General features: G+C 40.2%; 3 protein-coding genes across 23 annotated transcripts in view; 2 read left to right on the top strand and 1 right to left on the bottom strand.

The window, feature by feature from the left end:
- Window positions 1–33,820, bottom strand: part of ABLIM2 (actin binding LIM protein family member 2) — a 145,520-nt gene extending 111,700 nt beyond the window's left edge. For 10 of the 19 annotated variants that reach the window (XR_012587036.1, XM_074587483.1, XM_074587489.1 and 7 more), the window contains exon 1: window positions 33,636–33,820. Coding sequence is in view for 13 of the 19 variants with exons in the window: in XM_074587483.1 (XP_074443584.1) it covers window positions 33,636–33,699 (64 nt within the window). In the remaining 6 variants the exon portion in view is untranslated. Of the gene's footprint in view, window positions 1–2,724; window positions 3,292–33,281; window positions 33,469–33,635 lie in introns of those variants that run through there. The other 9 variants (XR_012587037.1, XR_012587040.1, XM_074587485.1 and 6 more) reach the window with 4 other exon arrangements.
- An 8,189-nt stretch (window positions 33,821–42,009) lies between these two features.
- SH3TC1 (SH3 domain and tetratricopeptide repeats 1) lies at window positions 42,010–80,698 on the top strand. 3 transcript variants are annotated; one of them, XM_074587479.1, is made up of 18 exons: window positions 42,010–42,427; window positions 52,363–52,614; window positions 55,025–55,099; window positions 57,334–57,461; window positions 60,015–60,120; window positions 61,914–62,057; window positions 62,718–62,895; window positions 63,626–63,699; window positions 64,569–64,764; window positions 66,282–66,409; window positions 68,500–68,541; window positions 70,104–71,783; window positions 72,473–72,653; window positions 75,190–75,340; window positions 77,569–77,691; window positions 77,984–78,134; window positions 79,037–79,233; window positions 79,470–80,698. In XM_074587479.1, the coding sequence occupies exons 2-18, from the start codon at window positions 52,407–52,409 to the stop codon at window positions 79,698–79,700; spliced, it is 3,993 nt and encodes a 1,330-aa protein (XP_074443580.1). In that variant the 5' UTR covers window positions 42,010–42,427; window positions 52,363–52,406; the 3' UTR covers window positions 79,701–80,698. The 3 variants fall into 3 exon arrangements, with proteins under 3 accessions (XP_074443580.1, XP_074443583.1, XP_074443582.1); XM_074587481.1 differs by lacking the exon at window positions 42,010–42,427 and adding an exon at window positions 46,017–46,618; XM_074587482.1 differs by lacking the exons at window positions 79,037–79,233; window positions 79,470–80,698 and having other exon boundaries at window positions 77,569–77,653; window positions 77,984–78,132.
- A 30,638-nt stretch (window positions 80,699–111,336) lies between these two features.
- Window positions 111,337–140,833, top strand: HTRA3 (HtrA serine peptidase 3). The gene is made up of 9 exons (XM_074587478.1): window positions 111,337–112,377; window positions 123,679–123,778; window positions 125,489–125,711; window positions 126,402–126,596; window positions 129,051–129,083; window positions 129,748–129,862; window positions 136,941–136,989; window positions 138,770–138,865; window positions 139,852–140,833. Exons 1-9 carry the CDS (start codon window positions 111,954–111,956, stop codon window positions 140,015–140,017), a joined length of 1,401 nt encoding a protein of 466 aa, XP_074443579.1. The 5' UTR covers window positions 111,337–111,953; the 3' UTR covers window positions 140,018–140,833.
- The last annotated feature ends 3,346 nt before the right edge of the window (window positions 140,834–144,179 follow it).

Genomic DNA, 144,179 nt, shown 5'->3' with positions numbered 1-144,179 from the left:
GTCCTGGATGGAATGTTTAGAACCAGAGCTTAAAAGTCAACAGTAAAAGGAAAACCAAAAGGGTTGTGGGGGGTTCTTTTTTTTGAGTTTTTTTTTGTCCTGTTCTTGAGGTTGGATTAAAAAAAGTACAAGCCTTTCATTTCAGACTCAGACAAATATAATGTCATTTGCCTTCCAGAGCAACCCTCCATCAGAAGAAAAGCTACAGCAGTTTTCTTTATCAACTAACAGCACCTCTGGCTCCTCTATAAATTCACCGGGAACATCCCTTCTTCATTACCCGTTACATTTGCTTCATGAGATGGAAACCTTCTGTTTGAGTAAAAAGATGTTAATATCAAGAATTACCAGTATCATCTGCTTAGTTCATACAAATGTTCATTTTTTTCAACAAAGACATAGGCCACATTCCAACTCTGAACCAAAAATGTACAGCTCTGATAAAAGATATTATTCTGCATGAAGGAATTAGCAGGAAATTATCTCTATGTTGACACTGAAATCTTTCATCTACAGCTACAGGCGGTGACTGAAAATCAAAATAAATAGATATGAGACCCAAATGCCTTTTACTCACTAAGTATTTGAGAAACAGGACAGAAGTATTGATTGCTGAAATGCTGTATCAAGTGATTTGGGGAGGGTGTTGTTCACAGCAGCCTGGAGGGGAATTAAATTTGCAATCTTCTCTGAGCAGGATTAAAGGAGAAGCAGATGAGCACAGCAGCACCCCACCGGAATTAAGAGATTGGAGTCCAAATTGTTTTTTTGCCAAACCCTTCTTGTGTCACTTCAGTCAAAACACTCAGGGTTGGATTTAAAAACACTCAGATGAAAGTAAAGAAAACAAGTATTTAGCTGCCTCTAAATATCCCATGAAGCATTATTCCTGGTTTTTAAGTGCCTAAAGCTGACCCCTGCTCCCTCCCTGCCTTGCGTCTGTGTGTAAAATACAGTACTTGAGTGCTGGTGTTGGGGGAAGGGCAATATAACGCGGTAATAAGTAATACGGTAATACATGCGGTGTTCAGAGAACTGCAAAGGTGTGAGCTATAAATTTACTCTTGATACGAAGTTTGGTGGTGTTTGGGTTTTTTTTTTTTTCCCCTAAGAACTGGTGATTCACTACAAAGCCTCGTGGGGGCCTGAGACCTCGATGGTCCTTTCCACAGAAAGGATGAGAGAAAGGGCGACTGTGAAATAGGGACTGCAGAAGCTTTCCCCATCCATCCTTCCCACCAGGCTGGGCAGCAGGGAAGAGCAATTCCCCAGCCCCAGCCCTGCCCAGCGTCCAGGCACCGTGGCAGGAGGGAGCACATGTGCCCAAACGGGACAGGCAACAAACCTGCAACTGTACGTTAAGTATCTGGTGGTAACCTGTGCATTTCTCAATTAGCAGCTTGTGTTAAAAGCTGCTTCAAATGCGTTTGCATGCTTTATGGCGCCTTGTCATTAGAACACAATACCTTTTCCTTCCATACATCTCACAACAAAGCAGAAGATCACAAGGATAAAGGGAAAGCTAAAGAGGTTTTGCCTTAAATGTCCACATTAGGTAGTCCCTCAAGCCCTCCAGCTGGCCATACAGAGGGCCGATGCGTCCCCACGCCAGCACACACGAGCCCAGTCGGGATTTTCTGCACCAAGCAGGTCCAGTCACTCCCCCAGAAATGCTGCCTGCTCTTTGCAAGCCCTCTGCTGTGGCTCCTACAGCAGGGCACTGCTACCGCTTCCCTCTTCAGTTCCTATACCATAACACAGGCAATTCAGCAAATTCAATAAATCTCTATGTCAGTAGGTCTCTATTTAGTTGAATGCATTCATATAGTCCAACAATACTAAATAACAAGGTTCAAGAATCACGTTTCTTTTTGAATTCCATACCTGTGTCTACTGCTTATAAAAAACATCTTTTACAGTGCCTTTCCTTTAACAATAAGGAAAGGATTGCACACCTTTTCCAGCACTTCTTACAGATCATAAAGAAAACAGAAACCTATAGCTGACAGAGGACAGCAGGCAGACAGCACAACTTTGCTTTTACTGCCAATTAGAGTTTACGGGGTCAGAGACGAAGGAGAGGCGTTATCCAGCAGGATGTGAATGCAACCGTGCCTAAGAGATGCAGCACAGCACAAGTGCTCAACACGCAAGAGCTCCAAATCTCACCATACGCTCAGTGCAAAATTCACATCACGTAAAGGAGCCCAGCACGAGCTAACCTCCCGCCCTTGTTATTATAATAAAATATTTACCGAACCCAAAGCCAGTTAGTAAACATCTCTGTTGAATTTTAGGGACTGTTACCGCAGCAACGTAAAGGCTATTTTTGTATGGGTTTAGCAAGATTACAATGAGAAAGGATATAGGAAGAGCATTCCAACAAATCTGCATAAAGCAACAGGTATTTTTTTTTTCATTACAAGCTAATATAAATCTAAAATAAGTCTAAATTAACTAAAATAAGGGAAGTTTTCAAATTGAGCTGTCAGGTAAGTGCTGGTATCATGATAATTTACAAATCATCATTCATATAATTAAAAGAATATGAAACATAATTTAAAATAAACGTTTAACCATCTTCCTCCACTCTGCTGCATTTCCACATAAACATAGAATAATTATTCTCATGACAGTATCAGCGATTTAGTTACTGCAGCTACGGGTGAAAAACAAGCAATTTCAGGTCTAAGCTCTCCAAAATGTGGAGTCGTCACACTGTACCTGTATCTTCCGGCATTCCCACGTTAATTCCCTTAGAGAGGGGAAAACGCCACCAGAAGCACCGCTGCTGGGTGTCTGGCCAGCACGAGGAGCTCCTCCGGAGCACCCGGGGAGTGGGAGCTGGGACAGCGTGCCGGTACGGAGCGCTCCGACACCAGCATGCCCAGGGGTCAGATGACTCCTGCAGCACCCACGCACAGGCGGGAGGCGAGCCAACACCTCGCCGCCGGGTAAAAATAGTGTCCTGCAGGAGCCTAAATATTGTCACGTCCACGGGGTGGGCCACGGAGGGACCGGATGCAGGACGTGCCAGCGACGGCTGTCTTGGTGTGGGGTGATACCACCTTCCATAGCCACTGCTGGGTGGTGCTGGGCACCTGGGGAAAAAGGCTTAACGAAGGACAAACTGCAAAATGCCCTGCCATAAAATTAAAAATATGGGCTGAGGTAGCTGAGAAATCCCTCTAGCCATCCCCCCGGTCCAGGCAGTCCCTGTCCCCCTGGTGCCGGGGAGCACGGCACTGATTTCGGCACGAAATGCTGTAAGCATTTCTCCCTCCCAAAGGCAGTCAGTGAGATACCTGGCAGCCAAAAATCTCTCCCCTGATTGCTCATACGGAGTTGGACTGCCTATCACTGCAATAACAGCAATGTGTTGAGCTATTTAAAGCAATACTTGCTTGCCCAGTTATCATGTGAATACTCCATGAGGATTAAAATCTGTAGCTCTTACTTGCTTTGGACTAAATTTGTATGAAGGCAGTAACGTGTGCATTGGAAAAGGGACTGATGGCTTGGAGAACAAACTGACTGAACCTGGAATAAAGTGGTGAGATAGGAACGGGATTGCACCTCCCTTTTTCACAATGCAGATTATTTTTTTCCCCCTGCAGGCTTCACAGAAGCCTAAACACTCTCCCCCGCACTTCCATTGCTCACCATCCTTTACCAACCATTGCCTACTTGGTTACAAAGCAGCAAGGAAACAGCTTTTTTCTCTCTTTTGACAAACAGAAACTAGTCAGGGGTGTAAATGTGAAAACAGGTTTCCCACAGCTTCTGATGCTGCTGAGGGAGGGCTGTGAAAACAACACAGTTTGTGTAGCACCGTGCACAAAAAGCACAGTAAGTTTACTCTGCTACATAGGTTGAAGAATATTTTGCACTGCATCACATTAAAATCTATAGAACTGCTCCAAGCTGCATGGAAGACTGTCTCTCCATCGACTCCAACAGTCTATCCTGAATCATTTTGCAGGATGTTCAATACCTTCCAATCCTCACCAAAAACCAAACCATTTTATTTAACACTTGAAATATTGCTTTTTTTCTTTATTTGAAAAAGGAAAAGGCTTATTTGTGTAGAATAAAGTGCAGATTTTATGGTTTAATGAAACTCTTATGAATTTTTTTAAAGCTCTTACCAGCTCACTATGGATGAATTCTTATAAAGACTATATCAAGAGGGGGTGGAGGTTCTTTTTTTTTTTTTAAGACAAAAGGCATCAATCTTTCAACAGCATCTATATGCAATTACAATCAAGTTTGAAAAATATTTCATGATGAGAAGCCAGAAACAGCTGATAGTTCATAGACCTTACAGAAACGCCCATCAACAGCAGCAAAAAATCAAGAATTCCCCTGAGTTTCAGAACGTTTCCCTTTGGTTTCTTACATACAGAAAATATCTTTACATTTTGTAACGGATATGAAACAAAGTATTGCTTTGTTTGTCCAGTATTGACTATTGGGAATGGAACGAGCATTTCTCTAAGGCCAGCTGAGGAGCTCTGACTGCAGAAATCCATGTGGTGACACACCACTGTCCTGGGCCATGCCAGATGTGGTCCTGGCTGACACGGCCTGAAGACCCAGAGGGAAGATCTGAAGGTTCTGCACATTGAATCATAACTATGAATTATTCCATTTTCAAAAATTCTTGTATATGCACTATCTTGCAGCAACTGACTTTCAGCATTAAAACCTTATGGCAATGTTTTATTTTGTTCAATGCTGTCATGCTGTGTGCGTGAGGCCAAATCCGTCCCCGTGCTCTTTTGGATCGTCACCAGCCACCCTGGCTGAGCTTTCCAGATATCTGCAGGATTTGGCCTACTTAGTTTTTCCCAGTGGCTACTTCAGCTTGGCAGAAACACAGAAGGCACTTTGCTAAATAGCAACGCTCTGAAGGAACGTAAATTAATAGGCAGGAAAAGTGAAAGCGCTTTCACTCTAACCCAGCCTTCCCTGCTGCTCGCCAGGCTTTCTCCTTTTCAAGGCTAAATGCTATATAACCCACATTTTGATGTTATACGATCTTAACGCAGTCGCACAGTGTACTAATTTGTATTTACAATTTGAGGCATGATCCTCGAGCCTCCCCTGCGGTCTCACCGCTTGGCTACAGCAAAGGAGAAATCACACTCAAGGAGCTCAGAGGGTTTTGATGGCATTGCTGTGAAACTCCGGCACCAGCCATGGGCTTGACAGGCACAAAGCACAAGGCTACTGCACTTCATTAGCGTGATGGGCTGACTCGGGGGAGCGTGACAAGGGACAGCAGCAAGAGCAGCACAGGCGAGACAGCTCAGACACCGCCTGCTGACGGTCCTGCTGCAAATGATCCAAAAAGCAGTACAGCTTTAACCTGGTTTCTCAAACCAACACAAGCCAAACACCTGCAGTTCCTCTTGTTTTGAACGTATTAACAGAACGCTGCCCTTGCTATAGGAAAGGATGAGGCACTTGGCTCCTCTAACAACATCAAGTTGAAGTTCTGGTAGCCACAGCAGAGCCCTCACCCATCCTCTGTTTCAGGTTCCCTTTCACCAAGGTTACATTACCGAGGTCAACGCCTTCCCTGACATCTTTGCAAACAGCAGCCAGACAGCTTAGCAACCAATTTAGGCCACACTGAAATGGATTAGTTGGCTGCAAACTCTTCATAGCCTATGGTACCATTGGTTGTAAATGGCATTTTTAAAAGATTTCAGATCCGTTCCTAATTAACTCATGTTTTTTTCCTCTACTCACTTCCCTCTTTCCAGTAAAAGTGAATGTCAGCAGTAATTGAAGGCAACGGTATGGAGTTGAACCCTGCTCCCATGCTCACAGCACCTCACCAGACCAGGTTAGTGTTTATCTGGATTTTCTATTGAGGATAATATGATCCCAAACAAACAAAACAAATGCAGTAAAATTAAGTACATTTCTGTGTGTAATGATACAGATTTTGGCAATGTTTGATCACTAGGACAAAAATAAAATTTAAAAACAGATGTTTCCTTTTAATTATCATCCTTTATTAATTGATCTGATGTATTCCGCAATGGTTGTGTTCAAAGTTGGCACTTTTGCTGAACAGTCCTTGCCCTCAAACACTTATGATGCAAATAAAGCAGACGAACACACGGTAGAACTGAAAACAAACAATAAAAGGGTAAGGTTTAATGAGAGAGTTGGATAAACGGTGTCTCTACAACTAAACCCTCGTCTTCCAACTTTCTGCCCAGCCTCTCTTGCGTCAATCCCATCCCTGCTGGGAATGGACTTGCAGAGTCACCCAACCATTGCCACCATTGCCTCAGCGACCAGTCGTACTCTGCCAAAACCAAACCTGCTCAGACACAGCCTGAATTTAAACTTTTGGCTCTCAAGCACCTCCATCCTCAAGTCCACACCTGAGAAAACATTTTGCATCGCCTGCACAGCAATGAGCCCTATACAAGGGCATCTTTAATTGAAACACACACACAAGCAAGTCAGAGAAAAATAACAATTTGTGGGCTCTTGTAGTACAAGGCACTGAAGGATAAGACACCAACAACGCTACATATTTATAAAGCAGGAAAACTTAAAATGTGAGATCAGGCTGAGAATCCACTCTGAGCTCTGCATAACGAAGTGCAGGCAGCTGTGCTTGCTCCAGAGGTAAGTGGGTCACGAGTCCTTCTCTGCTCCCTGCTATCTCTCAGGAATAAAGAGCTTCCTTCAGCCCTGAAATTCATGATGACAGGCCTTGTCTGCTGGCCAGCAAGTCGGATGAATGAAACCAGAACTTCTCCCACTCCCACCTCCCTTCTCCCAAGGGGGACCTTTCTACAGCAGACCTAGATCCAGACTGAAGGGGGGGTTATCCCCCTTTACTCCCCCAACTAGGATAAAAACACCATCTAGTAGTCTTCAGAAAACTGTGCACATGAAATAGTGAGCAGAAATCAAACATCAAGCCTGCAAAGCCTTTAGCAGAGATGTATAATGAGAAAAAGTTGTATATCACACCCATAAATAGGGTGCAAGAAAATCCTTGTAGGGCTAAAAAAATCTGAAAACCCTGTCTCATAATGAGGTGACAGAGTACTGGCATGTCCATAAAGTGGTCTGCAAAGTGACACTGGTCAGAGGGTAAAGGGATACAGTCTGGTTAGCAGCGAAGTGACAACAAGAGCCACAGCGATGGTACTGCAGGGTGCACGCCTTCAGAAATGAACCTGCTGCACAGGGAACCCGCTGACCTTACGAAACTGATAGGGATGGCCAGTAACAAATGGAGTAGCCATCAGGTAAGAAAAGACCTGCTTACATAGGGATTATAAACTGACACGTGCCATTTAGTGCAGAAAAACTGCCATGTAATAAGGATAAGGCAAGCAATTAGCAAAAGGTATTAGTTTCTAAAAGGTCAGGCACTACAAGGGTCTAATCAGAGAAAGGAATTGAGAGTGCAAGAGGGAAACTTAAACCGCCTGCTGAATACCTGGCCCGAAGCTGGGAAAGCAAACAGGGTAATGGGAGGTATTGTATTAAGGGAAGGCAACCCAGCTGCAATAGAACGGTTCTGTAACAAGAACTGCCGAGATAAAACCCAGAATCCGAGCCCGGCATTTTATGGAAGGGAAACTGGAGAAACAGAACACGGCAATAAGTGTCAGCTTGTGCAGCCAAAAATTGTATGTAGTAGGCATGGAAGTTAGAAAAGCTAATTTTACCCTTTAATACAGGAGGAATCAAAATACAATATTAATTTGACATTTAGGGGATCACAAATGGTGCAAGAAATGTGACAGGCATTGCAAAGACACCTAGATCATTTTTGGGTATTTCTTCTGGGAGTAAATTAATGCACAGAGCAGGTTTTTAAAATAGGTTTGTTCCCCCCCTCCCCCATGTGGGCTGATGCCACATGCACACAAAGAAAGAAAGAGATCACTAAATATTAATTTACCATTGTTTTACATATAAAATTACCATTTAAATTATCTGGATTTTTAATCAATGGAAATTTTGAGTGCTTCAATGGAGAATAAATTGAAGTATTAACTAAGCAATCAGATAGACTAAGAGATCTTCACTGCTTTACTCTTTTCTGGAAAGTTACACAGATATTGCCACAATTCTGCTATCACAAGCTACCTATTGTGCAAGATTATCAAATGATCATGTGGGTTGGGTGCTATTTGGAAAAAAGACTCAACCTGCTCTCTCACATGTTGCAATTACTACCCAGAAATTTAACTCTGGAAGTGTCTTACAAAGAACAAACAGACACCTTGAAAAAAATGGAAGCTTTTGAGAGTTAAGAGGCCTGGGACTAGGTTTAAGGAAAGACTCAGGTGCCTGAGATGCCATACACATTAAGTCCAGTGCTGCAAGGCTGAACCCCCCCTTTTTAACAGCCTTCTCATGCCTGCTCCTTCGCACATCCAAAGGCAAAGCGAGCTGATTTTTCGCTTCCTATTTCCCAGCTGTCCCCAGAGGGCTGCAAGAAAAAGCCTTTGGCTTCCCCCCACTTTTCCATATGTAGCGGATGGTAAAGCAGCTGTATATGCTTGCTTGGAGCTTAAATCCTTTCTGCTAACGTGGGGTACCGAGCGCTCTTACTCGGTGTCATCCAGCAGATCTGAGGATCTTCCATTCGAAGAGCTACCTTCCTTGCTTTCCAAGGAGACATGACTAGAGACCTTTTTGGGACCTTGGCATATTTGTTGGAGGAAACCCAGAGAGACACTTCCCCCCCGAGCCTGGGCTGCCTTGCTGCCCAGGCTCAGACCGCCTCCAACGCATGGCACCTCCAGGACAGGCACACACGGCAAACACACAGGCAGAAACACCTCTTTGCAAAAAATGGGCTACTGTCTCCCAGTTAGGGCGAGCTGAAAAAACTGGCAAGGTGAGTTTAACTGCGATAGATCTAATAGGGAACCACAGCTGCAAAATTCCACTTACACAGGAGCTCAAGCAGCTGTGAGCCTAACCCCAGCCTCTGCCCAGACACCTCCATCCAGGTTTTCAAAGGTGAGGAGAGAGACGCTGAAAGCAGGGTCAGGATCCAGACTGTGAATCCCAAGCGTAAAGCCCTGAACAAAAAACCTGCCCAAGAGGGGATTTCAGACACGTCCTCGTCTTCAGCTCTCCACATCCTGCGCACACACACCCGACTCCCAGCGCTTTAATCCTTGCATTGAGCCCAGAGTGACCAAGTCAGAAAACATTTTTCTGCCCGCTTTCCAAACCCCATTCTCTATAAAGGGATGTAGCTGCAAAGCAGCAGGTCAGATCCAAAGCCTACATAAATGCATTCATTTTGGTTGATCACCGAGGAATTTGTCAACAGCATGGAAGTGCTGTTTTGAAAGTAAGGATAAAAAAAGTCATCATTAGAAGGGTGATACTGTTGGACTTGACCCTGTTCCCAGTGAAGCCTACTGGTAAAACTATTATTGATCTGTGTGGAAGACTTTCAACAGCATTAATTTCTGATCTCAGTTCAGCCAAGTTTTGATCTTGGCAATTTACTCATCACTGTCAGAAAGTTTGGCCTTTCCCCTCTTTGCCTAAGGTTACAACTTCTCATTAGGAACATCTGAAATGAAATTATGTCTCTGAGCGCACTTTAATACCAAGAAACAAAGAAGAAAGATTTTTTTTTCTTGGAGTACATCTAAATTAAATGATATTCTTTATTGCTCAGTTCTAGCATAAGCAGGTCCAAAAATCTTAAGAATCAATTAAAAAAAAAACCACCACCCTGGACTCTATGTCTATTACTGCTCCGCAACTCCCTGATAATCACTTCTAGCACCTCCACCAGTTATTCAAGTGCTATTCCTGCCAGTTCCCTCACCTTTAGGGCATTAAGCTATAGAGTGCCACGATCCTAGACCAGAAACCGGCATTTCGGTGCTACCTCCTGCTCCCCCAGCTCCATAACAGCAACCAGGCTGCACCCCTGGCTCGCCATGACTCCTCATGCTGGTATTTGCTCCGTCTGTGACATCAAATTGAGGAGGGGAACAAGCACATTCCCTGGCTCGGAAATGAGCAAGTGTTTGGAACTGGGGAAAAAAGCCCCACAGTTTAGATGGAATTTCCATGGCTCATTTCTCTCTCCATTCCCTGGTACAAACAGAATAACAACAACAATGCCCGCTTGTTATAGCAACACCAAAAAAGCAAAAGTGAGATAAAATAATGTAGAAAACAATAGTTAATTTTGTTAGCCAAGCCACAATGAATCACCTCTAATCATTAATTAAATTATAAATTACTAACTTTCCACTTACACTATATGAAATAGTGTTTCTAAAAGGATTACAAACAATAACTTAAAGACCTTTCCAAAGGTTCTGTCTTTTTTTATGTTGCATATGAAAATGTCTTAGATAATTACTCCGAAATATAAAACTGAACTCCCGTTTTTATTTCCTCTGCTTAATTTGGCATTAAGAGGGGATTAGCTGCTGTTTTATTGCAATCATACAGTTACTTCAAATATATATAGGTATTGACATTATGGAAGTCCTGGTGCTAAAGTCACAGTACTTTAAATAGGTGCAAATTAGTTAACTTTGGCGAAGTTGCCACAGCACAAGAATTTCTTCTTAGATGCAAATCTAATTGTTCTTCATCCTCATCAGATGTATCAGCACATCGCCTCCCTTTTCACATGCAGGCTACACAGTTTCTGCAATCAATTATCTTTCAACACCGCATTCATAGGAGAAATGTGTTATATTCACACAAACACAACCCCAGAGCCCGGGGCCACTGTGCTACTTCTTGCACAGTTCTGCAGCTAACATGTCTACTGGCAACAGATACATTTTTGAGCTATCTACGCAACACACTTTTTGACTGAGTTTTGGGTTGCTTAATTTGCAACCTGACACCTTATTCAGCCAGTGAACGCGTTTCATGTCAAACTGAGTATTTTGGTCTGAAGCTTTATATTTGCCTTTTGCAGACAGGAGGGGAAGAAGCAACATCATCTGATAAAATTGGGTCTTATTTACAAAAGAAAGATATCCCACACTGTTTTTCCCAGGTAATGTACAGAAATACGATTCAGTGAAGGATGGATGAAAACGCAATTCCAAATCCCACACTGGCCTCACTCCCCTGACTGGAACCACAGACAAACTAGGTTCACTGTGCTGAGGTAACAATAGTGAGATACATGCGCTGTGGGGGCAGGAGACGCTAGTCCCCATCCAGCCTCTGTACCCAGGTCACTTTTGCATGGAGACCCTAGTTTAGAGGGAGTGAGGGAAACTGGTGGCCAAGGTCTGGCCCCAGCGCCATGTTCAGGGTGAAGCTGTGGTGCGCACAAACAGGAGCTGCCACAGTCTTCGCATTGCCTGGATTTACTTAGTCCAACTCACTGGAAAAGAAGGAAGAGCAGCAGGCTCGGGGGGACCTCATCACGGTATTGCAGTATTTAAAGAGCAGCCACAAAGAGGATGGAGGCTCTCTCTTCACAAGGAGCCACACAGAGAAGACAAGAGACAACAGACAAATTGCACTGTGAAAGGTTTCATCTTGACATAAGAAAGAAATTTCTCACAGCGAGAACAATAATTCCCTGGAACAACCTCCCTGGGGATGTGGTAGAGTCCCCATCACTGGACGTTTTCAAGATGTGATTGGAAAGGTTTCTAGGTGATGTCATCTTAGGCTCCCTTTCCCACAAAAGGCTGGGCCAAGTGATCTTTCCAGGTACCTTCTAACCTGACTTGTTCTATGATTCTGTGAATAAATGCTGCCCTGCAGGATGAAAAGTGTGATTCAGAAATTCATTTCTGTTCACCAAGGGGGACAGAGAAGGTTGGAGAAAAGCGCCAAAAAATGCTTTTCAAGTCAAAACAAAAGAAAGCAAAAGAAACCGGTTTTAGGTACTTTCTTAATCCAAATTGGCTTTTAGTTTCACCGGGGCTGAACCTGGTAAGTCCTCACATTCCATGCAATAAAATGAATTAATCTAAAATTGTAGCCAAGACCTGGTGAACACCAGCTACCTTTATAAGAGCATTAAAAAAACCTTTATTTTCCTCAAGAGAAGCCTTTACCTCTGTCCCTAACATAGAAAAGCCTAGAGAGTCGCTGCGACGCAGAGGCTGGCAGCCCCAGCGCCCACCCCACCGGGCAGATATGGGTCACTCTTCCTCTGCACCAAGGGAAGGCAACGGGGAGGTTTATCTGGCTGCAAGCTGCTCCAATTGCCAATAATCCTACTGATTCGAGTCTTTAATAACAACCTACTAAGACGACAATTACAGAGGATGCTATTACTAAGATGACAATGATGTAGGATGCTATTCCTTGACCTATACCCCGCTGAAGCGGAGTCGGTCTGTCAGGCCATCACTGACGCAGCTGTCCTGGCTCATGGACTCCACTTGTGACACTGCCTACACGTTTTACCACGTCCCCTTCTTGCTGTACGCATGGCTCTGAGGCTGTATCCACAGCCATTACTCTTGAACCACTTCCAGCTCCCTTCCGCTTTCCCACAAGGGATGACCAGGACCAAAATTCGGCTCTGCTCTACTCTAAAGCGTGACACAAAAATACCAGTTTTAATGAGAAGCCCAACTTTAGTTTAGTGCAACACACAGGAAGAGCAAGGCATCCATGCTACCGCTGCACATTTCCAGCGCTTATTTCTAAAACAGAATATAAGCACAGATAATTCTCTTCCCAGTCCAACTACTCATAAAGTAAATGATGAGTCAGACAGTAAATGCCCTTTCTATGGCAGCCCATTTCTCTCTATCATTTAGAGTGACAGCCCTGCTCTCACTGAATTAAAAAAGGACAATTCTGCTTTGTAATGAATGGAATCAACATTCGCTCCAGTATGACTCGTTTTTCTGCACTGCTAAGCACTATTAGTATCTGTACTTCAAAACCTTTTGTTTTAATAGTGTTTCTGCAGGAACAGGCCTGAATTTCAAAAAGTTATTTTGTTTTTCTGGATACTCTTAAAACATGGACATGAACATAGCACTAAGTGAACTACCTAAGGAAAACATACACTAATAAAGTTAATCTGATCAAGCTGCAAGAAGTGAGTATCATTTAAATATTCAAAGCATGATACCTAACTCTGTGAAAGGACTGATGAGGTCCTCAGGGTATGAAAAATGATAGGATGTGATTGAATTATCTCAGCAATATATTTTCTTACATAAAAGCTAGAAAAAGGACACAGCAGGAGCTAACATTTTAAATAAGCAGAGAACTAGGAGCAATTCCTTAATGCAATCCAATCCTTACATTTCTAATAATTTTAGCTACAATTGCCACTGAGGCTGTGCAAAATGAGACGTCTTTTGGAAGTGCTTCTCTCCGCTGATTAACTTGCTTAAACAAGCCAGTGAGACATTAGGTGCCAAAAAAAAAAATCTCTAAATTAGCCACCATGACTTGCATAAACCCTTAATTTGACCTAGCTTCCAGACTCAGTCATTCCAACAACATTTTCCATACCGTCAATCACAAGCCATCCCCATCTCTTTAAGCTACTCCACTAGTAATACTTTCCTGTATCACTAAGCATTGGAAATTCCAGTGCTATCTCAATTTTAGTCCCTCTTCCAACACTGAGCTGAAATAAAGTTGAAAAGTCTAGCCTGAATTTCAGTCTGGAAGATGGGAATGACGTACGCTTATGCCCCAAGCCACACAGCTTGATGACCCCCATCGCGTCACAGTTTCACCATCTGACACCATGCTGACAGCCTGAGGCAGACGGGTTTTAACACCATGCATTGTATCACTGATTTCGGAATGACAATTCTTTTAGACAGTTTATATTTCCAAAGTTTATATTTCCAAACTGTCTATGAGGAAGACTAGCATGGCATCTTTTCCAACAGCAACTGTAATCACCTGAGGAACAAGTTTTTAGTTCTTCAATCCATGAAAACATGAGCTTTATACAAATAGAGAGACTGGGTACAGCTTCAGTCTCCCCTTGTTTACTACGGTGAGAGTCATCTCACCTAACTCCAGGCATCCAAAAATTAGGAGGGGGGAGGCACGGTGCAAGCCTGAGTGCATAACTGCTCACTCTGTTTTCTGTGCTTGTTTAAAAATTTTGTTAGGATTGTGAGTTTCTTTTATTTCCTATGCAAACCATGTCTGAATCTCCTACATCTGTCACTCAGCTGCCAGCTCTCCTGATCCTCCTCATCAATGCTTCTTGTTATTCCACCATGGGAACCCTGTAAACACGAAACTCTCATCCTTCATTACAAAGAGAAAAATACAGCCTTCTAACCCACCAGAATTATTTGAGAATTGTGCATAGTCATTTTAAACAAATATAATACTTTTTGCAAGTTAGATTTTCTAACAATTTGGTGATGCTGGAAACACTTCAGCATCACGTTTTCAATCCATTATTTCAGCAACGCACTGAAGTGCAGTAGAGTAGCTCTTTGTGCTATTTCCCCTTTCAAGTAGCTCTACGTAATTTTGAACTTTTAATTGTGAATTATCCCAATTAATGACTATGTAGTCTTTTTCTAGCATCTTTCTTGGATTTTGTTAATGTGAATCCATTAACAGTCTTTCATATTTTCAGATGCTCATACTAGTAGAGCATATACCAATATGATCACCAACAAAGAATGAAAAAAATCTAGTGCAGCATTCCAGCTCTATTGAAGTAAATGGAAATATTCTATGTATAATAGATGTCTATCTTGATAGGTTTGGTGGGTCACAACGCTACCTCTTTGGAGGAATAATCATAATTACTTTTTATGTCTATAAGACGCCAACTTTCATTTGCCAAAACGCTACTGCCAACAGCAATACAAGTTTAATCAGCAGAAAGTTAGCAATTCCCAAACAAAATCACTTAGCCAGACCATTGTGTATGAAACTACACGCAAATACATTTTATTCAAAGCAAAGGTATTTATAAGGGTTTAAGCATTGCTCTCGGGCAGGAATTAATACTACGTGGGACTGTGTAACAAAAATGAAACATCTCTAATCTCTAAGTTTTAAACTTAGGCAATGGAAGAAGAAAGTCTCTTTCTGAATAAGTATTCCCATGATGTTACACACTCTTACTTCCAGATTCTGATTAAACAAGTTCAGGATATAACCCAACATTAAATACATGTGCAAACTGTGTCTTTAATATAGACTCATATCAAAACTTTACAGATTAAGGGAAAAAGAAAGAAAAACAAAGCCACCTCTCTTAGTGGAAGGTCTACGAAACGATAGAAAACCTCTGCATATAAACAGCTGGGAACACTGGCAAACACAGGTACCACCCTGAGAACAGAGAACTACCAGGGGAAAGGCAAAACCCATCCATTACTACATCCAATGGGAAAAGAAGAGCAACAGGTTCCCTGATGTGGAGAAACTGCTGAAACAGATATTTCTGAATCAGGAGATTGCCCCCTGTTCTTTGGCCCTGCTATTCGCAGCAAAAGTGGCCTTTCTTCATGTTCTTTTCTTATGAAAATGTAATTTTGCAAGGAATATCTGCATTTGTTGTCAACCCAATGCAGAATTCTTTCACCAAAATAATAAGTGCTCAAAATGCTAGCAAAACATTCACAAAAGAAAAAGGAGCAATACTGTGTCACTCTATGATTACTACCTATTATCTAAAAATCTAAGATTTTTTGATAAAATATTCTTTGCTCAAGATGGGGTCATGGAGGTTTTCTGTACACATAGTAATAATATTACCTTCATTAATAAATACACCACTAATATAGTGCCATTTAGTATGGCACTTATGAAAGCAGCAGAATCTCTGCACCTCTAGCTCAAGAACATTTTCTGCCATGTTTACAATTTGCTTCTTTTAAGCCTCCATTTAACTTTCTTTCCAATTGCGGGTCAAATCTGTCACCTAATTCAGGCCATCAGTCCAATCACTGCCAGACTGCTAGCACCGTTATACCTATAAAGATGTAATCAACACTTATTTATAAATTGAGTAGGCCAATTCCAGTTATGAGTTCCACTGAGCAGCAGGGAAGGGTAAAGGAAAATTGCTGTAAATCATCTCTTTGCCCTCCAGATAGACAGCCCATGTCCCCAACGCTACAGCACTGTAACAGCAGTCCCCTAAGGATCCTCCAGCACTGACAGATTTCCCATGTCCATATTTGGAAGTAATAATTATTAATTAATTCATGAAATTATTATTAATTATCAGAAACTGGGATAAGAAGGAAAATAAACTAATTATAATCAATGTGAAAGCTACTGAGGCAGTTTTTCATTCATTCTGTATGTTCCCTTTGCAACCAGTGAGATTACATCTGTACAAAGTTAGAATTATAACAATCACTTAAAAGGGTATTCTTCTACTCACACAGTAAGATTTAGTTGTTTTACTTAAAGCACTGATCCAAAACTTTTCAAACACACTCAGACCTACTCAAAGGCTTTAATGCTTATATGCTAATCCTAAACTCTTGTATGTATCAGTCCATTTATTAGTTGTATGATGAGGTATGGACATAATTAGAAAGTGTAACAAAATAAATTTTGCTTTTTAAAACTTGAAATTGCCCTAATCTTTAAAAACCTCCTTCAATATCTCTTCCAGTCATTTTAGAGATCTTTTATACCAATGGGATTCTACCTCTCCTATCTAGGAATTCACTATACATTTTGCACTCACTCCACAAGAAAATAATGGTCCCAAGATTCAACTTTAAATCAAGACACTATCTTAAAACTGGCCTAGTTGTAGTAATGACATAGTAAATTAAAAATTAGAAGCTGGGTACTCTACCATACAGAAAATCTACAGAAAATTGGAAATGTATTGTCTTTATTCTCAGGTCAGATGTCTAAGAGATTAGATCTTTTAATTATGTCACAGAATGGGGAAAAGAAGCCTTGAATCCATTCAGCTGTTCAGTTTATGACCTGGAGAATTAGATCTGACCCCTTACAAAGTACATCTAAGCATCATGAACACCCCGAGACATAGCTATGTTTTTAAAACAGTCATGTAACTCTCATCTGGGATATCACTATGCTACAGAATAACTGAGTTTCCACTGAAAATGTACATGTCTGTATTTTTGAGAGTGCTGCACAAGAGTCCCAGAAGCATTGCCTTGCTGTCCTACTCCAGCTTTAAATATAATTTTAATCATGTCGACATCAAGTTTAGCACTCCCACATGCTATATTTAGAACTGCAGAATAATTTAGGTTGGAAGGCACCTCTGGAGGTCAACTAATCCAGCCTCCCGCTCAGCACAGATCCCACTAGATCAGGTTGCTCAGGGCCTTGTCACGTCCAGATCTGAAAACCTCCAAGGATGGAAGGCCACCGCTTCCCTGGGCAACCTGCTCCAGTGCTTTCTGACTTTCTCGGGAATTTTGTTTCCCCTTATACCTTATCAGAACTTGCCATGTCACAGGCTGTCACTGTTGACTCTTGTCTTTTTGCATGCATCTCTGAGAAGAGCCTGGCTCCATCTTCTCTACAGCCCACCAGCAGGGACGTGAAGAGGGAGATTACCTGCTCAAGTGGGTCCAGAGGAGGGCTACGAAGATGATCAGAGGGATGGAACACTTCCCGTATGAGGACAGGTTGAGAGAGCTGGGGTTGTTCACCCTGGAGAAGAGAAGGCTCCGGGGAGACCTTATAGTGGCCTTCTAGTACCTAAAGGGGGTCTAGAGGAAAGATGGGGAGGGACTCTATCAGGGAGTGTAATGATAGGATGAGAGTTAACAGTTTTAAACTGAAAGAGGGGAGATTTAGATTAGATATCAGGAAGAAATTCTTTACTCTGAGGGTGGTGAGACACTGGAACAGGTTGCCCAGGGAAGCTGTGGATGCCCCATCCCTGGAAGTGTTCAAGGCCAGGCTGGATGGGGCTTGGAGCAACCTGGTCTAGTGGAAGGTGTCCCTGCCCATGGCAGGGGGGTTAGAACTAGATCTTTAAGGTTCCTTCCAACTCAAACCATTCTATGATTCTATGACAAAATTTCCCCCTCAACCTCCTGAAGGAGCCTGGCTCCTGCACCCCCTCCTCGTGCACTCAGCCCCCTGCCATCCAGGCATCCCATCCACAGATCTGCTCCACATTGTCCCAGCAGCAGGACCCTGGCACAACAGCAAAACAGATCATCACAAGTGAGTGAGGACACACACTTTAAAGCAGGGTGACTAAAATTAGCCTTCCAAACTCATATTTAGCATCTATGGAAAAGTGACCTGGTATTCAGTGCTGCTGAACACCTTTCACCCAGAGCATCTTTGCCCATCTAGTGTTTGGGTTTTTTTTGGGTGGTTTTTTTTTTTTTTTTTTAAACAAGGCTAACATTGTACTACATACCATAAGTAATATTGCAAAACTTCTCTCTGGATCTGCCATAAAGAACTTGGGATGTCCTGGAGGGTCAACATTTCTGATCTGAACTTGTACATGTAGACCATTTGATTCCTAACAGAATAAAAGCTAATTTTAGGCATGCTCATGTATAAATGGCTAAATGAATGACTTTTTTTTTTTTTCAGACATAAGTGTCAGAATAAATTTCTTGTCTCATAGTGCTATCAATCACAACGAATATGCCTATTTCCATTGACGCTGCCTGCCTTCGGATTTGCAGCAGTCTGGCCCAAGGACTGCCCCTGAGAATTCAGGGGGAATTTCATAACAATCCTACAACCCAAGTATTAGACGTACAATGCCGCTGGTGATCCCACCACCAAAAAGTCACAGTGAAGCAGAGAAGCAAAGCTGGTTTTTTAAACCTAAACATACACCAAACATACAAAGAAACCAACCTGGTTTACCAAGTTACACATTCAACATTGCAATTTGCCTTAGAAGCAGTGATTTTGTTGTGACAGTAAATACCGATCCCACTTAACCACATACCCTGTGGGTCACATCCTTAGGCACAGGCATTACTACACAGGTATCCAGTTTCCAGCCTCTACACCCTGCACAGCTCCCTTGCAATTTAAATAACAGGCAATGCGATTAACACTGCTAATCTGGCTGCATTTTGAATTTTGGCTGACTGTTTGACATGGGAGCTCTGGGAGTTTTGACTGCAATATAAGAAGCATTGTTAAGTCTCACGATTTTATCACAGCCTTGAAATACTTGACATTTTAAATTAAGTACCACTGCTGGGAGATAAGTGATTACGCAGCAATCTTTTTTTTTTTTTAAATGTAGTTCTAGCTGTCATGGTTGCAGAAAAAGGTTAAAGGTTTTTAATTCCCTTCATCCCTTTCCTGTATGAACAACAGAAACAAATTCCAAATGGTAAAAAGGAGACTCCAACTTGTATTCTGTTTTATAGATGAAGATGGTATTGCTTGTGATTTCTCCCTGAATTTTCTTGCATATATACATGACCTAATTGATAGTTAGACCTCAAGGGTAAGCATATGGTTTTCACTTCTGCTTGTATACTATCTGGTAAACTGATTAAACTATAGTAATTAAAACAAAAATAGCATAAGGTTATTCAAAGTCCTAAAGATACACTAGAATACCTTGTTTTGGAGTAAGAACTGCAGTCACACAGGTTTTGTTGTGAAGCGCCTTCCCAGAGCAGACAAAGATGGCAAGCAGTTCCACTCACTGGTATAGCTCCAATAATGGGCATAAATATTAGGGGGGAAAAAGAAAAAAATCCTCCCCCAGGAAGTGATATTCCTCTTGGAAACACCAGATACAGCCCTTTCATTCCACTCACTAATTTTACTGCCACAGCAGGAGGGGAAACAGGATGGCAGTGATACACCCATAGCTGAGCATCTCCTACCAAACCAAGGCAGGGGCCAAAAGCATCTCACCAATGCGGCTGGTATCAAGGGACCCAAAACTGTCCCCAGCCCTGCACCACTTGGAGCACCAAATCCTGAGCTGCTGGATCCGCCCACGTATCTTTTGCCATAATACTTATTTTCCCCAGCCCATGGGCAACTGACAGAGCAGACGTCACTGAAATCACTTAACACATTAAGCTGCTATTTATTTCATTCTGATGTGGAAAACGTCTCACACTCCAAATAGTTTAGTATGTTAATGTACCACTGTAGCAACCTACAGCAATCTTTTATAATTTTATTCTAGACCTATTTGCTTATTGATTTTATTCTAAATCATAATTAAAACCTGCTTTCTTGCTTCCTACCTATGTTTTTTTAAGTGTAGTCTTAACTCCACCTTTCATTTCCTCAAGCTGAATAAACAGAACTATTATCTCAAATAAACATTTAATGTCCTAGTATATTTTATTTACAATTCATTTGCATTAAGTGACATAAACCAGCTGTGAACTTCCAGAATAACATATTCCATTAACAATTTGCAGCACAACAGCTCACAGATGAGGGGGCTCTAGGGGTCCAACTTTAAGGAATAACATTGTGGTACCTATATCTGCACAAGAAAGCTGACCAAAGCTGTATTTAGAATCGGTCTCCGAGTAATATCATCAATGAAAAATTGAAGAATCTTTTTTTGAAAAAGTTTGATTCGTATAAGAGTATTTTAGGTTTCAGAGATTTTTAAGTCTAAGGTAAGGGGCAGCTTTTAATAACTGCAGCATGAAGTTTTGTTTCTTATATTAATACACAGTTCCTTATGCTTCGATGGGACTATACATAACGAAGAGGGTAGTCTTGAATTTGAAAATTATCCATCTCAAAAACATTTAAGGAATTAATTTTAGAATAACTTTTAAAACATTATGATGAGCACTACAAATGAGAAATCCCAAGCCGTAAATATGAATAGTGTCCATTTCAAAATAAAGGCACAACATAACGCCAACTAAATTTAACTCTTTTGTGGATTTGCATTCAGATGTTGCAGAGCCTTTTTAGCTTGCACTATAAGCATGTATTAGTAAAATTAATCCTCTTGCATGTAGCTGCACTCCTTTGATAAGTCAGCAGCCCTAGCATTAGCACTTCTGCTTTCTTGAGACTCTCTGGGCACGCATAAGACAAATTTAACTTGCCGGCGCCTTACCCTGATGCTCTGCCATGGTGCATTTTGACAGGCATTCCCTATGGGGGCTATAGGCGTCAGGGCTGGCTGCTCTTTCATTAGTGGCTTCGTGTGAACAGCTCGGAAAACACCACTCATGGATTTCTTCAAATGAACTATAAATTTGAAGAAGTTTTTGTGGATGCTTTTCAAAATACAGCTTCTGAAACATACGCTTCTGTGGTTTGAAGTCCAGTTAAAGCCCATTATTGTGTGATACTGAGGATTTCCTACAAAGGCCAAACATCGGAAAATGCTTCAAAGAACACAAAAGCTGGAATGAGTTTACTCAGCAATGCAGTTCTTCATAAGCACCCTGTGCTGGTGCTGCGCTGGTCCCTAGTGGGCACACACACACCCCCCCCGCCAGTGTGACCTGTCTGCTCCACGTCTCACCTGAATGGTTCTCATTATGCAGGTTCTCTTTCCCCCGGTATTAAATTATACCAGTGGTTACACCCTTCTGGAATGACGCAACAATCAAAACCTGATGACAAACAGATCAATACAGGAACTTGATGCTGCTGTAGTTATATAGAGAGTGACAGGGGACAATCAGCATGGTGCACTTTGGTCAGATTTTTCTTGACATGACCTTGGTTGCTTTGATGTATTTTGGACAGAAGTGCTACATGTGGCTTGGAGTAGGTCCACTTTATCTGGACACATTTACCCAGTGAACAGGCTTGACTTGGTACAAGCCCTCAGGACTGAAATAGTCCTCACCCCAGTAACTGAGCTTTCAGGTCACTGGGGGATACAAAAGCTGAGAGGTGTTATTGGTGTGATCTGGGACAGATCACAAATATTTTCCAAACTACCCACTGTACTCATGTGATCGTAACTGATGAAAGCTGCAGAAATTGAAAAATCAGAACGTTGCCTCCATCCCCAGCTTTCCTACCTGTCCGGAACAGGGAGAGGGGCGAGCAGAGAGAAGCGCAGGGGCTCTTCCCCTTTTCTGCAAGCATCTGTAACGCTGGCCGCCGGGGAAACATTAACTTAAGCCTGCCTCTAGAGGAAAGAGCTGCGTGCTATCTCTATGCCACCTTTAAAGAGCTTTAAACAAGCGGAAAGTGACAGTGGCAGCTGCTGGCAGGGGTCTGCCGGGACAGGCGTCACTGTGGGCTGCACAGATTCCTTGGTGGGGCTGCATGCTTGCAGCTCGGGTGCCAGTACATGCAGCCTTTTCCTGCCACGTAAAAATAAAAAATAACCAAAACATTTTCCAGGGTTAGGCTCCTGGGGGATTTTTTTTTTTTTTTTTTTTTTGAAGTATTTTACACATGTAGTCTTATCTGAAGGATGACATCAGTTGCAACCTTGATTTCTTTTTGGAACTAAATCTCCGCGTGGATACAATCCAGAGAGAAACAAAAAGCGGTGGGGGGGCAGGGGGAGGGCATATCTAGGTTGCCCAAGGCATGGAGCTAACAGCAAGAAACTGGCTTTCCTGCAGCTAGTTTTTACAAGCCAAACTCTTCCCTCCCTCTTGGCCCCTTTGAGCTGTTGGACAAGCTAAGGACCAGCTAAGACTTTATTTTTCAAAACTCAGTGGAAGATAGCAAACGAATTAAGCATTCATTTCCTGTTCTTACATCTGTAGACAAGCACCAACCACTCATGCCAATGCCAAAACCAACCCAAAACGTCCCTATACATGTGAAGTCAGAGTGACCTAATGGATGCAACAGTTACAATTCAGGCTTTAGTATTTCAAATCCTTTTCCTCTTGACTAATCCGTCTAAACACAAGTCACAAATCTGTTCTCAGTTCCCATACGCACACCAGTGAATTTACTTCTCTTTTGAGAGCTCTGCAGTCAATCAATGAAAACTACTATTAAACAGCTAAATATATTTATAAAAATACGCAGCTCCAGCAGTACTATAATGAAATTCTACCAAAAGGAAACCCTGACATCAGAGAACATATATGTAGAGTGTTACATCCTACCAAAAAAGAAGGAGTTCCTGCAAAATATAGCAGAATTTTCCTAAAGAGATTATGTTATCTTTCAGCCTGGGACTAGAAATACTATGGCTGTTTATACAGTGCACAAAGCCAGAGACAGCATCTCCTCCCCAAAGTTTACAAACAACATTAACCGCAGTCAGAGGAAATACAGGGAATATTAATATAACAGCAATTACCGCGTTAATTATATTATTTGCATTTTAAAGAGTTTTCTAATTTTTTTTATTGCATTAATAATTTCTTCAGGGCATAGCATTTTAGAATGCTTACACAGAAGTATGCAACAAAGTCTAAATAAATAGATAAAAAGAGACTTTGACACTGACAGCGAGACGCAATGGTCGTCTCCGAAGCAGCACAAGAGATTGCAGTCTAGAGACAAAATGGAGTAAAACACATAGGGTGACTTATTTATGGGTTAGTACAACAGCTCTCCTGGACGCGTAGCTTTTACAGTCCATCCAAAGTCCTCCCTCCCTACTGCTCGAGTGCTATACATAGCTGTCAAGTTGAAATGCCAAATAGCCTGTGACCAATATAGGTTCTTTGGTAACTGTTAATTCTTCATAGTCCAATAGCATCAATGCAGTGGAAATACTTTCCATAGTACAATTACTTTCAATAGCATAATTACCATGATTTCCCTAGAAACTTCACAGAGGCCACCTGTCACACTTCAGTTCTTTGCCCTCCACCACACCAAGAGCACAAGCATCATCACCTGCCTCCCAGAGCCACAGCAGAGAGGCACAGGGCAGGCTAAGAGCAGGAACCTTGCTTTAACACATCAAGGTTTGCTGTTCAACCACTGCTAAAGTCTCTGCAAGCAACACTGGATGCACAACTCCTTAAAATACATTCACAGGTTTGCTTACAGAAAATAGGTTCAATTAGAGAAAAAAATTTTTTATTTTTTTTAAAAAGTTACATAAACCAGTACAGCATTTTCTACAGAAGCAGAGTAATTATAGAATCATAGAACAGTTTGGGTTGAAAGGGACCTTAAAGATCATCTAGTTCCCACCCCCCTGCCATGGGCAGGGACACCTCCCACTAGACCAGGCTGCTCAAAGCCCCATCCAGCCTGGCCTTGAACACTTCCAGGGATGGGGCACCCACAACCTCCCTGGGCAACCTGTTCCAGTGCCTCACCACTACCATTACACAATTAGTACAGAAATGGACTGGTAAGTTTGTTCGCTTGTTGTCTTGAGGGAAAACAGCTGCTGTGCTTTTGCAAACAACTCAGTATTGGAATATGTGAGTGAAAACAATCAGTTACACAGAGAAGCAGTAGAAGATCAGATATTTTAGCAACTGAATCCGATCTATAACCTAGACAGTATCATAAAAATAGTTTAAAGTAGTAACTAGAATTAAAGATGAATTTCATAACCGAAATTGGTGAGCCGTTTCATGTCCATATTGCAAACAGCTATATTGAAAGCATCCATCGCTCTATTAAACACAACATTACACCACCTAGGAAACACATGCAGGAGATCAAAATTACCAGGACCGAATCTGGGACTGCCTCCAATATATATCATTCCTATATATTTCCAAAAATGTTAAGTACCTTTGCATTTAGAAAGGCTCTGAAAAGCTGCCTTTTCCTAATTCATAACAGGACAGGTAAACCAAGCCAGTATCCAACCAACGTTAACGGCAGTTTCTGACAGCTTTAGTTTAACAGCCATGCTTCTTCTGCCAACTTACATTTGCAGCTCGTGCTGTTTGCTGCTTTCTAAAATAGGCATGACTACGGCACGCTTCTAGATCTATGGAGACCTTACATGCTTCAGAGACAAGATGCAGAAAGCCCAGCCGAGCATTTCTTCAGAGCTGGCAGCATCCCCCTAACGTCAGTCTCATTCTTTACAGGACAGACCGTGCTGTTCCCACAGAAAATCAGCCTTGACCTTGGAAAACAGCTCAGGCACATCACAATTTAGAATTATAGATCTATGGAAAGAAATGTGAAATGAGTGCCTATCACTTCAGCAGTTTTCCTGAAAATGTAGCATATCACTTCAGTCCAGAAAGATTATTTAACCCTAAAGTTTAGAAATAACAGGAGCTAAGGGTCCCCAGCACAACCTAGGTTTCAGTCTTATGTCAAATCCAATTAATAATACAGACACAAACAAATCTACAGCACTGTAACTGTGTAGCTCTATTAAGATATAAATAGAAGTTTGTTGTTATGCTGGCTTTCTGCAGACAACAAAATTTAGGCCATGCTACCAAAATGAGCTAAAATTTGGTACTTGAGGTGATGCATCACTTAGTACCATCTTGAGAAAAATTCAAGACCAAGGTGGACACAGCTATCCACTGTTATCGGTCTTTCCCAGGTCAGGATGACGGGCACGGCTGGACACAGGCTACTGGGCCACGCAGACATTTAATCTGAGCTGGTACAGACAGTGATCTTAAATAATGGCAATAACTGTGGCATACAGCAAACTGAAACAGAAATGCTTATTCCTAAAGGTCTTATGGTTCGTAAAGACAGAAGCCTTAAAGAAGCTGCTGGAAAAGCTTTGGTTGCTCTCACAGACAACAACACATTAGGACAGTCTCCAAGATGCTTGTTATCTTAGATTTGTAACATGAAAAGCCGTGGCTATTAGAACAAAGATGTTAAAATGTTTAAACCTAATTCCATACTAAGGCGCATACATAAATGCCTTAGTTTAAGAGTGACAAAACACTCTGCAGTTCACATTGATATCACCCATGGGTGATGGATGCTTAGTGTTTCTCAAAGTCCCAGCAGTGATGGAGAAGCCAGATGTTCACACCAAACTCTGTCCCAGTCAAGGAGGGACTCTGCAGCTGCACATACAGAACCCACAAGAGAGGTCTGCATCTTTCAGACAACTGTTCAACAGATTTGTGGTACATAAACTCTGTTTCTCCAGAGCCTGGTGCAGGAGAGCTTACAAACATTCATACATGAAGCTGATGTTAGTTTTTCTCCAATTTTCCGAGGCAGGAACGAGCCACCAAAACACAGACAGGAAGACTGGTTGGTAAATGGCCACACAAAACATTTGAGATTAATCTGCCCGTAGATCTCTGTAGCAGCTCAACAGGAGCTCTGCAGCCAGGCTTTATGATGGCTTCAGATACCAACAAAAAACTTTGGGCCAGATGCCCAGACATCCAACTCACAGAAAGGCAATCTCCAAAGCTAGGTCAGGTTGCCCAGGCCTTTGCCAATTAAATTTTGACAATCTCTGAGGCCAAAGATTTCACAGCTTCTCTGGGCACCCTCCTCCAGGGTGCAGGCATTCTCACTGCAGTTTTTTTTTTCCCCTTACAACCGGTGGGAATTTCCCTTGCTACATCTCCTGACTGTTGCCTCTCACCCTTTTCCCACGCACCTTAGAGGAACTTGGCTCTGTTGTTCCTCTACCCCCTTATTAGGGGGTTGAAGACCACCATTCAGTTCCCATTGGCATTCTCCTCTCCAGGTGGATGAAAAGCAGACCTCTCCATCTCTCCTTGCCCGCCCCACACTCAAGGGATGCCCACAGCAGCTCCTCCCATCGCACTCGCTGCACAAACCCCCATAGGATTAGGGGCTAGGCTCTGTTGACAACGCTGTACATAAATGTACACTATTAGTCATGTAGGGCTTCAAGACAGCACACGAACCAGTCCTGCACTCTTATCACCAGTATTTCAATATATATATATATATATCGCCTGTGCTCAGGCACACTTCTGTCACTGCTCCAAAGGCAGAGCAGGGGGTTTTATTTAATCTGAGCAGGGCAGGAACCACCGAGCGCACCGAGGCTCCGACCGCAAGCAGGAATCCTACAATCGGCATGAGCCTGACTTATAGCCAGGTTAACAGATAACAGAATGGGGAGCATATGTGCAAGTCAGAGGGTGAGGTGCTGCAGTTACTGCCAGACACTCGCTACAACTCGCGGTGCAGACATACGCAGGCCCAGCTGTTCCCCATTGCCTTGTGTCCCAGTTACAGGATTTGGCTGCAAAACCCTTTTCCATTCTCACCTCCCTGTCATCAAGGGTAACAGTGGCAACACAGCCCATTTCTACGGTGTCCTTTGCTCTCTGTCCCCTACACAACTATAGATGCAACCTTAAAGATCAGATCCTCTAGTATTGGTGGTGCATCTAAAATTGTGACTGAGTGATTGCTTTAACGCCCCTGGTATTGCAAAGCCAAACGAAACATCAGAGCAAGGCAAACCCTACAAGACTTTGCAAAGCCAAACTTGTCAGCTGAACTCTATCAAAAATCCTCACCATCTGTTACAAGGTAAAGAACAGAAACACCTGTTTGACTTGCAGAACCCAGCTAAGTTTGCAACACTGAGAACATCAACAGGAAAATAAAGGTAGAGAATTTGTAAACGGAGCAAATTAAGCAAAAGTAACTGAGATAAAAATAAAGATGAAACTGTAAAAATACTTTTTGTGACTTCTAGGGCACTTACATCATTTTAAACAGCAAAATTTGAGGCAATGTACCTCAATGAACTCTCTTGACACAAGTATGAAGTCAAGCAAAAACTGAAGTCGTCTGTGATCAAGAACTCTCCAAATTAATTACTACACAGAAGGCTGCCTATTCATTTAGTCCCACTTAACAGGGGACATCTCAGCAGAGAAGATCCCAGTGTACATTTAGACATCAGCTAGTAAACTGCCTTATGAATTACTTCTGGAATTCCCTGCTATCCACGAATCCTCAAGTCACACTCCTGTGAGGGGAAGGAGGTATATGACCTATTTTCTAAAGTGACAAAAGCTCTTGCATGACACCGTCAAGCAGAACAGGTTCTGTGGCTTCTTCATGTGATATGCATCAAACACTAACTCCTACTTCACTGAGGATTTCACCACACAAACAATGTCACAGGGATTAAATTTTACTTTGAAATCCCCTGAAACAGTTTGAAGGAACACATCCAGTGCATGCTTAATCCTCCACATTTATACTATATCCAGTTATTTCACTCCATAAACCAGTACATGGGACAATCACATTTCATCCTCTTCTGAAGCATCAGGGTGCCCCATGCTAGAAATGAAACTATAGCTACCTGAAAACTTCCAAGGAGCTGTGTTTGTGAGCACCTACGGTACAGTAAGAGCCGAGACACCACACCTGTTCCTCATATCCACCATGAGGAGCATCTACGATCTGTTACTGTTTTACAATGACAGTATTACTTAAATCTAAAAATAACAGTTCCTAAATAGCCAAAACAACCCATATTACACAAACATTAAAGTCATCTTAAAATATCACTAGCAACATGTTACAGTTCAGGAATGTTTATTTTTCTTGGTCAATTGCATTTAGACTTTGTTTTCCTTCAACTGCAGGTCAAACAAGGTGTCCTATAGGATCAGGAGAATCTCCAAAATAGACTTATTGATCATTTTGACTAGTGCCAGTAGAAGAATGATTTGTTTTCACAGAGAAAGGGCAAAAAACAGCTTCTAAAGGAGGCAGAAATATTCACTGAATGGAGTTCATATTCCTGTCACATTCCTTTTCTGAAATGGAAAAATAAATAACCGTGCTTCGTGCAAAACAATACCCCATCTCGATTTCAGAGCATGAACATCAACTAATAAGCTGCGAAAAAAACATTCCACCATTTCAGACGGTAACAGTTAAGGACCTTGACACACTGCTAATGGATCTCGACACAGGGAATAATCTAAATTCAGAAACATTTGCCTTAAGGTTATATTTAAGGATGCAGACCACGAGCCAGCAAATTGTCCAATAATCTCCAAGGCCCATCCGCTTCCCTGCTTGTGTGGAGCCACAGCTCTGCTGGCTGTGCCCCTCTCACCCAGCCGCTGACAGGGCTCTGCTCTGAAAAGCCCCAAGCAGCACGGCCCATTTTCACACAAATGTGCTCAATTCATTACTGTGAGCGCTGGATGCTCAGATGGAGAACCCAAGGTCCAAAGGTGAGTTCATGGCACCAGCAATCCCCCAGCAGGACTGGAAAGCGCAGAGGTGAGCGTTAAGTTAACAACAGTCAAGATCGACGTGTTTCCATTGCTAAAAGCTTGAATTTGTGTAGTGTAGAACCCGAACAATTTGTTGAATTAGGCAAAACTAAAAATCATGGTCTCCTCACTTCTCCTTGAATGTTGGCCAGCCCATTGCACAGAAGAAGGTAAAAGGAGGAAAAGGTTACCTCAGTAGCCATGTTTTGATTAATATTTCAACTTTCGTTACATTTCTTAGCCCTCTATGTTTTTATAACAAAGCTGATTATTGGGCATTAAGTACATAAGCCATTAACGCCCTGAGAAGCAAACCTGAACGTATGCTGACTTTAACGTATTGCAGTGGCAGTCAGATGCGTACAGATACCTGCCACAGAGGATGCTCGTTACCGTACAGATGCTGCGCTGCAGACCAGCAAATTGGCAAGAACTAGACCTCAGTCAGAAAGGCACATACCCGGGTTTTTTAAAGCAGAACTAGGCGCCTTCCCAGAGATGGGCTGCAGCGCTGGGGCAGCACGTGAAGGCCCGTGGCAGCCAGGATGTCCTGCAGTCAGGAGTTACCAACTGATATACCATCACTTGATAAGCTCTTCCGACCTATTTCACCCTCTCCTAACTGTGCTGTATGTTCTTACAATCCCAGAACATGATGCCATTTAACAGATGTCATGCACTGAGCTGAAATCCTTTTCTAAAGAGCTATAAAGAAGAATCTTCCACCAAAACCTTAAAGAATCCTAAGATATGACTTCCTATTTTTTTTTTTTTTACAATCTAAGAAGTTACACACATTCTATGCAATTCAACTTCAAAGGAAGAAAATACCACTAGGAAATATGTGTCATTGCTTATTTTTTCGGGGAAATGCAGCTAAAATGGCAATGGAAGGAAGCAGTTCTAATCCTGTTTAATTACAAGACTTGGAGGATTGTGTGTTATAACCTTCACACGTTCATTAGTTGGAAAACTCTGAAGGAAGCCAACCTCTTGCTGCTCGTATCTAGTAATTCAATGATCTCTTCTCCCAGTGCTCAAAATTAAGTGCTGAAAGTAAACCACTGTATCTAACTATAAAATATACTACAGTCTGAAACAGTCATAGTATTGTCTCCAGAGAGGATGCCTATCAGCATATTTGCATGTGAACTTTGAAAAGGAACTAAGCATCTCCCAAGCAGAGCAGGAACAACGCACATAACCTCTTTTGTAACCAGGATCCCCACCTTCCTCCGCCATTTGGGCTGTGACACTCCATTAGCTGTTCTCTGATACACACAATCAAATTTTGCCTCTGATATAATAGTTTTAAGACTAAATAGCTGCAAGAATTTGTGTCATGACACTTATTTTAATCTAATATAAGATAATTCACCTAGTATGTAATTAGCTCTGCAATTCTTTTTTTTCCACTTAAATAATAGACACCATGTTACCCTATTTCTGGGAATTGATGGGAACCTAATTTTCTCAATCTTAAATTTTTAACCTACTCTGTTCTTCTTGCTATGATTTCAAAATGGTAAAGAACTGAAATACTAGACTGATAATGTATTATAAACTCTTAAAAGTACATTTAGAATCCTGAAAGCACAGCCATGCCATGCAAACACAGGTGTAAAGGACAGTGAACAAGCTCTTAGAAATACTTTCAGACAAGATCAATGGTAAATATATGGAAGTCAGCTGAGGAAAATCACACATGGAAAAATCTAATTACAACATACGTAATAATGAATTTCAGATGTGTTACTATGCCACATGATCATATGCTTTCTAGATTTAATGTTATAGCATGAGCCTGCAGTCCATTAACACGGAATGATGGTTCAACATATGTACTATTGGGACACTTTGAATTATATTATCTATATATTACAAGCTAAATCATGTTTACCAAATACACACATCTCTATATCCAAAGCCAAATCCTATGGTTAAGATGGCAGGGCAGGGTCACAGGGTTGCCTGAAACCCTCTTGACACAGACAGCTAATGATGTGTTGCATCGGCACAAGAGGGAAACAGCGAAGGTCTCTGGAGTAATAAGGACAGATACACAACACTTCACTCCATCTCAAGAGTACCAGGAAGAGCAGGGATTTCTCCTGAATTGCCAAACAGTGCAGCAATTCCTTGAACTTTATGCGAGGCTGATCTTAATACCACATTGCACACGTATTTTCTTTGCAGAACCAGAAACATCTTTCTGTTACGGTAAATACCAAACTTCATATTACAGCTTTCCCACAGTAATTTTGGTGGAAATCTTTTGGAGGAAATCTTTTGGAAACAATAATTTTAGTCAAAACGTGGTATTAAATTTACTGTACAATACTTGCCCCATTGATGTCAATGGAAAGTTTCCATTGATTTTGCAGGGTAGGTATAGGCTCCTCACACTTCATTTATCACAAAAATTGATTGTAAATTGTTTACAGAGTCTACATAGACATGCAAAATCAAAATTTGGAAACATCAAAGCTAAACCCATACTTAAAACCAATGCTCTTAAAACTGCCAGTTATACTTTCAAATGAGAGCTAAGAACCCTCAGGAGGTTTTTTTTCCGACTCTCTTTTTTCCCAGGATGTTATTTTTATCTTGGCACCGTTCATTTTTGCTATTTCATTTACACCATGTTTGGTGCAATTACTGAGATAGAATTGTGTCAAGTCTCCTCTGCACTAGACTGTTATGCACTAACTTTTCTATGGCTTTATAACTTCACAATCTATTTAATTGGCGTTTTAAATACTATAGAGATACAACTTTGGACTTTAATATTCCCTCTACCAGCCTCAGTTCTATCACTACAGAATTTAGATGTTTAACAGTATTTTGTGTTCGTCAGTTAGACATTACAGACGGGTAACCGAGGATAGGATTCTGTGCTGGAGTTTAATCATCTCCAGTGCAGATGTCACCATCTGCATTAACCATCTCGATTCCCTTTAGAGGCGTGGAACAGAATCAGGATTTCTAGCGCACGATTCAGTTCAACCCTGCAACACGCACTTACTCTGCTCTCACCCGCACCCCTGGACACCTACCCTGGCCTGGGCGCTTCCCCGGAGAGGACCGGCACACTGGCTGTGCATGTTTCATCCACAGACTGTGCGGGAACATGGATAATGGGCACACATGGAAATATCCACACCTTCATCAGACATGAGGAAATGCCAAACTAGGTTTTTAGCTGAAGGCTCTGGCAGGTGCCTGACCCCAGGTCTAGCACCGTTCTCACAGGGAGCTCATTCTCCTCTTTGTTTGCAGTAGGCTCTCATTTGGCTCGCTATGAGGACGCGATATGATTAAGCATGTTGACATACAGAGTCACCACGTAATTGTAGCTACTCAACCTCTCCCTGTTGTTGTGGCAGAGGGTATATTTAGCAACTACAGTTAACCTCAGAAACAAAATGCACAACTCAAAACCTTCCCCTTTCCCCGATGCACAACCCTGTATTTGCCTTAAAAGACTGTAATGTTTTGCGATCAGCTGCGCTCTGAAGTAACCACCTCCCGCTGCCAACACAAGGCAGATGAATACCGAATCGCTGGAAAACACAATTCCGAGTCAGTTCTCAAATTCTGCACGTATCACAGGAGAAATTACTTTTGTATCGCCCTGGGCAACTGGATCCCTCCGGCCGGTAATCCTAGCTAGGGCTCCGTCATTTTCACCTTCTCTATCACTATGGTATCGCGGCCAGCAAAAAAGGCCGAGCTTTTAACCCAAATATCCCCCGTCTGCAGAGCCGCCGTGCTCCCACCCCCTGGGATGCGGAGCGGGGAGGGGGGCAGCAGCCTGCCGGCTGCCCTCAGCCGCATGTCGGCTGCGGGGCCGGGGCCAGACACCCCCGGGGCCGTGCCGTGGGGTGTCGGAGCTGTGTGCGGAGACAGACACGGGTCGCCTCTCGCTGCGGCCGGCCAAGGGCTCCCCGCCGTGGGTGCGGGCGACGCCCGGGGGGAGCGGCACCGCCGGAGCCCCCTTTCCCCCCCGCAGGGTCCCGACACGGCGGCGGCAGCCGCAGCTCCTCCCGCCCGGCAGCGCCCGCGGCTGCGGCAGCGCCAGCTCCTCTCCGAGATACCCGCGCACATACACACACACGCATTTTCCGCTTTTTTTAGCGTCTTTCAGCCGGCTCCCCCCGCCCGCACCCCGGAGAGTGGCACCGCAACGTGACGGACCCCCAAACACGAGGGGGGGTCGCTCGCACCCCCCCCGCCCCCCAGTCCCCCGCGCCCGCCTACCTGTGCCGGTGCTCATGGCTCGCAGGAGGGGCCGCGCCCGCCGCCGCTACCCCGCCGCCCGTCACCGCGCCCCCGCGGGCGGCACCGGCACCATCCCCGCCCGCCGCCGCGCAGCCCGCAGCGGGGCAGGCGGCGCCGCGCTCCGCCCCCGCCGGCAGGTGCCGGCACCCAGAGCCCCGGCGCGGCGGGCACCTTGGGAAGTGTAGGCAGCTCCGCACCCCCCCTCCCCGCGGACTACATCCCCCTCCGTGCCTTGCTGCGGCCGGGGTGAGTCGCGGGGAGGCTCCGGCCCCGCCGCTTCTGCGGGCAGAGATGATGCTGCTGCCCGCACCGTCCCCCGCCGCCCGCTCTCACCTCCTTGCCCGCCAGCTCCCCATCCAGCGACCCGGTGCTCGGTGGGCGAGGGCTTCCTCTGCATTTCCCTGCCCTACTTGTAGGCTGCCCGAGCACAGGTGTCTTAGCATGTCCCCCCCAAGAAGAAAGGCCCGGGGGATGAGGCTGTGTGCGTTCTGCCGCCGCTCCAGGCAGCGCTGCGCCGCGCAGATGTTTGGCAGCAAGTCTGATTGTTCGGGAGGGGCAGGTGGGGCTTTCGGGAGCAGGTGGACTCTCACCGACTCTCACTTGTATTTGAGAATACAAGGACACACAATGTTTTATTAAAGCCAGCTTCTTCAGTATTCCAGCAGTCTGAAAATCTACTATAGCTCTTGAAGAAATAACGTTTAAAAAAACCCCAAAGCATCTGTTTAACAAACCGAGGAGAAGACAGCTGTAGTTACGTAAGCTGTATTGCACAGCTCCTCTGATGCCAACTTCGGACCAGGTTTGGGGCAGCTGGGAATTACAGTAATAGCATGAAGAAATAGGGATGTGCAGACTTGCTTTGCATTTATATAAGCGTCCTTGTTATGCTCTTTTCCGCCAACAGTTATCTAAAAGTTAAAACTTAACCAATAGTCGTAACCATAAAAACCTCCGCAACTTTCCCATCCTACACCGGTAACTGAAGTGAGATGAGCTCTGTAGCAGCGCTTACGTGTCATGATTTGATAGGGAACCGTGATCCTCGGCTCTGTGTAGTACAGCAGTACCATAATACAGCTGTCCTGTCGTTCGACTGACACGAACTGAGAGCCCCTGGAGGTAATCACTGCTGTTGGGAAGAATGTGGACATGCACTCAGAGCAGCCGTACAGGATCAGACAATCCAACCCAGTTTTCCATTCCTGCCCAGCAGCAGCAGTGGTTATCATCCTGAGACAGATGTGTGTTCTTCGTATTGAAGAACCTTCCATGGATTTTCTTCCATTATCTTGCCTGGTTGTTGTTTGAAGCCATGCACTCTTCAAGCAACTACAGCACCCTGTGCAAGGGATTTCACAGCTGAACTATGTGTGGTGCGAAGAACTATCTGCTTTGTTGCAGTCTTGCCATTTGCTATCTTTATTTGATGCCTGCTCATTCTTGTAGTAGAAGAGATAGCAAACATATCATTCCCTATTCACTTTCTCTGTGTCACTCGTGAATTTATGCTGCTCTATCAGATTCCACCCTTCACTCCTACTCTACTTAGTCATTCCTTAAAACTGTCAACTTGTAACTTCAGTACCAAGCTGCTCTCTGTCGCTTTCTGTCATTTGTTTTGCAGTTGCATCACTGATTAACATCGTGTTTTCCTCAGTGCTTTTATTACCTGGTTTTTCATCCTGCAATCTTCTACCACCCATTTTCCATTGAAAGCTCTCCTGAGCTGCCCAGCTGTACCGAAGGATGCCAGCTGAGTTGCAGTTGGCCCTTGTAGAACTTCATTAAGATGCCGATGATGCACGAATATCCATCTGTGTATGTATGCCATGTATCGCACTAGTAGAAATGTATATAGCATCTCAGTTGCAGCTATGCAGCAACATCCATCCTGTCTGTTCTGCATTCATGGGAATGAGGTCTGGCTTCCAGCATCACTGCAATTTGTGTTTTTAATCACAAAATATCTTTGCATATAATAACCATCATGAGTTCAGGAGAATCTTTGAGTGATGCTAGTAAGCCTGTGGCTATGCAGAAGTGCTGCTTTAAAAGCCAGATTAGACATAACTTGTATTGAAGGTGGTGGATGTGCAATCCATGCTGGATGTAATGAAGAGGAAACTCCCTTGGGCTTTAAGGCTGCTAAAAGACAGTTTGACCCTTCTGCTGGGCAGCAGTGCAGAAGCAGACTGCACACTAAAGCCTTTGCTTATTCATTGCAGTGAGAACCGCAGGGCGACAAGAGGACTTTGGAAGTTCTCTCCACCAGTCACTGAAACAAGTAAAAGGTCCAGGTTACTACGCAAATGCTTAAAGTGCCTACATGGTGCCAGACTTTAGGTAATGCTGTGAGAAACAGGTCATGGACTTCAACATTCTCCTTGTTTAGAGCAAGCTTAATAAGGAGACCCCATAGCCCAATGGAAAAGTCATGTTCTGCCACTGGTAAGACCCCAACCAATGAATCAGGGAGTAATCACCGCTTTCAAGGCCTACTGTCTAGAAGAGACCTTCTCTAAGTTTATCTAGGAGACAACAGGTAAGGAAAAGCCCTGCCTGAATGACATCTGGAGATAGTTTAATATCATGGATGGCATAGATAACATTAGCATTACTTGGGAAGAGGTCACGATTCCGTGCAAGAGTGGTCTATGGCAAAAATAGTCATCAGAGTTTATTATGAACCCTGTTGGATTTGATGTTACCCTTGCTCTCCAGAAAGACTCTTTTGCTAAGGAAGTTGCTTTTGAAAGGGTTGATAACGAAAGTGTGGTAGAATTGTTAGCTTCACAGTCAACGTGAAACCATCCAGAAAGAGTTGGCAAGAAGGTTTACACTAAAGGATTTACACTGAGCATGCAGTCTCATAGACGAAACATTCAGGACAATGATCCGTCCTGAGGATGGGCAGATACACTCCTCAGAGCAATGTAAGATTCAGTCTTGTGTTACCAATCCAAATCTCAGGCTAGTAGGCAGCCATCTCTTGATTTTAATTCTTAAAAGCAATCAGCTTGTCCAGCCACTGCAAAGAAGGCTGAAAATGCAGCCTGTACGCTGTCAGCACTTTGCACCACTTCTGTCATTACTGGAAATTGAATTGGCCCTTGGCAATCCTGATGATCCTGCTTCTTCCTCCACATCCTCAATGTTATTCTGAATTCTTTTTAGAGCATCATTATTTTTTGGAAGAGCTTAGAAAACTCTATGCAAGGCAAAAAAGTTTACTTTTTAATATACAAATGTTTTCTAATATTTCTCCACTAATGTTATTTGGACAGTGTTACGGAAGAACTTATATTGCATTTTACTGTCCCTGTGTATTTAAACTGTACGTGTTTCTTAAGTACATTCATGCATCTTGCTCTATTACATTAGCTGTATTGGGAAAAAACCCCTTCACTATCTATTGAATTCCTAACCATCCCAGTTATCAGAAATGCATCCTCATCAAGTAAGGGAATATATCTTCATGTGTCTTCCCTCGACAAGTAAGGGAATGTGGCTTCATGTAAAGGAAAAAAGAGTGAGTACTCTAAATGTAAACCAAAATAGAACGATCAATACAGCTTATATTCATTAACAGATATTAGCATTACAGTTGACTGTGTGCTTCTATATGTTAAGTATACTGCAGACTTAATGGACCGACAAAATATAAATTCTTGCAGAAGCTGGTCTAGCTCAAGCAGACAGAAAGTTGTTTGGTTGTTTCCCCCTGTGTATTTAAGTGAACTTAACCACATCAAAAAGTATTTTGCTTTCTTATTTTTTTTCCTTTTATTATCTTCAAAATTCAGGGAATCCAATTGGGGTAACATTCAATTAATAATACTGGTATTTTAAAATTCAGTTTCATGGAAAAGTTGTCATACGATATTTTTATTTAGTTCTTTTCTTGAAAAGGTCCAACTGAAGCAAGAAAAAAGGATTGTTTCTAATATTTCTGAACTTCACAACAATGGGGAGGCCATGGGCTTCCAGCACAATAAAATTATTGCTTTTATTTGATTGTTTGTCTACAAAGCTTTTTAGGTCATTGACAATTGAGTATGAAAGGGGTCATATTTTAAAAGTATCTCAGTGATGGTGGGTCCAGCAAGAGGGTGAGGAACTAGAAATTCTGCACTGGGAATGAAGCAGAACGTTTGTTTCTTCAGAAAAAAAAAAAAAAAAAACAAACTTGTGAAAAAAAACCAACAAAACATCATCCAGCTACCTGACAGGAGTGATTTACCTGCTAGTCCAGAATATAGAAGACCACAAATTCAACTAGCTGTTTAACCTGATGAAGTTGGCTCTTGGCGTCATGCTCAAAGCTGACACAGTATCATAAGATATTCGGGTCAAATAGCATAGGTCAATAGGTTTTGGAGCGAAACTTAAAAGAACAATTAGTCAGTTTGTCCCAGCTATACCATTAGTTGTTCAAATCCTTCTAAAAATTTCCTAAATGGATATCTAATGAAAAAAAAATCATAAAAACCACACATAAATTAGGTATCCTTTTGTAAATCCTAATGTGCATCTCTGTATTTCATGCCTTTAAATTCTTTTAGGTAGCCCTGAAAGCTGAGCTTAAGCTCCTAAGAAACTTTGGAATTTCTTTACTTTTTAACCTGAAATCTAGTGATTAGGCTCATATTCACTCCAAGCTGCTGTCTTTTGACAACTTCTTCTGGAAGACAATAAGTAATCTTACAGTTTATAGTAATTTATTTTGAAGTGATTATGTTTTAAATGACAAATTATTCCTCAAATGTGTTCTATCAATTTCCAGAAGGGTCTCATTTTCCTATTACTTCAAAAATAGCAATTCTTTTGTATCACAGAAGACAAAGAACCTGTCATGACCCTTCTTTTGCTTTTTACTGACTCTCTTTTGTGTGAAGAAACCTCCCTAAACATCTGTGTGCTAAAAATATTTTGGGTTTGTTGAGGTTTTTTTGTTTTGTTTTGTTTTGTTTTTTGTTTTAGTTGTATGTCTCTCAGGAATTCAGGGCTGGACTACTTTGCCTGCGTTACAGTCCTGTAACTAGACCTGAACTAGTCTAATTTTCTGTCTCATCCCAAATCTAAATTATGACTTTTCTGACATTAAAGCTACTCTATCAGGGAATTACTGGTTCTGGGACAGTTGCCAAAAGAAGCCACACTTGTGTTTGTAACCTGTTTGTGCCTGTGACAGCAGTAACTTCTCTACCACCTTACTGTGTTTGTTGTATCGATACGGCATTGGTAGGAAATAACATATCAGCAAAGTCTGAAGTTTCAGAAGAATAACAGCCTGGGATCTTAAAATGAGATTCTGGGTATGGAAATAAATTGCCAACTATTCACTGAGCCAGAAGTACACGTGTTTATAAATAATGAATTAGTGTGAAGCGGCTGTAATGAAATAATAACGTAGCACTATATTGAGATGTCTGCGTCGCACTGTCAAGATTTCTGTAACAACTTTTATGCAAAGCTCCTTTCACACCGTGTGCAGAATATAAATATTGCATCAGCAGTTATAACTTAGACATCAATTACCCGTTACAAACCTAAATGCATTATGATCAGGAGGTCAAATAAAACACCCAGGCAAACTTTGAAAACAGAAAGAATGAAATAACATCAAAGGGAACAATGGCTGCGGATGAAAGAAATCTTTGTTACAGTGAGACAATCAAGGACTGTTCTCTCATGTCAGCAGTCAGCTTTTGGAAAGTTGGTCAGAACAAATAAATTTTAATGTTGCCGACTGCTGCATATGACAGGAAGTCTAGCAGGTAATGATTAGCACCAATATATAGTTTATACAGAGGAATGACAACCCCCCAGGTTACAGCAATGAAATGCGCAGAAACACAAATGCAAAGGACGGTTTGGGGAAGAGCCAAGACAAAGCATGAATAATATAAAAGTCACTACACTTGCAAAAATATTGGCAAAAATCTCATTTTAATTTGAGAACAGCAGATGAAGCTCGCGAGGATTTCAGTGCGATGTTATGCAGTCTGTGTAGCCAGTGATATCAGTACTCAACACTGTAAACATGTAAATAATGTTGTGCTTTCTGTAGTAAACAAGCAAGAACTATAATACTGTCCCTTTTGTGCCTGTTGCGGAGAGGTTAATGCTTATTAAGCATATTGTGATCTCTTGCAAATGTGACTCCTTGGAAAATTGCTCTTCATGTGAAGCTACGTTATCTCACTTCAAGTAGATGATATTACAATCCATTGGCTCCGAGTCAATTTAACTCTGTTTTGCAGTTCAGGCTGATGTATGCTGATTTCCTGGTGCTTATCCTACATTGCATCTCTAACACTGTTCTTACGTTAAAAAAAAAAAAAATACAGTATCATGCTAGCAGAATTTAGACTCTTCCTGGGTGATAAAATTCTCACGTAGCTCCATCTGTGAGCGAGGCTTTGCCTGATAAGATGCACGACAGTTTACAGAAGCTTTCCGCACACTCTGCCAGGGAATGTACCTGGCCTTGAAGACATCGGTCCCTAGAAAAATGCAGCTGTGACTGAATGCTCCTGTGTCCCCAGCTGCATCAAAGCTGCCTCATACAATCAGTATTGCTTTCCAGGCTTACTGATACAAGGTGAAGGTCCCAATCTGTATGTAACGGCTTGGGCCAAGCCTCAGCTAACTTGAAGGTTTTGGGTGAGGTTTGTGGATAACATATGCACAGACGTCAACTAGAAAATAAGGAGGAATGGAAACAATATTTTTTTCCAAACATGGGAAAAAATGGAAAAATATTACTGAATATAATGAATGGATATGATGAATACTGTGCATTTCATGGAGTGAGCCCAGAATGTGTTAATGCTTATTATATTTTTTCTTTAGTTGCATACTCTTAAGCTTATTAAGAATCTTTTTATAGCATTCCCTTACACATTCACACCTTAACATCATTACTGTCTATAATGGCAAGTGAAAGTATATTTCACTTAATCGATAGTCCATAAATGGAATTGTAAGATGGCTCAAAGGCCAAAATTTAAATTGGAGTTAAATGTACAGTTTTGACAATTTTCAGATCCATATTGACAAAACCTCCACTGTGCCTCAGATCCTCTCTATTAAATAGAAAATCTTTCCTCATATTTCTCAAGACTGTTGATTGCACTGTATCTTTTAAAGACTTTATTCTTCATCTAGGACATATTGCATCAAGCATGCCAAGGCTGGGTACTTAAGAAGCAGGAAGTGTTGTGCTTGTTATGTTTATTACCATCTTTTTATATACTTAGTTGTGGTGTCTGTGGCCAAGTGAAGTTGTAACTTGGATCTACAGATAAAGCTGCAAAAAATGGACATCATATTGCACACGTGAGCCCTTCTTCAGGTCTCAACTAGAGGGCAGAAGTAATTGGGAAAAATCCCAGTTACTTTGCTAGTTTTACATGGATGCAGACTTTTACAGTTATTTGTTAAAGTCAAAATTATCAATGTAGGATTTTCTATACTGTAGACATTTTGGTGGCTGGAGATGTTAATCCCAAACTATAAGGAGGTAGCATTTTGGGCTACATTGATCAAAGGGAAAACCCTCACATGGCTCGCCTGCCACCAGCATTCATTCCGCTTTACACAGAAGCTACTGACGCTAAACTCTGCTGTACCTCATAAACAGCACAGAGATTATAGGATGATAAATCATGATTCTATGATCATTTCTGGCCTGGTGGCTATCTATCATTTTGGGTCCTCCACGTATTCCTTCAGGCATGTTCTTCCACAGAGCATCAGCAGACGCAGAAGTGAGCCATCATTTCCACCAAATCCATACTGAAATATCTTTCCCCCATTTTGGATGCCAAAGTAAGTCAAACTTTACTTCCTCAACACCAAAACTAGCTCAGGAGATATCTGTATTCCATGTATATTCAAGCTCCCATAAATAGAGCTCCCTCGCCCTGCATTATCTAGCACTAAGCAGAATCACCAAGCAGATGGGTAAAATTTCAGTACTGCAAATTTACTGTTTCAGCGTACAGCTAAGGACTGTAAGTACTTTGCTGTTGGATGTCTTTTTATCCATCCCAGAAATGCTTTAGCACCCCAGTAAAAAAAAACAGAGTGTGAATATGTATATAGAAATACAAAAATATATTTCAAATAGTATACATTTATGCAAATCCTTAGAAGGGATAAGGAAATGAAGCAGAACTAAATATTCATTGCTGCTGCTTCTCCACCTTCTTTTTTAAAATCATGGAGGCACGTGATTTGTCTCCTCACACTAAACAGTTTCAGATATACTGACATAGTTTTCTCTGTTTTAAAAGCTAGCAGGAAAACCGCGCCAGAAATCTCACTCAGGAAAAAACCTTAATTAGTGCCCTTTTCAGAATGCCTAGAAAGGAAAACAAAAGATTTCTCACAAGGAAAAGAGATACCAAATTAATTCAGGCAGCAAGATAAATAATCTGAAATCAATATATCATTACACAATTATTTCCTGGCTATCTATAAGAAGGTTACAAATCTTTCCTTAAGAATAAACTCTTATTTCTACCTGCAAACTTCAAGCAGCTGGAAAAAGTTAACCTTTAATGAAAAATCAATTCACCTGATTATAAAAGGAGGTACCCATTTTCTTTTAAATTATCTGCAATGCTATAAAAGGTGGGTTGTTAGCCTGAGGAGGATAAAAAAATATTTTTTTTTAAAAAGCAGGTGTTCTGTGGGAGTTTAAGTATAAATTGAATTGCATGTAGACTTTTTTTTTCCCCCCCTTTTAATAGTTGGAGGTTTGTAGAAGAATGTATTGTTGCTTCCATATCAACACGTGTTACCTAAATTTTTAAGGTGTTGTTTACAAGGTGGTTTGTTAATCCCGGTAGAAAAGAAGATACAAGAAAATCAATTTCACTTTCAAAATTAAAAAAAAAAAATAATAGGGAAAGCTCATTCTCTGTACTGGAGTTCGTGAATATAAGCTCTCTGAATGTTTTTGGTTTGTGGCCAATGGAGAAGTAAAAGCTTTCTGTGCCATGTGTGGCTCAAAAGTTTGTGCCTAATTAGGGGAGGCTGTTATCCCTGTGGGGCAGAAAATAAATCCTGGTGACCCAGAGAGTAATGGAAGGAGATGATTAATCTTCGAAGTGGTAAGTGCTAATAATAAATTTTTATTATGAGATGATGAAACTGTTTTAGAAGGTTTATCTTTCTCTGGTACATGGAGGCCTATGGTCCATGTCATGGCTGAGACAGAACAGGGAATCCCATCACAATCTTCCTGCCTGCTGTGATTTGGATATGAGCCCAAATCGTTTCCTTGGTAGAAGCATGTTGGCTATTTGGCCCATGGCCAAAAATGTCCTCAAGTGAGCAATGGTGGTTCTTGGGAGTTGCTAAACTTAGGAGGAAGCTTTGTCAGGTGTGCACCGTGTTATGGCTTGTGGCGACAAATAACAAGCTCAGTAACATCTATTATTAACATTTGGTAATTGTAAGTAAAATTGGCTATTATTTAGTGAGCTGGGTAAATATCTTAGGAACTATTTAAGTGGTGTAACAGCTGGATGTTTTGACTCAGCATTTTCCTGCAGACTACAAGGCGACGGCATTTCCGTACAGATGGATGGGAGTATATTTTTCTTTTTGTGTTTTCTGTTTTTCCTTTCTGAACCAGGCTGTGGAGCTGGGGTGGTGTTGTTTTCAAGACCTGGGGGAAGTAAAGATATCTGGGTTCCAACCAGGCAGATGAAAAGATGACAGGACTCCAGGAAGAAACACTTTAACTCTTTAGCTAACTCTATATGCAGTTACTGGGGAGAGATAACACGCTAATCAAAAGGAAACATATGGCTAAGCCTATTTCTGTGGAAGTTGTGTAAACCTAGTGTGAAGATGATAATACAATTAATATCCATGCATGCTGCTAATCCTGCTAAAATTAATATAATTATTTAAGTAAGTTTGCTAAGTAAATGGTTGTCACTGAGTTCCCACTTCAAGATGTACAGGTTTCACATCTAAGTGCTCAGTTGGTATTTGTCTGTGAAGTTTGTAGTCCAGATTGCATTACACGCTTTTTTTTAAGTGAGTATACCTTAACCACTGGATGAAATCGGAACCAATAGAGACTAATTTAGCCAAGAAAGCAGCATCTCATATGATAACAAATTTGTCATGCCAGCTGTAAATAGCGAAGAATGCTAATTTCAGCAAACATGAAACAAAGAGGATCTTTTAACGATAAGGTTCAGCAAGGCGAAATAAGCTTTATCATGTTTAGTGGACTGGAGATGAAAGAGATCAGACAGGTATTTAGTAAAGTGGATAAGAAGGCCCCTTCTTGCCTAAATCTGGTATTTGCTATCAGTTATCATTAAATAGTCAAATGAGTTACATTTCAATGTGCTTACATGTTCAAGTTAGTTCCTTTGGCAGCAGACTGTTCCTTCATAGGTATGTCCCCAGCTGTGGTGGAACAACAGTTATACTGGAAGGTATAACTTGGCCTTAATATTAAAATGTGTTGTTTTTCCTAAAACAAGTTGCTGTGGTGAAAAGCAGTCAGACAAACGTGCAGCTGCAGAAGGGCTGACAAACAGGATGATGAAAAGCAATGCCAGAGAGAGACAATTAGAGGAAGTGTCTTGTTTCAACACGCAATGTCCTCCTCGGCCTCCTGGCAGCTTCTTTTAATAATCCTGAAAAGATCAGGGACAACCCAACATAAATAGGGCCTTCAAGTCTTCATGTAATTCTAATAGTTAAAGAAGAAGTATTCTCAAGTCTATTTTTTAGCATAAGGAAACCTGAACAGGTAGCACAATTTCTAGTGATTAAAATGTAGTATAAGCAATGCGATTACTAATACAGAAACCGCTCTGTGCTACCTTTGTGTTTTTCCTGTTTGCTACAATACATTGGTCTCTGGAGCTCTTTCATGAGAGCAGCTGTTCATATCTTCAATAAGGTTATTCACTTACATTTCTGTAATGCAGATTGGTACCGTTTTAATAAGACAACAGGAAGCGCAGGGTCGACCTTTGATGTCATTACCCTGAAGCTGAAAACTTTGTTTTCCGTGTTTCCATTTAAACTGCATGTCAATACAAACCTCCAAGAATTGAAGTACTGTGCATGGCATGATGAAATACACTGTGGAGTAAAATCATAGAGGAAGCTGAAGATTCTTGATGTAGTTGAAGATGTCCCTGCTCATTGCAGGGGTGGGTGGACTAGATGACCTTTAAAGGTCCCTTCCAACCCAAACAACGTTATGATTCTAAGCAGGTATTGAAAATGGAATTAAGGAGCCTGGAGTTCAGTTGTTGCTATTTTGTAAATTGTTTCCTTAAGTGAGTTGCGTCTCTCCTAATTTCACTTCTCTAAAATAAAAATTGGTTGTATTTTTTTAGGTTTTAGGAACACACTAATCAGTGGTAGATTCTAAAATGATTGGGCTGTAGAAATAGAGGATAGAAGATTGGTATTCGTTAGGAAAAATATAGGGTTAGATGATTTTTTGCCCCCCCCCCCTTTTTTTTTTTTTTTGCAAAACTACCTTGAGTACACATGAAAGAAGAGGTGATAGGAATACCAGTGAAGAACTGAGGATATAAAATGTAACCAAAGATTATCCTTAAATCTACAAATAAAATAAAGTGATGAAAAGACTTAGACATTTATGAAACTCATAGAAAACTAGTCAGTAAAATGGTGACAGAAATAGGGTATTTTGTGCTGTTGGCATAGCTACTACATAAATTAATTAAACCTGAAGTGGCATGCTTTGTGTACTGCGTTATAGTGTAATATCAAATTAATTCCGGTGGGAGGAGAGCCCTGTGGGATGATTAGTTAGTTGTGATTTATACAATTACTTGAATACCCTCCAACTTCATAATGTCTGGAACTATGGAGAGTTCCCAAGCATACTGCAGGAACAGATTGGCTGATCAGTGTGAAGCAGCATTTATAATTCACGATAACATGGTGTGACGGGGATGAAGTAAGGTAAATGAGAGTATGATTTGTAATTAATATCTATCTAGTTTATAAAGTCTAAACCCAACTTTTAAGTGCGTGTTCCTTGAGGCAGATTAGCAGAAGTCATAACTACGGTCTTTAAGGCAGCTCAAAGGTCACTTTTTTCTATTCCCCCTGGCAAGAGCTGTAGGAGGGCAGCAGTGCTGTGCAGGACAACCTCAAACCACCTTCTACAGGTGCTGCCCAGTCCCACAGGCTTTCTCTGACTGTTTGATGTGTCTCAGGACAACACACCCCCTGCCAACATACACGAGCACAACTAGTCAATGGCCTAATACCTCAAATGTTGGGATGTTGCCAACTAGAGATGTCTGAGATAACAGACACTTGGGGTGGACACTGTTCTGTTCTCGTGTAGTGCCTGCTGCAATGCAGCCCACAATGATGGCATTTGCGGTACTCAGTGCTTACCTACAAGAGTAGCATAACTGTGACTAACCGTATGTGAAATTTTCAGTATGGTAGGGAGGAAGAGAGTATAAAAACATCTCAAAGTGTAGAGGACAAAAAGCAAGCGGATTTGAAATGGGATGGATTATTTCTAGTTTCTCTTGTGGATCATTTAGGATATGGCATCTGGATCAATGATAAAGGCTTTTGACACAGAAGATATGCTCTGCATGTACTCCACAACAGACTTGCCTACCTCCCCAAACTGATATTTAATGCTGCACAGCTGCATAGTGCATGATCTGCAAAACTCCCCACTTCTGCAATTCAAACCCAAGAGTATCAGAGAGAATTCACTGTAAAACAATTATTCATCAGCCTTTTTGTAGCTGGAATGATAGTAAGAAACCTAATTCTATGATCAAAAGCAAAGGGGCAACAAAGCGTGGTACTCCATCCGAAGGACAGTTTGTTACTTTGTCTGAACAATGCTCGCCTAGCACAATGGCCTGGATGCGTCCCATTGAGACTTTTAGCCACTAATGCAAAATGCCAACGTGAATTATTGCTTTGGAAAGCAGGGGTGTGTGAATGAACCTTCCAGCACACTTGATAGATTTTTTTTTTTTTTTTGCTTTGCACAATGAACTTTAGTAGCTCAACTTCATGCTCCTGAATGTTTCTTCTTTTTTTTTAAAAAAAAACTAAAGTTTTTGAATTAACAGTATTGGTTAATAGACAACTTTTTGTACTTGCCACGTCCAAGCTGGGCTGTGCAATCAACAGGAAAGATAAGAAGGTCAAACAGGAAGAGCTGTGCTGGAGTCAGTTTTGAGCAGAGCTGAGGAAGGCACGGATTTGTCTGCTCTTTACCAGCATGTTGTAGCGAATCAGACTTGGAAAAGGTAGGAGAAGGCCTGTGCTCTATATCTGCATGTTTGCCTTTCGCTTTATTTTAGGTACTTGTGGTCTGGTATTTGACTGCAGGTTTATTGTCAAGATGTTAGAACTGCAGAAATAGGGGTAATTTCAGACGTGTTCAATGCTTTGGTGTGTCCGTAATGAAATGACTGGAAAATATGTGTAAATGTGATCCGTCGTGGTTATGAGGATGTGCTGGGAGTTCCTGTGGTGCTCTGTGTTCCCGCTTCTCAGCAGTGTTGTGAGCTGAGCTGCTATTCAGTAACAAAAGTATTCCTCCTACTTTATTCCTCTGCATTAGCCGCCACAGGCCAAACTCTGTCAAATCTAGCACTCAAAATGAAGTATTGAGATTCACAGATGCCTTTTATAGTTTTCTAACAGTGACCTGATTTTTCTTTAAAGCACCCCTAGAGCTCATGCTTGTTTTTATTCAGCTATGAAATTGTATTTTAGTCTACAATTTTCAACATCTAAATTTGGAAATTTTGGACTTAGTGATTTCAGAGCTGGATTGCAGGAGGAAAGTATATTTCAGTGTTACTGAGGTATGAAGAAAATTAATTGTGAGAAAGGGTTAAAACTTTTAAAGGAATCTAATGCATCTTTTAAGCTTGCTAGGGCTTTTTTGTTTGTAGACCAACTATGAACAATGATACTGCTTGCAACATAGTTTACTAAGAATTGCTAACTAACCTAAAGTTACTTCAGTGATAAAGGAGTCAATCTTCCATTTTTGGAGAGTACTAAGATACCTAAGTGTGTTTACTCTGATTAAAGATTTGCTTTACCTTTATATGTCCTCCATAGCAGCCCTGGAGGACAAAAGTGCTAAGTGTTGCCTGTACAGTACATAGTATGGATTCTTTTTTTAAAAAATTCATGCCTGTGACTAAATTTCATAGAGATCAAGGCTATGATTTGGTCTCTCTAAGGATAAAGTTTATAATGATCTCAGTTGTAAAATATTTGTAGCCTTATACAGGAAATGTGAAACAAATCGGAGTTGAAACTGGGGAGAAGGAATAATAAAATAACTACTCTAGTGTCAGTTTGGGAAAATGACCTAGATTAACTTATGGCAGTAGTGTTGCAAGACCGAGGTATTGTATGACATGTGGGATGTGCAGGAGATGAAGCAGAGCAGAAGATCAAGGGTGTGCGCATAGTCAGGTGTCCTGTAAATGAAGGCAATGCAGGCTTCGCTAGCTGTCTTGCCTGGTTTGGAGCCCTGAATGTAACACTCCGCATAAGATGAGTAAAAAATTTTGGGGCTGCCAGAGTTCTGTTGTCTCAGGTACAGCAGCAGTGGTTAGTAGAGTCTAGAGGCTTTAAATTTAGAAAAGTTGCCCCTGATCCACCAGGGGCTCAGGTGAGATGAGATGAGGGGAGAAACAAACAGTAGCTGGTGCTTATTTTCTTTGGATGAGATAGGAATTGACACAAAGAGGAGCAATGGCAGTAACCTTGTACCATCCTGGAGGTTTCCAATATGTATAAATAATCCTCTTGGGATAAATTAATTCAACTTTACATTCACCTGGCTATTTCTCCAGCACTTCTGTAGCACTCCTGTATGACCGTAAATAATCTTTGTCTCATTTTCCATCTCTGTAAAACTACAATGATTATAGTTGCCACTGATGTCTTGAAGCTAGGAGTTAATAAGTTGTCCTGAGCCTCCCAGAGGGAAGGTGATGAATGAAAGAGAAATATTGTATTGTGTGCAGGTTTTAGGCAACTAGTTCAGAGATAACTCATTTTTATATATTGAGTCCTATTCTCATACTTAGAAATACACCTTTAAAGAGAGAGCCAGAACCTGTTAAGTGGATGTTACTAGTTTTCTTCTTCAACCTCCTTTAATGGGAAGGAGTTGGGGGGAGAGACAGCGTTCCTGTCATCCACAACTCCTCTTAAAACAACAACAAAAGGTACAGGGGGGGGAAAAAACCCCCGCTCAACCTGCATAGTTAGGGAAATGGAAAGTGTCAGGCTAATGTTTTTTCTTATGGTTAGCTGTGTTTTGAAAACAGATACAAGCACTCAATGAAAAGGAAGCAGCAACAGCGGGAAAAGCATGATAATGGAACTGTTCTATTTAACTTCCAGTAGGAAAAAGAGACTCTTATTTCCACCTTCTGTTCAGCAGCTGTTGCATACAGACCTTTCCAGCCTGCCATGCCCTGTGAGAAGGAAAGGGGGAGGTGGAGTGACCTTCTGAGCCTTGTAAGGCTGGACAGGAGCTACCAATGGCTCTGTGAAGGGCAGCATGTCCAGGGAGCTCAGGCCATGAGGAGGGATGACACCAGTAAACCTGGTGGCACTCCTGTAGGAGTTGTTGAGCTGTCCTCCATCTGTATCTCATCTCCACTGCAAGTGCCTGCCTTAGAAATTGAGACTCTCCCAGATCAGTGGGGAGTGTCACCTCTTGCCTGCATGGCTTTTGAATAGAGGATGGCTCCTGGTTTGGAAAAATGGGAAGATCATTAAGTTTTATGGCCAACATCCTGCACCAAATACAAATTTCTCGGTCAAGCCTCAAAAAGCATGAGATAAAATAATTTTGTCTAAATTATAAGTAAAATGCACATAAATGTAGATTGTATGAACCGGTTATAAAAGGCAAACTTATTTTAAAAGATGAGCATTAGATCTTTAATCCATTTCTTCATCTTCTATTTGCTGCTATCAACAAATGGCTAGTTGCTAGTAAGTATGATAGTAAGTTAGCATTATATAGGTTTCTGAAAAGTCTGTAATGATGCTCGTGACTCAAGTACTGAAGTTTAATGTTCTCTAAATCTGTTTTATAGTGGATGAATGTCTTTATCTGCTTGGGATACTTATATGATAGTCAAAGGTGAACAGCAGAAGGACAGAGATTTGGTGCAAAGTTCTATGAAATCTTTGTCAACTGTGACCAAATTTGCATTACTTAGGATACATTTAGATGCTAAACAAACGTTCAAATGGGCCTAGGTAGACTAGGTGCCTAGCTACAGGAAAGTTATTTACTATCTTGTTTTCAGAGCCTCATGAGTTGACATTTGATAGTTAAAGCAAACATTAAAGATGGGAAAGGAATCTGTAGAGGAGAGCATGACTGCTAAAAATGTTTTTGAGATTTTAATTTTCATACTGTGTATCTTAGAAGAACCAAGAGAAAACACTGATAAGAACATATAATTTTTGCTTTTCTTTCACTCATTCTGATTTTTTTCCCTTGGCTTAGGCTCTGGGGTACTATGACTGAATCTTCTTAAACAGATCATATCCATTTTGATTCGTTCAGATGTTCTGCTTGCTCTTGCAGCACTGTGCTTTGTAGGTTCATTCACAAGCCTGTTTATATGTTATGCTTACCGACATGCGTTGATGCAGAAGACGGGAAAAGTTAACCAATATCTCTTCAACTCAACTGAATTCTAAGAATTCAAGTCACAGGATACTTGTTTTCCTAAACTTTGTTGAGGATTATATTTCTGCTTGTAGATAGGACCTGATGGAAAAAAATAAATATTCTGAACACTGAATTTCATTTCTGGAATTAAGGATAATCCCAATCTAAAAACAACAACTGACTTTGGATTCACAGAAAAATGTAATTTAAACACCTTTGGAATTCAATTATCCTTAATATCATAATATTTACATCTTCATTAGCAGGAGATACCAGTATTTATAAAATATATGCAAAAGAGTGTTTAATCCTTACGTGTGAAAATTACAATGCATTACGTATAATCCTTGTACAGTACTGAAAAGAATGGTGTTAGCTACTGTCGTTACTTTAAGGAAAAGATCAGCTATACAAATGGAAAAGCTTATCCCTACCAAAGTGAGTTTGGTCTCTGGCAGGCCTTTACATTTAATCATTCATAACTAGGTCATCAAGTCTGATAGGCTGTTTTTCAGGAAAGTTAGCAAGAGACACTAGGATCTGAAGTCAGAACTACAATGTTAACTAAATACATTAGTGGAAATACTGTTTTCTGAGAAAAGGCATCAAAATCACTTGTGTTTGAGATACTATCTGTGTTTTATAGGCATAAATGAGTTTATACACATAGCTTCATATGGAGAATTGCGATGGTACACCACAAAGCATCTTTTGAAAATCAGCCTCGCTGCTCTGATAGATACTTTTGAATAAATGGCAAAATGGGACAATGAAAACATTAAAACAATATCCAGCCTAGATTTCCTCATACTTCAGTAACTATTGTGCTTGTTGTAGATATGGTCATGATTTATTTCTCTGAGCTGGTCATACCACCTGTATACATACCTCATTAATTTTTTCTAATTGCATAACCTGCTTGTGTCTATATATAGTTTACTGCTTATTCAAGTGCTCCATGGGCTAAAGGTCTCAATGACTGCAAAACAGAGTATGAAAGTTGTGCAAACAGATCGCTGCTTTGTCTGGTGTACCTGCCCACCATGGCAGACAGCTAGGAGCTGTTGCTGCTGTTCATGTTGGTGCTCAGTTTGCTCAGGTTTAGGGATCTGTAAGATGAAGCCTGGAGGGCAGGAAGTGTTGGAAGCCATATATGTGAAGAAGTAAGCCACAACAATGTGCTTTGGGATACCCCGTTGCATGCTGAACAGAGAAGGGAGAAATTTCCAGACTGGTCTGAAGGCAGATTGTAAAGGTGACCAGGCGCTAGTCTGAGGTTTTGTCAGAGCGAAAGCAATCTTCCATCAACAGCTTCAGTTTTAACCAATTTCTGCTGGAAAACAAATGAGAGAGGAAATTTCACAAAGATTACAAGTTTGTATACTCATAATAAAAGCAGCTTGTTAATGAGTATGGCTGGAATAAGCTCAGAGGAATTTGGATTAAGTCCAAGTGACAGGACTGATGCAAAATCTGTCCCGTAGCTTTATGAAATCAATTAAAGAGGCATGTGAGAACCCACTGAGGAAAAGGGTCTAAATATCAGTAGGGCATGTGCTGGCTACGAGTCACGTCCTTTGCGGATGCATTGGCTGATGGTCTGCCCGCACTTTTCTGAAGCTGAAGTAGCTTGTGCCCAAGAAATGGGATGGCAGGATGTCTCACATCAGTGACTATAGAGGGAGCAGTGAAACTTGCAACTACTTGTGCGCTACTTCCACTTCTATTCCTTTTTCCTTATGTTCATGCCAATAACAGTCTTGCGGCCAGACTCGGCCTCTAGCTTCAGTAGATCACTCTGCTGCTTTACTGCAAAGAAATCTTTAGATCCCTACATACTGATCTTCCTGCAGTGTGGGTGCCTGCAGAGGATTCATTCTTTATCTGGATTTATAAAAACCTTCCTGCTTGTTTGAATTAAGCATGCAGTACCCGTTCCATTCTTGTCACCTTTAGAAAATGATGTTTTTCCCCTGCATTGCCTGTATTAATGTGAGTGATGCTATCCCTTGGAGGCTCTGCATTAAAGCTGGCCAAGAATGAATAATTAGCAGCGGGCATGAGGACATTTCACTTCAGGTCTTGGATTGTTGCTATTAGTCAAATCTATTGCTTTGTTGCTAAAGCAGTGATTCCATCTAATTGCAGGAGCTTTTTCTGGGATGAATTTGGGTGTTACACAACAATGCCTCTCAAAGAAGTCTGAAGGAAATACATTAAAGTATATTACAATTAAAAATAACTCCTGCAGGAGAGGGACAGCTCTTGAATACGTGCATGTATTATGAGACTTATTTTAAAATATATGATTGGATTTTCATTCAGATTGTTGATAATGTTAATTGCATCACTGTGAGGAATTGCAAATCATGGAGACTTCGGCAGCAGCAGGCAGCACGTCCATGCTCAGCGCTAATGCCATCATCCCTGGTCTAGAGGGAGAGCAAGACAGGAACTTGGAGAAGAAAGAAATGGAGCAGGGAGAGTGGAGGTCTGACTGGAAATGTGAGGAGGCCAATGCTGTGATCAGCGCCGCCAGGGATGTAGATAGGATGGATGCATTGCAAGAACAAATGGGTAAGACCTCGACCAACACAGAGTGGTCGCTCTGCTCTTGAGTTTCCTCTGTGTTTAAACTAATGTGTTCTTTAAACATTGCTTGCTGTGCACAGGGAGAGAATTTTCAAGTGATTTTTGGCTGAGTTTTTTTAATAATACATCTAAAACTGTTAAATGGAACAAAGTGACTCGGTATACTTCCTCCATGGCAATGCTGCATAGATTGGACTATTAAACGATCTGTATTGAAATTCACTTTGAGCAGACAAATGAATTATCTATTAGTTAAGATAAGCTAAGATGAAAATAATCATACCCCAAGAGACAGAATACTGAAATATAAATATTTTGTCTAGCACCTTTTGCTATAATAGCTAAGATTCAGAAGCAGAGATGTGTTAGTCTGTGTGTTTCTGCTTTAATAAAAATTCTTAGATTTCCATTTTTTCAGCAAAAGATGTAATACTATCTTTATTTTTCTGCAAATGAAAACATACTTCATGCAGTAAAAACATGAAAGTCAAACACTCTCTGGCTGGAACAGTGCTGTGGCGTAGATGGCTGTCTTTCAAAACCAGCGGCCAGACACTTGCTGTATATAGGCCTGAGAGCTTTCTGAATGTGGAAATACTTCAAGTGATCATGGAAAAACTATTTCATTTTAAATTGCATGTCCTTTGGCTTAGAAAGGCAATGTCTTTCTGTTCACAACTGCAACTCTGCTGACATCAAAGAATACCAGGTAGAAGCATCCCAGAGCAGAATAGTTTCTCTTCAGCTTGCCAAGAAGTAAGCAAGTCATCCTGTTAATTAGGAATGGGGCATGGAGTTCATGTTAAGTCTTTGAATGTAATTATAGGACTTTAAACAATGTTTAAAAGGTATTTATAGTAACTCTTATGCTTTTGCTGAAATTTAATAGCAAACTATTATTTATAGTTAAACTCCCATGAGTAATAAAATGCTTGCTCATAGTTTTTGCTTCTTCCTAAAAGCCACAGAAATTAGGTTTAGTTTTTAAATAAAATATTACAGGCTGGATATTAATATCTCAATAAATGCCTTTCAAGGAAAGTCTATATCTAGTACTATTGAAATAATACTAATGGCAAATTCACATACCAAAAACATCTGCTAATTAATTGCCCTTATCAACTATTAAATGATGATCAAAGTGATAACATGTTGTTAAGAGTTTTGACAATTGCTGTTTGTACTTCTGACTAAAACAGAAAAAGCAGAACTAGAACTAAGTCTGGTCTCAGAAGTTGTAGGGAACTTAAATTTATGATGTTCCTTAAATACTCAGGCTACACTGCTGTGAACCTACTACCAAATTTAAATTTTGAAACAAATATAATTGAGTCCAGATTAAAAACAAACACTCCCTTCTGCACCTGCCAACCAAGGAACCAAAACCTAACAAAACCCAAAGTGCTTGAGAACTGAGATTTCTAATGTTAGTATAGTCTAATAATTGGCCTCAAAGATGATGTTTTTACTGCTTACTGCCTTTTTTCTGAAGCCGGAAAACTCTGTGTTTATGTATCCTTATTTATTTGTGTGACTTTGTTCATGCAACATTAACAGATGCACTTGAGGGAAGATGCACAAGACTAGAAAGAATTGTTTTTCAAGGGAAGAGCTGCAGAGGAAAAATGTCTTAGGATACATGAAAATTGCCTCAGAATTTTTCTTTTAAAATTTAAAGAGCTATTTCTCACACTTTTATTCTTAGAAATATCAAGCCTTGTCTTCACTGTTTTTTGCCCAGGGAACCTTGAGAAAATGGAATTGGTTGGAGCGGGTGTTTCTTCAGCATGAAAATCTATCACTTCCAAAAGGACTGGAAGAAATATGGGCCAAAAAAGAAAAAAGTAGATTATTATTAACATAAAATATAATTATTTTTTATTATTTTTCTAAAACTTAAAATCACCTGGTTTTACATTACCCCGTCCCAAGTATTAAGATCGTGACAAATAAAGAGAAGGATTATTTCTCTCCATGTATAAACTCGTACAAGGCACTCATATCATTGCCAATTTATACCACTGAAGCTTCAGCGGAGGCCATTTTTAGTATAGGTGCAAGGGAAGAGAAGATGAAGTCAGGCCCTTGCTCCCTCCGAAATGGGACTTCAGTTTCCTGAGAGGCTATCTTCCCACCAATTCTCCATTATCTTGAAGCTTCACATCAAAATGATTAACTCAAGATTTAACTTCGTCCTCGGGAGGAGAAATGATCTTCAGTGGTTTTGGCAATCATATAGCAGGAAGGAGAAAAATATAGTTATTTTCTTTTAGTAATTATCCAATGCATCAAACGGTTTGGAAGTGTGGGGTTTTGGTGTTTTGGGGTTTTTTTCAGTGTGATTTATATGGACTTAGAAAATGCACTTAACCATTCCTTTCATTTATCATAACAGAGTGTTCTCAAAGTGAAAAATGCACTAATGTCAGTTCAAGGGTGCTTCCCAGTCAAGCAGAGAATTTTCCAACTGGTAAGATGTTTTCTTTCATGGTATCTTTTAAAAATAATGCTTTTTTCATTGCTTACTGTTTTCTAATTGACAAAACTACGTCAACACACTTGCAGTCATCACTCCTGTAACTTTATAACATATTTCATGGCACCTGTGAAGTGTCCAACTTCTACATAAGATTTGTTGAAAATTTCTCATAAAAAGAGAGAAGTAACTTATTAACCGCTATAAAAGCCAGAAACAATTTATGGACTTATATTGTAATAGCTAATGAAAAAAGAAAAGCAAGTAAGTTCATTGCCTATTTTATGTATGTATTTCAGTTCTTCAAATGTCTGATTTTTTAAGTTTGTGGCCTTTCCAAGTCTGAATTTCTTTTTTTTTAATGCTGAATTTTCAATGAAGTTGCAGTTGAGTGCAGTTCTTCAGCAAGTAGGTACAGCAGGCTTCCCTTCTGGAGGGCTCATGGCCTGCTCTGTGCATTGAGGGTCTAGTCACATTTCCCTTCTCTTGGTTGTGGAGGAAGAGAAATAACCATCAAAAAACCAACGCTGGTGTGCACTCTGCTTTCCAGCTTGACCTGACAAATCACATCAGTGGTAGAGTAGACAGCCTCCCCCAGGCATGTGGTTATTTGTAGTTAAATTGTTTGTGCTTATGTACCTGTTTGTCTCACTCCATACAGAAATTGGGTTCTTCTTAACTGAGGGTATGGATCAGAGCTCACAGAAGCAGACAGAAAGATTAGTATATGTGCAATGAGTTTTTGGACAATGTTTCATTTCCATAAGGCATTATTAATTGTTCTTTTGGCAGAAGCAGACATATTTCGGTTGTTTTCATTCAATGTAATTATTATTCCAGTAATATCAACTTTATATAAGACATAAATATGTAACTGTAGAAACACAATTTAACTTGGAGTCAATTTGATTATATAAAACAAAAAATTAAATTGTTAAGTAAGAGTGTTCTTTTGTGCCAGTATAACTTATGGCTTCAGGTAAAATGAAAAGGTCGACAATACTGTTGCCAAACAGTGATCCAAGTAACATTCAAACTTCAGTTTGTGTTCTTTGTACTAGCAATTAACTATATGACCACAGCTTAAACAGAGAGGTTTTGTAATTTGGTAACACTGCTTTATATTTCTGAGCCACACTTCTTGACCTTAAAGTAATGACTAATTTAGGCTCAAGTCATCATAAAACTCCTGGAGGCAAACATAGGAACCCCTTTGAAAACAGATTAAGATGCAGCATATTAGACTAGAATGTGAAAAGTATCTATTTTACCTGATTAAAAGGTGAAGCTCAGAGGAGCTGGAATATTTTCAGTATGTACAACAATCCCATTTATTGCTGGAAGCGTGACCTATTTGCATACTTGCAACTGGAATTCTTCCTGAGTGGGTATTATTTGCTTATATGTGCCCATCTGGGTATTTGAAACCTTATGAATATGATATACTGTTACTGAGTTAAATTAACAGACATGCAGAATGAAAGCAGCTTTATCAAAGATCCTCTTTATCTGAGAGATATCTGAAACGGTACCCTTAGCTGTAGTAAAAGCTTCTCATAAACAGATGTCAAGGTCTGGGAACAGGTATCTAGCTTCTTTGAGATGTGCTGGGGAAATCATGTGAGTGAGCTTTTAGTTGGACCATTTGTCTTGCTTGGTGCTGCTCAATCAGCTTAGCTGAGAAACAGCTTTTTCAATATTCAATTTATAGAAGCCTTCTGAAGTAGTGGGGGTGACATGTCAGATAACCATGAATTTAAGATTAGCATAAAGAGTTGTTGCAGCATGCTGAACTATCTATTTTTTTTTTCCAGTATGTTTGCCTCAATCTTTAAAATATGCATGGGATATTTGGAAATCTGGGCATGTTCTCAATGTCCATAGAGCTGTCTAGTTAGACAAATTACCAATCTGCTTGCTTTTTTCCTCTTTTCTCCTTCCCCAAGTGTGTCAGTTGTCTCCCAAAATTTCTGCAGACTTTCACATCACCCTCCTTTGTAGAGCTGTAGCCTTTATTATGCAACTGAAAAAAATCTTATGTTTCATGCTAGGCTACTATCTCTACTGGATAATAAAAAATTAAAAAGAAACATGCAGTAGGTCAATTTTCTGTGTGTCTGTCTCTGAAGCTGAAAAAATAGTTCTTAATGTAGATTCTATCATTTTGAGGGATTTTCTGGTTCTCCAAAGCTCTTTTACATCCACTGTAAATGGATGTCCTTCTCCAGATATCTCCTTGAAGTTAACAATGGTAAGACGAAAAAGTGGATGTCCTGATCCTGTACTCCAAAGACAGCTCAGAGGGCAGCTGCGTCTTCTGGAAAATGACAGCAGGGACGTGATGGCAGTTTTCAGTGTAAGTCAATTGTTTGGGAACTGATTTATTTATTTGGAGAATACGCTCCAAGTTACTGAAATAATCTGTAAGATTTTTGGGTCCCATTTCCATCTACACGGTGTATGCCTGAATTTGGGTGACCAGAGCTTCCCATGGCCCAAAACCATCTAAAGACATTAGAAATATCGAACCATTGGAAAACACTGGAACACCAAATTGACACAAAATAAATAAATCCAGCTAGGATTTATGTTAAATATGGGGTTTTATTTTAAGTATGTTCTGCTTTGATTTACATCAAAGGAAATAATGGGTTTCTGATTCATTTATTTTATTTTTAAATTTGCCCTCATAATGACTGTTCACTTCAGTTTCCAGTCACTTGGAGTCATTTGGCATGCAGGTTACCCAGGAAGCCCGCTGCTAAGCCGAAGAGGAAGTCTGAAGTAGAATAGCATAAATATTGGACTTCCTCGGGATAGATGGCAATAGCTTTAAATAGCACACAAGAGGGTTAGCATATTTTTAATTTGTTTGTATGTAGGAAACCTGGTCTCTACAACCAATGAGGTTTGCTACAAATAGAATTTAAAGTCTCCTCTTTCCTCTTGATGAAAAAGCAGGATGATACCTTTTGACCTCTGGTGTCCCTTTTTTGTCTGAGCCATGAGTTCCAGCCTCCTTTACTAGGAAGCCAAACACTGACTCTTAATTAGTTATGGCTTTATGACCGTCTCAGATGCATGTGTTTCTACATGCTTTTCCTTGCATGTGTTTTGAACTCTCTATCACCAGCCTGCTGATTTTTGTGGCGGTGAAAACAGTCTGTACTCCTGCTGCTCTGCTCTGGCTTTTGTTTAGCGGGAGACGGAAAAAGGGAGACGAGATCAGGAGGAGAAGGAAAACAGCATACAAATAGACTAGATTTGTGGCCTTATTAGAAACAGACTGGGAAAAGGACTTTGAAGGAAGCAAGATTTATAATGATAAGTTTCCTTAGAATGTTGTTTTGATATTCAGTGGTGCATAAAGCCCTTGAGGCTGAGAGATTTTAGCATGTGTTGGCAATTTATTAATAGATTTCAGGCCCTCGTTAATATTTAATCTAGTGTAGAAAGGGGCATGCAGAAGATCAAAGCAGTGATGAGGCATGCCTGTTGGAAGAGGCTTAAGTTGGACTTTTCCTTTCAAAAAGGAATTACTATTTTAATATATTCACATTGTGTGAATTGAAAAATACAGAAGTTAAACAGAATTAACTCAGATCTTTTCAAATCATGATATAATGGTCACAAAACCAGTGGATCAGCACCATCTTGCTCAGATTACAGAAAATGTTTGAGGGATAATTTCTAACCCCATCACCCCCAGAGTTAGAATCTCTTTCCTGATCAGTCCTCAAATTATTTTAAGATGCATTTCAACTTTGATGTAATGGGAGCAAGGGTACAGTACTGGGAAATCGTACAGTAGCATTATACGTGTTAGCTTTGCCTCTGATTTATTCTCTGAGATACTGGTTCAGATACTTGTCTCAAATTGCCACAGTTCTTTGTATTTCCCTGGAAGATGGTAACCAGCATCATTGGAGAGCCCTGTTTTTAAGCTAACTGAAGTGCAACCAGACTGTGTATTACCACTCTTTGGCTAGAATCCATCAAAATATGTATTTCTGTCACTTATTTGAAGGTTTATGTAGTTCACCCTCACAGCATTTCTGAAATTCCTTACAAAAATCTATCATTATCATTTACAATGACCATTGCTCATCTTTGTTAAACACAAAATCCTGGCAACACGAACCAGTACAAATGAGGAGAAAAGGATCTTACTGCATCTTTAAAAAACTAATAAATACTTCAGTATATTTAATTATCTTATGCATGGAAAGAGTCAATTATGGAATGACTATTCAATGTCTACTCTGGAACAAGACGGAAGCTGCCACATAGCAAGTTCAAAGATGCATCAGAGGAGGTGTGTTTTCATATGTGTGCAGAACTCTGAGGCTAACCTAACAGCAAGATGTTGTGTAACCTAAAACTTTACAGTGGCTCGAGTGACCTAGAGAAATTTTAAGTCAAAAAAACCAAACCAACAAAAAAATCCCTTTCCGCTATTTAATATTAATGCCCACATGTCTGGGCGTGTGCAAAGGCAGTTCCCAAGCTGTAAATTGCTCTGTGTTAGGAGGGTATTCTTGGAAGCACTAGATGCTTGCCTGGCTTTCACACTCTAAAAGAGAATACTGGCCACTATACATAGACATGTCTGAACCATACAGGCCTTTAGTCTCACTCAGTGTGGCCAGTCTTGAGGTCTTAATTCCTCTGTAAAATAACCTCACTGGAACCGTTAGTACAATTGGTAAGAAAAAAATCAGATTACAACTTGGCTCACGCTATGTTGTAGGTATGTGTTAAAGAACAGGTATCTTATACACATAAAATCCTGGATGATTTTTTTATCCTTCTTAGTACATAGCATTTTAGCATAAGTGTTATCTAGCAAGAAATTGTGCTCGAGTCTAGTATAATTGTAATTAAAATATTGGTTTTGATTTTCTTTTAGGAGCTCTCTGCCAGACTGCTGTCTATTCATAGTGATCAAGATCTGATAGTGGTAACGTTTAAAACTTTCGAAGAAATATGGAAGTTCCTGACCTACCACTCACTGGGTAAAGCTGTCTCGCCATACAACAGTTCAATATGCCTTTCTTATTCCGCTGCACACAAGTTCTGATTGACTGGGAACTTGTTGAACAGGATTTTGAGATTTTTTTGTATTAACTCCTAATAGCAGTAAGTAATGTTCCTGAACTGGGTACTAGTGACAGGGCTGGAGAGACCCTTCAGGAGAACCCGCCTTTGTCCCAAAGTAGGTAACAGCTATCATTCCTGGCAGATGGCTTGTCTAAGTTAGATATTCCAGAATCAGATCCTATCTTCTTTCTAAGCAGTCTATTCCAGTCCAGGTGTTTTTGTCCTAAAGTCTAACCTGTGCTGCAACTTAAATGCTTTTACAGCTTTTTCTGCTCACTGTAGAGATGTCAAGGCTACTCTTTCTTTGCACCTTGCTAGTGCCTCTTTGGAGACTTCTGACCCGCGCTTCCACTCAGTGTTGTTTTCACTAGGAAAATCAACCCTAATTCCTATAATCCTTCTTCATGGAGTGTATTCTCTAGATCTCTGATCATGCTTCCCACTAGACTCTTCTAGTTGTTCTACATCTTTCCTGAATCGTAGTGAGTAAACTGGACAGAGTTGGTAAGGCTTCAGAGGAAATACCAAGTAAAACAAAGATTGCTTTGTATGCACTGCATGCTTCAGTTCTGTTTCTAAATCTTGAGCATGCCTTCTGTAACAATGTGATGCCATTTACGTGAGCTCCACTTTTACTATCCTATAACTTCACAGGTCTTTTCTGAAGAGTAGCGTTTGAATCGGATCTTTGTCTCCATTTTGTTCACCTGAGTTGTTTTCTTCTGTGGATGGAGAGCTTCTATGCATTACTATTGAATTTGCCTGTTTCTATCATACCAATTTAAAACAATTTTTATTTTTAATTTCATATTTGCTATTTTGTATTTCAAAATGCTCCTTAGAGAACTAGAAAAATTACTGTGTCAATCCAATTTTGCAGAGAAAGCACAAAAAGATGAAATTTCTTCTTAGGCAAGGCTGTGGCTAACAGGGAATTGATTTAGCATTTTCCAGATAGCAGGGTAGCACCTTAATCACTGATCTGTGCACCTTTTGTCCTCTTCATAAATTTTTGCACAAAGGATTTGTTAATGTATTCATGTTGGCCCTTTAAGTAATAATCTATTATCTATACAATTCTGAATATGATACACCAATCCAGATCTCCCTGAAACTACCACATAGCTTTGAAAGCCCTAAATCCTAATGTAAGGAGTCCCAGTTTCCAAGTTGAAGCGCTCCGCTCTTGTGATGTACATGACTCTGGTATGCAGCATCATCTCTGTCCCAAAGAAATGCCAGGAATCCGATACCCAGGCAAAATATCGTCAGAAATCGGCACTGCTGAATCAGGCAACGGAAATGTATAAAGAGATTATATTTTGAGATTATTTCCAGTCATCTGTTACTAAGTGGTGCTGAGCACCTGTTGCTCAAACTTGCTAGTGGTTACCTCTCTCAGACTCCAAATCTTTCAAATATAGCTAAACCATGGGGAACCCTTGTAAGGGGAGGACATGGTCTGCTTTTTCAGCAGTACTAGGCACAGAAAAACCATGCACCTTTTAGGTGAAGTTTGTGAGAGCTAAGCATTAAAAGTAGCGATAATACATGTGAGTTAATGGATGTAATTTTGACGATACTATGTAGTAAAATTAGATATACATTGCGGGTTAAGCAATAATGGAGTTACGTAAATGCCTGCCCCAGTCTCTGACTTTCTGAAAAGTTATAACTGCAAAGAAAACAAATTGGAATTTTTTTCTAGGTTTTATAAATCATTGCATGGAGAACTTATTCCTAGATCAATCTTTCTGGCTGTATTCTCAAGAGGAGGAAGAAACAGGCATTGAAGTCTGTATAAATGAAAAATCATTAAATTTGATGTACAGAAGCCTGCTAGTACAAGAAGGTAAGGAAGACTGCACACACAAGGCTAGATTTAGAGAAGCACCTTTATTTAAAATCCTAAAATCAAATATTAAGACCTATTCAAATAACAAAGTTGAAATTTAAATTTAAATATATTCACTTGAAATGCACCAGAAAGAGAAGAGAAAGGAACAAATGCAGATTGGATTCAGTGGGATCATAGAGGGATTAGAGAAATTCAGGTGCAACTGGTCCATAAATGGATACCAAAAGCATTAGGGAGGGATGTACATTCCAAATTGCTTGATATTATTGCAGATCCTGGAGACATCCAGGAGAGGGATTACAGATAGTTGCCAGGCTCATGTCCTTCTCCTAAATAGCATCACCTGCTGCCACCATCAGAGGCAGAATGACATGCTGGATGCATCAATTACTGCAATAGGAACATGCAAAATATGTATCAGAAGAAGGTTCTAGACTTCATTGAACACCTCAGCTCTGCATTTTATTTTCCTAATGAAAGAGAAACTAGATAGAAAATTATGAATATCTGAACAATCAGAAAGAAAATTCTTGTGAAATTTCAGATTTTCAATCTCTAATTGAATATTACTGATGCTCTTGAAGCCAGTTTTAAAGCTTGTACGACACTGAAACGTTACATAAAATGACATCTGCTCCCCTGCTTTCTTTTTAGGGGCATTTTTTGTTTTATGTCCTGACAATATGATAAGAAAGATAATGGCTACAGACAATGAAATAAGCACTTATTTTGAGACTGGGGCTTTTACTGAAGATGTAATAGGTGGATCTGTGGATGGTGACAAGACTGTGCTGTCTAATGCTTCTCTGGAGCCGTTGATCCCTTTTCATCAGTAGGTACCTGACTAGCTACCTATTTCATATGTATCGGTTTCATATGTACACGTCTGCGTAGACATAGGTGTCTCTTGTTATTGAACATCAGAGAACAGAGCGGCAGTTAAAGATGGTTTCCCATCTTGTGAATTAGGTACTGTGGGGTTTTTTCCTCAGTCTGAAATAAAATCTATTAAAATTTCTAGAATAATATGAAGTCAGGGTTTTCATTTTTTAGGATGCTTGGAAATATGGATGCGTAACAGGTGGGATGCTTGGAAATGTGGATGATAGCAGGCTAGCAGTATTTTTACTCAACACTATTGACAGGAGCAATCCACCTCCTTCATGCACTTTTTTCAAGTTCGTGTCCAAGTTCATAATTGCTACAAAGCCAAAATTGTAACAATGAATTTATCAATAGATTTACTTCAGGAATCGCCAGAAAAACATTAATTTTTGGTGCTCTTAGTAGTTAGAAAGCTAAAATTTTTCTGTTGACCTTGGGCAGGGAGAAATAGTGTGACTTTCTCAGTTAGGTTTGTTTGACTGACTGAACTAGCACTTGTTTTACTACTAATATTACTCAAAATATAGCTGTGTCGGAACTGTACAGACAGTGCTGAAGGTGAAGGATAATTGTGGGAGGGGTGCATCTGTTTTCAAGTGGATTTAAAATACCAATGTTATTGGCACATTTAATGAAGTGTTTCATACACTAACTTCAATTTCTTTTTCTACTTTCAGATGGTTTCTTAGAATGTATTCTAATCCTATTGACGTTGCACACAAAACAGAATCTAAATCCATCAATAATATTGGTAAGAAACTCTATTTGAACATCAGCATTGAAAAAAAAATAATTAACTTATTCAACACTTTTCTTAGGATAGACTCTGAAAGGTTCAATATTTTTTCTCCATTTTATTAAGATGGGAAAACAGGTATCAAAATTATATTGGAGTAAAATTAGCAATGCCTATGACAGAAGGGTTTTACAAAATGCACGGCTAGACATGTCTGAGTTGAGTTAATATCTCAAGTCTTATATCTCCCTTTTTTCTCCTCAATTTTGTATTAAGTAGGTACACAAAGTAGCAAGGAGTAAGTAATTTGAGGATGCCTCTGTAGATTTTTATCATAAAATTTAAAAAATAAGAAAATGCACCAATGTGATTATTGTGGATCTTTCACACGTATACTGCCAGAGAAATAAAACTTGTCCAGGTTGTCCGAGGTTAGAGGGTAAACATTGCTTATTTTCTACGACATGTATTGGTTTAAATGCTGTATTGAATGTTCTATATTTCTCCAATAAGGATTTTATTGGTTCAAAGGTTTTTACTCTGGCCCAAGTTCAGAGCTCACAATTAAGAGGGAAAAGTAAGGACTTAAAACACTTCATTTTGTTACCTGATGATGAAATTTGCTAGAATTTTGAAAACGTTTTAGACTTTCCTTTCTAATGGCTGAGAAATAAAGAGGTTTATGCTGTTGTTTAAAATTCTAAATGCTCAAACCAAACCGGTTAGGTTTGGATGCTTTACATCTTGCTGCATCGGATGTGCAATTAATGAGTTCCAGGAATGTCTTTTGCTAAATATGTTCTGCTGAGTTGCTATTCCATTATGTGTATTTGTATTGTTAAGTTACTTTATCTGCAAATATTATTTCTCTCCTTATTACACAGCAATGGGATCCTGTCTAGCTGTGATGAATTATGAAAGTATTGTGTTGGAAGAGATTAGTTTCCAGGAAGGGGACAAAATTGAGATCCTTGGCTACTTCATTGAATGCATGGAATGGTTTCTTGGAAGACACGTGTTTACTGGCCAAATAGGTTTTGTAAAGACAAGTCATGTTAAACTGGACTTATCAAGAAATAAGTAAGTTATATATATTTAATGCCTAAACAAACAGAGATTTTGTCTCTTAAGCTTTAAAATATGGTACATTAAACTCAGTCTTGTTTGGTTTTGGCTGTTTGGGTTTTTTAAAATGGGAGTTGTTGTACTGTGTATCAGTCAGAACAGATACAAAGAAATTGGAACATGAAGTCTGCTTAAATGTTGGAAAATGTTATCAGCCTGTACCTGAGTTTCTTACTGGGGAAAAGGGGTTGCTGTTGTTGCTATCCCTGTTCAGTCTGTATTCTTTGGATCACAAGATGCAAGAAGCTTTACTCCTATGGAAGATTACATTTTTGCTGGTCTGTCAAAATCTATGTTAAAGCATCCACATTCTATTTTTGCTAGTACCCTCAATTACAGGCCTTAACTTGTTTCAAATGAGCCTCCTTTTACAAATAATTGCTCATAATGCTACAGAAACCCGTAAAAAGTGTGCCTTTCAGCAGGCATTGGCACCATGTAAATAAGCTGCTCCTATTAACAGGTCTGGACTGTTTGAATGCTGAAACAAGGAGTTTTTAAATCGTAGAATCATTTAGATTGGAAAAGACCCTTGGGATCATCGAGTCCAACCATCAACTCCACTCTACAAAGTTCTCCCTTACACCATATCCCTTAACACCACATCTAAATGACTCTTAAACACATTCAGGGATGGTGACTCCACCACCTCCCTGGGCAGCCTATTCCAGTGTCTGACCACTCTTTCTGTGAAGAATTTTTTCCTAATGTCCAGCCTAAAGCTGCCCTGCTGCAGCTTGAACCCATTCCCTCTTGTTCTATTGCTAATTACCTGTGAGAAGAGACCAGCACCAACCTCTCTACAGTGTCCTTTCAAGTAGTTGCAGAGTGATGAGGTCTCCCCTCAGCCTCCTCTTCCTCAAACTAAACAGTCCCAGCTCCTTCAATCGCTCCTCATAAGATTTATTCTCCAGGCCCTTCACCAGCTTCGTTGCCCTCCTCTGCACTTGCTCCAGCACCTCGATATCTCTCTCGTATTGAGGTGCCCAGAACTGAACACAATACTCAAGGTAGTGGCCTCACCAGTGCTGAGCACAGGGGGACAATCGCCTCCCTCCTCCTGCTGGTCACACTATTTCTAATACAAGCCAGGATGCCATTGGCTTTCTTGGCCACCTGGGCACACTGCTGGCTCATGTTGTTTACAGGTTCATTTGATGTGTACCTTTAAGCTTACATTAGAAAATCAATACCATAATGTCCTTAAAGATTTGTGCTTCTAATAAATTCTCTCATAAAGTGCTATACCATGACACAGATAGACATAAAACTTATTTTGATATGGCAGAAACTGTTAGCTGCAAGCATAGTTATCAGTTCCTATGTATCTTATAAATATGACTGTTACTAATTTTGAACACAGTAGGACCTATAATGTAAAGATATTATTTTCTCTAACAAGCTCAAATTTGGCTGATACAGTGAGCTCCTCAAGCCAAATCTGCTTTCGAAGTTGCTTCTTTCTTTGTTAGACCACAGGACCTGGATTTTCTTGAAGCAGAAGAGCTATCTTTTTTTTCAAAAGAAAAAAATTTGGAAGAAGTCATACATTTGTTGAAACAAACTTCCATCACAGATGTCTGCTCTGTGTATCGAATAGGTAAGTATGAGTTTTACTCCTTTTTACTGCACCAGGTACATGTTCGGTTCCTATATCCCTGTTATAACAGATTTATTTTTTTTTCTATTTCAATGACATTCCAGCCTTTACACCTACTTTGAAATATCTTGGTATTCAGTTTGATCATAGGTATGGCATATAAAAATCCTTTATATCATCTTTGCTACTTTCCTGCTGATGCAAGACTTTTCCCCACAGAGCATTTACAAATCTTTTGTCCTTTTTTTTTTTTGAATGAATTAAACAGCAGGGTTTTAAAAACTCTGTCATTGAGCTGAACAAGCTTTCAATTGTCAAGAGTGCTGCATTATAAAAGGCAGTATGTTCACCCAAATACTGCTGGCTTTTCATTCATCTTAGGAAAGGTAGCATAATAATTATTGACAGCTAATGCAAACATACACCTCTTTGTGCTTGATTTAACTTTCAAAGGTATAGAAAAATAGCAAAATCTATTCATACAAAGAAAAAAAATACTTTTAACTACATCATCTCTGATACAGATGTTATTTCTCTGAGTGCTTATGCTTTACATAAACTAATTGGGATAATTGGGGTTTCACCTTTACAGATTTAGTGTAAGGCAGTGTAATATAATTGTCTTGCTGAACTGAACAGGAGCAGCAATTTCTTATCCCACCATAGGCTGTTCTGTGGTGATGCTTGTCAAATGTCTGACAACATTTTATCTCCATTAAGTGGCATCCTGAGAGACAGGCCTGTAGGCTCTGATTTGAAAGGAGCTGGTGTGCAGATTTGACTCAGGTGCATTGATTTAATATTCTGCAAATTAAACTGTGTGTGTGAACAATAACTAAGGCATGTCAGGCCTGAGTTGCAAAATGCAACTCTTGTCAATGTACAAAATGACTCCACATCTCACTTTTCTCGCTCAAATGAAAAGCCTGGGAACAAAAGCTCAGACCTCTATTTGTTACTAAAACAATCTCATGGGCTTAATGGATATACTGCTATTTTGGCCTGTCACACTTTTTTCACCACATCTCATCTTCTCCCTCATCTTTACAAGTGCCAACTTTTTTTCACATCTTCCCCAGCTAATAGCACCATCTTTACCACTTTTTTCTCTTAAACTGTACAATTGATCAACATAACTTGCTTAGAGGAAGCATTTTTAATATTCACTTGATGTTTTGTTGTGTGATCTGAGTAAATGGGTTTTTGATTCCTTCCATCTACATCAACCTAATGGGAAGTATTTACCTATGAGCACTTCCCTAATTAGATATTCAGAGCATTGAGTTACGACATAGATGTAAACATCTGTGGCATTTGCCCACCAAAGTCAGGAAAGCATTTACAGAAAGGAGATCCAGAAGGAAACAGTCAGTGAGAGGTCACTGTTAAAGGCTGGTAAAATAGCTTAAATAGACCTAGTTCTGTGAGCCTCTGCTTTTACATATGTCTTCATACACTCAGTACCACTTATAATGCATCTAGTGTATGAAAGACAGATATTATAACCTTAAAATGCAGCATGACAACTAAAATACCTTGAGAAATATCTTCTAAACAAATCATGAATTCTTAAATGTTCTACATTAAACATCTAAAACAAGATCTATAGTAGTAATGTCTACAAAATTAAAAGAAAAGATAGAGTACAAGGATTTTTCATCTGCATACTATTGGAATGGCCACAAAAGTCTGACACTCCAATCTGCATAAAGGACCCTAAATAATTATTCCTCACCCCAGGAGAGAAGCGAAAACTTACTTCAGTAATATTAAGGGCTTTTTGTTACCTCATTTTAGGGGGTGGGTTGTGGGGAATGATTTTATCTGTGCTGCCTACTTGTATTTTAATGCAGTAGTGATGCATCCCAACCATACAGAAAGCAGTGAATTATATTAGCAGGAAGGTAAGTCTCTAGTATCTGTTAGCTTTGGGTCAGACTTAGAAATCTCCTATCTTCTAAATTTCCAGGACCTATCCAATTCTTCTGACAGAAAGAATCCCAAACTCAAAACCAGCCTTATTTTAGGATATTTAAAACTGAAAAAGAACCAAGATACCACAACTAACATGTTCTTTTTCTTTCTTACAGACCAATTGGAAGAACCAGAATTTCAGAAAGCTCATGAATGTGGTAATACTTCATAAGCATATAATTTTGAAGTAAAATTAAAGTGACTTCTGATTTTTTGATAACTTTGACAGCTTTTCTCTTTCTAATGTCTCTTAACGTTTTAACTTTCTTCTTTCATTGTTTATTTTCCTAGGTTTTCCTGTAACCTCTTTTCACTAGGTTTTGCTTAAGACATTGTGGGTTTTCACTGATATCAGATGTCTGTCTTGGACCTCGCTATCCAATTGCAAACTGTATGACTAATTTTTACTGCTGTGACACACACACACTGACACCCCCCACGTTGTTTAACAGGGCAAAATACTGTTTATGGGGCACCTGGCAAGTGCTGACTTTGAATTCCAGCAGATTTTCCATCTGCTAGAAAACTTCATCCCATAAATATGTTTCCCAAAGGGGATATTTTGATGAGGATGCAGAATTATTTCCCTTTGGCATTTAGTTGCTAAGCTGTAACTATCATTACTTATATTGTAGTACATTTTTCTAAATACCAGTTTTTATTTTTATGGTTCTGCTGAACAGTTTCAGAAATGAGATTCTAAGGAAAATGAGCTCTAAATCTGCAACTTCAATAAGCTCCTGTTAATATGCAGCTGTAAGCTTTACACTCTGACTGCAAACTACATCCCTAGTCCCTGCCCTATTACCTTGGCTGGGTAACAGTGGGAGGACTAAAGACATGATGGCCCGTCTCTCTTTTTTTTATATTTGTAAGATATTCAACAATGTCAGTACTAGGAGAATTTAGATCAATGACCACAAACTTCATAATTTTGAGAAAGTTAATCTGTGCCAGCAGAGAATCAGGGTTGATACTTGATTGAAAGAAGAAATCTTATTACGCATTACACAGCTATGGCTGGCCAGGGAGAGATAGCATGGACAGGAGAGCAGGACCTTTGCAGGCACGCTTGCAGCACCCACATGAGACTTCAAGAGCTCAATCAATCTTATGCATCCTCCCTGGCTAACCTGCCTTAGTTTTCTGTCAGGACGTAGGCATACCCTTACTCAACTCAGATGCATGCTGTCCATCTGTGCCCTGACCTTGGGCCCTTTATCTAGCCTCTGGTTCAGACCTTGGGTCTTTCCAGATTCTGGTGTTCTCCTGCTTACCAGCTAGTCTGAATTGTAACTCATTGGCAAATCTCTCACTTATATACACACAGAGAGAAGAGAATATGCACTCAGTGTATATTATTTGAGTATACACTCAGACACAAACCAGTATGAATTAACGTTGGACTTCAGTTGGATTAGTGTTGGATCAGGCACAGGGCCTGGCTAGGCAAGCGTACCGATCAGCAACCTGTTTACATGTGGCAAGTCCTGTTCATCCCCACTCCTCCACTCTCCCACACTTGTTCCTCCCCGATCCTTCTTGATCTCTCTTTTTCCCCACCTCTGGCTTGTCTCCTAGACATGCTGTTAAGAAAGTGAAGTATGTTTACATAGTGTTTTCCTCATAGCATCTTCTATTGATGTTTTTTGTTGGTCTATCCAAATATCTTTGCATGCACATGTGAAGTTGTGATCTGTAATTTATTTTTGAATTTCAGAAATTCCATGTTCACATTCTAACACGGGATCCACTAGCAAGAATGGTAAGATAGAAGAATTCCTGAAGAACTTCAAGAATTTGGAGGTCACCCAGGCAGAAAAGCCAACTACTGAAGGAAAGGATTCTGCTAACTCTCCAAATACAGAAATCTTTCCTCCACCTTGCTTCCACATACGTCAAGATGATGTTCAAGCATCTGACGTCTTTGAGTCATTGATACTTTTCTTAAATAGGAAAGAGTATGATAGAAACTTCAAAAACTTGTATGATTTCTCTTATCCATTTATCAATAGCATGTTTTATGGGTTTTCAGAAGAAGAAGAACTGGTTAGCTTTTTTAGATCAGCAAGGGAAGCAGCAAAGAAAGCAGGTATGTCCTGGGCACTAGCAAGGCTATGCTTTCTCTTGGGCAGGCTCAGTGTTAAAAAGTTGAAGTATTCTCAAGCTCGGGTGTATTTTGAGGAAGCGTTGGGAGCAGTAGGTGGAGGGTTTAGTGATTTGTACTTTGTAATTGCTCTTTATACAAACCTAACGGTCATCTACTTGACACAGAAGAACAAAGAAAAATGTGCTCATGTTTTTGAGAAGGCTACATCTCTTCTCATGGGAATTCCCAACTACATTTGCAGTGCTGACCTGGAGTCAGATATTCTAAAGTATGCTCTGAAGAGGACAATTTTGAGCCAGAACAAACACGCGGAGGCAAGGGCATGCTTCCTACTGGCAAAACATTACAGTGCACACAAACAGCATGAAGAGGCACTGCCGTTCCTGGAAAGGTTTCAACTGTTGCTTAATGACTTGGGTTTACAAAACAACTTATCAAACAACTGTTATTTCAAACTAGCAGAGTCCTACAATGAAAAGTGTTTGCCGCGCATTGTGTTAAGTTGCATAAAGGTTGCCTCTTCCCAGAGCTCAAATACTTTAACGGATTCCTTGAAAAGGATTGATTTAGTGATCAAAAATGCTCCTAAGCTCTACGGCCTGAGAAAATTCAGACAAATACTCCCATCCCAAACTGCACCTTACCTCATACAAGCACTTTCGTCTGTGCTTACTAATGAACAGCAAGGACTATGCAGCACTCTCTATCTTAGCTTAGCAAAACTGTACAGTCACCACAAACAGTATGGAAAAGCCATTGTTTACATGATGAAAGCACTGGACGCTGATGTTTCTGCTAGGCCAGAGGAAACTATTAACTATTTGGTTTCACTTGCTTGGTTGTACATTCTTCACAGGCAATATGATGTGGCTTTAGCCATTTTAAATGCTGTTGTAGACTCTTCATGGAGCAATCCTCAACAACTAGGCATCGCTTATAATATGCTTGCTGTTGCTTTGAAAAGAACAAACAATACAAAAGAAGCTGCTGAGAGTTACTACAAAGCACTGCGTCTTTCAGAAGAGACTCATATGACCCATAACCAAGCTATAGCCCTGGCTAATTTTGGGGCACTATGCCTGCATGCAGCAGCCAGCAAACTGGCAGAACATTATTATATCAGGGCAGTGAAGCTATTCTCCAAACTTCCAAGTACGGACTGTGGCCAAGACTTTGTCCAAGTCCTCCTTCAGCTGGGATGTTACTATGTTGGTGGAACTCAAAGAGAAAAAGGAAGGTTTTATTATGAATGGGCTTTTTTAGTTGCAATGGAGACAAGTCATCTGGAAAGTAAGTACTTCCCCCCTACCACCACCCCCTGCCAAAGTTCCAAAATGCACCCTGTTTGGAAATGTTTGTTGTAGTTGTTCCTAGGTATGTTATAGTTGTTCCTTAAAGAACATGTTATGTGATAGTTATCAAAGCCATTAAAATCTTTGCTCTGTCTCATAATGGTGGAGAAATAAATACATGTTGGCTTGCTTTTCTGGTGGTAATTAGGTTTGTCGGAAACGATAGACTAAATGAAGTGTTAAGAAAAATAAATAATTTCTAAAAAATCTAGAGATTTCTATGTTCAATAACACTTACAATAGTTATGATATCATTAGTAGTAAAAACAGAACCAGACTCGAGTTTAAAGGTATGAAAACAATTGGTAATCTGGATTACTTTTGCATAAAATAGTTGTGGTTATAAGACCCATGCTTTACTTATTTATTCTTTCAACCATGATTAAGGCAGCTTATACAGGTAATGTAACTGGTTTATTATTTTATTTTGGAGACCAAGTTTGAAGTAACCTCTCTGTTAACTTTGGGGGTGAAGAAACTGGCAGTGGAATCTTTTTGTTATGACTCTTACATTGTTATTCGACTATGCTGAATTTGTGAAATAGTAAGAATGAGTTATTTTAAAACTAATTTAACTTTAATTTTAAAATAGAGACTCATGTTACTATTTCCGATCTATTCTCCCAGGTCAACTACAAGCAATTAAACTGCTGTGTCAGTTCTACAGTACAGTTGTTCCAAATGAGGCTCAGTGTGTCATCTACAATGAATATCAACTATCTTTAGCTAGAAAGATGTCCAACAAAGTTCTGGAGGGACAAATTTTGGAAACCATTAGTCAGCTCTATTTGTCTTTGGGCACAGAAAGGTAAGACATGCTGAATGACTTTGCTTTTATTCAGACTGTAACTCTTCTGCCATGCTGAAGGATCTCAATTTTTGCAACAGCTAAATATGACTGATTTTTTTCACTCTGCTTTGCCAAAACACTTTATCAGAATTGAAGGGTTCAGTGCTAGTAGAGACTTCTCTTGTTTTGCGGTGGGTCTTTTTTTAAGTAACTATCATTTCTCAAGGGAGACAAGATGTTCATCAGGGATTAGCACCACTTCAAGAGCCAAATGGTTTTTAAAAATCTATGTAAATGCATTTAAAAAGTACTATGTTACACAACTCTTGATGACTGTTATAGCTGTAGGATTAGTGCTGGCAGGTGACTTGTTTGCAATGATACTTTTACAAGACAATTTTTTTTTCTATTAGAAATCAAATGACATATTCCAGACAGGTCAGACATCAAATTGTCTCTATGTAAGTGTTTCTCTTTGAGGAAATGCTTTTTTTTCAAAACTTATAAAAGCACAAAACCTATATGCAAAACTGCATAGCGTCAGTCTCCAGCAATTTCTATGCTGCTCTTATTTTCAGAATACCAATTTTTTGCTTTGCTTTATTGAAAAAACGGACTGCACAAATCAATTTATAGTAACTAACAGGTGCTGGGGAAAGGTACGGGTTTCTCTAGACAATTTTTAAAGTGTTTTTTAAGGCAGCTCTGTCTGATTTTTATTTTTTTCCTTACTGTATCTCACTTCAGGGAGTCACTTTAGATTCAGGTATTTTCATGCGTGCCTCAGTAAGGATGGAAAAAATATCCTCAGTCGTGGAAAGAGAGTAGATGCTTATTTTAGCTTTATGTGGCTGCAGTCCAAGCCTCTAACTTTCCTAATATGTCACCTAATTTATTTTCCTTTGTTCACTCCTGTTTAATGACATAGTTGGTGAAAATCCTTTGGAGAGGCTGAAGACAAAGGAGTTGGTTAAGATTTCAAACTACATGGAATTTGCAGAAGGATTTCACCAGCTGGAGAAGCTGCTGCTTTGTGTGCGTGCAGTGCATAGAATTTATCACAGAATCATAGAATATCTCAAGTCAGAAGGGACCCATGAGGATCATTGAGTCCAACTCCTTGTTTCTCACCTAGAAGCTTGGCTCCCAAATGTTGGCTGTGTAACCTTAGCAGACTACTGGATAATAGCACGTACTCAATATGATATTAAACCATAGTATCACAGTGTTCTTTGAGTTAACAGTCCCAAGTAACAAGGCTGGTTATCTATGATGAAGTAACAAAACCGGTGATGCACTTGGTGTCACCAACCTCCATTGTAAATTACTGTGGCCATGCCAGGGGACACAGCCTGACCCATTCCAGCTGCCATGCTGGGTTATGGATGGGTATATGACTGCTGTAAAAGCAAAAAGTCCAAAGGAGGGATGGAAGTGGCATTCGGTAGTTGGGATGCGTTGGATGACTTTAACTACCTTGCCTTTCCTCATGTTAGCAGCTTGTTAGCAAAGAGAAGACTGAAATGTCAGGCTTGTTCAGTGGACGTTTACTTTCTCTCATGAGTATAAAAGGAGTGACAGGTCTCTTCAATTTATGTAAGAATCAGGATGTGGTTAAAACATTTTTTTTTTTTCCCCTCAAATGAGATACCTTGTTGTGACAGAACTAAAATCTTGATAGCGAGCAATACTGGGGAGCATATTATTTTTTGATTTGTTTTAGATCTTTTTAGAGGCCTAAGTAGGCTGTTCTAAAGATGCACTGTGTAAAGATTCACTGTAACTGTGCAGTTCATGTTGCACTGTAGAATGTTTGTGTCTTGTGCTCGGAGGAAAAATGAACCAGGTCAAGGTGATGGGAGTCTATCACAAGACAGATAGAGAAGGATTTAATAAGGAAGTCTAGGGCTTCTGTGTCTGATGTAAAGCACCATAAGCTCAATCAATCTGATAGGTCTTTCTAATGAAAAGTATGACCACTCTTCTGAGAGCACAGTGCCCTTACACTTAAAGAAAATTGCACGGCCCAGTGACCCGATAATTTAGGTGCTTCTAGAACTGATCATGTCTTGTACCCCTCCAAGATTTTCTACAAATGTTAATTAGTTTGAATTGTGCTTAAGTCTGAGGCCTAGGTGATATTTAGAAAAAAATATTTACAGATGCAACCTCTTTCTGAGGTTTGTGGGGGAAAAAGCCATACATGATAATCATTAAAGATAAACAATAAAGAGTTAAAGATAAGAAAAGTTTTGGGTTTTTTTTCCCACCTGTGACTAGCCTGAGATGTAGGGGAAGGACACATCTAAAATAAACTATCCTGAAATAATATAATGTGATAACAATCCAACAGGAAGCATAGATTGAACAAAAATGGAAGAGGAAGAACACCAAATTTGCTGTTAGTAATGGAATATAGCTGAGAGATTATAATTGTGCATTGAATAGAGGAAAGAAGTTTGGGGTTTTTTTCCATAAAGCTTTTTTCATTATGAAGAAAACATTCCCAATTCTGAAGAACCCCTCAGTGATTAGCAGTTTTCCCCTTTTTCAGGGCTTACAGGTCAGCTCTTGAATATACCAAAAGAAGCCTTGGAATATTTATAGATCTCCAGAAAAAAGAGAAAGAGGCATATGCTTGGCTACGGGCAGGAAAGATATATTATGTTCTGAGGCAGAATGAGCTTGTGGATCTTTATATTCAGGTATGTTGTCAACACTTACAGGCATGCACATGTTGTCAACATGGTGCAGGTGGCGCGCGCAGTAAGAGAGTAATTCAATACAATGATTCCAGAGATTTTGCTAACTGATATTCTGAACATATAGTAACACCATTTATGTAATGCTTAACAGCTGAAAGTCTCAGCATTTTCTGGTGGTGCTCCGTTTTAATCTTTTGCTTGACTCTGGAAAGATTTTCAGCAGCGACCTTTCTAAGTGCCTGGTCTGTTGTAAATTCTGTGTATTTCTTCATTGTCTACCAGCTCTACAGCACCACAGCAATCAAACCATGTATGCATCCTACATGCTGGTGCATAAGAGATAATAATCATCTTAGCATGCTGGTTATGGGCCAGATCCCCAGAAAAAAGAGAGTAGCTTTTTCAGGAAGCATTTCCAAAGCATCTAAAGCTTTCCTTCTGTGGCTGTGCACAGCACGGCACGGAGCCAGCTGGAGCTGCTGCTGCTGCCTTTGCAACAGTGAGACAGGAGGCAAGTGACTGGCACACCTCGGACCCCCTGCAACCAGCTGGGACCTGCTGCTGCTTCTACTGCTGTGCTAACACAGGGTGAAAAATAACCCAAAACAGGGATCCTAGCCCTTGTGGCTGCCGAAACTGGATCATCTGGAGTCTTTCTCAGGGCTGCACTGCAGCCGAGATCTGACTCTGTTGTCTATATGGCTTCTTGGGGGTTGGACTAGATGATCTCCAGAGGTCCCTTCCAACCCTACCATTGTGTGATACCATTCTGTGATTCTAGCCATTCACTGATGCATTTGGGGAATTAGTTTCTTGCTTTTGTAAAGGGGTTAAAAATGCTTGTCTCCTGTTGTAAGGGACAGTGCTGCCCTGTAGTGCAGGATGTATACAGAACCCGATCTAGTAAGATCTTAGTCTTGGCTGGTGTGTGAGCGGTACCAAAAACATGATCTCTAAATAAAATAATCCCCCATCTGTTGTTAAAATGTTTTGGAAAAAAATCTCCAAAGAAGCAGGAAAACACAGGAAATGCATTAACGTTTAAAATGTACTCAGACACGATATGTGGGGCTACTTCAATGATTTTATTTTTTTTTCCTCTCAATTAAGTTAGATTTTTGAATACTTACTAGGAAAACTGAATAGATGTGCTTACAGGAAGGGACTGTGTTATAGGCTTGTTATTTCTTTTTCTTTCACTAAATGATTTTAGCTGATAGCCCCCAAGTCAGTGGTCAGGTGGTACAAAAGCCAAATCAGCATGTGGGATGGCTTTCTCCACCTGCTTTATTTCCTCCAAGAGGACAAGTGGGCAAGGGACATGCGTGTGTGTTCCATACTGAGCATGTATGGAACCTGGTATTTAGAACAGAGTCACTGCCTCTCCATGAGGAAAGCCTTGAAAGCAGGAATCTGCCCACTAAAAGGTTGACTGCTGTGACAGTAATTTGTGCAAGTCGTCACATCTTAACTTCTGTGTAAAACAGCTTCCAAAAATGTGATGCAATAGAGCCCTTAGGTGCCTGAAGACAAAATAGGCTGAAAAGGATTGCTGCCTTTGTGCTGAAGTAGAGAGCTGGACTTGTATTAATGGGATGCCACTTGCAAACTAAAGATTCCAAAACCAAAGCAAGGTTCTTCAACTTGTTCCATGTGCAAGTCCCCTTTCTCATTACTACTTATCCTATCAGTAACTGGCTATTGCGGTATCCTTGCTTTGGGGAGGATGCATGCTGCCTTTCATGAAGTCCTTTTTAATAACATGGCATATGTTTATTTCAGAATAACAAGACAGTGGAGCTGCATTTACTTACAGAATTCACTTCAGATGCTTTTAAAATCTGCACGGTTAGCAATATCCAACTTGCAATTAGAATTTAGTTCTGTAAGTGCAATTTAATTCAAATTTAATATGTTGCAGCTATCAAATGCGTTATTGGTTTTTAGAGTGCCACGTGCTGACAAAAGTAGCAGGGTACTGTTGCCAGAAAAAGGGAGACCATAACACTATGTGCCCAGGTCCTTATGTTCCTTCTTCAGCATCTGCCACTGGCCTGCTCAACAGAGTACCAAAAAGACAGACCATGGGTATCATAAAATATAGCCTTTCCTATCTCATAACGAGAAGATCTTAACAAGATCTTTTTTCAGTGGCTAATATTTATGATGCTTTTATCAAGAAGTAACCAGGATTTTCTTTCTTTCTCCATTCCTTGTTTTCTTTTCAGGTTGCTCAGGATGCTGCTCTTTACACAGGAGATCCAAATTTAGGAATGGAATTGTTTGAAGCTGCTGGAGACATATTTTTCAATGGTACTTGGGAAAAGGAGAAAGCAGTGACTTTCTACAGGGTTTGTGCAGTTTTTCTACTGCATGGATAGTTATGTACCCTCCCATCGCAGCAGGTGTTCTACAAATGCTGAACCAAGAGCTAATTCTCTCAGCAAATAATTTATAACCTATTGCAGCCAAGTACTTAGTCATGGTGTTAAAAGGCTTCACCTGTTGCAATTCCTGGGTGTAAGATATGCCTTATGCAAAGAGCAAAATAAAACCAGAAATTGCTTGACATAACATAAATGGAAGCCTGTCAGTGCACATCTTGGGGTTCAGCAGTACCTAACCTGTTCTTATGTATTTCAGGACAGGGCTCTTCCACTTGCTGTTAAGACTGGCAACAAAAACACCGAACTCAGATTATGCAATAAACTGGTGGAATTGCTGGTAAATCTGAAGGCTTATGAGGAAAGTCTGGAATATGCAAGAGCATCTCTTATGCTCAGTGTAAGTTTAGGTAAGGCCAACTTCAATTATAGCTGAATATTACTGAGATCTCCAAAATAAGACAGAATTCTAAAAAGGCTTTCTCCCTTTGAATTCAGTTAGATTTCTTTCCAGGATTTCATAATGATATTACCATTGCTATTTTTGCTTCCATTCAAGAAGGAAGAACTTTATTGCTGTCTCTCCTAACTCCAAGCTCATATGGAAAACCTTTGGTAGAGCACAGAATTAAACCTGGGATTCCAAGTCCAAATTGAGTGTTATTCTCACAGCTAAGCTGTAATACCAATGAATAATATTGTCTCAAGAGGCTTTCGAGTGTCCTTTTTTTTTTTTTTTTTTTTAGATTTCCTCACAGCCTTGCTGGTGAACTGACCTTAGGAAAAAGTAGTCAAAAAAAATAGGGCTAGTTTCTAAAACGACTGTTCTTCAAATCTGAGAGCTGTTCAACTGCTTAAGAACCCTCTCACCCCTCCATAAATGCACAGACAGGTCATTTTGATCAGTCTGAAAATCATCTTTTTGTCATAACTTTTGATGTAAAGTGTGTACTGGGAGGGGCAAGGGAGTCTTTAATCTCATTAGCTACTACACTTTCAAAATAATATATTTGGTATTCTTTGTAAGTATATGCAGGGTGTGTATATCTATACATGAGATATGAATGTAGTTATTAAGAAAACCCCAGGCACTGTCAAATCCTACACTAGGAAATTCAGGAATTCTGTGGGATTTTTCTTAAAGGACAGGTTTTGGCGATGAATCTTTTGAGCACAATTAGTTTTATTCAATGAAAGGTCAGCAAATATCATACAGAAGTAAACAAAAAATAGCATAGATGTAATCTGGTTTGAGAAAATTTGACTACTTTGTCTCTTTGGTTTTATCCTGACTCATACATTATCTCATTAGGAAATCAGCTAAATGAACGAATAGCTTACCATCGTCTGGCTGCCATCCATCATCATTTGGGTCACTGTGAACTAGCTGAACACTTTTATTTGAAGGCCTTGTCCCTCTGTTCCTCTCCTCTGGAGTTTGAGGAGGAAACACTATATTATGTCAAGGTGTACTTGATCTTAGGAGACATTATATTCTATGACCTTAAGGTAAGAAATACCAAAAACTGCTGCAGAAAATCGTTATGCTGAGTAATGTTTCATAACATCAGGATTTACTGCATTCTGTTTTTATGCATTTAATATGTAAATAATAAAGTGGGGAAAACCTACTGAAGTTCAGAATCTATATTCTCATTTGATACCTAATAAGCTGACCTTGTATTTCCTCTTACGCTGGTTATACTATAGAGCATACTATACTATCTTTGTGTCTCTTATTTCAGGACCCCTTTGATGCAGCAGGCTATTATCATTTGGCACTTGCTGCTGCCATGGACCTGGGCAATAAAAAAGCTCAACTGAAAATTTACACAAGACTTGCAATCATCTACCACAACTTCCTTGTGGATCGGGAAATGTCTCTCTTCTTCTATCAAAAGGCAAGGACCTTTGCAACAGAGTTGAACGTTAGGAGAATAAATCTAGCTCCTGATCAGTGCTATAAGAGTTCATAAGCATCTCTGGAAAATGCAGTCTGAGAACCACAGAAGTACCTAAAGAAATACTGCACTGGCTTTGTAGGAGGATGCAGAATGCACTCAATGTCTCATTATGCATGTGCTGTAAGCCCCGGAGCTCAGCATCCCAGACTAAATTACCAGTTTATATGACAGTGAACTACATTTCATTGTCTCCAAGATATACAGTCTTGTACTTGTTGTTTAAGGATCAGCCTGTGAACTAAAACCAAAACCCAACAGTATTTTTTTAAACTAAATTTTTCTTTGCTATCTGTTTCTGTCTAGCTGGATACTGGAAAATGATCAAGCATAAATGCAATGAAAAATACTTAATAAAGTGTTACAGAGAGAGAAAACACTCCATTAGAAAATGTGGGTTTCTTTGCATTGCCTAGTTCTTGTATGACCTAGCTCTATTGTGTTTACTTGATGTCATAAGAATATGTGCACAATCATGTTAGGTGGCGTGTTTGAGAACTGGTTTGATCCAGTTCCCCAGGCATCACCTCTCATGTCCTATCAAATTAATCTACTGCAGTACTTACAGGCACTTATACTAGTTAAGATTTATCTTCTAATTCCTGAAAACACTTACCTACGTGTTCTAATAACTGGTTCCCACAACTGAAGTCTCTAGTAATATGTAAGGTGTAGTTTTGTGCATTTCAGTGGTCACGTGAAAGCCCCCTTTCATTCTTTTCAAAGGCAAATTATCTGGTTTATTTTAACTGACCCTTTTCTGAACTGTCAGTATTGTCTGCAATGACTTATAGCATTTCCTGCCATCTTACATGTAACTATATTTATGCTCAGAAAAATGTACTACTTTAATTGCAAAAATCCTACATTGTTAATTTTGATAGTTATAAATATTTGCCTTGAAACATTTTTGTACCAAAGCTATGGTAGAACTGACATATTAGATCATGCTGCATATTTTGAGAAGGAATGTCAATGTCTTAAAGTCTGATAATCTCGCAATTAAATATTTAGCTACGCTTTGAAATGATGCCTTTTCATTCTCTAATAACTTCGTACAGAAACTGCTAGTTTATTTTTAAGAGACGTTACAAAGAATGGAAGTATGGAAGTGTCTTTGGAAGATGCACACACGGTCTCAGAAACCAGCTAGGGGTTGTTGGCTGCATATTATTTTATTTGCTTATACTGTCAAACCTGGGGAAAGGTGCAAAAAAACTTTTTTTTCTTTTGTGGTCTGAGTATCTGTGTACTCTCATTACTTTGGTTTGTTGCCCAAGAATCTTTCTTTTCCTAAAATCTGTCATTCACAGCGCAGTCTGAACACTTTCCATATATACACACAGGTATCTGACTTCTGCTTGTCTTTTTGACCTTGTGAATTCTTCACTAGTTTTTTGACATCTTTCCTAGAGGGAGAGAGGATGCTTATAATCTATATAAAGATATATATATATAAAATACTTTATATATAATCTTGATAGACTGAAACTCCAGAGATGTGGGAAGTGCATCTTCTTGCTCGGTGAGTGCTGTAAGCACTATAACAGATAGTTCCCATCTGTCATGATAATTGTGACCTGTCAATTACCTTGAAGAGATGATTTGAGTTCTTATGCAGACAAGGTAGCTCTCTGCAGCCCTGCACTTGACTCAAAGGCCCACAAAATCAAGTGGGGCTTCAGCTCTATACCTTTGAGCTTAAACACTTTCTATTTGCTATTTCTAGAAGGCAACTTTTTGACACTGTAAAGAGAATTTAAATGCTCCTGTGTTTTCAGTTTCATGCTGAGGATTAGATAGCTAAAAATAATGAACATGATAATGCCTTGCTTGTAAATATGCAGGATCATTAAATATATCTCAGCACTTTGTTTTTTAAAAACAAAGAAGTTTTATGTTGGGTAGTGAATCAGACCTCTAATGTCTTGATTGTGTAAATGTGTGTACGAAGCAATTCTGCACACAAATTTTTTTGGACACTCACAATCAGACTTGAACTAAGCATTAATGTTGACAGTTTTACTGTTTGGGCGCCTTATGAACTTATTTTGAAGACTCGGATTCAGACTGGTGTCATATCGTCCCACTAAGCATGGGAAATTAATTATCTCATATTCTCTTCCTTGTCTGTGCCTGAAAACTCAACAGAAGTCCTGTTTGATCTCTGCAGAGCTGGGAAAACTGTGGATGTTGTTCTCTTCATTAACTGGCTTTTCAGTGCTTGGCAGTTTATTTTCCATTTCATTTGGCTTTCAGACTAGATAAATTTATAACCTCTCTTTGGTTCTAAATGCTGTAATCACAGGCAGTCTGTGTTCTGGGAAGGGAAGCTACACTTGCTAATCTAGAATTCAGTTCTGCTGGTAAGACCTTATCTTTCTTGCATTGCTACTTCATCTTGTTGCCCTGATTCCACAGAATTTTAGCTTTCATAGCAATCCAGTTCTCTATTATTAATTCACCCTTTAATGTTAAATTGTGCTTGGCTAGTGTACAGCATGCTGAATTTCTTGAGTATTCCCTTCAAGCCAGTTGAACGGCATACAAAAAGTATGTGGCTTTTGAAAAGGCAGTATACCTGAATTCTCTCCCTGCTCTGATGACACAGGAATTCTGTGTTTTCCTACTCAGTATGCTTACAGTGAGTCATAGGCATAGGATTTCTGCATTCCTATTAGATATATAAACAGCGTTTTACATTTTTAAAAACGGCTTCAAAACCTGTTATACCTTTAAATAGACCTTTTTCTCCGGGAAACACAATGTCATTTTATGATTCTGTGATAACAAATGAAGTGCACTTGGACAACAAAGTTGGAATTAACAGATTTTGGCAGGAACTGAATCTGGGCTAAATTATTTTACTGTTAAGTTCTGTTCTCTTTGTTCAGGATTCATTTTCCTTTCAGGAGGCACCTGTCAGAGCCTTACTCTTCTTAGCAATCAGAATGGTCATCTGTCTACAATGCAGATTTCTATAGATGGGCAAGATTAATTTTACCTGGTGTAAGTCTTTATAAATGGAAGTCTAATTATTTGAGATACTATAAAACTCTGTTTTCCCGTAGCTGTTATGTAAATAATCAATTTTGTCTAGATAAACTAGAAGAATGTTCTACCAGTTAATGAAGCAAAATCACAGAACAGCGTGGAGTCTAGATGCCTCCTAGATAGGGTACAAAAAGCATACTTCTGCAGAGTCTGTTTGTTAGAAAAGACAGTGAGTGATGGAATGTTTGAATGATAAATGTAAAAAAGACAAAAAAGACACAGGAAGCAGATGTAAATTCAGAGGGCTTCTAAACAGAACTAGTTATATAGCTAGTCAGCAAAAGTTTAATACTCTTAATGAGCTAAAAAAGCCCTGCTGAGCTCTTAAAAGCTCTGCAGGCACTGACACCCTGTAGCTATTTCTGTTTGATTTGAAATAACAAGGTTCTGCTTTCGCTCTCCGGAGTGGAAACTGGCACACAGTTGGGTATCTGTTAGTCTCCGCTGCTTTCTCATGCCCACATTTTTGCAACTTTGGCCTCCTCAAAGAAGTTAAGCCTGTTTTATGTTGGTGTTTGTTTGTTTGTTTGTTTGTTTTTTCGGAGCCTAACCATTACATCTTGACACTTCATTTTTTGCAGGACCGAGCTATAGAGTTTGCCAGCCAAGAGAGCTTCTAGCCACGAGGTGGCACTCTCTAGCTTTGCATCCAGTCCAGAAAGGCATTCAGAAACCTGAAAAAGTAGCACACTGTTCCTCCGTTACCCTTCCTTTCCAACTAAAACCTAATACCTTTATTAAAATAAAAAACCAAAACAACAAAAAAACAAAACAAAAAACCACACAAAAAAAATCCACTCAAAAAACCTCTTAAAAACTGATGCTTTCAAAACCGATGACCTAGATCATAGCTAGGGCTTCGAGCCCCTTTACCAGGATAAGAGAAATGCAGATCTTGCCTAGACAAGCATCTGTGTGCTCTGTCGTAAAGGAAATATGCTCCAAGAAAGCAATGGAGCACTTGCAGGGAGCAAAAAGAGTTGAAGATAACAATTCTAAGCCACTTTGAAGTGCTTAAAGTTCTGATAAGTGACAACCCAGAGAAAGTTGGGTGCTCTGAGGTGGTACACGGCTTTATTTGGTAACAGGAAAACTGGAATGCAAATACAGAATACTGAGGTAGAGAAGAAACCTAGTAAATGAAGGTAGAGGCAGGCAACTGCTGAAAACTGTTGGTGTTAGTTTAAAATGGCCAACTTTTGACAGCGACTTGTTTTGTCAAGAGAAATGTCATATGAATTGCTTTGCATGAGCTGGGTGCTATAGTATTCTAGGCAGTGACATTCAAAATACTTAACATACAGAGCAAACCTTCACTTTTTCTGAAAATGTACCAAAGATATTAGCAGAGTTAGAAGCCATTTTCCCACTTAATATAAATTACCTGCCTGGTGCTAAATATTTTGCTTCTAATGCTTCATTTTGCCATTTCAGATAACAATGGGAAGAAAAATAATGTTTAATATTTATCTCTGTCTGACACTTTAATAAATGAGTGGCAGGTTAAGTTGGCTATGCAGTACACTGACATACTAAACGGATTGTGTACGTGTATATATATATATATACATACACATACATAAAAAGGTAAACTAAACAAGATTACTCTGATTTAGAATATCATAAAACTTATATGCCATTTAGATGCTGAATGGCTTTCGAGAGTTATTTGCTGAGAAACTCTTGAAAATTTCCAGCAGGTGTTTTTCCTGATGCAGCAGATGTACAAAATCTGCTTAAAGTATACTTTCTTTGCCAAGTCAACAGAAGGGAATTTCACCATTGCATGAAAAATATTTAATTTTTTGGGAGTTGGAATGAGTATGATAAATGGAGCATTTTTGTTTTTCTAAAAATAACATGGATTCTTTCTGAATGTTTCCTGAAGTATATCTAACACCACTGCCTGGTGTTAGATACTTGCGTTCTATCAGTCAGGTTATAAACTGGGGGAGAAAGAAACTTCTCAGGTGCCAATCCATTACCAAACTGGCAAAAGACTTTATCAAGGATTACGGACCATTTTCCACCTGCTCATATTTTCTTAAAGTGCAGATACATTTCTGTGTGCCTGCCTTTTCTAATATATGCCATAGTTATGTTTGAGATGCAACACACGTGTTCCTTTCTCTCCCTTCACAAGATTTAACACAGTACCAGTGTAACTGGGCACTTTTTGTAATATCAGAAAGCAACAGTATATGGGTATTAGGACATACAAGGAAGCACCTAAGACGTGACCAAAAGTGACCTTGAACCAAAACATCGCCTCCTTCTCTGGAGTTCTTGTACATTTTGGCCTTTGGCCATGAATAAATGGGTGTGGGTGGGCTTGTTTTTAGGAGAAATGGGGGCTTAGGTCTAGTGATGTACTGAACCCCCAAGTTAATTTCTGCATTTTTCCATAACTTCTCTTTAGCAATTCATAGTCATTTAATAACATACAAAAATTTCCAAATAAAACTAGACTGTTGTTGTTCAGTGGCAATGCAGTAAAGCATCCATATTTGCTTGAAATTCAAATGTAAATTAATTACTTTAAGTCTACTGTCCTTTTAAAGAGTATCTTCAGCCTTGAACAACCTATTGTTTATTGAGGCAATTTTATTCTCTATTCAGAATTGAATTACTGAGCATCATTGTATGGTCAGGATCTTTTGTCTCATTTTCAAAGTTGATGTTAGTAATAACTATGCAGAGGCATCCAAATTATAAAGAAACAGGACAGTAAAATAAATACATTCCTTCTATTTCTGAAACTATTCCCTGGAAACTATTATTTTTTGGATTTTTAATTCTTGGCATAATTCTGTATTTATTTCTTGGTAGATTAATGTGATATGCACTGCAATTTTCTTTAAATCCTGAAGCTTTGCCTCATATTGGTCAGGACTTACATGGTATAAAGACTTAGTTAAAATTCATGCACTCTTGTAGCAATGAATTGAACTGAAAAGAAAACACTTGTAAATTGCTTACCAAGTAATCTGAAAAGTGTGTTTCTTTTATGCTCTGCTGTAGGTCTGTCAATTATACACTGTATAAAAGTTCTTTTTTCTGTTCTTCCTGCATACCAGAGATAACAATAGTCTTACATGCAAACATACAGCTGAGTAAATATGTTGTTCACCATGAAGTAATAATTATATGACTATAATGTTATTCTTTCTTTATTATCTGAGATAGCAGTCATTCTTCAAGTTTCCCGCTTCATTTTACTTACGATAACTATAGGTTTCTTAAAATCCTGAAACACTTCTAACTACAAGAAGTTTCAAGAAAATCAAGCTGTGTGTCAGCAAGTATTTTACCCTAAAAATCGTCCTTTACTAATCAATTTTAATTAATGTCTTTGTTTCTGACATATTTTTTTTTCTTTCCCAGATAAGTGGAATTTTTGGGTAGAATCACTTTGTTAGATTACCTCTTTCCTTTTTCTGCCTACCAGTTGATCAATGTGTATAAATTTGCGTCTATGATTTTCTGTGTCGTTGAACAGATGGTGACACTTTTTTATTAAAGAAGAGAAACGTTGTCCTTATTGCACCTTTTGCCAATTACATTTGCTCTACTGCTTTCCTTTTTTAGACACCATTTTTATTTGGGTTTAGGTCTGCCAGGCTTTTCATCACCCTTGCTGAATCCTGGGTGTCTGCCACATACCAGTTAACGTTGGAAAAAAATCAATCCTATTTCTAAGAATGAGTCTGGAGAAAAGACCACTAATTGGTCAATGTTTATTTTAAACCAAATGAAGTCTGGTTACCTGTTCTCTATAAAGCTTTAGTGACTGATTTACCAGCAAAGTGGGGTTGCTTTAGGAATGGACTTTCTCCTACCAAAAAGTATTCCTGTTGGAAGCTTTTAAAAAATTGCGGCTTGCGTAGGAAAGACATTTTAACACATGCTACCAAAACTATATGCCTACTGAGTAAGCTTGAGCTACTTGCACCCTGTGGGGGTAAGCAGGCTCTGCCATGTGTATGCTTCATGCTGTGACAAGGGTGAAGCAAATAAACCTATGAGACTTCCAACAGAAAATAAGATAATTACTTGGAGAAGTATGAACAAAGCCTATCCTATGCTCAAAATGAGGAAGAATGAGAAGGGAGCTACTTTTGAAGATGGTGCTGCATCACATCCAGTCTCCCATACTCACAGCAATTATATATTAGAAGTTTCAGAATTCTCTGTTGCTTTTTGTTAAACAGTCTGAAACACATCCTTTTTAATTGGCAAGAGGTAAAACTTAAAGCAGTGCACTGAATATGTTTCTCTGTGGTTTTGGTGTTTGTAATGTGCAAATACCTGCAATGTTGCAAGCTGCTTGTTTAGTGCTTCTTTACTTTACTTTAAAATCTATACCTGGATCACCCAAAGGTATTTGTTGATCTCTTCTGAACTGTCTTCTATTTTTAAATGACTTTTGATAAACTAGTGCTGTATTAAACATGCTGGATATCGTTTATAACAAGTTAAATCTAATATAAACTTAGATTGAGCATTTAGAAATATTTAGATTGCTGCCTTTGGACCTCTGTGTTCACAAGTTAAGGTTTTATTTTACTCAGTTGCTGAGACATGGAATTCTGATTTGGACAATACAGCACTTTCTCAGTTCACGTAAATCAGCTAAGCTCCATTAAAACAAAGCCCCAGATCTGGGTCAAATTAAGAATTTGAGATTTGGCTAAAGGTCTGTATCTAACATGACATTCCCTTGCCACAGGAGATTAAAGCTAAGTGCTGAGGTCCTGCATAAAGGTCCAAGTTGGACCAAAGGACTCCTGGAAACGGGGAGTGTATGTGGGCTGAGAGACGGAATCTTCTCCCATCTGATATCTGCTGAGCAGCCCTGGTGGGTGGCTGTGTTTTCCCATGTGAGAGTCTGGGGGAGCAGGTTATGTGGGCATGGACAAACTGGAGAGACTTCCTCAGCAGTGTGTTTGCACTAAGCTGTGAGGAGCACTTCTCCACAGGATGTAGAAGTTTTGGCATATTCCTACACAACCTCCTCCTTGGTTGTCCTCTCAGTGACCTTCCCCTCCCCTTTACTGCTCTGCAAAATATGAGAGGTTCTACTGGAAAGAGGGCTACAGACTAGGACACATTTTACAGGATTTGGGTTATAAGACCCATTAGAGAAGTCTGATTCTGGAAGAAGGTTACACGTGCATGCTCTAAAACCAGTCTCTCACTTTCCTTACAGTTCAAGATCTTAACAGAACTTCTTTTTATGTTCTGAAAAAAAATCTATAGTCCTCCATTGGCTGATGCATATTTCTGTAATTAGAGTCCTCTCCCATTCCACAATTCGTAAGCCAAGATACTGTCTGCTTTGTTTACATTTTCATGAAGCTAATACTTGGCTGATTTTACTGGAGTGTGATTTTGACAATTTCTGCTTGGATTCTTCCTTACTTCTTTTGTCATCCTATGCAGAAACCTTCCACAGTTAGGTCTATCAGTTAGACACTGACAATTAATGAAAGGATAATTTTATCCTACATTCAATTTTGAATATTAGGAAGACAGGAAATTGTAAAATTGAGCCTTCAGTTCCCCTGAATTAAGGGAAAATATAAGGGGAATTGTGAATTATTTTTATTTCTCAAAAGTGGTATTAAGGCATATTTTCACATATTATTTTGTAATTTCATAGATTTTAACTTAAAGCTGAAACAACTTAATATAAAGGTTCAGATTAAGCAAGCAAATATATTCTCAATGTCACTCAGCTAGTTTAAAATGGTCTTCTGAGCATCTAACAGAATACGCATCTGGTATTTTATTAAAGTAACAGTGCATGTGGGATATTCAGCAGTGTTTTTCCATTGTGGTCAAAGTAGTTTGGAGAATTCAAACATAACAAAACCAGTCTCATGACACTTGAACAGCCTCTATTTTTTTTTTCTTTTTCATTTTTACCTATTACAGTGTTACTACACTGCTTCTAATGGCTTTATTGCTACTCCACACAAAACCAAGCATAAATCTCTAGAATAAATTATGCAAATAGTTTCTTTCAGAATACAAAAAAAAAAAAATTAAATTTGTGAACTGGACAAGCATAGGAGACCAATGTATCTTTAATATCCTCACTGCATCTTCAAAATTAGTATAATTTTTTCTCATGGCGTTGATTAGTTATGCCATAGCAACTAAAGAATAAAGCCATTAAACCCTTTCTTGTACTACCAGTAACACAGTTTAAGTGAAGAAGCTCAAATTGTTACCTGAAGAACATGAATGCCACTAAGATTCAAGCATTCATTAGGTACATTCCCATATGAATTTTGTGGCAAAAATTGCATGTACCAAAAATGCATAACAAAAAATAGAAGATTGCAGAACCAAGATTTGGGATGATTTGTCTATTTTCAAGATCTTCTGTGCATTTATTCCTTTACTCCAGCTCAGAAATTCTTCGTGTTTGTATTGTTGCAAACATACAATTCACGTTAAGATTTTAGCCCTATTTTTACTTTGCTTAAAGTGACCGCAAAACTATTTTTCATACAGTAGAAGGAGGATTAGGACACTGTAGAAGATACGCAAAAACAAAGATACTTGTTACACCCCATGGAATAAAGTACTAAAATTACAACCCTTGAGTTCCCCAGGCCTACAGGTTCAGTCAGACAAGTATAAATGTCTCAGATATGCACGCAATCTTGGCCAATGTTTGAATTTTTACTATTGTGCTTAGTTGCTGTATTCCATATTATGGGGTGTGGTGGAATATCAGTGTTTAAAATCATACATATCCTGAGGCAATACTTCTGAATAAATGATGGAAAACAAAATGGATTAAGTTCATCCAACTTTAGAAAACATCTGAAAATAACCCGAAGCTATTTTTCTTCCTTTCAAATGCTCAATCCATTAAGGGGAGGTGGCTCTTCTTTGCTGGGTGGAGTCAAGTATCACTTTTCATTTGGTCCATACTCTACTGTACATTAAAATCATGTTCATTCTTTAACTTCATCTTTCATGAATAAAAACAAACTAATAAAAGTCTCTGGCATGCAAATAAACCATTTTATTATTATAGAGGCTTAAATAATTGCTTAGAAATAGGTTTATGTACTTATAATTGAATTTATTAAAACAAAAGATCTTGTTACACATTTATTTCATACACCCTTTCCCAAAGAACATACAAATTTGGTTCAATCCCCAGAGTCTACTCTTGGATAGACTTTTTTATCATTATAACAAGTCCACTAGAAAAGCACAAAGTCTCTGCAGTTTGGATTTGACAACAACATTGCAATTCCTAGATTACCATTTTCCTTATACTTTGCAAGATCTGTAGCAGTCATTTAGGTAGCCACCTTTCTTCTGGAAGCCCAAAGACCTACAAAATGGGATTTAATAAAAACAAGGCATAAAATACACCACTGGCGTGAGGCTGGCAGTAGGAAATACCAAGATGATGGTAAACTGTCTTAGAGCTCACATGTCAGAGTTTGCCAGGACAAGTACTTTAATGGGACAATGGATGAAGGTGAAATAATAAATGCCAGACTATGTAAAACAGTGTCAGGTCATACATCCTCTTGTAAAAGAATACATGATGTAAATGTGATTTACTAAAAATTTGAAAATAAGTTGTTGGGACTTCATACTATCAAAATGGAAAGGATTTCAAAAAGCAACCTTCAGAGAGATAATTTTGGTCTTGTTTACATATTTTGAATACATCTTGATGTCTATAATTTGCCGATGATGGCCAATTGAAAGGGGCTAAATGCACTACTGAGGACAGAATCAGAATTCAAATCTCCTCGAGAAAGGAAACTTGTGTTAAAGACCTGTGTTATGGAAAATAAATGTGGAATGGGGAATAGCTAACTAGGTGACAGAAGAGAATGAAGGATTGTAATGAGTGACAAGTGAGACATGAATAAACATTTTGGGTTGCAGTGCAAAAATGTCAAGCTTCAAATCAGCAGAAGTGTCACGGACAACATACAGAGAAATTTATTCTGTGTCCAGTGAGACCTTGGATGAAGAACTGTATCCAGTTTAGGCACAACACAACACAAGACAGATGTTGACAAATTAGAGTACAAAGAGGAACAATAAGACTGATAAGAAGTTTAGAAAATAGGAACATTAAGGAAGGGTTGAAGGAACAACTTTTGTTTAGTCTAGAACAGACTGAAGGCAGATATAATAGTCTTCACAATGTAAAAGCCTCATGAAGAAGACAGCTCTTCTCATCTGCAGGGGAAAGGAAAGTAAGATTTATATTGTCTATTTTCACAATAGTAGAGTAATGAAGTACCGGGATCTGTTATATAAGGAGAGTCTCCTTCATTGTAGCTTTTTAAGAACAAGTTAGATAAATATTTTTTTTTAATATTTGGTATCCTGGTTGTAGTTATTTCTGCCTCAGAGCATCAGGGTTGCACTGGATCCCTAGAGATCCTTCTGATCCCTTGTATTTGCATGCTTTCAGGATTTAATTTGACAAAATACAACAGCTTAAGCTATGGAGGGATCAAAAGACCGCCATCTGCAAACCTCCGAGAGCCTAGTGGATATAAGCCAAAGGAGACGGTGATTCAGACTCTTCATGTCTAGCTGTCCAACGACTAACTAAAAAGGCATTATTGCATTTGGTTGTGTTCTGTAGGGACAAACCATGCTTACATCACTAGAGTGAGAGAGAGGGGAAACCTGTTTTCTTTCAATTTTGTAAGGGTACAGCCGTTTCTTTGGCACTGGCAGTGATGATGTGTATGTGACCAGTGCCAAAGCTGTAAGCGTACATGGGATTTAATCAGGCTGAAGAGTTCAGAAGAGATTTTGAATGGTGGTTATACCAAAACACTGGATAGATGCTTAGTAAGGAATCCCACATCCTACAGTGACTGAATGGGCTTTGGTCTACCCAAGCTAAACAATAAAAAATATTTTTGGAAGATTTAGTTTTTTCATTGTATTAGTCTTGTGCTCAGACAAGCTTAGTGCTTGTGAATGAAAGCAGATATGACAGCAAAACAGACAGACATAATTTCTTTATCTGCACAGGCACAGCATGAAATACAGTGGCAATGCTGATGCTAAAAGCCTTTCTCAGTTTATGGGAGGATAGTTTAGTCTTCAGGCAGATGCAGAAACAATTAGTTACCAAGACTGACAATTCTGATATGGGTGTCTGTCCACTAAGAAAGGAGATTGAGAGAGGAGTGTAGGCTAATGAACAGCTGTCGCTAGTGTCTTGGACTTTAAACCAATAATTTAGAACAGAAATGTAACATCCGTTGCATGTTACTGGTCTGTTCAGTAATCCATTTCCACTACTAAAACATTTTTAGAAGCAGAATTGTTTTATACACAGTTTTATTTCAGCTGAATGTAGGACTCCCTAATTTTAACTGAAAAATGCAGATACTTCCAAAATTTTACAGTATTTATCAGTAAGAATCAGATTCAATAGTAAGTCACACATGACACAATCTTTTCCAGTATTTTTTCTTGTTATGTCTTTCTGCTGGCTTACATCTCTTTTCCATCCATCATCCTCAATGAAAATACCTGAGTACTATTGTGTGGGCAGAAGAATGAATAGGTCATATACTAGGCACCTGACACCAAAGCTCGTCATCCAAACTCATGCTTATCAGCTGCTTAAAGCAGTCTGAAGTCCACTCACAATTTTGTCCACTGGATTCTCTTGACTAGATGTTCTTCATGTGGTATAACCATAGTTCCCATATCATGAGGGAATAGAAAATGGAGGGAGTTCTATCGGTATGTTCCTAATAGGCCAATAAGACTCTGAAATCACAGGGACTCTCTCTGGCTTTGTGGTTTACCATAAACTGATGGGCACTGAATATCTTACTACTTATCCTAAGGTCCTAGATAATCATATGTGGGCTTTGCAGTTCCAAAAGTAGGTTCTTATTGGAAGAAAAGTCTTCTTTTGGAAGAGGAAGTCACATCAGTAAAAAAGAGGGGCAATTACCATATGCCTACATTTGCTGGGTCTCATTTGTATGAAAAGTACAATGATTCCAGTGTTGTAAACTTCCATTACACATCCTGTTGGCTTTGTTGATTGGCCTACATTGGCCTTTCAGCTTTGGGCACTGTGGTTTGAAGTTGATGAAAACTCAGGCAAACACCCTAAAGACTAAAAGACAACTGCTTTTTCAGTGACTACAGTATTACTGCAGGAACATTTGTGAAGTTCTCGAAGGTATAATCAACCATTCCAAGGTATCAAAACAATAAATTATCTGTATCGCTACATACCACCAAAAATCTAGACTAATGAGAGCTTTCTTGTGTTTAATTGGCAGAGTTCATGCTACTGTACTAATTTTGCCAGCTGAGAGATCTGTTGTCATTGAGTTTGTTGTCCTATTTCAGGTGTAAAGCAAGAAATATACCCTAGAAAGTACACCATTTTTAGCCACTGAGTTTATCACTTTCATTGCCAAGGAAAATATTTTCAAAATTGAAAAACACGCAGGCTTTATTTTCATACTTGTTGAAAAAAAATTTCCACTGCTACACAAACACAAACACACCCGTGAGCACAAATCCTCAGTGAGGTAATGGCAAAGCTCAGAAGCAAGTCTGCAAAAACTGAGACTTGCTTATGTGAACAAAAAAATCTGAAATTTACAGGCTGGGTGGCTGACTGCTATCTTCCACAGGTGCTAGACGTAATTTAGCAGTAAATTTTTTTATTTACTGTGTTCAGTTTTTATTGCTGTTTGCTGTTATTTATAGAATATGCCTATCAGAAGCCTTTAATCCTAATTACTATCTTCTGATTACTCTTACTGAGCTCCTTTAATTTTAATAGATATCTGTATTTGTGTCTGAGACTAATGGACCGAAAAGACAACACTGAGGTTTGCAACCACCATGTTTGCCCTTATGTGTCAAGGGAGAATGTGGTCCTGGCTCTGTTATTAAGAATAGCCAGTCTATTACTGTAAGCAGTATGTTTGATCTGAAATGATTTGGAAATATTTTTTTTAAATAAAAATTACTTTCCTTTTGGTGAAACAGGTAAGTGTATAAAATATTGGGAAAATAAATTATTTGGTATAATTTTTAATTTTAGAAATGTGCAGAATTTTTTGCCTTTCTAAAGAACTGGTGACTTGGTGAGGGCAGAGGAGCAAAGATTGATACACTCCTTTCTTCCCCCTTCTCTTTTCACTGAAAATTTCCTCTTTTTTATTAAGTTGTGACCTGAAAATCCAACAATTGCAAATGCACTCTCAGGCAAAATGGCTGTTACCGTGCATATAAAAAGGGATGGCTTCAAGAATATTTTGTCTGTGGGTTTCATAAAAATAGATGTCTGTGGACAATTTGATCTCTCTCCAATGGAAAATTTCTGTGGACTTATGAGCCATTTTGAGTTACAAAATGATATCAGTGATGATTGATTGTATTTGTCCATGGAAAATCTTGACCTATGTCATGAGGCCTAAAGGAAAGCAAATCAAAACCCATTTTTTGCAGGAGAGAACTATGAAGCTGGTCTTGAGAGTAACACCTTATGTAAATGAGTTCCTAATCTCTCACGTAAACAGCTTCTGGGATCTCTACCAGTATACCCAGACTGTAACAGAGCAGACACCACACAGAACACAGATCCTTGAAGCTTGCAAAGAAAACCAAAAATTGCCCCTAGGAGCTCTTAAAAGAAATTCCTTGACACAGATGTCTATGTACTCCCAGGTGTGCCCACAAAATTATCTCTGTAGAATGAAGACCATAACCCCCTTCCCTAAGTAGTTATAGTCTAATAGCAAAGGTGACACAACTACTAAGAATTACAAACAACAGCTAATAATAGATGTGGGCCACAGAAAAAGTCACACCATGCTGAAGCGCCTAAGAAAGTCACAGAGCCACCAGTCAAAGCAGAATGAGTAAGGAATACCATCATTTTTAAAAAAACAAACCAAACCAAAAACAAAAACCCAAAACAAACAAACAAACAAACAAAAAACAATCAAACCCCAAAAAGTCAAAAAACCCCAAATGACCATCATAAGTACAATTGCATGGACTGGAGAAATCACTAGTTCATAGAGTCTACGGCTACAGAAATTCCGAGCTTCATTCTGTCCTTCCACTCAACAGTCTGGGCATCTTTGACATAAGTTATGCATAAGGCAGCTTTTTCATGAGCTCTTTGTAAGGCAGACACACAGAGTCTCTTTCCCTAAGACCTTACACAATGATGTCCTAAAAATGCTTATTGTGAACAAAGCTGTTACCTCCTGTGGTTCCTTGGGAAATGAAATGTCTTACAGTGAGTCTGCCAAGTATACCTATCGGCTTGGTTTTCTATCTACAGGCAAACAAGGGAATACATTGTGACTTCAATATGTGTTGAATAAAAGGTAACACACTCCCAAGTGTAGCTGAGTGCTACTTTATCAGTCTCTGAGAAAAAGACATTTTCATAAATGAAGAACACATTGGTGGTAAGTTTAGGATAGTGTAATTTTTTTTTTTTAAGATAATCTCTGCCTTCATATGAAATCTATAATGATAGCACTGGACTAAGGGATAATGAGCCTAATATGAAAAAAACAGAGAGCATACTGAAAAACAGCGGCTAGAGCTTATTTAAAACTATGTGTACAATCAAAAAATGGTAACAATTTATCTGTCTATAGCATGTCAGATAATTTCTAGGTCAAAACCAAAATGAAAGACCAGAATTCCTACTACAGCAAAATTCTTCATTATGGTCCACTGTAACATGGTAATTTTTGGAATTATTATTGCATAGAATAAATATTCTCCTATCTATCAGTGTTGCAAATTCATCAGTGAAGAGGCATGATCCAATGCCAAATGGAAGCAATGGAAAAACTAGGACAGACTTGAGTGAGGGTTGAAACAGTCCTTGGAGGAGGAACCCTGCTATGAATAAAGTTCCTTCCTTATGGTATGGCTTTCCTTGAATGGAAGCATATTTCCACAATTAAAACTGTTTTCATAAGCGAGGTACATTAACTGCTGCAGGCCCTAATGAAGCAAACTGAAGGTCCTACATTACCTTCTTTGCTCTGTGGCAAAAGTATGGTACCTACATCTCAACTAATCTACTCACAACTACTCACTGAAAGGCTTTTAAGTAACATTCTTGAAAGTAACAGTTAGGAGAGAGACAACAAATATTTAGAATTAAAATGTATCATTTGAATATCGAATGAGGAAAAGTCGGCAAAAATAATGCAAATCTGGCTAGCGTTTTCTACAGGAGAGACATCAGAACAGTTAGAAGTCCTTAATTTCATACACATACACTGAAATAATTTTAGGTTCTTTATTCCTGAAATTATACTTTCTTCCACCCCACAATCCAGTTGGTATCATCAGTTTGGTACTGGTGCAGTGGAATGGAATTGATGACACAGAAGGATCCTTGCCCAACCCAAATGAGTCTGTGTAATCAATTTTTTAGCTAACACAGATTTTCCTGCCTCTCTGGTAATCCTTGCTATGCAGGATATGTTCCCTTCTTAAGGGAAGAGATATTCCTTACATTCAAAAAAACACAACCCTTTGAATGCAAATAAAATGACTAATGCTTCTTTAAGCTCATAGTGGTTCCATGCAGTAACTTAAATGAGAAGCTATTAGTTCATCTGTGACTGAAAACCAAAACCAGATGGATTAGCTTGTTAGAGTTCTCACAAAATATAGCTATGAGTTATGGTCATGGTGGGGAATACATTTCTTTTTCAGTTGCCTTCTTTTAAGCTTCTCTTTCAGCTGTTTCATTATACTAGACTTTTAGAAAATTGTTGCATCTAATCTCTTTTAAAAGTCTTATTGAGTAAGAGGGAAGGAGCAGATGTTATTTTCAAATGTAAAAAAATGTAGCTAAAAGATGAAATACAGGTTTATTAGGGACAATTCATAAACCCTACATGTTCTACTACCCTCTCTTCTGCCAAAGAGAAGCCAAATTTGAAATACAGTGACAACAATACAAAAAAGATATATTGGTCTCCCTTTTAAAAGCATATTCTTCTTTTTGAGTATTTGTATGAATTTAGGACTAATGAATTAATGTGATGGTGCCTGCTGTTCATTGTTCTGTGTATGTACATGAACATGCCTAGTGAAAAAAACGTTAAAGGAATTTGGCATAAAGATACCAACAGTGTGAATCATAAGGGGCTTTATCAGGACACAGGCAGCTAGACATCCAGCTTGGTCACGACAGTACAATTGTGTGCATGCCAAGAAGCACAACTTTATATGCATAAGGAAGTTTTAACAGGCAAATGACATGTATTGCATTTCAACTCATAAATGCACTTTTTTGGTTGTAAAGAGCTTCTGCTCTGAGAGTTCTGGCAGCAGCAGTGTGCTTTTGAGTCCCACTCCTGTTCACACTGGAGTCAGTAGGAAGGCCTCCACTGCTGTCAGTGAGAAAGTGGATTTGTTGGATCGTTCAGCATGTTTTAAGACCACTCTAGCCCCTCTCAAGTTTCTTTAAATCCGATAAGCAGTGTGGATGCTCAGTCCCTGACAGAAATTCCTGAAAAGCTTCATCAGGACTCATCATGCCAACATCTTTCCACTATACAATATGCCTCAATTGTAACTGTTAAGGTAACTGTCATGCCTCAACCCTCAGATTTTAGGGTAATTTCTATGCCTGTTTGGCCTAGCAAGCTGAATCAAACTTCATTTATTGTATTACAAAATCTGAGTCTTGGATACATATCTAGTATCAACTTCATTGGTTTTATTGGGGATGCAAGATATCTGTCCACAGGACTGAGATTCCAAACAGCCATTAGATGAGAGTAAGTTTTGATTCTGACTAGCTTCGCTTTTATTTAAAAGGAAATAATGTAGTCCGGATAGTGTCAGTTTGGAGGCTATTCAGTCTCCCAAGCTGTTACCTTTATTACACGTCTACATTTAACTTGGGTGTCCAGGCTAATCTTACCATCAACAGAGTTAACATATCAGTAAAATACAGAAAATTGTTTGTCTAATCTGAAAGTAGACACCCATATTTGATCAAATGAATTGCACCTTAAACTCCATTGATATTCATCAAATGAATTAAATGTTCCGATTTTCTATAACTGAAAGTCCATAACAGTAAAAACAGCTAAAGAGTCTTTGTTTTGTGGCTGACCACCGACACTGTGCTGAAGTTTTTGTTTCTCTGCCAGTGCCTCCAGATTGATATATAAGGATTTTCTCTCCCCAGAGAACTGTTATGGCTCTCCAGCTCAAGTAATTTTCTGTATCCCACCCAAACTGAGTAAAGCTGTTTCAGTTTAACCATAGACACAGATATCTAAGAGGGAGCTGTCAGACCGAAGAGACAAACATTTTAATAAGATATCTAAGTTCCCTATACATGCTGCCTTTTCACTAGCTTACTCAGTTTGATCTTTCTAGTTGTGTCTTGAAAGCTGTATTTGTATTGTGGAACTTGTACATACTTTGGAAATTTTATCCTGCCTGTATAATAAAGAACCTAGTTATCAGGTGTTGATTTAAAGGCTTCTTAAATTGTAAGGCACTTTCTTCAAGTCAGCCACTACACAAACTTAGGTTATGATCTCTCCAGATCTGGTAATGGAGTGCAGGCTCACAGTTAAAAATCTGAATGGAAGCTGTGATCTCAAAGAATTGCCAGGTGCTGCAGTGAAAGGGTGGTAGTGACTGAGAAGACGGCAGTCTTCCCTCCAAGTCAGCATCAACTCAGTGACTGAAGTACTTCAAAGAGTCACTGTACTGCTGAGATACACCTGACTCTTGGTGACTTGTGGTCAATTAAAAATCTCACGGAACATTTCACAAGGGGAAAGACATTAACCTCAGTGTCCTGCCCAGATTATACAGTATTAGTAAAAACAAGTCCAGAACATTTTGGGTCTAGTTTGCATTCCTCACTCAGAGTTGAGTGCCAGGATCTCTTCTGCTGCCCTCCGAATTCAAATGAGTTCTACCAACTAAAAGCTGCATAGGATTTGTCCCTAGAATCAGTTCCTTTCTATATCTGCTTTGCGTTGGGAAATTCACCAGAAGCAGACGAGGTTTTGTTCTGCTTTGATTTTCATGCTGTCAGGTGAGTGGGAGTTATTTGAACTCCAAAGACAGAAGTAGAAATCAAAAAGCAACCTAAATCCCAAGGGATTCTATCCACAGGCGGATGTTTTTAGACCATCGCAATTAAAAAGCCTGTGTAAGAAAGCATTGATTACAATAGAAAAACAGATTGTTGGCACTTAGTGCATTTCAAGAAAAGAGCATTACAAAAATGGGGAAAAAACATTTTAGTGTTGCTAAATCGTATTAACTTACTAAATATTGATACCAGATGAGTTGCCATTTGTTGATAAAAACATTTTAACATGATAAGTGCTTTCATCTAAAACTTTCTGTGAAACATATTGTAACGTGTGGAATACTTAGATTAAAAATAAGGGAGGACAGGTTGTTTTGTATATGAACAAGCATAACTTTTGAGTATGATATGTAGGGACAAATATGGTCACAATTCAATGAGTCGGTTATACCCTGGGGACAGGATACAATAGGCAGACTTGACTGATTAGCTTGGCAAACTAAAACTTTGGGATACTTGCACTGTGTCTGACATATCAGTGCAAATTTGCATTGAAAGGCACAACTTGTCCCTAATCTATCTGACGTATGCCTTTAGGAGCAGTTTCTTCATTATTCCATGGAATATTTTGCCATTCAAAAAACTTTTCAGCCTGACATAAAACACTGTAAAATGAGATCCTTATACAGAATCCTTGGGAAAGTTAGCTATAGATTGAAAAGGGACTGATTTAACTTGAAGAAATCATATAACTTCTTTGAGTGAAGTTCATTGCATCCAACTCAGATATTTGGGATAAGAGTCACCTCTTTAAATGTGAGAGGTGAGGGAGGCGGGGGGGGGGGAATGGAGAGCGAGGAGGAGGGAGAGTCTTCAAGAAGCCAGATGAGAAGATAAAGGTGAGGTTAAACAAAATAGTTCTGATGAGACAACCTCTCAAGAACTTGTGGAAGTCGCTATTGACAAGAGAGATTGAGATATTATTGAGAAGTTTGAATTTCAACTGAGGAGAATGAGCGTATAATGAGGGGCCAGTGGTAGGGAGGAGTCAAACAGTGTGCCTACCTGAGAATATTTAGAGGAGGGAGCTGAGGGAGTCACATGGCAAAAAAGGCAGAGTTCTGCACCAACAGCAAATATCTCTGAAATCCCACGTGGGGACAGTCTAAAGGATCCTTCTCCTTCTTAACCCTTGCTGTTCTGTAAAAGTGAAATTAAGCCATTATTGCTATAAGTTACACTGTGATCCATGGTCTACATAGTGGCTCCCAAATACTGATCTTGCTGAGGACTCAACCCTTTGTTATGATTTTGCAGCATGGAATTCTAATTCTTCATGCAATTTAAAAAAAAAATACAAACACCACCACGCCCCCCCAAAAATACCACAACCAAAAAGATTGTTTTGCTACCTCTTACACACACAAAAAAATTACCAATATAGTGGAACTTTATAGTATAGGTTGATTTTCGAATTTACCTTGTGTGTTACAGAAAGGACTGGCAGGGAGATACCCATTTTTAAAAAAATCCTGTCCCTAAAGAAGAGATAGTTGTTTGGCACTGTTAGACTGCTGAACACAAATATTGTGCAGCAGCAAATGCAGAAATATTTACAGGAGTTCATAGATTCATCCCACTGAGTTCTAAGTCTCCTAAACACTAGACTGTAGAAACTATCTCCCATATGGACCTTTGCATTTTTGTGGTCAGAGAAAATGGTGGGAGCTCTCAAAGACAACTGCCAATAGCTTGTCTGAAAAAAAAAAAAAAAAAAAAAAGATGCAGCCTGAAATTCCCTCTGGGTGAGAATGGTCCAGAATTCTGTTCCTTCCTTCCCGGATGAGTTCTCCAATCAGTATATTGCTATATAAAACATGAGAAAATATCCTTCTCCTCCAGCAGATCTTCTGAAGAGAATAATCAGGCAAACGTGCAAAGATGACACCCAGATGCCTAAGTGCAGAAGCAATTTAAGTCCTTAATTTGTTTCACTGCAGTGGCTGCCAGCTGGCAATGTCACACTCAGACTGTTTCTAAAATTTTCAGCTACCTGGTTGTGAGGAATTCTGTCTCCTCGCAGTTTCCCATGTCTGTGTGTAATGTCAGGTACCTCCTCTACTGACTTTGAAAGCTGAAACTCACCCTAATGCTACTAACAGAGGATTTGTGGGTTACCCTTCTTTCTTCTATAAGAATAGTAGGAAGGGCTGGGGAGAGACGGACTGGAACATAAAGCTTTGAGACTCTTTGAGATGACTGATGGCAGCTCAAAGGAGAGAAGTGCATGCCATTTGGGACCTGGCTGGTTCACTGCCATTGTTCCTGAATACAATGAAAATGCCAGATCCATAAAAGAACCTGTCCTTCGAACCGAGGCTCATCCTGCCAAAAACATGCAAAATGAAAAGATTTGTCTGTGGACGAGTTTCATGAGTCTGTGCACTGCTACAGATGGAATTTTTGAATCCTTGTCTTCTCTTGCAACAATGAACATCACATTATTTAAGCTTCTTTCAGATTTGATCTCAACTGCAAATACTGATATATTCATCTTGTTCTCTTCCATATGTAGGCACTGCTCTTTCCCAACAACTCTGAAATGCAGCTGCTCCATGACAAGTAAAGGATGAGAAAACAGGCATGCATGACTCCTTGACTGGTAAAATTTTCCAAAGGCTGGGCCAGGAGTACACAGAAGTCCTGGGGATAGCAGTAAATAGACATTCCCTTGGGTTCTTTGGAGTGGAGAGAAGGCAAGCATCTCCTCTTTTTCCTCCCTCACATAAAAAAATACCCTTAAGGTTTGCACATTTCCAAATACGTTTTATGCTCTGATTTCACTGTAGTAATATGATTCAGTAATTTCATTATGCAAATTCCTCTAACTTAGCACCTATTACTTGCTCTTCTTTTATGGGTCATTGCCAAAAAAAGCATGACATATTTTAAACTATTTGGTTAAATCACTTTGATAAAAAGAATTTAGTGAGAATACTGATTAAAACAATTTTTTTCATCATGAAAAACTGTGGGAGATCTCATATACGAGGCAGCTCTTGGCTCTGAATGGAAAAGGAGTGTGAAGCAGACGTGAAAGAGGTACAATACCCATCTGTCTTTCAGTGTGGCTTCAATAATGATACGCAGAATTTCAACAGGCATCTATGTAGAGGGGGTGGCAAGCAGAAAGCCTTGTCATGACCACTAGTGAGTTTTCACAGATAGTCATCTGTGGAGACAAACCAGAGAAATGTGATTAATGAGCTGGAATAACATGATCTTGACGAGTACTGTAGTTTGTGCTACAATGTTTCTTCACACTGCACACATCTGTCACAAACAGGCTCATGAAATCATTTGCCGTTTGCTTTATCTGCAGAAACATTCTTTGCGTGCTGACATCATACAAAACGTGCCAGGGTAAGCAAATAAAACCCTATGGCAAACAGCTTGGTCTAACAGTAACACCTGTCTTCTTAACTTGCCTTGGCCAATTATTTCACAGGGCTAAGCTGATAAAAATGCCCATAGCTTGGGTGAGAAGGTCTAATGACCTTTTTGCTCAAAGTTAATCTGAGTCACAGTTAGGCAGAGAGTTCCAGTTTAAAATGTAGTAGTGGTGGCAGGATGTGGCAGGATGTGAAAAAACTGCTGCTTCAAATCAGCAGCACTGTCTAGCGTGAGAAGTGTCAGTTCAGACTTCCTCTATTCTCCAGCGATCTCTTTTAAGTCACCATAAACGAGAGGACACCAGCCTGTTGGACCAACCTGGAAAGACCACATTTATGTTCTTATCTTCTCCACACTTGACCCATTGTTCTCCACTTTATGGTTTCACTCATCCTATCAACCTCACCAACCTTGGCTTTTGAGTTCTGCTAGCTCCTCTCTTCTTGTGTCATTCAGCCTTCACAGGAAAAATTCAGTCAGTGTTATAATTTTCCTCATTGTGCTTCTATTGTTTTTTTTCTATAATTCCTCAGAAGTAGTTCTAGTTACCTTCAAGTTTTAAAACTCAAACCAAAGTTTCCAACTCTTGTAGTTTTATGGCAAATATTGAAAACATGGTGTTTTTCTTAAAACATTAACTACCGCAGTAATTTGAGAGTCTCCATTCCATAATAAAACAATTTTCTAGCTCTCATTTCATGGGGGGAAGCTCAAAAACACAACTCACAGGCTTATAAAAAGAAGACAAAAAGAAACAAGATCATTAATTTTTAAATTCATACTTAGAAAAAGGCTCAAGAGTTTGAAAATTTGAGATTAGCAAGACTCCTAAACCCACTTTTCTTCAACAGTCCTCCTTTGGATGACTGATTAATTAGATAAATTTGATGAGAAAGGGAACTGGTCATATACTACCTTTTTTGTGTACTCTAGGCAGGCACCATTTTTATGGTAAATCCCCTAACCTTTTCCAAGTGAAACTGAACAATTTGTCCTTTCATGGATTAAGTAGAATAAAGTTTTCTTTATGAATTTAAAATTTTTACTCTGCTTTCTAGAATTAATTCTGTATTTGTTTCTGCAACCAGTTCTACAATTCTATTTCAGCCTTCCCATCCTCATCCCTCTTGGCACCCACTGTACAGACCCTCTCAGAGAAAGACTGGCTGATATCCAGCGACATCCACACCACCCTTCTACAACGCCAAGCCACCATAAAAAGATTCATAAAATCTGCAGGCCCCTGAACCTTGTTACTCTGCCAGCAAGGAAAAAAACAGTCACAGAATATGGGATGGTATAAACAAGAAAAATTAGGGAAGAGATGGAAGACAGAAGGAGGTTGATGTTGTGACGTTTTAGAGAATATCCGTAGTTATACACTGACTACCTAGTGATACCAATAATGATAGTACACAGGGAGCGAGTTGTATTAATACACGGAATTTGCACATTTAAAAGAGTAACTAATTTACAATAAGTCTTTTCTTACTTGATGAATCTAATTTAATATAATACACTTGGTATACCTCTCTTCACAGTACATCCTCCTCTTGGCAATATTCTCTAATCTTGCCAGTCTTTCCAGGAGATAATACATGACATCTGGAGGAAATGTTTCTCTTTCCCTCACCCTCCCATCTGTTATATATTTCTCTTTGATCTCCCCATTCCCAGCAGTTTATCCTCTGATCATCCCTAGACCTCAAACTCTAGCTGTACAACCATTTTCACTTTCAATCTCACTGTACTTTTACTTGGGTTTTGCCTTGTGGTTTTATCACACTACTGAAACTACTGGTCTCCAATAGAGAGAAACTGAATCTTTCTTCATCTCTAATTCTAATCCATCTCTTTCTTGCTTTTTTCTTGAAATTCTGAATGAGCTTCCTAGATTCATTTTAGGACTTCTGATATCTGATTATATAATCTTTAATCAGGCAGATTGTCTGCATTATGGTCACAAAATCAGAAGAAAAGGAGGAAAGGAGTTCAAGATCCTACCTGCCCAAGGCAGGATAAGGTCGTTCTTAGTAACTTCTGCAACAAAAATGATCTAAGCTTTCATATAAAGAAGGCTTTTAAAAACAAAGAGAATCCACATCCTCTCCACAAAACTCAGTTCCTGTGCTTTGCTATCCTTACATGTAAAAATATCAGTCTCTTTCTTTATATTTAAAAAAATCTTCATAATATCAGTCCTAAAGCGGCTTAGCAGCATCTTGAGTCTTTATCTTTCTTCTTGAGCTACCCCAATGAACATGGAGAACAGCTTGTTACCCTCTTCTTTCAGCAACCTTTTACATATTTGAATACCCTTATCATGTCCCTAATCTGTCTTCTTTTGTTTCAGACTAAACAATTTCAGATCTTTCAAGCTTTGCTTATAAGGCATATTTTTAAACCTCTAATGAATTTACGCTCTTGTGGATTCTCTCCAACTGATTCACATCTTTTTTGAAGTGGCAAATGCAAACCTAGACAGAGAATTCCAACTGAGACCTTACCACAGCGAGGAAAGAGGAAATTTGAGGTTGGTTTTTTTTGGTAAGATGTACAAAGATTCCATGTATTTCAACAAGAGAGAGAGCCTTAGGTGGTTTTGGTGTGATTTTTTCCCCTCAGTGTGTCTCTCATAAGCTCAAAAACTTGTATGCAGAACTGTATAGAACCAGGCAGTCCCTGTTTCATTACTGGGTTCCTCATTACTTGTGACAAAGTGTAGTACTTTGCACTTATCCTTATTAAATTGCATCTTATTATTAGGAACATTTCTCCATTTTAAAAAATCAATTTAAATTTCAGTTTTTCTATTCTTTTGTCATACAGTCAGCAGCAGTTATAATAAGAACAGTGTTGGACTCAGGAGATATGCCTATGGAAATACCTGACATAATTTCAGGTAGACTATGAAGGACTGATGACTCTCTTTGGACAGCAGAATTCCAAGAAGTTATACATCATGAGGCTTCACCCAGACTTTAATTTGTTTGCTTACAAAAATGTTATCAGACAGCATAAAAATATTAATAATGTCGTTATGTATTTATATGGCATCTGCAGCTTTTACTCAGTCTACAATTTCTATTATTCTCTTATAGATGAATTAGACTTGTGACACATGGTATGTTCTCAATCATGGACCACTTTATGGTCTTCTGGAGGTTTATAAGCTGTCTTTATTTTCACTTTACTGTGAACTGCACTTCTAGGTTGCTTCTGACAGTTCATTAAGAGCAACCTAAGGTGAAATGCATTGGGCCCATATGAGTATAAAACTTCTAAAAGTGATTCTTTCCCTTTAACTCATTCTGTTCCAATTTATTCCTCTTCTTTTATCTCACTGTATTCAGTGTTGGTGCAGCCTCACCTTGAGTACTGTGTGCAGTTCTGGGCCCCATAATTTAAGGATGTGAAGGTCCTTGAATGTGTCCAGAGGAGGGCAACAAGGGCTTTGGGCTTGTCTAGTTTGGAGAAAAGGAGGCTGAGGGGTTGACCTCATTGCTCTCCTCAGCTTCCTGAGGAGGCGGAGTGAGAGGGAGGTCCTGGTCTCTTCTCCCTGGGATCCAGTGAGAGGAGGCATGGGAATGGTTCAAAGCTGCACCAGGGGAAGTTCAGACTGGACGTTAGGAAGCATTTCTTTACCAAGAGGGTGGTCAAACACTGGAACAGGCTTCCTAGAGAGGTGGTGGATGCCCCACGCCTGTCAGTGTTTAAGAGGCATTTGGACAATGCCGTTAATAATTTTCTTTAACTTTTGGTCAGCCCTGAAGTGTTCAGGCAGTTGGACTAGATGATCGTTGTAGGTCCCTTCCAACTGAAATTTCATTTCATTTCATTTCATTTCATTTCATTCCTTAACACACTGTATCCTTTTTGCATGTGGCAGGATCTTGCAGGATATGTATATTCACAGGAACACATCAGTTGGGATGAGGTTATTTGAGATTCTAGGCAGTTGTTCAACAGCAAAGCAGAGAGAAGCAAAATCCCATTTACATTTGTATGTTTTCCTCCGAGTCACTACAGCCAAACTCCAAGAATAAGGAGTTTCATGGCTCATGATCATTTACATGCGACTGTCGGGTAAACAAATTTGAATCACACACAAAAATCTATGAGCTAGAGGAGACTGCGGTGTGGCTCTGGCAACACGCCTTGTCTGAAGAACCCACAGAAGTGTGGTTTGAATTGAAGGAAAATTATTTTTCTTTCAGATAGCCCCACACATACTGAGCTGATAGTAGCTGGTGTCACAGTATCTCTCTCTAGAGAGCTAATAGGAGGTAAGGAACAGTACAGCAGTATTTTCAGAGAACTACAAACTTAGGTATCCTGCTGAGCAGTGGCTTGGCCTTAGGTCTGCCCAGTCCACCTAACCCCTCTCAGCAGCTGGCTGAGCTTGCATGTTGCAGCTTCAGACCTGGGAGCTCTTGCAAAACGGCCCTTCATACATGTTTGTGGCCAATTAATGGAACAGTCTGGAAGACCCTACAGGAGGGTGGGCTGCAAAGCAGGAAATCTGCATACAACAATGTGTTTGGTATTTGTCTTTTTGCTCCGGCATAAAACTAAAGCTTCTAACACTATATAAGAAAACGGAATCTTCCAGAGTGGACAGAACCTGCAACACCAAAACATCAAAGCCAAGTCCCTGCTCTTGACCAGAAAGATCAGAAAATTGAATCTGAGCCTTCTACAGCTTAGAAAAAAACCCAAAATTTTGGTTCTTGGATCCTGTAGAGGGGAAAAACAAAGGGGTCTCTTCCCTTTTTTATTCTCTGCTCGTCCCTCCTCAAACACAGATTTTGACCAGATCTAGCCCTTTCTCCTTATACACACCCTCACATATCAAACAGCTCTTCTGCACACAAGTTTGGAAACTACAACCAGTATTTTCTAACAAAAAAATAGACTTTTTTAGTCCCACACACCTGCTCAAAGATGCACTTATCTTTTCACTGCAGACCTTATATTTAATGATAAAGTTTGAGATATAATTCACCCTTCTACAGCTAGAAAAAGGCGTGTTAAGACTGTGACAGAATTTAAAGCATACGATTTCTAGGCCAGTTCTGTTATTAACGGTCTGAATTTCCTCCCCTTAAACATACCAACACAAACTGTTCTTTTGGCTAGAAACAGAGTGAAGAACAGAGCAGGCTGTGGCATTTCCTGCAAATAATCCTGTCTCTGTGCCAAAAGCCTACCTTTTTTCTCTTGCACCAAATGCAAGGAGATCAGAGTGACTGTGTTTCATGTTAGAGGAGAACAAGCTCTTGATTTTTTAATTTGCTTTCAGTATACTGTGAGAGTATTTCTTGAATATATTTTTGGATTTATTAACACTTCCTGAAATTATTTACTGGAATCCGTTTGGGCAGAACACAGAGAAGAAAAATGACCCCTGCGTTTCAGCTACTCTTAGGGGACGGGAGAAAGAGAAAGAAAGTGTATTTCTAAGGCACAGCTTGCCTGGCTTATGAAGGCAGACTAGAGAGTTCTCACTTTGTTTGAACTGTTGTGTTTGTGAAAGTCTATTTCTCCTCCCACCCCTTCTTTTCTTCTGCAATGTCCAGTCTTGAAAACAAACTGACAGATGTTCTTTTGGATCAGCTTGTGAGACTTGCGATGTCAGGAGTGCAAACAGACTTTAGCTGTTTAGTTCAGGAAATGAGATGCAGACAATCTGATAAATAAACAGTGTTTATTACTCCAGTTTAAAGTGTGCTTTGGATTTCTTTTCAAAATACTCCTACAAGGGACTGAGGATGAATATTAAACATGTGCTCTTAATTTAGAGACCTCAATGGCGAGGTCAGAGTGGTCTTCAACTTACACAATTTGTATAGTGAGGTTATAACAGAAGTGAATGTTTCTGAACTTTAACCATATTAAGGAAACAATAACAAGAAATTTGAATTATATAGAAATTAACTCCAAAGAAATTCATAACATTTATGCATACACAGAGAGGAATTAGAATAAAGGGATTTAGGACAGTGTGTGAATGAGAATACTTTGCTATTTAAACTGAGAGATGCAGAGATTTAAATCAGCTGATACATAATTACCCAGTTTGGACGGGGACAAGACAGAGTGGAAAATATTATTATACTCAAGCAATTAAGTATTCATTTTAATAGTTATGGGGTCATAAATTTAGATTTAGACATCATCCAAATGGCACTTCCTTTAGCAGCAGCATATAGATCCCCAGTGCAGCACTAAGGCATCATTTCACTATTAATTCTCTGTAGTGTCATGTGCTACCCTATGTCTTTGTCACTGCTATGTGGACTACACAGCACAGAAGGGACCAGCATCCGTGGCTCTGATGACACATACGCAGCCAGGCAGACGTAGGAACAGCCTCAGACCATAAACCTGCCCTGCATGCACACCAGGAGATGCAAACAGCAGGCACAACAGGACAATTAACTTCATAAAAAGCCAACATGGATTTTCTCCTGTTGTGGGAAAGTGAAGAAGAGGGTTTAGAATGCAGTGAGTGAGTTTTAGAACGAACTCCTGATATTCTCTTGAGGTCATGGCGACTACAGGCTTCAATGTCCTTTGAGACTTGGATAAAATCACAATTTGGCCCTCAAGAGAGAAGACAGATACCCACTGAGTCACCAGTAACATTTCCTGCATTGCTTTGGATTTGTCTTGAGGCACCTCCCTTCCAGCTATGCAGTAAGCATCATTTCCACCAGACGGAGGTGATTCAGAACCCATGAAACGGTTATTTTTCCAAGTGATGGAGAACTATTACTGAATGAGCTATCATTTAAATTGCTTTTAGTGCCACATTTGAATTTTGAATGAATTCAAACTCCAGTAAAAGGTGTTCAACAAGTATCACTGAGCCATGAAACCTCTTACTCACTGTTCCGAAGAGGAACACCCAATACTTGGTGTAACTTTCATTTTTTTTCCTAGCCTTACACTCTGCATCACTGTCTTTTTTTTTGAATAATGAATTTTGAAAGAAAGAAAACAAAACGGTTGCAGAGACTGAGGTATCCCTTATAGTTCTTGGTTTATCTCCTATAATAAATAGGAGCCTGATCAGTACCCCTTAGAATATAATTAATGCCCAGTCCTAGCAGTGGCAATACTATACACGTGTTTATCTGAGAGAAATTACGTCATGTTTTATTTTGGCTACAAGACAACAGTCATCAGAAAATACCTTTCAGATTTTATTTTTCAATTAACAAGATTTTTTAAATTAACGAGATGCAGATTGATCTTATGATCTTATGGAAGATTCTGTGAAACTCTTTACACTCATCCTAGATTGTGAACTCTCCAGTTAAGGTTGCCGTATTTATATGTCCACATTCACACTGTTTTCCTATATCCTGTTCGAAGACTTCAAGTGTGACTACAGAAAGAGACAACTAATAGGAATACTAATACAACTATGAATGATTCTGTAGTCTAACAGCAGTTAACTCCCAGACTGCTATTTGTAATTTGAAACATTTTCCCCAACCTCTTCCTTGTAACTGTCATCATAAATAATGAAAATATTCATGTTACCTACACACAGAGCTCTTGTTTCTTTCTGATCCATGTTTCAGACCTAACACTCTTCATTTTTATTAGTCTCCTGTTTCCTTAAAGGGCAAGTTTTTTAACAAAACATAGACATTTTTCATATTTTAGGTACTGCTCTATAAATAAAGTTATTTAGTAACTCTTACCTTTCAAAAAAGTGTCAAGATGTGTTCTACAGCAAAATGTTACCGTTTTCTCATCACAAGACATGTAATGTTGCTAGCTTCTTTTTCCATAAGTGAGACTGCAGCTGTTTGGAGAATCCAGTCTTGGACCAACTCTGTCGCTATAACAGAGGGAACAACAAAACACTAACTGTAGCAGGGGATTCTGGGTGCTGCCTACTGCATTCAAGACGTCCTTAATTAGAAGATGGCTCCATCATTTCTTCTTTTTTTATAACCCTATAGCCAGATGCAGCTGGTCAGCAAATAGTGCCTACTTAAACCTGGTTCATGGGATCCCATCAGGAGAAAGGTAGTACCTTGCAGGATTGCAGGAGTTTTATCCCTTGCATAAAAAAGAGGGAAGGGGGAACTGCAGGCAGAAGTCAAGGTTGGAAGTGTCATACACAGCAAGTAAGACTCGCCAAGTTTGGTATGGTCTCTCAGTGAGCTATGTCAGAGATCTTTCTCCTTGCGTCAGCTTAACTTTCCTGGAAGCCAGCTCAATCCATATCTAGAGTAATTAATTTGAAAGTTAGGACTAGATGCTACCTCAGAGCAAATGTGAGTGTTTTGTTGATAAGGATGGCCCACACAAGACCATGCGGGTGACCAGTTAACAGAGCTTAACAGATGCTCTGTTCCACCTGAATACTTTGTTATTAATAATAGCCTAAAAAAAATCAAAATGTCAGGAATTAAGATATTGGCAATACTTTCAATTATTATTACATAAGCTAACAAATCTTTTGTTGAAGTAAACGATGGTGGGGAGCCCAGCGGACCCCCTTTGGCTGTTGAAAAGCATCTCATACAACTTGCTGTGATGCCATGTATGAACGAGTGGCTGCCAAACCAGGCTGGATGGGGCTTTGCGAAACCTGGTCTAGCGGGAGGTGTCACTGCCCAGGGGAGGGGAGCTGGAGCTAGGTGATCTTCCTTCCAACTCTGACCATTCTATGATTCTGTGTTCAGCTCCATGTGTCTCTGCTTCATCACCTGCAAAACGGGATCCGAGTGCTGTTGTGTTTAATATTATGGCAGGGGCCCAACCTCGCTAACCCTTTGGTGGCAGTGGTGACAAATGTCCTTATTAACGCTGACAACATTAAAAACAAGCATGAGAGAAGACAAAATGGCTGCCACCTTTCTGGCCCCTGCGCTCCCAGACGTCACAGCTGCTCTCTCCACATATATTCCCTTACAATTTGAAATGTTTTAGCCCACGTTGCACACCCACAGCTGCTGGCGTCGAGTGGAACCGCCGCAGCCGGGCTCACCCCGGGCCTTTCCCCGCCTCGGGGCGGTGATTTACGGGCAGACGGCAGCCATCTGCCCCGCAGCGCGCCAGCTGAGGGCAGCGCGCCCTCCTCGTTCTGCCCGCCCGTGGGGAACCGGCCCGGCCCTCCTGAGGGCTCCCCTCAGCCAGGCCCTCCCCGGCCCGGCGGCCCGCCCGCGGGGAGCCGTCCCTCCCCGCCCGGGGTGGGGCCTGGTTGTCGCTGCCGCCGCGGAACCGCGGGAGGCGGCTGCCGACACGTCCCGCATATAACCCTGCCGCTCGGCGCAGCGCTGTCCTCACTGCTTCCCGACGCCGCTTGGGGACGGCGCTCACCTTGCGCGGCAGCTCGGCCATGGCTCGGCGCCTCAGCCCTGCCAGCAGCTGAGCGGGGACGGACTGAGCCGGCCTCGACTCCGCGGCTTTATACTCCAGCCTCCTGCCTTCCGTCTGCTGCGCCTTCCCGCTCCGCCTGCAGAAGCTCTGCTCGGGGCAGAAGACGCTTTCCCGCCCGTGTGTGCACAAAGCCCAACTTCTCCCTTCCCTCGCCGCGCGGCGGTCGCACCTTCCCCGCCTCCACCCCTCGCTCGGGCCGGGCGGGCTCGCACCCCTTCTCCGCCGCTCCCCCCGCCCGCAGCCCGCCGAGGATGCGGGTGTCGCTGCTGTGTCCCTTGCTCGTGCTCTCCCTCGGCTGCAGCCCGGGCGCCGCCGAGCTCTCGGCTGCCCGAGCCAAGTGCCCGACCCGCTGCGATGTCTCCAAGTGCCCCAGCCCCAGCTGCCCCAGCGGCTACGTCCCCGACCGCTGCAACTGCTGCCTCATCTGCGCCGCGGGCGAGGGGGACTCCTGCGGCCGCAAGGAGGACCCGCCCTGCGGGGACAGCCTCGACTGCCGCTACCCCATGGGCAAGCGCTTCGCCAAGGGGGTCTGCCAGTGCAAGCTCAGCGCCCAGGTGTGCGGCAGCGACGGCCGGACCTACGACAACATCTGCCAGCTGAAGGCGGTGAGCCGCAAGGCCCTGCAGCACGGGCTGCCCGCCGTCGCCCAGGTCCAGAAGGGAGCCTGTGAATCGGGTAGGAGCATGGCGGGGCCTGCCCCATGGGGCCGAGGGCGGCGGGTGGGCGGCGCAGGGGCGCGCTGGTTGCCAGGCTGAGAAAAACCGTGATGTTCAATGGCCTGGGAAGGCTGGGGGGTTCCAGGGGGTGTAAGCGGCTACAAGGTGAAGGCACCTTGCCCCGCTGCTGTGGCGTGGGGAAGGCAGAAATTCCCCTCGTTGATTCTCAGTGCGGACCAGAGGCCTTGGCTGAGGCTTGGGAAGGTTTCCCCTCGGTAGTGTGGCTGCGGATGCCTCAGCAGGAGGTGAGTGTGCTTGTCGCCGTGGAAGCAAGCTGGGTGGAAGGCGTTAGGCTGTCGGGGCAGGGCAGTGGCCATGTCCTCGGCTATCACCCCTTCTCGCGGCAGAGTGTGCTGGCCGGGCAGCGGTACAAGCTTGCTCTTGTCCTGCCATTGCCGCCTGCGTGTGGTAACGTTGGCACTCGCTGCTGAGGTGTTTGGGTGGCATCGCTCGTGCAGGTTGCGCTGCACATCCATCACACCATGGCCTGCACAAGCAGAGCAGGGTCCAGGGAAGGCTTGTGCTCTGGGGCCTCCCTGGTGGTGTGTGTGGGGTTGATTGGATTCACTTGACAGGCATCTCTAGGCAGAAAATGCCTCTTAAAGCCATGTAGCTCCAGCAGGGCAGAAAATGCACCAAGTAGTATATAAAACATCTAAAACATAGCCTTTTGCCTGTTTTGTTTTCTTTTCACAAGAAGTTTTGTAGTCTTGTAGAGTCTAAAGTGGGAAAAAAATGCTTGCAAACCTCCTTTACATTTTAAAATACTGACACTCGGGGTATCAAAAGGTCTTATCTTTGCAGTAATGTGCTAAGGCCTTTCCTTTGATATTGTGATATGCTATGGCAACTTCAGGCTTGGAGGTTTAACTTAAAGTTTAGTAATCACTTAAGTTGGTAACTTTTTTTTAGTATTAAAATGGGTCACTTTATGGAAGTGGTAATGCTGCTAGTATCTTTTCACATACTTACTGATAAGTTATTTTAAGGGTTTGCTTCTGCTACCTTTCTCATAGTGTTCCTGGAAAGAAAAGCCATGTGTGTAATGGAGTTTTAAATCATGCATTAGTGTTTCCATTATGTCAGGTGAACGACAAACCATCCTCTTCATTCATAGATAGCAAACTTGCCAAAATTATTGGAAGGGGTCAGAGGGAAAAGGGCTACCTGTTGTAGCCTTTCTGTGAATAGGGGACCTTTCATATAGGACAAATGATGTCCATGGCGTTCCTTTAGGAGTATCAGAGCCAGCAATTGCTCCACACGCCAGCCTGGAGCTGCAATGATCGGTCTCTCCAGTATTTTGTAGTTACAAATTGCAGTTTGCGTGTTCATTTTCACATCAGCATCCATTAGTTTTAGTACTCCAAATACTTGGTTGGAACTGATCCATGTGAAATAATCAGAATGTTTAACTAAAATGAGAGTTAGCCTGCATCTAAGGGCTTACTGAGTGCTTAGGGTTTGGTATATATGACATTTTCTTTAAGAAATCCTCCTGAATCTACTGTTAATAGGCTTAGGAATTTGCAGCTGTGAGGTAGAGGTAACTTTTTTTTTCCAAACAACTATTTTAGTGATTTTAGTGTTCACTTTATTTTGGCTTTATTTTTTGTCCCAGAAAGCCTCAGCTTAGATGAAGCATCTGGTTCTCTGTTAAGTTTTAATTTTTTTATTCAATTCTACAGCTGCACAAACTGAAGCTCAAAGAAACCAAGTGTCTTGCCCAAGGTCAGACTGAGTTGGTGGTTGAGCCAGGAATAGAACTCAATTATGGTATTTTTTGTATTTTTTTTTTTAAACAATAACATGCAATGGCTGTAATGAGAGGTTTAGAAGAAAGTCGACAGTTTAAAATTACTGTCGAGTTTCTCTCTTTTCCGTGTTCTTGAAAGAAATCTGGCCTCAGGTGACTCAGTTTGAAGGGCTAAGCTAGTTTTGAAGTAAGTGCAGTTTTATTTAACCATACATATATTAAAACAATCTCAAATAACGGTAGCCTTACATAGCGTGACTTAGGCCATTTTCTGGACATGCAGTGACCCCGAAGAGCAGCTTTTGAAATGTCTACTCCAGTCCATTTCCAGTTATTTATGTTGATGCTAAGTTAGATTCTGGCTGTGATAAACCAAGATAGGCTGAGAAAATTTACTCTGATTTCCTAGTGACAGAAGTCTGGTGAACAAGGATGCATGAAAAAGGAGTATTTAAGGATGCAGAAAGGAAGGGAGGAAAGAGGTACCCAGGATGACCAAGTGGTAATTCCAAAATTGACAGAATTTAAAATACTTTTTTCCTTGTTGAAGGCCTGGATTAGCTTGAAGAACACCAAGCCAAATTGCAAGTTTTAGATGCAATGTTCTAAAAGGGGTGTGTGCTGCATGGAGATACAGGAACTCTATCATTGATGTTCTTCAATATGCCTATGCCTTGAAAACAGTTACTCATACAGTTAGCCTTATGCATCTGAGCAGACCCATGGACTTCTCTGAGGTACAAATAGGAACAGTCTGCAGAACTCTTCATCAAATTTAAACTAAGTGCTGCAAGTATTTTATTTTTTTGCCTCTTCAACAGTAGATAGCATAATATATGGGAATTTTCTGAAGCAGCTAGCTTTTTCCTGCCTTCTGTCACCTACTGTGAGAAAGACAAGCTAGTACAGGCCAGCATATAAGTAATGGCATAAACCTTTATGGAAGACAGTTTCTGTAATCAAAGACCAATTCTTACAGAGCCCTGTTTCCCACTGCAGCAATTCTAAGTTTTAACAATGCCACATATCAACCAATTAAAGTGTCACACTCCTCACTCAGAGGATTCACAAGGTCACCTGCAATCTATGGCCAATTTATGTCAGACTTTCGCACAAAGGGCTATTTATGATCTCTCAGTGCAACATTCTTAGCACAGTTAATTCTCTGCGATGATATTTTACTAATGGCTTCTGTGAAGACAGTTCAGATGTCAAAAGATTTGTATTTTCGCACCGAGGACGTGGAAGACAAAAGTTATTTTTTAAAAAAAATCAGGGTGTTATTTTGTCAGTGCAACAAGGGAAAATGTAAAACTGATTAGAAAACTTACGAGCAAAGAAGTTTCAGAAAACAAGTACTTTGGCTTTGACACTCATCCTTTGCGGAGTTGTGCCTGAGAATGTCCTCTGCCTTGTTTAACTGAAGTCACTCTCAAAAAGCGATCATGATGTAAAGCCTCACCCATGTCAGTCAGATCTTTGCAAGATATGAGCCGAAAAATTCAGTTCCCTGAAAGAAACATTTGAAATACAGTTAATGCATGAGCAGAATCATTGCACACAGTTCTACATGGGGTGTTTGGAGTGTGCCGGTACATAACCTTGAAGATACAGAAGAACAACTAAGCATATCATTACTTGGCATTCTGAGAAATTGGCCCATTAAGAGATACTGAAGTCTCCTCCTGGTATTATTGTCATCAAAACCTTACAGCTGCCTCCAGCTGTATTTAGGGAAACGTACTGCAAAGTATCAGCTGGAAACACAAACTCTAGTCACATTCTTCTTCTGATTGTTTTCCTTATGTCTGAGTTTGTTTTGAGTTCCTGCAGGTGAGGATGAATATTGTACAGTGTTTGGTAAATATTCAGAATATAGTACTTCACTGCTTTGTGCAGGATAGCTAACAGGAAAGAGAGGTTCTCATTGCGTCTCCTCATGAGAGTCTTGGGAAGAGGGAATAACAAGCATCTGAAGTCAGTGAGGCAGTGAGGTGTCTGTGCTGGAAAGCTTGTGGCAGTCAGTCTCCGTCTGGCCATTGTGATTGCTGCACTGCACAAGAAAGCCACTTTGGTGTTGGTTCACCAAATTGTTTTCATCTGTGCATGGTAGACATCCATTGTATAAACAAGTTGCCTGAACCATAATGTGGCATTAAACTCACGAAGGCTTTATGGTCAGTGCACAGCTATGCAACTTGATCTTAATGCTGAATTCATCAGAAAAGCTGCCCATGAACCTATGTTTCCAGCAGATGTTTCTGTTTTTTAAGCAGAGACGTTATAATCTTTTATTTGTCTTTCATTTATTTCCATGAAAGCACAGTAGGGACAGTGTTTATCCCTAGTGATCAGATCTGCCAGGTTGCAGTCCTCCCTTAGACATAATAATTTTGCTGAACACACAGATCTTTTCTGAAGCTGGTTTTGAAAGGGAGATGAGGGAACAGCCTTAAAAGAATGAGTTTCCCAGGCTCACAAATTCTTAATGAATATAAAATTGTGGATTTTAATACAACATAGTGTCTTTAAGAAAGCATGGAATCTGATTTGATTTAATTCTACAGGGAGTAAGTTGGCAGATATTCAGAAACATTCAGTCTTTTGCAAATGTAAATGGGTCTGGCTTTATTGTCTTCAGTGGGATTATGCTGATTTATTTCTGCTGAAACTTTTTTCAGTTCTCTTCATGCTAGTTTAACTCTTCAAATTTGTTGATTTACAGCAGTGTTAATGAGATTGTAGTGGGTCTGTAGTCTCTGAAAAAAAGTAAATAAAACTCTATGAAATTAACTCATAGCCCGTAGATAACACTACTACCCAAGAAAAGTCTTAAGCTGATAATAAAGATACTCCTATCTGACAGGCACTTAGCTTTAGCTTTAGTTGGAGCCCATAGACCTGGAAACATAAGATCAAATTTTACAAAACAGGCTGAACGTCTTTAACTCCATTTTATGCACTTACATCCAAATCTGGATTTTGAATGTTCTGGGAGAGGAGCTGTAGAGCCTCTGTAGATCTAATCACTTAATTGAAACGATAGGATGGGGGTTCTGATCTGCTGAAAGTCTGGCTGATTTGTGACTATGGAGCAGATTGGGAAAATCTAGTTCTTTTGATTAAGAACTGTGTAGACAGCTAAAGACTCATACAGTATAAATCTCGTTTTACTTCAAGTACAACCTGGTTGCAGCACCTTTGATATCTTGGTTATGTAACAGATAGTTAATGGGATTAAATTATGGCTTTTTGCCAAGATGAATTAGCTTTGGTTAGTGTGAGATGCTTTTGAACATGCAGTAATAACATGGAAAATAATGGCTGTTATTGAGAGACCTTTGAAAAAATATGTGGCAAATCTCAGTAGGTCAATAGGTCAAAACACACAAAGCTGCTGTAAACTCAGAGCTTTTACGTTCACAGTCCAGCAGAGGTCTGAGAGCTGCGTGAAACTCTGCTAGACAGCAAGAGTATCTGGCCAGGGGGGAGAAAGAAAAAGACATGTGTTTAATTTTATGTTTTAGAAAGAACACTAGCAGCAGCAAGTGTCTACCAACTAATGCAAATTAAAGGATAGATTGAAGGTCTAACATAAGGGCCTGATTCTGCTGCTACAGTTATAACATTTGTTTTCGGGGTGACCTTATACAACATGCAATGTTGGATGTTGCCTCTTTCTTCAGTTTCTCAGGCTGCAATTCCTTCCTTTCAAAGTATATTGAGAACTTCTGATAAAACCAACAGTTTAATAATTATACACTAAATGTTATTAATAATAGCCAACACTTCAGTTCCCTTAAAGAGAGCTGTATTTGTGAGAGTAAATGTTAGTTGGCAGTTACATCTTCCAAGTCCACAGTTTGAGTTCCTGGCTTGTCATATAATGTGTTTAAAGGTACTTATCACTCCCGGCTTGCAGAAAATGATTCAAGAGAGATCAGTTTCTGTGAAGGCATCTCAACTTTGTAAGTCAGTTTTCATCAGTACTTAGTCCCCACCAGACACTAGTAAGAGCAGCTCATCTTTAATCAGGCCAGTAGGTCTTCGGCGACACCGTTCTTACAAAGTTTGCATGTCTGTTACTCTTCATCCTCCTTTGTTTCAAATTTCCCATTAATATATAGTGCAGATTTGGATTCACCTTCAGGTTTGAGTATTGCGTCCTGACTCCCAACAGACAGGTTCTGGACTTCTGCTCAGACTAAGAAATGCTTTCACTATGGTGTGGAAAGAAGACAAGCTTTGCTTCAGTTTTACAGCCTCCTCTCTGTATTGCTGCATTTTGTTTTTTTCCACTCTTCCAGTGTTTACATTCATCCGCTACCTCTTTCAGCCTTTTTCTCTCTGTCTACCCCAAATCTTACCTGGAAAGCTGCTGCCACCCGTGATGTTTCCCTGGTGGCTGGTCAGGAGCAGTGCAAAACTGACTTCTTTGGCAGGCGTCCTCCTCTGCTTTTGGCCGTGTGCAATGCTGTGACAATTCGTCATGGGCAGAACAGTTCAGCACTCAGCAGATGCAAATTTAGTTGCCCTGACTCACATAGAGCTGTGCAGATTTACACCAACTGAAAGCCTGCATTCACCATGCTTTTTCCCCCCAGTTCTATGCTAATTCATCAGCTGAGGGTCTAGCCAACTATCTTTCACAGATGGGTAGTCATTTCTTTTAAGATAAATGTGTTGATAATGTTATGTCCCGTCAGTGAACACTGCTTTGTATGCAAGCATTCGAAGTTACGTTAGTAGACTTGAAAGGCTACGCTGCATAAGCAAGCAAGCTGCTTGTGAACTGAAGGTAAGATAAATCTTCAGTGACCCAGTAAGCAAAATAAATAACAGTATATTGTGCTTACATTTGACTGTCCTCTGTGATTCCTGTTTGCGGTGTCTTTTAAACTGAGTACTGAAACAAGCATGTTCAATTGGTTAGAGGGATTTTTTCAGAGTGCGTGAGAATGTACGTAAAAATAATAGACTGAATCAAGTCCTGCCAAGTTGTTCCTTCTGTTTATACCATATCATATAAATTTAGCTTTCTAAATGTAAGCATGGTTTCTTTCCCCTCATAAGTAAATCCCATGTCCAGTAACAGGAAAAAGAACTCACAGACTTCTATGGAGAAATGCCTAATTGCCTTGATCTGGTTTCTTCAATATTTTCTTCCTTGTTAGCAGTGTTGGGTCCATTCCATAAGTACCTGCCTTTGCTTCAGGTCCTTTGGATACTGTGGTAATGTGAGGCCTCTCACTTTCTGACTTTGTTGGTCCTTTAACACTTTATTGTGAAAACTTTCTGAGACTATAGGAACTATAACAACTATTTCTCTGTCACCCACTATCTTATGATTTTTTTCAAATAATAGAATAGATCAGTGAGGCATCTTTTTTGTAAAAAAGGTTAGACTCCATTGTGCTGTAATCTTTATCCCAAGTAATTTACAAGTTTTAAGGTTTAATGGTCAGTAAAACACCTGTAGATGAGGCTGGTGAAAATGATCTTTGAATTAAGAACTACACAGAATACCAAAATGCATGAGAACTCTATTAGAATCATAGAATCATAGAATCATAGGGTTGGAAGGGACCTCTGGAGATCATCTAGTCCAACCCCCCTGCCAGAGCAGGGTCACCTAGAGCAGGTTACACAGGAACATGTCCAGGCGGGTTTTGAATGTCTCCAGAGTTGGAGACTCCACCACCTCTCTGGGCAGCCTGTTCCAGTGCTCTGTCACCCTCAGGGTAAAGAAGTTCCTCCTCATGTTTAGGTGGAACTTCCTATGTTCAAGTTTGTGCCCATTGCCTCTTGTCCTGTCCCCGGGCACCACTGAAAAGAGCCTGGCCCCATCCTCCTGACACCCACCCTTTAAGTATTTATAAGCGTTGATAAGGTCACCCCTCAGCCGTCTTTTTTCCAGACTGAAGAGACCCAAATCCCTCAGCCTTTCCTCATAAGAGAGGTGTTCCAGTCCCCCAATCATCTTTGTAGCCCTCTGCTGCACCCTTTCCAGCAGTTCCCTGTCCCTCTTGAACCGGGGAGCCCAGAACTGGACACAGTACTCCAGGTGCGGCCTCACCAAGGCAGAGTAGAGGGGGAGGATGACCTCCCTCCACCTGCTGGCCACACTCTTCTTGATGCACCCCAGGATGCCATTGGCCTTCTTGGCCACAAGGGCACATTGCTGACTCATGGTCATCCTGTTGTCCACCAGGACTCCCAGGTCTCTTTCAGCTGAGCTGCTCTCCAGCAGGTCAGCACCCAACCTGTACTGGTGCATGGGGTTGTTCCTTCCCAGGTGCAGCACCCTACACTTGCCCTTGTTGAACTTCATAAGGTTCCTCTCTGCCCAACTCTCCAACCTGTCCAGGTCTCTCTGTATGGCGGCACAGCCTTCTGGTGTGTCAGCCACCCCACCCAGCTTGGTGTCATCAGCAAACTTGCTGAGGGCGCACTCTATCCCCTCATCCAGGTCATTGATGAATATGTTGAAGAGGACTGGACCCAGTACTGACCCCTGGGGAACACCACTCGTCACTGGTCTCCAACTAGACTCTGTGCCCCTAATCACAACCCTCTGAGCTCTATCTTTCAACCAGTTTTCTATCCACCCCACTGTCCATTCATCTAACCCACACTTCCTAAGCTTCCCTATGAGGATGCTGTGGGAGACCGTGTCAAACGCCTTGCTTAAGTCAAGGTAGACCACATCTACCGCCCTCCCCTCATCTATCCATCTAGTCATGCCATCGTAGAAGGCTATCAGATTAGTCAGACATGATTTCCCCTTGGTGAATCCATGCTGAGTACTTCTGATAGCTTTCCTTTCCTCCACGTGCCTTGAGATGACACCCAGAACGAGCTGTTCCATCATCTTTCCAGGGATGGAGGTGAGGCTGACCGGCCTGTAGTTCCCCGGCTCCTCCTTCTTGCCTTTCTTGAAGACTGGAGTGACATTGGCTTTCCTCCAGTCCCCAGGCACCTCGCCTGTTCTCCAGGACTTCTCAAAGATGATGGAGAGCGGCCCAGCAATGACTTCTGCCAGCTCCCTCAGCACTCTCGGGTGCATCCCATCAGGGCCCATGGATTAAACTTCTCTCTCCTTTCTCATTTCTCATTAAACTTCTCTCTCCTTTCTTTTCTCGGTATCTTGCTTTTTGTGTGTTGTCTCCTACCTACTTTAGTTTTAAGACTTGGACAGCTGATGAAAGAAAAGTATATACTTTCAAAAGACAGAATCTGTATCTGGACTCATGGTGTTATGTGATCTAGAAATGGGCAGTTCTAGAAGCCTTAAAACCAGGTGTTGACTTGGTACACAAGAGCTACTGTTGAGTAAATCATTATTCAGCCTGAGTTGAACTTAGAGCAAATCGTGATGTTGCAAAGCATCATTTCTGGAGAGTTGATATTGTTTAGAAATTAGAACTTAGACCCTCTGCCTTCTGACTAAATGGCAGAAAAAAAATATTATCTCCTGGGATAAACACTGTGCTGTTGCACGAGATTTGAAAAAACCCAAAATTGTTATTGCTGTATCTGATTACAACTCGTTTACCCACTTCCCTAGATCCCATAGTCAATTTTAAAGCATCAGGCTGTGAACATTAAAGATTGCTATATGAGTGTGGCGATATGTCCCCTAGCATATGTTTAACATATGTGGTGATTGATATGTCCCCATGTGTTAGGGATTCCAGATAACTATGACGTTCTAGCACAAGCAGTATTCTTTCTTTGTGATGTTGTGACATTAGAAGCCAGGATGCCGTGGGCTTTTTTCCCTTCCCTTCAAAGATCTTCATTCCACAGAATTATATTCAGTATTCATAAATGCTTGTATAGTGCTGTTTAATGTAGTACTGCACTGGCTTTTACCAGAACTCTTAGTATTTAGTATTCTATTGCTATGCCCAGCTGCCTTGTGACAGCTTAAATGTGATTTTGCAAAACTTAGAATCATAGAATCGTTTAGATTGGAAGAGACCTTTAAGATCATCAAGTCCAACAGTTAACCTAGTACTGCCAAGTTACCACTAAACCATATCCCTCAGCACTAAATCTACATGTCTTTCAAATACCTCCAGGGAACCACTTCCCTCGGCAGCCTGTTCAATGCTTGATAACCCTTTCAGTGAAGAAGTTTTTTCTTATGTCCCATCTAAACTTCCTCAGTGCAACTTGAGGCTGTTTCCTCTTCTCCCATTGCCTGTTACTTGGGAGAAGAGTTGGACCCCCAGCTCGCTACAGCCTCCTTTCAGGTAGTTGTAGAGAGCGATAAGGTCTCCACTCAGCCTCCTTTTCCCCAGACTAAATAACCCCAGTTCCCTCAGCCACTCCTCATAAGACTCGTGCTCCAGACCCCTCACTAGCTACCTTGCTCTTCTCTGGACACGCTCCAGCACCTCAATGTCTGTCTTGTTGTGAGGGGCCCAAAATTGAACACAGTATTCGAGGTGTGACCTCACCAGTGGTGGGTACAGCAGTACAATCACTTCCCTGGTCCTGCTGGCCACGCTATTTCTAATACAAGCCAGGATGGCTCTTGGCCTTAGGTGCAAAGGTAATAATTTACAGCAGGTTTCTAATGTATCTGCTAAAGAAATCCTAACTTGAGTTCTAAATGCAGTTCCCAAGTGCTGCAGCTGTATTACTCAGCACTTGTTAGGCCACATCTAGAATACTGTATCCAGTTTTGCACCCCTCAATACAAGAGAGGGATTGACAAACTGGAGTAGAGTTCAGGAGAGGGTTGTGAGGACAGCTGGAGGGGTTGGACATGTCTCCTGTGAGAAGCAGCTAATGGAACTGGGCTTGTTCAGCTTGGAGAAGAGAGAACTTCAGGAGGACCTAACAGCAGCCTTCCTGTACTCATGAGGAAGTTATCAGGAGGATGGAGCCAGGCTCTTTACAGTGGTGCATAGTGGGAGGATGAGAAACAATGGGCATGAGTTGAAACATGAGTCTCAACAAGAGAGGTTCAGACTAGATATAAGAAAAACTTTCACCTCGTGAAGGGCAGTGAAGCAGTGGGACAAGTTGCTCAGAGAGTTTCTGGAGTCTCCGTCCTTGGAGGTTTGCAGGTCCCTACTGGACAGAGCCTTTGAGCAACCTGGTCTGCCTTTGCAGCTGACCCAGCTTTGAGCAGATGGTTGAATCTCCTGTAGAAACCTCCTGAGGTCCCTTCCAACATGACTTATCCTGTGACCCTATGTGTTTTGGATAATAATTAGTAGTTGTCCTGAGAAAATACTCCAGACAAGGCTTGTAGACTTCCAAGAAAGTCAAAAAACTTATAGCCAAGTGATACTGAGGTTTAATTTTCTCAGGATCAAGCAAAATGCTTTATAAGTTTTCAACAATCTTAATGACTTTGATTTCTTTTCCAATACCTGTTTGGAAGCTATCCCAGTAGGAAAAACAGACCAATTCAAAGTGTATTTGTCTTGCCTACTTGGTAAAAAAATGTTGTCTTATTAACATATGCAATTCTTTCTGCTAGTATAGGTCACCTACAGTCCAGCAGCCCAAGATACAAATTCAACTTCATAGCAGATGTGGTGGAAAAGATTGCACCTGCAGTTGTGCACATTGAACTGTTCCTCAGGTAACATTTTCAATTTTTGTGTTTTAATTGCATTGTTTAACAATGGTCTATAAAGATTTGTCCAGTGTAGTAATTTTCATTTTGAATTCTTGAAGTTCACAAAATACTCTGAAACATTACAGCAGGTTCATTTATCCAGAGAACCACCCATTTGTGTGTTTTGTTCCTGTTTAATAGATCTATTTTATTGGGCATACAGTCTTTAAGGTACTTTACAATACATATTGTCTGCCATAAAATAAGGCTGTCTCATCTTTGGAGGTCTCTTCAGCTTTCACTAAAATGTGTTGCTTGCTGGATTATGTTTATTATCTCAGTTTAAAAAAAAAAAAGCAAATCCAGAAGGTAAGCTGGAAAAACATAGCTCCTTGTTGCTTATTCCACTTTCAATGAGAGGTGACTTTATTTTGGCAAGGAGAACATTCAGAGGTAGCATGTTGACCAGATGTAACCTATCTAAACACAGAAATGATTTCTGATATGAAAAAAATGTACTAAATTTGCTGACCAAAACATACCAATGTTCAGTGTACTGAAGCTGAAGTTGAGGCGGCAAGTTTAACATTGAGTGCTCAAACCAACCTGCTGTCAAAACAAATTACTGAAAATACTATATGTACTCTATTACCTGAATACTTTTCTGCTTGGAGGACTCTAATTTTGCATAGGCTTAAGAATTTATTGAAGAATAGGATTTTTTAATATGCAAAATTGAGATGATCAGGTTTTCTGACACATAGCTTTATGCACATTTTCGTTGGTCTTTTGAGAGGTTATTACAGTTGAAGATGTTTAAGATCTTTGCATATGTAATTAAGATAGACTGTTCTTTCCCTATAAGTAAATGTTTGCCCTGCAGCCTGCTGGGTGCTAATTGTGATACTGCCTTCTGCCTGGGATTGGCTCCAATTCTTTACGGCTGAATAGTCCAGAATTTTCAAACAATTTCCTAATAAGGGCCACATCTTGGAAGAAAGAAGAATTTGTGGACCTTTTCTCATCCTCTACTGCCTGGGCACTTTCTGTTCCCCTAACAAATCTAAGGTCATTACAGCAGTTGTTCATAGAGAAGTCATATTTTAAACAGTTGCTAGTCTTTTAACTGTCTATATTGCAGCAAATGTTGTTTCCCACCAGGTTTTACTCATTGTTAGTGATTTTAATTTCTTTTCTTTCACATTACCAGTCCTTTCAGTTTCCAGGCATGCTTTTTCCTGCCAGGCTACACTTGGGCTTCATGATTCCCTGAGATGCCACCTCTTCCTTTACTGCTCTGTTCAGCTGCAAGGTTCCTCCTTCTTCCGTTTTCCCTGTTAGAGGATTAGTCCATTTGTCAGCCCTGCTATTTCCTGTCACTTTTCTTCCTGTGTAGAAGCAGCAACTGGTGGGACTTCTCCTTCCCTTGTTGTCACTTAGCCTCTTTGCAAGGAAGGCTATAAAGATAGAATTGGAAGCCAAAGGAAAAGGATGCTGCGAGTTGTCTGAAAACCTTGGTTCCTGTCTCCCTGTCTGACTAAAAGCAGTCACCATTTTCAAAAAAGGATCCTTTCTTTGTCATTTTTTTTTAATTTAATTTTTGTAAGCGTTGTAACATTGGTCATCAAATTCTTTGCTATTTCTCAGGGTGAAAGGTGGTAAATGATTTCTAACGTAATCTTCTCTAAGTTGTGCTTCCCTTATAAGTTACGATTACTTGCTTTTTTTGTACAGGCATCCTCTCTTTGGTCGAAATGTCCCACTTTCCAGTGGCTCTGGCTTTATTATGTCTGATTCTGGTTTAATTGTGACCAATGCCCATGTGGTGTCAAGCACCAATGCTATATCAGGGAGGCAACAGTTGAAAGTGCAGCTACAGAATGGAGATACTTACGAAGCAACCATCAGAGACATTGACAAGAAATCTGACATTGCAACAATAAAGATTCACCCTAAGGTGAGTGGCATAAACAGGTGAATTAATTTGGGAACCCTGTTTCAGTTTAATTTAGTCACAGAGTGATTGGCTGGAATATATGTTTAGGCCTTCCTTGGAAATACATCTGGGGAAAACAATGTACCGAACAAACTGTTTCTGTAGATCTGAAAATTTTTCATGTCTTAGAATTAAATTACTTTGTCTACTGTGCTAGGAACTGCTGAAAAAGAAGAAGAAAAAAAAAAAGCAGCTCAGTCAATTATCTTTACCTGAAGACCCGGTCTATTTTGGCTAATCCTTCAGGCTTTGTGCCAATACATGGATTGCAAGATGGTACATAGTGCAGGGAGAGTGGCAGGCTGGTCAATACGTGGTTTGTATGCTATTTCTAGGAGAGGGAGGTAATAATCTGCTGGAAAACTAGGAAATTGTTTATGAATCTTGCTGACCTTTTTCTTTCTGGATGAAATTGAACGGTACTGTTGCTAGCAGTTTGTTTCTGAAGACATATTAAAGCAGTAACACCCTGCAGTATACTAATTTTACCTGGCTTAAGTTTTGGGTGTACGATAGCGAGTGTCTCTTTCATTGATGTAATGGAAAGTATGTTCCTAACTTCTTCCTAGTTTTTGATCATTCCAATCAGGTTATTTTCAGGTATAAACTAATGGTTCATTCTTTCTTTCTTTCTTTCTCTGTTTATGTAAGAAAAAACTACCAGTATTGTTACTGGGACACTCTGCTGATCTGAGGCCAGGAGAATTTGTGGTGGCGATTGGAAGTCCGTTTGCCTTACAGAACACTGTGACAACAGGTATTGTCAGCACTGCTCAGCGAGATGGCAAAGAACTTGGCCTGCGGGACTCAGATATGGATTACATTCAGACGGATGCTATTATTAATGTAAGTACTAGGTATGTGAGGAGCTGAGCTTCACGGTCCTGGGACCTTGAAATCCCCACCTATTAATCAGGGAAGTGTGTGCTCTGAAAGGTGAATCCACTAAATAAAAGCAGCTTTGTTTAAAATCAGTGATAGGCTCTTCTTTTTATAAAAGACTATGCAGTGTCTGTAAGTTGTGTTCAGGCATTAGTGTTGTGAAAGGTATGTTAAATAAAACTGCCCTCTCTGAGGTTGTCTATGAAGATGTTACATATGACAGACCTTCTCATTCTGTAGATCTTGTGCAGTAACACATGGTTGTATAGACCAGCAGTAAATCAACCATTTCTCTCTCTGCTTGTTCAACTAATCTGGCCAAGGAAGCTGTAGAATAGAGCCAAGGTTTCTTTCATCTCCATGCATTAAAACCAGATGGAGTAGTCAAGTTGGTAGTATCTGCTTCAATTTAATGACAGGACACCCAGGTAAGAACTTGAGGGGGTTGGTTTTTTTGTTGTTGTTCTTGTTTTCCCTTTGCACATCACATACTCCCAAGTAAGAATCTAGATGTAAAATAACATAAAGTTTGAGATACAGTTTGGAGTTAAGAGTCCTAGCACTGCATGTTGTATAGAAATACATGAAAATAATATCCCTTCAGAGCAGCTTGGTGGAATCCAAAGAGTTTATGTAAGGTACTTGGGTGTGTATATGACTTGTAGTGATTCGAAAAAGAGCACTTAATGCATATCTGAGGTAGAAAATTTATGGCTTGAATCTGTTACACATTGAAAGGAAAATATTTACAGGATTTATTTGCTGGACCTTGGTATCACATTTGACATAACAAGTCATTACACTTAGCATTTTACACATGTAAAGTGCTTCACAAATACTTATCACAGATTTTTCAAGAGAAATTGTATGGGGGAAAAAAAGAGGGTAATTACTTTTTGTGCTAAGAAATGATGTAGAAGTGAACTTTTTTTCAAAAAGCTTCTGTATGATCCAGGAGCTGAACTCCTTAAGACATTTAATTGGAATTACTTTCTTCAGTTGTAAAAGGAGAATAGGAAAACTTATGCAAAATGGTTTCTTTGGGAGCACACACTGAAGTGGTGGCAGAGACAGAATTGGAACATGGGATTCTTGACTTCACGCCTGTACACATTCCTCAAGATCAGACTGCCTCCTAGTATATACTTAGGCATTCACTGCCCTCAAAAGCCAATGAGCAAGTTTAGACAAGGGTAGCAGAGTGTGTCAGATAATGCTAGGAATAGTGATAGTAGAGGAGGTAAGGAAAATGACAATATATTTGAATTGCTTTGCCATCTGAGACCAAAAAATATGAAGATAGTCCCTGGCATAGGGATGCTTTGTGCTTAGCTAATGCACTGGTTTTCTCCTGAGAATGGGAGGAGTTTGAGAGCTGGTCTGTTCAGAGCATTCCTGTGGCTCAGCCAAGACTTTCCTGCAGGAATGTGCATGCAGCTGCCTTCTGAGAAATGCTAGGACAGCAGGAACATGGGGCAGTAGAAAACAGGGCCATACGTTCCTAAATGGAGCTATACTGTATGTGCTGAAATTCTTTCATTATCACATCCTTTAAGCAGAGGACAAGTGAATGAAAGATGGTATGCTGAGGAAGGATGAAGAATCATTATCTTGGTTCCTTTGTGTCAGTCAGACAGAAAAATCAAGTTTGTAGCCTCTGATGACTGATACAATGTAAGAAACTGATCTCTTTGTTTAAACTCAAACTTTGAAGCTGTTTTAAAAACTTTAATGTCTGTTTTATTCTTCTGAGAATCTATAAGGTTTGCCCAGTGCTATCTAAGTATAAACAGTTTATATGGCTCATGTTGCTGTCATGCATCACTTAGCTTTTGTTTATTTTGAGTGGTAAGTTGCTGCTCTTGGCTGTTCGGTAGACCTGAAAACTCTGGCCTCACTCAAAAACAAACTTGTTGAGCCAACATGAAGATGGACAAGGAATGTCTCCAGCTCCCATTTCCTGTAGTCCTGTTGGATGTTTCCTTTGAAGGCCATTAGGTATTAGACAATTTCAGACTGCTCAGAGCTGCTATATGCCCTCCCTAGGGACGGTTGTATGTTTGTGGTTACTAAATCAATCCTTACCTTGCTCTGACAGTCTTTAGAAGAATTGAAATACTCGTTTTAACCATTTAATGATTCTTCTTAAACTTAGGGTCTAACTATTTGGAGTGGTAAGTTGCTGCTCCTAACTTAAGGCTTGTTTCTGAAAAGAAAAAAAATCTAATCGTCAGAGGTGTGAACAGGTAGGGTAAGATCTACCTGTAATCTTCTGCGATCAATACTGTGTCTTTCAGTGCTGCCTAAGAAATGACCTGCTCTCTTTCATTTACTTACAAACAAAGTACTGTTTAAAATGAAAAATGCATTTCCTACAGTGAAGCACCGATTTATTGTTCCCTTATATCATTTTTACAGTACGGCAACTCTGGAGGACCTCTAGTTAATCTGGTAAGTCCAGGTGACTTGGTTTTTGTTTTGTTTCAAGAGCTAGTTTGAAATAAGTGGGAGAATTTTATTTTTTTTTTAAAGATTCATAGGTCATACCACCTTCCAGTCATTCAAGCTAGTGGTAGGCAGATACATGGAGCTAATGCAAACTATGCAAATTAGGTCTCAATTCATACACCATTGAAAAACATTTCCCCATAGAACAGAGGAAACTTTACACAGCAGTGAGGAAAACGAGATCTGGTAGGAGCGGTTATGCTTGTTCACACTATGAAAACTTGGGATGCACGGCAAAGATAGGACCTGGTTAATCCGCGTAACTAATTTTAACATAGATTTCTTTAAACCAACACTGATTTTGCAGGTCAGTGAATTGTGGCTGTAGTGGTGGTAGTGACTCCACTGCCTGCTCAGCAGAGGGAATCTCTTGCCGAGTGGTGAGATGGACCTTGGATGAACAAACTGTACTGTAATCTCTCTGGCCATCAGTTAAATGCGAAAGAGATTGTGAATCAGAGCCCAGATCCTCCCTTACAAGTAATGTTTATTTCTTGAGTGATTACAACACTAAAATTTCTTACACCAGCATTTAATATGAAATGCTAGGCAGTGACCTGAATGCTGTCACTGAGGAGCAAATTGATTGTGTGCTGTCTCTCAACAGGATGGTGAAGTCATTGGGATTAACACCTTGAAGGTCACAGCTGGAATTTCGTTTGCTATTCCTTCAGACCGCATCACTCAGTTTCTCACAGAGTCACATGACAAACAAAGTAAAGGTAAGGTCTGCAAAAAACAGTGACATCTTCCATTTAGTATCCTGATCTGTTGGTGAAGTGCCAAAAGGCACGAGTCTGGGATCCTATTAAAGGAGCAGCATTATGTTACAGCATAGAATACCATAGACCTGGAAATAGAAAACAACTGCACAGAAGCGGGAGAGACGTTTTATTACTCAAACCCCTGAAGAGTAGACAGTATCTGTATAAATCCGGGAAGAAGGGCCTTTGAGGATAGTGAGGACACGGATAAGTCATTACAGTCTTAAATGATCTTGAGAAATGATGGGGACTTGTTCAAGGAGTTTTATCCTTCTATTTCACATATTGTCCAAGCAAAAATATGATTAAGGTGTACTGTGGAGAATAAGGTAAGAATGTTTTAAAACACTTGTCCACAGATGGAGTGGAGTGTGTGCACTATAAGTGGGTGGTCTTTATTTTGCCATGATCATCTATGTCAGTCCTATATAATTGGATAATGTGATAGACTTTAAGACCCCGGTGGAAGAAGAGCTGTGTGCTAATTCCTGAAAAAATACATGGGGAAGTGGGGCAGAGGCAGAAAAAAAGAAAGGACTCTGCACCAAAGACCATAAAAATCTAAATATACCAGCAACTGACAACTACAATATTCTGGACTTTTTTTATGTGCCTGCCTCATATCTGTCACACTGTACGAGGTGTCATACTACGTGCTGCACAGCCAAAGCTGATCTAGTAATGCTTCATTCAGGCCAAACCTTCCTTTCTCTTTTGCTTGCCAATTTATCTGTCCACACCCTACTCATCTTGTATCAGGACCGTTGGCTGCTGCTTCTCTTGGATCTTTATGATATCAATCTTTTCTTCTCTGGAGTTCATCCAGTTGCTGATGCCAGGGTTGTTTCCCTACACTGTTGTCCTCTCAGCATTCCCTTAGAATTATTCATAGAATCATAGAATGGTTAGAGTTGGAAGGGACCTTAAAGATCATTTAGTACCAAGCCCCCTGCCACGGGCAGGGACACCACTCAGTAGACCAGGTTGCTCAAAGCCCCATCCAACCTGGCCTTGAGCACCTCCAGGGATGGGGCATCCACAGCTTCTCTGCACAACCCATTCCAGTGTCTCACCACCCTCACAGTAAAGAATTTCTTCCTAACATTTAATCTAAATCTACCTTCTTTTAAACCATTTGGTTTAAAACCATTACCCCTCACCCTACCACTACGCTCTGACCAAGAGTCCCTCCCCATCTTTCCTCTAGACCCCCTTTAGGTACTGGAAGGCTGCTGTAAAGTCTCCCCGGAGTCTTCTCTTCTCCAGGCTGAACAAGCCCAACTCTTTCAGCCTGTCTTCATAGGAGAGGTGCTCCAACTCTCTGATGATCTTCATGGCCTTACTCTGGAATTGCTGCAGCAGGTCCATGTCCTTCTTATGTTGAGGGCCCCAGAGCTGTATGCAGTACTCCAGGCGGGGTCTCACCAGAGTGGAGCAGAGGGGTAGAATCATCTCCCTCGACCTGCTGGCCATGCTTCTTTTGATGCAGCCCAGGATGCAATTGGCTTTCTGGGCTGCAAGTGTGCATTGCTGGCTCATGTTGAGCTTCTCCTCCACCAATACCCCCAAATCTTCCTCCTCAGGGCTGCTGTCAATCCATTCTCCACCCAGCCTGTATTTCTGTTTGGGATTGTCCCAACCCATGTGCAGGACCTTGCCCTTGGCCTTGTTGAACTTCATGAGGCTTACACAGGCCCGCTTCTCAAGCCTGTCAGGGTTCCTCTGGATGGCGTCCCTCCCTTCAGCGTGTTGATTGCACCACACAGCTTGGCATCATCAGCAAACTTGAGTGTTGAGGGTGCACTCAATCCCACTGTCCATGTCACCAACAAAGATGTTAAACAGCACTGGTTGCGGTACTGACCCCTGAGGAATGCCATTCGTCACTGATCGCTACTTGGACATCGAGCCGTTGACCACAACTCTTTGAGTGTGTCCATCCAGTCAATTCCTTATCCACCGAGTGGTCCATCTGTTGAATCCGTGTCTCTCCAATTTAGAGACCAGGGTGTCATGCGGGATAGTGTCAAATGCTTTTCATGAGTCCGGTTGCTCTTCCCTTATGAATCAACAATGTAATGCCATTGTAAAAGGCCACCAAATTTGTCAGGCATGATTTGCCCTTAGCGAAGTCAGGTTGGCTGTCACCAATCCCCTCCTTATTTTCCATGTGTCTTAGTGTAGTTTCCAGGAGGATCTGCTCCATGATCTTGCCAGGCATAGAGGTGGGACTGACTGGCCTGTAGTTCCCTGGGTCTTCCTTTTTTTCCCTTTTTAAAAATGGGGGTTATGTTTCCCCTTTTCCAGTCAGCGGGAACTTCACCAGACTTCCATGACTTCTCAAATATAATGGACAATGGCTTGGCAACTCATCTGCCAGGTTCCTCAGGACCTGCAGATGAATCTTATCAGGTCCTTGTGCACCTTCAGGTTCCTTAGATGGTCTTGAACTTGGTCTTCTCCTACAGCGGGCAGTTCCTCCTTCTCCTGGTTCCTGCCTTTGCCTTCTGCGACTTGGGCAGTGTGGCTAGAGCACTTTCCAGTGAAGACTGAGGCAAAAATGTCATTGAGTACCTCAGCCTTCTCCATATCTCAGGTGGCCAGGTCTCCCATTTCCTTGCAGAGAATGCTTATGTTTTCCCGTGTCTTCCTTTTATCACCAGCACACCTATAGAAGCTTTTCTTGTTGATGTCCCTAGCCAGATTTAATTCTGTCTGGGCTTTAGCTTTCCTAACCTGATTCCTGGCTGCTCAGACAATTTCTCTGTATTCTTCCCAGGCTACCTCTCCAGGCATCTGCTCATATATTTGAGACCACCACGATTCTGATAAGTCCTCTCATCTGTGTTTGGCGGAATTCCCCAGATGAGATTGTTTTCAATTGTTGATTGATTGGGGGGGGGGGCGGGGCAGGTGGGGGTGATGAAAAAAGTTAATTATGAATTATGTGCTGAAAAGTACATTTCAAAGTAGCTGACATAGTCTTGTTTCGGCCAAGTTAGAAAAAACAGACTATTTATCCATCTAGGTTACTAGGGTCTGTATCACTGGTGATGTTACCCTTCAGAACCAAACTGCTTATCTCAAAACAGAGAGGAGCGATGGCTCACCCTATGCATGGCTCTAGAGACATGAACGCAAGTCTTGTGCTGAAAGCCCACCACGTGTCAAGGCATTCCTGGTAACTGAGGCTGGAAAGTCAGTGACGGCTGGAGATGCCACCACTGAAATCAGCCACCTTGCTCCTTCAGACACCTTTGCCTTCAGAGAATGATGAACCCACTTGAGAGCAGCTAGAGGGCCTAGAGATAACTTTCCCTACAGAAACTGAAGAAAAAAAAATAACGAAAGATTCAAGTTTATCTTGTGATTGGAATGTACTGTGTGGCTCTTTTCATCGTTCACATTATCCCCTAATCAAAGGAAAAGGATTCACACTTACTCTTAGCATCAGTGTGACTGTGACTGCTTGGCATATCCTAGGCACAGGCAATTTTAATTTTTTTTTTAATTTTAAAAATTCTTTTTGCTTTTGCTTGCCTTAAGTACCTCTTGTACTTTTGCTGGAGGTAGAACAGGCATTTAAAGCTCTTGATGCACAAAGAAAGAGAATTTCTAAGAGATATTTTCACCATATTTGAGACATAGTCTGCATTTTTTAGGCCTTCAGTAATAGTTTTCACTTTTGTTGTATAGGCGTTATTTCTTGACATAAGTAATTTATGTAAGCAGAATTTTTGGGATGTTTTTATCATGTTTTTCTTTTGCTCCAATTACGTGTCAGTAGTTTCAGTGGGATCCACCCTTATGGTACAATTAGGTCATAGAAATAAGTTTAAGGGTATTACCATTTTGCTCTAAGTATCATATTGCCTGAAGATGATAAAATTCCCTTAGGAAACCACTCTTTCAAGATTTACTCTCTGGCATATAGGAGATACTCAGAATATTGTTTAATAAGTTTGACTGTAGTCTTTTAAATCTCAGTTGATAACTACCAGTTTTACATAGAAGGCATATATTTTTGAAGTCCGATCCATTGTATGTAACTGCAAATAGATGATCTACTGAAGTACACGAGTGGAGAGAGAGGAAAAAATGAGAGGATGGCATTTGAATGAAGTATTTGCACCGATTATTATTATCGTCTAAACATTCTATATTACCTAGTGCATTTTCTTTCCTTACTGTGGAACAGAAATCTCTGTAAATAATGAACTGCTTCTAGATACTTGGGGTCACCTGCTTGTGGCTTTCTATTAACTCAAAACAGATTTAAGTTTAAACTAGTGGTTGAGGCAGGTTTGCTTGACTTTGTACCACTGGAACCAGTGTTTGATCTGGCCTGGTGTTCAAAAAAACAAAATGCGATTTGAATGTCTCTGCTGTGCTCTGCTCCAGCTTTTAAGCTGCAGTGCTTTCACATTTATTCAACCTTATTGTTCTAACATATTAACATTCTTTTAACTGCTGCCGGGACTTCACCTTGGTGATGTGCTTCTTAGATTTACAATCTCATTATATTCCGCTTCTCTTAATTATTTTTTTTTCTTCTGCCTCATGATTCCACAAACTGCCAGAATGACAGGTTTTGAGACGTTTTATTCACAGAGCAGATGTAAAATGACAGTGGTAGTTCCAGGTGCCACATACTGTTCTGCCAATGTGACTTAACCCTGACGTCAAAACGCCTGTCCTTTGGGTATGATAAAATGCTACAGCTGGTGGTCTGTGTCTGTTCAGTCTCTGCTGATGCTTCTAATAAACTGGACAATTATATTCCCTCTAATCATTGTTAATGAAAACTTTTTTTGTTTGGTGTTTGACTTGAGTTAAATTGAATGGAATGGAATTTTGCACAATTAAAGGCCTGAAGTTTTTTTACCTGTATTCTGACATAAAACATGGCTGTAGGATGGGAAGGGGAGGAATCTGGACTGTGCTGCTAAAATAATCCATAGCTCTTAGCTATTAGTTTTACTTTATACAATAGCCTGCTACTGTTATAGTGTGAACCACTATTTGCAGTGTGGCAAACTTATTGTGAAGAAAGGGCTGAAGGCTATTTTGAATTCTAGCGCATCAACAGGAGTGAAATAATATCCCAGCCTGCCTGAAGAGGAAGGTAGAATGAGATGTTTAGCTGTGAATAGGTTTGTAGTTACCAGATTTATTTTTTTCCCCAAAGCCTTATTTTTACATGTATCATTAGCCACTGTGGAAATAATTCCCTTTTAGGTCAGTGGTATTTCTGTTGTGTTTTTTTTTCATTCTTGCCCAATGTCCACCTTACTGTTTTGTTTCTTCCAGGTCAGTTTCTTTTGTTCCTTCTTTCATTTTCATTTATCTTTCATGTAAATGTTCTTAACTCAGCCCTCAGAGTATGCTTTGTGCTTCTGCGTATTTCTGCATCACACAGGTGATGACCAGCAGCAAACTGTTTAAAGCAAACAGTAAACTGTCACCAGAGAGTCTGTCATCTATGTGTCTCATGAAGACAACTTCATCATTTAATTTTCTAGATTGCAAGGACAGCGGATTGTTTTCAGGTGGCAGAATTATCATGTTTGGATATTTTCAAAAAGTGAAAACTTGCATTTATGCCATATAGACTAGAGAACCACTGTAAGTGCACTAGTTCGTGGCCATGCCCGAAGCTTTTGAGATGTCAATTTTGAGTAATTGAACTTCTTCATGACACTCTTACTGATTTTGATCTCATTAGTTTTGCTTCAAAATAGAGGAGAGACAGAACATTTCAGGGAAAAGCAGGGATGACAGTTACAGATGTAAGATTGTTCAGAGCGTAGTAAATCCAATGCTTAGTACTCAACATTTTCACTGACACTAATGGGAATATTGGACATGCATATGATTCAGGACTGATTCCTTTACTTGGGACTATTTTTCTTGTGAGGAATAGGAGTTAGAGGACACTGTGTACATCTCCTTTTCAAGCTGTTTCCTCACATGAGAACATGGAGAAGCTCAAAGAAATTGTGAAGTAGTTATGCTGGAACAAGTAAGGGGAAATATTGTTTCATACCGGATATAACTAACTATTGAAGCAGTTACTTCAGGAAGTCATCAAACTGCATTTTTTTCATAAGACAGCTGTGTAATATCATGACTACTAAAAGCCAAGTACAGAAATGTGGTGCTGTTCCTAAAGGAGTGAATTTTCACCATTTAAAATTCTGTAGAGTCCTGGCTAATCATAGATTCAGAATAGTTTGGCTTGAAAGGGACCTTTAAAGATCATGTAGTCCAGTTCCCCCTGCAATGAACAGTCTAAATCTGCCCTCTTTCAGTTTAAAACCATTACCCCTTGTTCTATCGCAACAGGCCCTACTGAAAAGTTTGTTCCCATTTTTTCTTATAAGCCCCCTTTTAGATACTGGAAGGCTGCTGTAAGGTCTCCCCGGAGCCTTCTCTTCTCCAGGCTGAACAAGCCCAACTTTCTCAGCCTGTCCTCATGGCACAGGTGCTCCAGCCCTCTGATCGTTTTGGCTGAGGCTTATGGGTTTTTTTTTAGAACTCCCCTTTCATTCTTTGGGGTAGAAATAACAACCCATTTGCATTAGGGTCGATGTGAGTTTTTTGATTATCCTTTTTCTGAAAGGTGGACATTTTGATTTATTTAAATCCCATTTCTACATTTTAGTGAGAACACCATATGATTAAATAGTCTTGACCGGTTTCAGCTGAAATGGTAGTTCGTTATGAAATTTTCCATTTACTGATGTCATGGGATACTAGATCACAGAAAATTTCCTGCATTTCCTGAAGGAAAACCCTCACAGAGTGTAAATGAACTTCTCTCTTACCGTCTCTTGCAAGGTGAGGGATTGTCATTCTGTACACCAAGGCTAACCAAAATAAAAAATGACCTCAGCGTAGATGTGTATGATTTCTGTTTAGTTTTGTTAAAAGCTGATGCATCCTGTTTTCATTGGCAGGTATTTGGGTTCATCAAAGTAGTTATTTTTGTCAGTGTTTGCCTAAATTTCTTAAATATCCTCTGTGTTATTTTCAGATGGGAAGAAACGTTTCATTGGCATCAGAATGCTGACAATAACACCTGCGTAAGTATCTTAGAAAGATAATCTATATGATCATGCGTACAAGATGTGGACAATAGCGGTTCAAAACTTCATCATTCATCTTTCATTACAAATCTACAGATAATCCAGAAGCGTGCATTAGCTTCTATGAAGTCTGGAAACATTTTAGTGATATTGGTGAAATATATGTTCTGAGACCTGGAAAATCACTGTCAGTCATTCTCTAAATACTGATAACGGTGGATGCCCTGTTGGTAGCTGAGGGGAAATTAAGAAGTGCCTGAACATGGATTTTCGTTCTTGATAAGGATGTCTGGAATTACCAGGTTTTAGGTGACGTTTAAACAAGCTGCTGCTTTCAGGTGACCATGACTGCCAGATTAGCTGCCTGAGGGCTTGGCAGTAGTTTTGTTAGTGCCAGTGGAGACCATATGATGTGAGATTTGGTGCCTACCCATTAACTGGAAAGAAAGTAGTTGCTAAAGTTAAGAATTAAAGCTTCACGCCTCCACATTAACAAAGCCAGAATATGGGCACCCTCCTCTAATTCTTTACTGGCTTTTCTCTCTCACGTTGCTTTGTGTCTTGCTGTCATCCAGATATATTCTGGGATAACAAATGAGGGCTCTTACACTGGTGTTCTTTCCCAGCGGTAGGCACGTTTCCAATGTGACAGTAGACTACAAAATTAAACAAGAGAATTTCCAGCTGGGGTTGTAGCAAAGCCATCTTTGTTTATTGAGTTACGCTCTTGCAATCCTCCCCAAAGGGTCAGATCCTCAGCTGGAACGAATCAGCGTAATGGCATTAACATCACTGGGCCACCACCAATGGAGAGAAACTCAGAATGTTTCTCTGCGTAATTATGAAGTGAACACGATGTGAGATGTGGCATCCAGTGAAGCAGTGTAAGATGTCTCCAGGCCTGTTTTCAGGAAAAGACTACTTCCCTTGGTGTGTTCGCTTTACTCATTTAATTGTTAGCTTCCTCAGTACAAAATCAAATGAAGTGAAGCTGTGTGCAGCCATTTTGGCTTGCTTTCCATCTGAGGGACCCCAGGTTTTCATGGTGGACAGCAGAGTAATCCATCATTAGTTTAAAACTTTCTTTGTAGAGGTGGGTTTTAACCCACGCTCTAACCCCACACTGCCACACTGTACACAGACCTGAAATAATGTCACCTCCTCAGAAATGAGGGGATGTTTTTAGAGTCTCATTTTGCAGCTGCTTCCTGTCTTCTTTTAGAAAGGGATGCACAAACAATTCCTCAAGAAAACTCGAGGAAGCTGGAGTTTCCTTGGAAAACCTTCACAGTTCTGATCTATCTGATGATTGAAGTTATCAAAAGCTATGCTATTCTAGGTAAAGACGAACTAAGAATGACTTGCAAAATGAAAGAAGGAAAACAGTTAGCAAATTTCTGCGCCATCACCAGCATTAATTCGTTCAGGCTGGAATGACTTTTGTCCCCGTAGAGCACCTAGGACAGAGAGTGCTGCTGTCCCTGTGCCCTTCTGCAGTCCCCTCTCTGCTACAAATAGCAAAAGTCAGGTTCTTGCAGCTGTACCAGACCATTAAATATAGCATGCTTTGCACAGATAAGTAGTTTTTGACTGTGTTAAAATCTGTGTTACTTGTTTTAATCTAAATTCAAATTCCCTCCATTCTCATCACAAGATGTCATTTATTTTGTCATTTATTTTTTGGTCATAAAAATTTAAGAATAAATAAATAATGACTTTTGAATGCTACTGCATTTGTAGTGGAATCAAATGCTACATAATTTTTTTGTTCTTTTAGCTTGGTGGAAGAATTGAAACACAATAATGCAGATTTTCCTGATGTCAGAAGTGGAATTTATGTACATGAAGTTGTTCCGAACTCACCTTCTCATAGGTATGTAGAGCACATCGTGTTCTTCACTGTAAATAAATCTCCAAATAGATACTAGTCGGTAATATTTCTATTTATATTCAAGTACTTCCTCCTACCAGTCTTGATTTGTATTTAAACAATTAAAAATTGTGCTTTTACATTTAAAAAAAGTTAAAAATTTGTGCCAAGGTTCTACTCACCTCTACAAAAGTGAAATATTTCAATATCAGAACTTTTTAAATGACGTTATGAGACACTAACTATGCAAATTTAAAGAACACCCCAAATACAATGAACCAAATTTTTTTCTGAAAAGTATGTTGAATATTAATAAATAGAAACTTGGATTGAGTTTAAGCAGGAAACAGGGTAGCATTCACATAAGACACTGTCAGAGCTATTTTCTGAGACCATGCTTTTTCTTAGGGGAAGAGGCTATTTTACAGAACAGTTGGAAAATAAATAAGACACTTCCAAAAATTACTTTAGGAATTATTATGAAAATACAAAGGCAATAAAAGCAGCTATTCTGAATTACATTTAAACAGCAAGAGAGAAAGAATTTACCTGGAGGTCAGTTGTTACACTTTTGTTGTCTTGAAATTTTGTGAGTGTTTTAATTTCCAATGCTTGAAATACATACTGGAGAGATAAAAGCATGTTCTGGAGTGGAATGAGTCGGCTAAAAGTCTTTTCTGTTTCTCCTTTGCTGTAGTTTTGTGAAAGAAAAAGAGAAGGTTAGGCTACTTTTACTGTTCGTGTGCTTTTGCTGTTTCAGAAGAAAATCCCCAATGAAACGATGCAAGCCTGATTTTGCATTTAGCGATATCTTTTTTTTTTTTTAAATTTTTTTTTCTTTCGCAGTCAGAAGGGTGGAATTTCACTTCAATGGAAACTAAAACAAGTAAAAATTTATCACATCAGCCAAAGAGGTGGTGAATAGTCTTTGTACTTTTTCTCTGCATAGAATGCATACTTAACTGCTTTTTTAATTTTTGTCTTTGCAGAGGAGGAATCCAAGACGGAGATATTATAGTTAAAGTCAATGGGCGTCCTTTGATGACTTCCAGTGACCTGCAAGAGGCTGTGATGAATGAATCACCTCTACTACTTGAAGTTCGAAGAGGAAATGATGACTTGCTATTTAACATTGAGCCTGAAATTGTCATGTAAATAGAATTGAGGAAGCTCTCACCATAATTAAACTCACTTATTCTGGAACACTAGATACCTCCTTTACAGCTACAGTAATTATACTTCCTGTTGACTAATGACAAGGTGGACTAACTTAATTGCCTGAGCCATTTCTGTACATAGTAGCTAGAATGAATTCAATTATGCCGTTTGTAGAAGATTTAACTTTCAAAGAAATTTAAGAACTGTGTTGTGGGGAGAGGGAGGAGGAAAACAAATTTTGGATAGCTGTTAAAAATGGGGTCCACTTCCAGTTCCTGCAGGTTCAGAGCAGATTCAGTTCTGCGTTTTGAAAGACCAAAATACTACTGGAAGGGAGAAGCATGCTGAAAGGAGAAATTATTCTTAAACTTCAGTCATGGCTGCAGCAGAACCAAGCTATTGCAATGCACAATTGAGCTTTTTTTTTTTTTAATGTAACTTTTTCAATGTGAAACTAGTATTGGCAAAGCTTGTATTTGTTCTTAGTGCTTGTATGCTACATGTCAATGCAGGTAGATTAAATCTGTAAATATCGAAAGGAACAAAAATGGTATCAGGCTATAGAGTGTTACACCTAGGTCATGCGATTTTGGAATATAGTAAATGATTCTTATAGAATTAATGCCTTATTATATATAAATCAAAACAATGTGCTGAACAAAGTTAAGTTTGAGAAAATGCACAGTTTTTTAAGAATTTGATACAAATTAGTTTTGCATTTTACTGGTAAGCTTTGCTGTAAAATTGTTATACTACTTTTGGCTTGTACTGTGTATGTTTCTACTGTAAGGAGATTAAAGTTTACACAAATAATGTGTTGGTGTAAACCTCTTTTTAAACAAGTACGTCTTCCCTCCCCCTTCTGTCAAACTGGAATAGACTCTCCCAAGAGAAAATTTTCTTACAGAAAATTGGGCCCTGATGTTATGAGAACCCTTTGCAGCCCTATGGTATGATTATTCTGCCCTTATTTAGACTATGTTTAGAAATGCTTTGCACACAACTCATTTATTTACACTTTTTTTCATACTTATGAATTGTGCTTTCATGTCATTTAGAGTATCTAGTTGGGATCCCGTTGTCCTCAATTCTGCCTGTACGTGACAAGAAGCAGAAAGGAAGCACCATTAACCCTGTTACTACAGCCGGAGCCTGTGAGACTTTTACATGATAAACCCGGGACAGAAACTGCTGAGAGCTAAATCCAGATCTCCTAGGTCTCCTAAACTACACAGCTATCTTCTTTGTTAGCAAATGTTGCTACTGTTTCCAAAGAGACAGAGGAGTGTCTCTACAGCAAGCTGTGTTTTCTAGACTTGGTCTTTAACTCCTTTTTGCATCAGAGTGTGTCTTTGGGGCAGCTAGAACCTTTCCTTTAGGTTCCCATCACGTTTAGACACTCTGGCTATTGTTTGTGACAAGTCTTGCACCTTTGGGTTTGTAAGATGCCAGCCATGTGGAAAAGAGCAATCTGTTCTTTACTTGCTGGCTGGCTGTGACTGCAACTGTACGGCTGAAAGGTGATGGGGTATATTCCTCCTAAAAATGAATACTGTTTCTTTCCATCACATTATCACCCATGTCTTTAATAATGGCGTAACACCCATGCTGTCACTAAAAGAAGGTCGGTTTTCACCACTCCAACAAAAGATACTTGTACCTGTTGAGTGTTCCGTATTCAGAGGGATCATCTCCTTTCTATTAAGATACAGCCTTAGCATCCAGGCTTGCAAAAAGCATAAGCGGGTCCTGAACTTAGGATAGCCGTGGAATGCAGGACACTGTCGTGCCTAAAGTCAAGCCTATCCATATGTGTGTACCACGCTAGGACTACCATTCCGCGGTTTGTGAGGGGTGTATGTTTGTGTCCATTGATTAATGTTTGACAACTTAAAATATTCCACGAGTTTGTTGCTAATTTTTCAGATTATTGATCAACAAATTGTTTGGTAAGGAGACCCATAGGGCAGTGAGTGTCTTGTTGCAAGAGAGGCTTTTTGGTTTCCAGATAACATAGTAGTGATTTTGAAATAAATTGCGTAACAACTCTTATTACAGTAATACTGAATAGAGTCTGAAAGTGACATAGCATTAAAATGAAAACAATACACTGTTGTTGGCGCTGGCCAGGTGCCTTGGCTTTTAAATTGTGATGCCACATGGAGAGGAGAAAGGCTGTTTCCTTACTCATCAAAAACTCTTGTGTTCTACCCACAGCCCCTTTTTTTAAGCTTTCTTGGACAATTTTGTGGAGCTCGCACGTCTTGGAGTCTGCAAGTGCCATTGCGTTATAGCAGATTTCACTTTGAGGGAATAAAGGTCAGACGAGGTTCCTTTAGAAAGAAAGCATTGTCATTTCCTTTGGCCGCGGGAGCGTCTGTGTCATTTCAGCTGTGGCGTGACCCTTAACTGCTGAGATACAAGAGCAGACTTTATTAATTGCCACTCGTCCCCCCTGACATCGGCCAGAGCTGCAAAGGTTAATTGCTCAGATTTAAGATAGAGTCAGCATCTACCGATGCCAGCAGTTAATGTTAAGTCTATAACACAACCTTCCTAGCTTTGTTTCTTGGCTAAGAGAGAAAATACAACAGCAGTCAGTGTCTAAAACAAAACGTTCAGCAACTTTTCTGTTAGAAGCAGTTACTGGCTGTGTCTGTCAGGCAGAAAAAAAAAAGTAACAGAAGTATGATCTTGATCTCTCAAGGAAACTGGCAGCTGCGGCTTTTCCAAGTCAAGGTTGGGTCAGGAAGAGGAAAGTTTTGGATATTCATCAGTCTGACCACTCTTTTATTACCACGAAGATTTCTAAAGCGGCCTCGTTATTTCTGCAAGGCCTAATCAGCAAAACGAGGAAAGAGAAAGCTCAGCAATGACAGCACGAAAGGCATGAGCATTTCAGGGCGTTTCTACGCTGCAGCCCGGCCGCGTGGGCAGTGGGAGCTGCTGAGCACTGCCAGGGAGCTCAGCCCTGCAGGGGAGCTCCCTCTGGCCTGTCCTGCCCACCTGCAGGTGCCTGCTGGGGGCAACGCGCAAGGTAAAGGCGCTTCAGGCTCAATGTTCGGTAGAAGACAGGAACAAGGTAACACCATGCATAACGCAATACCATTCATAGAGAGAGATGGGGGCTGTCAGGAAGACAAGGTACATGTGAAGCAGAAAACAAGAAAGGGAAACAGCACAGAAGAACAACAACAAAAGAATTATATTCTTAGGACATATTTTTTTTAAAAGAAAAGAGGGCATGTCTTTTAGTTTCTTTAATATAATTAGATGGGCACGACACTGGGCCGGACTGCTGTACAGCTGCCAGGTACTTGAAGACCCCTTTCTGCAGGGATGGCAGCTCTGTTAGTATTTATCTCTGTACCCTCAGAGCAGTTTGGGATGGGAGGGAAGGGTAACATCCCAAAACACCCGTGACCCTCCCCAAGAGGAACCGATAACGGGGAGAGCGCCTTCAGACTGCAGTCAGTGCGACACGCACCTTGTCACCTTCCCTGAGCCCCACGTAGCAGCTCCGATGGCTGATTATTTGTGACTATCTGGTCCCCAACTCCACAAGTGCACCATCACACTTCAACTTCTAATACCAGTTAAAAAATATGATGCCACTGGCAAGAGAGGCACTTTCTATTTGCAAGCAAGGAAAACCCAGGGAATTCCTTCCTTTACAGGGGATCCTGTAGCTCTGTCAGGGAACTGGACGTGACACGAGGGGTACATGAGTCCTGGGGCTTGCCTGGGTGGAAAAGGCTGGCAAAGCTGGTGATTTGCAGGCTGTGGTTGCCGTGCTAGACAGAGCACTCTCACAGCCCAGCAGTTGTACCTGATGCAGCTCCAGGAATTTTGGCCTGTGGGGATCTGAAAAGGGTTCAAAAGGCTGCAGAAATGTCACACATAAAACCAGTGCACAGCAGCTCCTCAGTTCTCTGCACAACCCCGTACCCAGCTGGCAGTCCCTCCGTTCCATGTATCCATTGTGACTGCCACTGTGCACCATGCAGCCTGTGCCAAGCTCTTCTGTGTGGCTTCTTCCACAGCGGCCCTTTCACACTTCTGCATTTTGCCTTCTACAGCAGCTGCTCTGTTTGCTCTTCTCCACTGGTTTTGCACCAGCTATTCCATACCACCATATATCCCAGACAACAGCCTCTCA

The sequence above is a fragment of the Larus michahellis genome, chromosome 5 (assembly GCF_964199755.1).
Source record: "Larus michahellis chromosome 5, bLarMic1.1, whole genome shotgun sequence".
NCBI lineage: Eukaryota > Metazoa > Chordata > Aves > Charadriiformes > Laridae > Larus > Larus michahellis.
Note: the sequence above shows the minus strand (reverse complement) of the source record. Positions and strands in the feature narration are given on the sequence as shown.

Excerpts from the sequence above, each read along its gene's own strand:
- SH3TC1 (XM_074587479.1), top strand. The coding sequence starts at position 52,407 with ATGGAGACTTCGGCAGCAGCAGGCAGCACGTCCATGCTCAGCGCTAAT. Across the intron at positions 75,341-77,568 it reads TTGTGGATCTTTATATTCAG|GTTGCTCAGGATGCTGCTCT; the intron begins GTATGTTGTCAA and ends TTTTCTTTTCAG. Across the intron at positions 77,692-77,983 it reads AAGCAGTGACTTTCTACAGG|GACAGGGCTCTTCCACTTGC; the intron begins GTTTGTGCAGTT and ends TATGTATTTCAG.
- HTRA3 (XM_074587478.1), top strand. The coding sequence starts at position 111,954 with ATGCGGGTGTCGCTGCTGTGTCCCTTGCTCGTGCTCTCCCTCGGCTGC. Across the intron at positions 125,712-126,401 it reads CAATAAAGATTCACCCTAAG|AAAAAACTACCAGTATTGTT; the intron begins GTGAGTGGCATA and ends TGTTTATGTAAG. Across the intron at positions 129,863-136,940 it reads ACATGACAAACAAAGTAAAG|ATGGGAAGAAACGTTTCATT; the intron begins GTAAGGTCTGCA and ends TGTTATTTTCAG.